The sequence below is a fragment of the Eschrichtius robustus genome, chromosome 6, assembly GCF_028021215.1.
Source record: "Eschrichtius robustus isolate mEscRob2 chromosome 6, mEscRob2.pri, whole genome shotgun sequence".
In the NCBI taxonomy this organism is placed as follows: Eukaryota; Metazoa; Chordata; class Mammalia; order Artiodactyla; family Eschrichtiidae; genus Eschrichtius; species Eschrichtius robustus.
The window spans coordinates 145659572-145771517 of NC_090829.1; the positions used below are offsets into that span (position 1 = coordinate 145659572).

Sequence of the window (111946 nt, forward strand, 5' to 3'; positions counted from 1 at the left end):
TAGGGAGACCCTAGTCCTCCCACAGAGCAGGGACCGCTGTGGGACACCTGTCACCTGTGTATCCTAGACCACCAGCTGATACCTGCTTATTTAAGAGGCCTGTCGTCGTCACATGCTATGTATGGGTCAGCGGAGCAGTGGGCGACGGGCCTGGACCCTGGGTCTTCCAGGCACAGCCAGCCCTGCAGTGCCACCCACCCCTCCTGCCCAGGGTGGACGTCCCCAAGGGACCGCGCTCTCCAGGCGCTCGTGGGAACAGGCCCGTTTGTTGAGCCCTCGATGGTCCAGTGGGGCACGGACAAGCCCTGTTCTTGGGCTTCATCAGAGCCCCCCACCCCATGTCGTCCTGCTCTGGTGCGGTGCTCCCTGACCCCGTCATGGGTGGGACTGCAGCCTGGGTACCTCGTCCTCCGCCCCAGGGGTCCAGGGAGGGCGGCCATCACGCCTCAGGCCTGGATCCAGCCGTTGCTCTGCTCTGACCCTGTGTCTGAGGATGGCTGTGGCCTCTGTCCTGAGAGACCGCCCGGGGAAGGAGCTTTAGGCCAAGTGTTAGCTGGGGTGTGAAGCTGCATGAAAGGTGGGCAGGTGAGGATGCGGGGCCGGGCTGGTGTTTGGAGAGGGGTGAGGAGCGTAGAGCATGGGGGCGGCGGGAAGGGGCGCAGGAGGAGGCTGGGCTGGGCCAGGGCCAGCTCTGATTTGCATTTTCCGTGAAGCCTGGGGCCCAGGGCCCAACCCGGTGCTCTCGGTGGTCTGGGGAGCAGCACATTGTCCCCAGCACCTGGCCGAGTGCAGGGGCCGGCAGTTCTGCCTGTGGGCAGGGTCTGGGGGGGCCTGGGCCGAGGCTGAGCCGGGGCGGGGCATGCGGACAACGGCGTGAGCTTCTCAGGCACATCCCTGCGCTGGTGCCCGGCCGTGCGGGCCAGAGTACGTGCATGTGTGCGTGTGCGCGCGTGTGCACGTGTGCGCGCCTTACACACCTCAGAGCCTGCTCGTCCCTTACCAGTCGAGCTCCCCGAGCCTGACGGTGGGCAGTCTCCTCCTTGCACACATGAGGAGAAAGTCCGGGGGTGGGGGGAGGCGGACAACTGCCCAGGCTTCCGAGGAGCCCCTGGGCTTGGCCCTCCGTTCCTTGGGGTCTCCCAGGCCGCCCCTGCCCAGTACCCGCGTCCCTCCGGTGCCCCGTTGGCCCAGGCTGCCCCTCCTCCGTGCAGGGCGGCACCGTCATCGGCAGCGCCCGCTGCAAGGCCTTCACCACGCGGGAGGGGCGCCGGGCGGCCGCCTACAACCTGGTCCAGCGTGGCATCACCAACCTGTGCGTCATCGGCGGGGACGGCAGCCTCACGGGCGCCAACATCTTCCGCAGCGAGTGGGGCAGCCTGCTGGAGGAGCTGGTGAGCGAAGGTGGGTCGGCGGCGGAGCGGCTAGGGCCGGGAACAGGCAGGACCAGAGGAGGCGAGACGCTGCTGGGCTGCCGGCCGGGAGGAGGGGGCTTGGCCCGAGATCAGGCGGACCCTGGGTGGCTCTAGGAGCCACGGGCCCGGGTTTGGCCGGTAGTGAGGCCTGTGGAGACCCAACGTCAGGGACCCCCAGGCAGTGCTGTCCTCCTGGTGCTGGATGGCAGTTCCCAGGCTGACTCACCTGCGCTGTGATTCATTCCCCGATGTGGGTTACGGGCTTGTCACAGTTTGCAGAAGTGTGATAGTTAAAATTTGGTAACATAAGACACAGAGTCCTGGGGGGGTCACCAGTCGGCAAGTGACCTGTTGGAGCTTCGTTGGTTCTGTGCTGCTCGTGGGGGACCCGGAAGTGAGGGGTGCACTCTCCGGGGCTCCCCTGGACGTCTCCCAGAGAGTGACAAGTCCGTAATCAGCGGTTCAGCCACTGCCGCCGGGCCCCAGGACCCCTGCTGCAGGACCTGAGGAGGGGGAAGCTGAGCCTGGGGACCTGACCAGGCTGCACTGCCGGGTGGGCTGGGGGAGGGGGTGGGGATCGGGGTCCGGGCCCCGTGTTGTGGCCAAGGGGGCCGGGTGGGGCCGCTGAGGCTGCACCTGGGCTGGGCTCCTCCTTCCCAGGCAAGATCTCACAGAGCACGGCTCAGACCTATTCGCACCTGAACATCGCCGGGCTGGTGGGTTCCATTGACAACGACTTCTGCGGCACCGACATGACCATCGGCACGGACTCGGCCCTGCACCGCATCATGGAGGTCATCGACGCCATCACCACCACCGCCCAGAGGTGAGTGAGGCCCGCAGCCCCCCGCCCAGCCAGGCCACCAGGCAAGCAAGCTTGGGGTCCCGTCTCCCGGCGAGGGGCTGAGGCTGCCCTTCTGCAGGGTCAATGGCTTGTCAGCGTAATTCCATCCCTAGGAGCCTGTACTGGCTGCTCCCAGCCCCCAGGTGGGGGGGACTTACAGTGGGGTGAGCGGAGGGGCTTGGGGCTCTGGTCCCCACCCTGCCAGGTTGTCCCGAGCCCTAGGTGGGCAGTGGCTCTGACAGGTCTCCTACGGCCCTGGGGCAATGATGCACCCCACAGGGGATTCTCAGGCTGCTGGCTAGTGACGGCCAGGCCCCAGCAGGGTGAATGGCCTTCAGCCTCAGAAGCAAAGATCAGTGAAAACCAGCGTGAAGCTGGCCGTGAGTCCGAGACCGAGGTGGCTCTTAGCCCAGAGCCTTGGCCCCCCTGGGAATGGCAAGGGCTGTCTGTCCTAGGGCTGCTCCCGCGTCCTCTGTCTCTCCTGGGCACGCCCTTGGCAGAGCTGGGGCCATGGGTGGTGTGGCACGAGAGGCCAGGCTTCGTGGCTCAGCTCCGCTCAGGGGGACTTTGCACTGATGCCCTCTGCCCTTTCCATGTCCACAGCCACCAGAGGACCTTCGTGCTGGAGGTGATGGGGCGGCACTGCGGGTAAGGGGGCTGCCCAGGTCAGCCGGGGGGGCCCGGGGCTTTGGGGGAGCGGGAGCAGGGTGCAGCGCCTGCAGGGCTCCTGGCGCGTGGCAGGTGCTCACTTGACACTGTGGGTGTGAGAGCCGGGGTGTGGGGAGTCCTGACTGTGGGGCTGGGTGCCGCTCAGAGCTGTACCTCCCCTGTGACCCAGGGACCGGGGCCCGTGGTGTCGGGTCGGGGCCCACCTACTGCAGCCCCTCGCCCTCCCGCCCCTCCAGGTACCTGGCCCTGGTGTCCGCCCTGGCCTCGGGGGCCGACTGGCTGTTCATCCCTGAGGCGCCGCCCGAGGACGGCTGGGAGAACTTCATGTGTGAGCGGCTGGGTGAGGTGAGGGCCCGGGGGTCTTCTCCCAGGGTCCCTGCCGTGAGCTGCGCGGCCCGTGTCCCCCACGAGAGTGTCCCTGGGGTCACGTGGCCGGCTTTGGCCGATTCACTTCCCTCTGGTTCAACAAGCATCTGCAAGCATCCCCCCCTGGGGGCGGCACCGCGAGGAGTGGAGAGGGCTTCGGTGCCGATGGACACACCCGGGGGCTGCCCCGGAGCGCAGAGGGGCCTGAGGGGGACACTCACCACTGCCCCAGGCTCGGCTCTGCGTGGTCAGTGCTGACGTGGGCGAGGGGCGGGAGCGGGGACACGGTCAAGCTGGCTCCCTCGGGCCCTGACCGCTGAGCCTGGGCAAGGGGAGGTGGCTTTGTGAAGATAGGTGGACGGGAACCTGGGGCAGTGGCTCCGGCAGAAGAGGCTTTGGAGGCGGGAGCAGGTGGGGGGCTGAGGCCTCATCCAGGAGATGAGCAGGGGTGCCTGAGACGGGGTGCCTGGAACGCGGCTCTCCAGGCCCTTCAAGGTGGAGCTGGGGGGCTCTGGCACAGAAGAGGCAGATACTCTGCCCTGGGCATCCCCGAGGCCCCCCAACTAGGATAGGCTGGCCCCTTGGCTAGGCCAGTGGTGGGAGGGCTGTGACGGGCGGGGAGAGGCGCCTTCAGATCAGGGGTTGGGGGGCACTCGAGGGTTGTGGTCTGGATTCAAGGCAGGGGAGCCCCTGAGACTGTGCACCCAGGTTCACGCTCGGGCCCAGTCTGGGGCCCTAATGGGCTGTGTCTACCCCCAATGTCCTTTGCATCCTGGCCCAAGGGCAGGACGAGCGTGGAGGCTGCCCGGGCCGGGCCTTTTGTTCTGGAGTCCTGGGAGGTCAGTGCCAGGCCCTGTGTTTCCTGAGGGAGAGGCGGGCGGCCCGGGGCTGGCTCTGGAGCGTCCCTGTCCCCGTGTGACCGAGGTGGTGGCATCACTCCCGTCCGCTGCCGGATGCTGCTCTCCCTACCCCCCACTCACACCCCAGGGTTTTGTACCCCTGCCCAGGGCAGTGGGAGGGGCCGAGGGTCATGACCGGCTTTTGGAACCTTCTCCAGTGAAGACAAGGGTAGGGCCGAGCTGAGCCTGGCGGCGAAGCTGGCCAGAGACCTCTGTCCTCTCCTTGGGTGGAGTCCTTGCACCCCCGGGTGGCCTTGTGACCTCGCCTGGGTAGAGGGGGGGGGGCTCTGGTGGTGATGCCCTCTGGCTGACCTCGGCCTTGGCCTACTCGCTGAGAACTTGGGGTTGGGTCTTCCTGGAAGTGGCCTGGACTCAGGCCTGGCCTCACATCCTGGTTCTTTCCTGCTCTGTGTAAGGCCCTCGCCTCACCCCGACCCGGGGTTTCCTGAACTTCAGTTTCCCCAACTGTTACATGCAGGTGTCACCCTCTGCCCTGCCCACCTCCTGGGCTGCAGCGAGTGAGGCTGAGGGAGGTGTGGGCTCTTCTGGCTGTCTCACTTCACTGCACCACCCCCACCTCCTCCAGGCAGCCCTCCACTCCTGGCTCCCCCGCCCCTCTGTACCTGGGTCTTGCAGGAGCTGCTCTGACCCTATCTTTCTCTCTAAGTCTCTTTGGGTGCTGTGGGGCAAACATCTGAGGCTGGTGGATCAGAGTGAATCCCACAAACATTTGTTGAGGAAATAAATAAGCAAAAAGCACTTTCAAATCCCCAAAGAGCTTTGCCTTTGCAACAGTTAAGAGATGCTAATTCGCCCATCACCAGCTGATGTAGGAGATCTTCCCTCAGTCCGGGGAGTGGGAGGGGGAGGAGGAATCCTCCAGTCCCCCAGTCTCTACCCGCAGGAGGGGCAGCTGCCCCGCGGCGTGGACCGCAGGGCGGGCTTGCAGGTTGCAGCCGTGGCTGGGGCAGGTGTCTGCAGGCTGGCGGCTGAGCCCTGCCGTGTCTCTGACCCAGACCCGGAGCCGAGGGTCCCGCCTGAACATCATCATCATCGCCGAGGGCGCCATCGACCGCAACGGGAAGCCCATCTCATCCCGCTACGTGAAGGACGTGAGTGTGGGGGCCCCGGGTCATGTGGGGTGGGCGGGGCCTTGGGGAGGGGGCTCCCCTTTATCTCCAGTGCCCAAGTGCTCTTGCTGGGGCCCCACCCCCAGCTCCTGGAGGGAGCTTTCTTGTTCCTAACGATTGCCAGATGTGGGGTGGGTGCGGCCGGGACCCCTGAGAAGCCCTGGCCCCCCTGAGGCTGAGGTGTGGCTCCCACCTGCTGGGAACCCCCAACCCTCTGGTTTCCAGTCTTCATTCAGATCATCCCCCATCCTAGGGGCCCTGTCCAGCCCCCCAACAGTGTCCCAGTGACAGGGTCCAGCCCCTGCCGGCCCCGCATTGACAGGGGAGCCCACTGCCTATCCAGTACCAGATTCATAACAGAACAACTTTGGGGGGGGACTCCTTCGCCCCTGTGAGCGGCACCCACCTGCCGGGTTCTGCCCAGGGCCCTGGGCCCCCGTCCCGCAGTGGGGCACAGCCCCTGGGAGCCTCCATGCCCCTCACTTTGGTCGCCCACCCTGTCCTTGAGTTCCCAGCCAGGTGCTGCCAGGAGCCGGCCCCTCTGCCGACTCTTTGTTCGCTGTGCTTCCTGCCACAGTACCTGACAAGGCCTGACCCACAGGGGCTGGAGACCATGATGAGCTCCTGCAGCCGGCACGTGTGGGAGCACACGCCCACACACTCACATGGAAACACACACCCACACACACAGGAGCACACGCCCACACACTCACATGGAAACACACAGCCACACACAGGAGCACACGTGCACACACTCAGGCTGTAGGCGTGAACCCTGGGCTGGCTCTCTGGGGCCCCTGGGGAGCTGACACCCTGAAATCCCTGAGGCAGGGTGGGGAGGGGGGGAGGGGCGGGGGCTGGGGGCCACGGGGTGGTGGGACAGTGGGGTAGAGCGACAAACTCAGGCACCCCCTCTCTGTCCCCACGAGCAGCTAGTGGTCCAGAGGCTGGGCTTTGACACACGTGTGACCGTGCTGGGCCACGTGCAGAGGGGAGGGACCCCGTCGGCGTTCGACCGCATCCTGGTAGGTGGGGCGTCACCCTGGTGCTGGGTGGGCACGCGTGTGTGTGCGTGAGCGTTTTTTCACTGCTGCTGGTGCTTGTGGGTGAGACCACGGCCTGGCAGCCTAGGCCGCACCCTCCTGGCGATGGCTTTGGCAGGACCTTGGGAAGGGAGGGCGGGGTGAGCAGCAGGTCAATGTCCGGTGGTTCTGAGTCTGGCCCAGGGCCTGGGTGCCGAATCCTGATTACCGCTGGTCCCACCTCACCCTCTGCAGGGTGGGAGTCATGCTGCAGCCCCACAGGGACAGGACCCGGGGCCAGGGAGGCCCCGAGGTGGTGAAGCGCCCGCCTGTGAGGCGCTGGTCACCGGGGCTGGGGGCTGGAGACTGCAGGGCTGGCCGGAGCTGTGCCTGGGCCCCTGTGCTGGGTGAGGCCGGGTGACCAGCGTGGGCCTGGGGGAGCCGCTGGACCGAACCTCTCCCAGGAGGCCTCGGTGCGTCCCCATCCCACACAGAGCAGTGGGGACACTGACCTCAGAGGGGGTCTGGCCCCAGGGGTGCACTCGGGACGGGGGGCCAAGCACTGGCCCTCCACCAGACCTGGCGCACAGAAGGGGCTATCGGGTGCCAGCTTGGGCCCGGGGTCTCGCCTGGTGGCAGGAGAATGGACTCACCTGCTGGTTTTGCAGATGGTGGAGACACCGGAGGCCTGGGTCGGGGACAAAGGGGCGCCGGAGGCTCAGCTTAGTGCTGGTCCCCAAGCCCAGGTCCTGCAGGGCGACACCTGCACACAGTGGGTTACAGGAGGGCGGCCATCACACGGTTCCCGAGGGACACAGGAGCTTTCTCCCGGGCTGTTCCCGACACACACCTGACCAGTGTGGGAGGCCGGGGGCGCGGTCTGGGGGCGCGGCGGAGGCGGGGGACGCCGCTGTCTCACCAAGCTGAGCCGCGGGCCTTGGTCTCTGGCGCGCCTGTCTGTTCCCGTTGGCCGTGGCAGGACCCCTGTTTGTGATTTGTCTCCATGGAGGGCGGTCCTTACCTGTTTTAGCTGGTCCGGCCCGCCAGCCCATGCCCAAGTTTGCACACACATCAGGACAGCTGTGACAAAGGAGCCCCAAGTGAGGAACCTCGTCATAGTGGAGAGAACTCCGGAAACCCCGGTCCAGCCCTGGCCCTGCCACTGCAACCCCGGGGTGCGGGGGCCACGCCCTCCTAGCAGGGCTGGCTGAGACCCGGTGAAATGGTGCGGGGGGGCTGCTGTGAAACGTGGTCATGCTAAGTCACCATTTCTAGAATAAACAGTGTCGCTTACTCCAGAAGCTTCTAGTGTGTGTGTGTGCGTGTGTGCATGTGTGCGTGTGTGTGTGGCTCTGAGAGCCGAGGGCGTGTGCGTGGCGTGGGGCCGGCTCCGTGCCGGCTGCACCTGCCTGAGCCCCGCCCGCCCCTCTCTCCGCTCAGAGCAGCAAGATGGGCATGGAGGCGGTGATGGCACTGCTGGAGACCACGCCCGACACGCCGGCCTGCGTGGTCAGCCTCTCCGGGAACCAGTCCGTGCGGCTGCCCCTCATGGAGTGCGTGCAGATGGTGCGCACCCGCCTGCCCGGGGTGCCGGCGTGGGGGGCTGCCCAGGGAGGTGCCTGGGGCTCTCGTGCCCTGCTGGGCTCTGCCGTGCCCCCTTCCCGGCCACAACCCCGGAGCTGCCTGTCCTTCCGGGCCTCTCAGGGCCCAGCCAGCAGGCCTGCTGCAAGCCCCCCCGCCCCCCGTGCCCCTCCACGCGTGTTACACGGAGCGGGCGGCAGGTGCATCGCACCTTCTGTTGTGGCCCCCCTTCCGAGTGTGTTGCTGCGCCCCCCAGCGGGCCTCAGGGTATCCGAGGCCTGCAGTCCTCCAGGTGGGGGAGGGAGGTGTGAGCACATCCCCAAGATGCCCCCAAGGTAAGACAAGCCCGAGACAGGTGTGGGAGCTGCAGGGAGCTGGGGAGCCCTGGGGAGCCCGTGGGGGGCCTGGGGAGCCTGGGATCGGGAGGAGCCAGGGGAAGCCCAGGGGAGCCGGGGGGGGGGGGGGTTGTTGCTGGGGGGAGCCAAGGACACTTAGCTTCCCAGAGCCAGTGGCCTGGGACAAACTGGCTTTGCAAACTGGGCAGGGTGGGGCCCTGGGGCTAGGATGGGAGGGGGAGGGGGAGCGGGTGGCCAGAGCCACGGGGACATCTCATGTGGTCGGAGCAGGGACCACGGAAGCGGGGAGTGGGGAGCAGAGAGAGGCTGAGAGGCTGGCTGTGGGGACACTGGGGTGGGGGGCTCGGTAGGTTTGGGGGGCCCTGCAGCTGGGGGCAGAGCGGGGCCTGCCCAGGGGAGGTGGGCTGGCGCAGGAGGGGGGCCTCCCTGGCGCTTCTCCTGGACAATCCTCCAGCGGCGACCTCCCCTGGGCCCCGCTTTCGGGCAGGCTGGTCGCCAGTGGGTGGCGGGTCTGGGGGCCAGAGCAGCCTCACCCTTCGTTCCTAGGCCCTGGCTGCCTCCCACCCCCTTCCCAGGGCTGAGGAGGAGCGAGGCCCGGGTGCCCCTTCCAGGGAGGGGAGGACCTGGCAGGCCAGGTGGGGTCCCCTCGGCCCCTCAGCCCTCTCGATTGCCGGCAGTGACGGCTGCCCGGCGGGTCTGGGACAGGCCCCCCGCGTTGGGCTCGGACGCATGTGCCAGGCCTCCGCCTCCAGCCTGTGCATCTTGTTTTCTTTAAGACCAAGGAGGTGCAGAAGGCCATGGATGAGAAGAGGTTTGAAGAGGCCATCCAGCTCCGAGGCAGGTGAGGGCCTGGGGGGCCTGGTGTCGGGCGGCTGTCTGCTCAGCGGGGCCCACAGCAGACTCCGAGTGGGTCGCACACGGCCACCGCCGACACGGGGACGTGCCCACCTGCAGAGGTGGCGCTCTGAGACCCTCCTCCTAGGGCGTGCATCGTGTAGGAGGCACGGGGCCCGACAGTGGCCGAGAAGTAGGCAGGCTGCGTGGATGTGCCCTGCGGGGCTGGCGGGGCCTGCAGGGCGCTGGGGGGATGGGGGGGACACAGCACAGGGAGGGCACCTGGGAAGGGGGAGGGGGACACTACAGAAGGCAGCAGCGAGGCAGGCCCGGAGGGGCCAGGTCAACTGGCCCTGCGGGTCTGCTTCCTGTGGTTCCCGTGGCCACGCTTCCCGCCCCGCTGCGGAGCTGCCGGGACCACGCAGGCTGAAAGCGGGCGCTCGCTTTGCCGAGAGGGGCGTTGGGATTGCGTGTCCGTGGGGGGTCTCTGCCGCCCGGCGATGGCGCCCAGCCAGGGTCCGTGGCGACAGGAGTGGGGAGGTGGGCCGTACCCGTGTCCGGTTCCTCTGAGGCTGTGCTGCCGGCCCCGTGCTGTGCTGAGATGTTTGGCTGTGGGCTGCGCCATGCACGACCCGCTTCCTTTCCAGGAGCTTTGAGAACAACTGGAACATTTACAAGCTGCTTGCGCACCAGAAGATCTCCAAGGAGAAGGTGAGGGGCGAGCCGCAGAGCCCACACCTGGCTGTGCCCTCGGCCTCCTCCCGCCTGCCCTGCCACCCCGCCCAGGGAGCGGGGAGCTGGCCCCACTGAGCCGGGACCCTCCCTCCTGTCTGGGGCCTGAGCTGTGAGCTGAGAGGACCAGACCTGGCCTCTACTTGACCAGCAGGTCCCCGACAGGCCTGGGGATTACGCTGGCCCGTTGCTTATCAAACGGCTGGAGGAATTTAAGTCAGGAGAGGAGGTTTAACTCAGGAGACGAGGGATGCAGTGTTATGACACGTTCCAAAATAGCTAAAACCCTCAGGAAGTGGACTCTCTTCAAAATAAAGATGACAGCAGGATTCGTTTCTGAAACCACGAGGGCAAGGAAAGGGTCCCACCAAGACAGTCTTGGACGGTGGGGTCCTGGCCCCCCATTTATCCCGGGAGCTGGTCAGGGGTGGGCCGCAGCTTCTGGCAAGGCAGAGTGGTCCCCACATCCCCTTCCAGAACCGCCTGGGGCATGACCACCTCGGGCGCGTCAGGCTGGTATTACCAGGACCCACTAGAGCCGGGCTGCCCAGCAGAGCCGGTGGCCACACGCGGCCGCAGAGTGCTGGGAACATGGCTGCCCTAGTGAGGTGTGCCTACACGCCACACGGGCGCAGGTTCTGAGGAGTAGCGAGGGAAACGGGTGTGAAAGCACCCGATAGCAGTGTCTTACATTGGTTCCGGGTTGAGGTGATGACGTGTTGGTCCTATCAGGTTCCAGCAACCCTAGGATTAAAAGAGCATCGCCTGCTTCTTTGCGCTCTCCTATCGTGCCTGCGGTGGCCCCCTTCCCTCCACGCACCCGTGCTGCTCGCCAGGGACTTTCTGGGGTGCTGCTGCCCTGAGCCCCGAGTGTGGGGTGGTTGCTGAGGGCCTCCAGGCAGGCGCTGACTCTGGCCTGAGCCACTGCTGCCCCCGTGAGCCGCGCTTGGCCGACAGCGGCCCGAGTCCCGCTCCTTCCTTTGGCCAAGGACTTTGCGGTCGTGAGCGGGGCCTGCACCGTAGCTCATGCGGTCTTGGGCAGAGCCTCGTGGTGTCAGGAGGACAGGTCTTTGTCGTGCCTGGGGGAGTCCCATCTCTGGCCCGTGTCCAGGCTGCCACGAGGACTGGGGCCTCTTCTCCGGAAGCCGCTCTCTGCTGACTTCTGTCCGGGTTGGCGGTCCCCCGCCCCAGCCCCGTGCTCATGCTCTTGTCTCCCTGCCTTCCCTGAAGACCAGCTTCTCCCTGGCCATCCTGAACGTGGGGGCCCCAGCGGCCGGCATGAACGCGGCCGTGCGCTCGGCGGCGCGTACCGGCATCTCCCAGGGCCACACGGTGTACGTCGTGCATGACGGCTTTGAAGGCCTGGCCAAGGGGCAGGTAGGCGTGGCCGTGCCTGAGGCCGGGCAGGGGACCGGGCCTGCGGTGGTGGCCCTGTGTGTCTTTGGTCAGTTTATGACGTGTCCGCGGCTTGCTTACAAGCAAACAAGGACCGAGGGGCTCGCGATGTGGGTTTAAGGGCAAGGCCAGGTCCTCTCCTTGGGTTGGAGGGGGAGCAGCTGGGTCCGCCTTAGCCCGGCCCGGGCCCCGAGACCCCGCTCTGACCTGTGGTAGGACGGTCAGTGCCAGGCACGGCCTCTGTCCCCCCTCCCCCGAGGACGTGCGCTCCCTGAGGACAGGTCCATCACCTGAGGAGGGGTGGGCCAGCACCCCTGGCCTGCCCCCTGAAGCCGTGCCTCCCCGCTGCAGGTGCAGGAAGTGGGCTGGCACGATGTGGCTGGCTGGCTGGGACGAGGTGGCTCCATGCTGGGGACCAAGAGGTGAGCACCCGGCCACCGAGGGCAGCAGCGGGGTGGGATGCAAGGGAAGCCAGCCCTGTGGCCCGGGGCTAGGTCTCCTCTGGCTGGTGGGCTGCCCAGAGCGGGACACGGACCCTCCTGCCTGGGGCTTCCTGGCCAGGAGCTCACTTGAACTCACCTGTGTAGAGGAGGGCTGCTCGGGCAGCTCCGCACCTACGGAAGGGATCCCCTCGGGCAGGAAGGGCAGGAAGTGAGCTCACAGCCAGGTTCCCCTCGGGCAGGAAGTGAGGCGAGCTCACAGCCAGGTTCCCCTCGGGCAGGAAGTGAGGCTCACAGCCAGGTTGTGAGCTCACAGCCAGGTTCCCCTCGGGCAGGAAGTGAGGTGAGCTCACAGCCAGGTTCCCCTCGGGCAGGAAGGGCAGGAAGTGAGCTCACAGCCAGGTTCCCCTCGGGCAGGAAGTGACGTGAGCTCACAGCCAGGTTCCCCTCGGGCAGGAAGTGAGGCTCACAGCCAGGTTCCCCTCGGGCAGGAAGTGAGGCGAGCTCACAGCCAGGTTCCCCTCGGGCAGGAAGTGAGGCTCACAGCCAGGTTCCCCTCGGGCAGGAAGTGAGCTCACAGCCAGGTTCCCCTCGGGCAGGAAGTGAGGCGAGCTCACAGCCAGGTTCCCCTCGGGCAGGAAGTGAGGTGAGCTCACAGCCAGGTTCCCCTCGGGCAGGAAGGGCAGGAAGTGAGCTCACAGCCAGGTTCCCCTCGGGCAGGAAGTGACGTGAGCTCACAGCCAGGTTCCCCTCGGGCAGGAAGTGAGGCTCACAGCCAGGTTCCCCTCGGGCAGGAAGTGAGGCGAGCTCACAGCCAGGTTCCCCTCGGGCAGGAAGTGAGGCTCACAGCCAGGTTCCCCTCGGGCAGGAAGTGAGCTCACAGCCAGGTTCCCCTCGGGCAGGAAGTGAGGCGAGCTCACAGCCAGGTTCCCCTCGGGCAGGAAGGGCAGGAAGTGAGCTCACAGCCAGGTTCCCCTCGGGCAGGAAGTGACGTGAGCTCACAGCCAGGTTCCCCTCGGGCAGGAAATGAGGCTCACAGCCAGGTTCCCCTCGGGCAGGAAGTGAGGTGAGCTCACAGCCAGGTTCCCCACGGGCAGGAAGTGAGGCTCACAGCCAGGTTCCCCTCGGGCAGGAAGTGAGGCGAGCTCACAGCCAGGTTCCCCTCGGGCAGGAAGTGAGGCGAGCTCACAGCCAGGTTCCCCTCGGGCAGGAAGTGAGGCTCACAGCCAGGTTCCCCTCGGGCAGGAAGTGAGGTGAGCTCACAGCCAGGTTCCCCTCGGGCAGGAAGTGAGGTGAGCTCACAGCCAGGTTCCCCTCGGGCAGGAAGTGAGGCTCACAGCCAGGTTCCCCTCGGGCAGGAAGTGAGGCTCACAGCCAGGTTCCCCTCGGGCAGGAAGTGAGGCGAGCTCACAGCCAGGTTCCCCTCGGGCAGGAAGTGAGGCGAGCTCACAGCCAGGTTCCCCTCGGGCACGAAGTGAGGCGAGCTCACAGCCAGGTTCCCCTCGGGCAGGAAGTGAGGCTCACAGCCAGGTTCCCCTCGGGCAGGAAGGGCAGGAAGGGCAGGAAGTGAGCTCACAGCCAGGTTCCCCTCGGGCAGGAAGTGAGGCGAGCTCACAGCCAGGTTCCCCTCGGGCAGGAAGTGAGGCTCACAGCCAGGTTCCCCTCGGGCAGGAAGTGAGGCTCACAGCCAGGTTCCCCTCGGGCAGGAAGTGAGGCTCACAGCCAGGTTCCCCTCGGGCAGGAAGTGAGGTGAGCTCACAGCCAGGTTCCCCTCGGGCAGGAAGTGAGGCTCACAGCCAGGTTCCCCTCGGGCAGGAAGTGAGGTGAGCTCACAGCCAGGTTCCCCTCGGGCAGGAAGTGAGGCTCACAGCCAGGTTCCCCTCGGGCAGGAAGGGCAGGAAGGGCAGGAAGTGAGCTCACAGCCAGGTTCCCCTCGGGCAGGAAGTGAGGCGAGCTCACAGCCAGGGTCCCCTCGGGCAGGAAGTGAGGCTCACAGCCAGGTTCCCCTCGGGCAGGAAGTGAGGCTCACAGCCAGGTTCCCCTCGGGCAGGAAGTGAGGCTCACAGCCAGGTTCCCCTCGGGCAGGAAGTGAGGTGAGCTCACAGCCAGGTTCCCCTCGGGCAGGAAGTGAGGCTCACAGCCAGGTTCCCCTCGGGCAGGAAGTGAGGTGAGCTCACAGCCAGGTTCCCCTCGGGCAGGAAGTGAGGCTCACAGCCAGGTTCCCCTCGGGCAGGAAGGGCAGGAAGGGCAGGAAGTGAGCTCACAGCCAGGTTCCCCTCGGGCAGGAAGTGAGGCGATCTCACAGCCAGGTTCCCCTCGGGCAGGAAGTGAGGCTCACAGCCAGGTTCCCCTCGGGCAGGAAGTGAGGCTCACAGCCCGGTTCCCCTCGGGCAGGAAGGGCAGGAAGTGAGCTCACAGCCAGGTTCCCCTCGGGCAGGAAGGGCAGGAAGTGAGCTCACAGCCAGGTTCCCCTCGGGCAGGAAGTGAGCTCACAGCCAGGTTCCCCTCGGGCAGGAAGTGAGGTGAGCTCACAGCCAGGTTCCCCTCGGGCAGGAAGTGAGGTGAGCTCACAGCCAGGTTCCCCTCGGGCAGGAAGTGAGGTGAGCTCACAGCCAGGTTCCCCTCGGGCAGGAAGTGAGGTGAGCTCACAGCCAGGTTCCCCTCGGGCAGGAAGTGAGGCTCACAGCCAGGTTCCCCTCGGGCAGGAAGTGAGGTGAGCTCACAGCCAGGTTCCCCTCGGGCAGGAAGTGAGGCTCACAGCCAGGTTCACCTCGGGCAGGAAGTGAGGCTCACAGCCAGGTTCCCCTCGGGCAGGAAGTGAGGCTCACAGCCAGGTTCCCCTCGGGCAGGAAGTGAGGCTCACAGCCAGGTTCCCCTCGGGCAGGAAGTGAGGTGAGCTCACAGCCAGGTTCCCCTCGGGCAGGAAATGAGGCTCACAGCCAGGTTCCCCTCGGGCAGGAAGTGAGGTGAGCTCACAGCCAGGTTCCCCTCGGGCAGGAAGTGAGGCTCACAGCCAGGTTCACCTCGGGCAGGAAGTGAGGCTCACAGCCAGGTTCCCCTCGGGCAGGAAGTGAGGCTCACAGCCAGGTTCCCCTCGGGCAGGAAGTGAGGCTCACAGCCAGGTTCCCCTCGGGCAGGAAGTGAGCTCACAGCCAGGTTCCCCTCGGGCAGGAAGTGAGGTGAGCTCACAGCCAGGTTCCCCTCGGGCAGGAAATGAGGCTCACAGCCAGGTTCCCCTCGGGCAGGAAGTGAGGTGAGCTCACAGCCAGGTTCCCCTCGGGCAGGAAGTGAGGCTCACAGCCAGGTTCACCTCGGGCAGGAAGTGAGGCTCACAGCCAGGTTCCCCTCGGGCAGGAAGTGAGGCTCACAGCCAGGTTCCCCTCGGGCAGGAAGTGAGGCTCACAGCCAGGTTCCCCTCGGGCAGGAAGTGAGCTCACAGCCAGGTTCCCCTCGGGCAGGAAGTGAGGCTCACAGCCAGGTTCCCCTCGGGCAGGAAGTGAGGCTCACAGCCAGGTTCCCCTCGGGCAGGAAGTGAGGCGAGCTCACAGCCAGGTTCCCCTCGGGCAGGAAGTGAGGTGAGCTCACAGCCAGGTTCCCCTCGGGCAGGAAGTGAGGTGAGCTCACAGCCAGGTTCCCCTCGGGCAGGAAGTGAGGCTCACAGCCAGGTTCCCCTCGGGCAGGAAGGGCAGGAAGGGCAGGAAGGGCAGGAAGTGAGCTCACAGCCAGGTTCCCCTCGGGCAGGAAGTGAGGCTCACAGCCAGGTTCCCCTCGGGCAGGAAGTGAGGCTCACAGCCAGGTTCCCCTCGGGCAGGAAGTGAGGCTCACAGCCAGGTTCCCCTCGGGCAGGAAGTGAGGCTCACAGCCAGGTTCCCCTCGGGCAGGAAGTGAGGTGAGCTCACAGCCAGGTTCCCCTCGGGCAGGAAGTGAGGCTCACAGCCAGGTTCCCCTCGGGCAGGAAGTGAGGCGAGCTCACAGCCAGGTTCCCCTCGGGCAGGAAGTGAGGTGAGCTCACAGCCAGGTTCCCCTCGGGCAGGAAGTGAGGCTCACAGCCAGGTTCCCCTCGGGCAGGAAGTGAGGCTCACAGCCAGGTTCCCCTCGGGCAGGAAGTGAGGCTCACAGCCAGGTTCCCCTCGGGCAGGAAGTGAGGTGAGCTCACAGCCAGGTTCCCCTCGGGCAGGAAGTGAGGCTCACAGCCAGGTTCCCCTCGGGCAGGAAGTGAGGCGAGCTCACAGCCAGGTTCCCCTCGGGCAGGAAGTGAGGCTCACAGCCAGGTTGTGAGCTCACAGCCAGGTTCCCCTCGGGCAGGAAGGGCAGGAAGGGCAGGAAGTGAGGCTCACAGCCAGGTTCCCCTCGGGCAGGAAGTGAGGCTCACAGCCAGGTTCCCCTCGGGCAGGAAGCGAGGCTCACAGCCAGGTTCCCCTCGGGCAGGAAGTGAGGCTCACAGCCAGGTTCCCCTCGGGCAGGAAGGGCAGGAAGTGAGCTCACAGCCAGGTTCCCCTCGGGCAGGAAGTGAGGCTCACAGCCAGGTTCCCCTCGGGCAGGAAGTGAGGCTCACAGCCAGGTTCCCCTCGGGCAGGAAGTGAGGCTCACAGCCAGGTTCCCCTCGGGCAGGAAGGGCAGGAAGGGCAGGAAGTGAGCTCACAGCCAGGTTCCCCTCGGGCAGGAAGGAAGTGAGGCTCACAGCCAGGTTGTCGGGAGGGCAGCGGCCAGTGCCCAGCAAGGGCACTGAACGGGTGCCAGGCCGCTGGTGAGCCCCGCCACCCCCAGGTGCCCCACCTTTGCATCCACCTCTAATCGGGAATCCCACCGCCACGCCCCAGGCCTGCCTTCTCCCGAGCTCAGACACGGTGCGGACGTGGGTCCTTCCAGCCTGGCGTTCTGTACAGATGCAGCACGTCTGTCTGATTTCTCTCCCACTGCAGGACACTGCCCAAGGGCTACATGGAGAAAATTGTGGAAAACATCCGCGTTCACAACATCCACGCCCTGCTGGTCATCGGAGGCTTCGAGGTGAGGGGGCAGCTGCAGGGGAGCAAGCGGGGGTGGAGGAGACCCCAGGGTGCGGGCCGCCGAGGTGGCCCTTCCGGAAGCCCCATGTGCAGGAGGTTACCTTGAGCCAGCTGGACTGACGGGGCCACCAGGGTGAGTGTGGCGGGGCTGGTGGGGGGGCGGAGGAGAAGGAGGAGGAGCGGGAGGGGCAGCTCTGACCACAGGGGAGGGACAGTGGGGCTGGGACAGCCCAGGCAGGAGGGCCGAGTGGCCGCAGCCTCCCGCCGCTGAGGTGGTGGTCCAGAGCGGCTCTCGGCGGAGTTCTGGGTAGCGGGGGGCACGTCGGTGTGATGCTGGGGCTTGGTCAGCCCCCGTAAATGACAGATATCCACTCCTGCCCTTTCCTGAAGGAGCCCAAGCCCCCGCAGACTGCATGGAGTGGGCTGGGGTCAGGGCAGGGTGGGCGGGCCTCCTTCCTGTCCTCCTTGGAGTCCAGTTTCCCTGGTGAAGGCGGCTGCAGAGCTCCTGGGTGGGGCCTGCCTGGTCTCGGTCCTGGGGTGTGGCAGGTGGGCCCAGACGCCCATCGCCAGGCACACAGCCGGGAGCAGGACCCAGGGGCCCCTCCTCCTGCCTCGCCCGGCAGCCCGGCCTCTCTGGGGCCGGCCTTGAGCCCCCACCGACGCCTGCAGGCCTACGAGGGGGTGCTGCAGCTGGTGGAGGCCCGCGAGCGCTACGAGGAGCTGTGCATTGTCATGTGTGTCATCCCCGCCACCATCAGCAACAACGTGCCGGGCACCGACTTCAGCCTGGGCTCGGACACCGCCGTCAACGCCGCCATGGAGGTGGGGCATGGGGCCGCTGCCCCCGCGTAGGCCGGCAGTGGGCGGACGGGGCGCCTGGGAGGGGAGGGCGCCCAGAGGGGCTGCCGAGGGGTGGGATGGGGTGCGGGGCCCCCACCGAGGCTGGCGGCCTGCATGGGGAGTGGGCAGGACCCGGCTGCCCCCGAGGTCTCAAGGATGGCAGCGAGGGTGTGGCTCGGGGGTCACCAGGGTGTGAGGATGACGGTGGTCAAGGCTGCCGCTGACCTAACTGAGCTACCGTACTGGTGTGGACGTCGGGCCACGGTCCTGTCTGGTGAAGCAGCCACATGTGGCTCTGGGGGGAACCCAGGGCTCCGGCTGGGACGTGGGAGGGTGGGAGGTGGGAGCCCGGTTCCTGGAGGGATCCCAGCAGGCTGGCACCACCAGGGGCTCTCTGGGGGCATCCCCACTGCTGTCCCCACCCTCTAGACCTTTCCCACCTTTGACTGTGACCCCACATGAGCCCAGCTTCCCCAGGGGTTCAGCACCTCCGTTTTGGGGGGGTCTGAAGCTGGAAGGGGGTGTGTTGCTCAATCAAGTGCTGCGTGTTTTTAGATGGAGGAGAAAATACAAGTGAAACAAGAGGCTAAAGGAGGTCCCACCCCACCCCCATCTCCTAACCCAGAGTCCCATGATCCTCAGGGGTTTTCTTTCAATTTACCTCCCATCTGAACTGGCTGTGGATCGCCCACGGCTCCTCTGAACCTTCTCGTGCCCCTGCCCCTCACCAGATGAGGGAGGACGAGGTTCGGTTTTACTTTGCAGCTCTGATTTCTGGTTGAATATTTTTCTATATGTTTATTGCCCATTTGTCAGGGGTTTTTTTGAAATTATCTTTTTCCACCATTTGCCTGTTTTTCTCTGGGCACGTTTTCTTTTTTATTTGTAAACGTTCTTTACATATGTAGGCTATAGACCCTCTGCCAAACATTGCAGCTGTTTCCTCCACTTTGCTCTTCATCTGTTATCTGGGGTTTATCCTCATAGTTCAGACACCAGTAACCTACGTATCTGCTTTATTTCTCTTTCCTCAATTCTTTATTTAATGCTCGAATTTCGTTGAACTGTTCAGTTAGGATTGTCATCATCATTAGCGTCTGCAGAGCACTTACTTCACGTGTCGTCAGGGCCCCTGTTTACGAAGACCCTGCCCTGGCAGAGTGTCTTCCCCCGTTGGCAGATGAGCAGATTAAGGCCCAGTGCGTCCCTGGCCCAAGGTCAGGGAGAGCCTCCTAGAGCGTCCCTGGCCCCTACCCACTAGATGCTAGTGACACCCACCTTGTCCTGGGGGCACAAATGCCCGGGCTGAGGACCCAATTCCGTGTGGCCGCGTGGAGGGCTTGTGGTGAGGGCTGCCAGTGCCCTGGGCACATGGGGCAAGGTCCAAGCCGCTCCTGATCTTCAGTCACTTTGGGAGAGAGACCCGGGTCCCTGCAGCGTCGCGGGTCCCCGCGATCCGAGGGGAGGGCTCTGACCCGCACCCTGGTTCTCAGAGCTGTGACCGCATCAAGCAGTCGGCCTCGGGGACCAAGCGCCGTGTGTTCATCGTGGAGACCATGGGGGGCTACTGTGGCTACCTGGCCACTGTGACCGGCATTGCTGTGGGGGCCGACGCCGCCTACATCTTCGAGGACCCCTTCAACATCCAGGACTTAAAGGTGAGCCAAGCCCGTACCTTTCTCCCGGCCAGGCTGAAGGGTCCCCTCCTGAGACACAGCGGAGCAGGCCTGCGGAGGAGCCAGGGCCCCCGCCAAGCAGCCATGGCCCAGCAGGCTGGGGGCTCGCTGCCTTCGAGGGGACCCAGCCCGTGACCCTCTGCACCCCTCACCCTCCCCCTGGCAGTGCCCCTGCCGCCCTGTGGCCTCCGTGGCCGCTGGCCCCGGCCCTCCCAACGCGGCTTCACGGTCCAGCCACAGGCCCACACCCGCACCGCCCCACACAGCCCTCCAGCAACCGCAGCCCGGTCCCCGCCCCCCACCCCAGGCTGATCTGGGTCTTCTCAGCCCCACCTGTTGGCTAGTCCAGAATAGCCCCTCCCAGACAGCCTCAGGCTGCGGGAAGGGGTGTGCAGTGCTGGCTGCTGCCCCCGACTCCGCTCAGCCCAGGTCTTCACCCCACAGGCCAACGTGGAGCACATGACCGAGAAGATGAAGACGGACATCCAGAGGGGCCTGGTGCTCCGGTGAGGCTGCCAGGCGAGCCCGCAGGGTCCAGCAGTGGGGGCAGCTGGGTGGAGCAAGGCTGGGGGGCTTAGGAAGGAGTGGGTGGGGTCGGGCTTTCCCGAGAGCCTGTGGCCCGGCCCGGAGGGGCTCAGCATCCAGGCGAGGCTCAGGCCTCCCCTGCCGCTCCCACCCCGTTCTTCTTCCCAGAAACGAGAAGTGCCACGAATACTACACCACGGAGTTTCTGTACAACCTGTACTCCTCCGAGGGGAAAGGCATTTTCGACTGCAGGACTAACGTCCTGGGCCACCTGCAGCAGGTACGGGGTGGGGGAGCACGGATTCCGTGGAAGGCTGCTCCCTGGCCCCCGGCCCCCAACTGTGCCCGGGCCGAGGGGTCCCAGGAGGCCATGGCAGGATGAGGACCCCTCTCTGTGCCCATCCTCATGGGGCACCTGGCTGTAGGTGCCCCTTCGTCCTCACACCCCCGAGCAAGGCTCGCATCCTGCTGAGGCCTCAGCCTGAGGAAGGGGCGGGCCCGGGAGCCACTTCCACCCTGACAAGCCCCCTCCCCTTCTGGCCCCCTGGAGGCCCTGCAGCAAGCCCGCGCTGTGGGTTCCAAGCAGACTGAGGGCCGTGTGCACCCCTAGGGCTCCCCTCTCCCGGGGGGGGTCTTTGCTCACTGGTGGTGGGACCTGCCTGCCAGATGCAGGGGCCCACGGAGGCCCCCCAGTCAATGAGTAGGCAGCCCACTGCCCGGCCTCTGGAGGTGGCTTTTAGGCCAGATTTGGGACGGAGAAAGGGGCCGGGGTCCTGCAGGTCGAGGGGAAGGGGTGTCAGCCCAGCAGGGCTCACCTGAGGTCATGGCAGGGCCTGGTTGCTGGGCTCGGGCCGGGGCTCGGCTGCCTGAGGCCCAGCTCCTCCCTGAGGGCCAGAACCTGGCCTCACCCACTGTGTTTCCAGGGCGGGGCTCCCACCCCCTTCGACCGGAACTACGGCACCAAGCTGGGGGTGAAGGCCATACTCTGGATGTCGGAGAAGCTGCGGGCAGTCTACCGCAAGGGTGCGTGAGGGAGGTGGTGGGTAGCGTGACCTGTCCCCGCCGAGGGCCCTGGGTGTGGGGCTGCCAGCACGTGCCTGTGTCCACAGGGCGGGTCTTCGCCAACGCCCCCGACTCGGCCTGCGTGATCGGCCTGCAGAAGAAGGCGGTGGCCTTCAGCCCCGTCACCGAGCTCAAGAAGGACACCGACTTTGAGTGAGTCCCTCCGAAGAGAGGGGTGGACCGCCGGGCCCAGACCTGTCTGGACCGCTGATCCCACAGGGCCGCCCGGTCCCCACACCCAGGGCTGACCCCGGGTCCCTGTTGCTCCGGACGGGGCAGAGAGTGAGGGTGGGGTCAGCCATGGTCGGGTCCGCAGGCGCTCGCGGTCTGCCGAACCCTCCTGGGGGCGGGCCCCGGCACCTCTGAAGCGCGGTGGCCGGATCTAGCCTCCACATGTCCCGGGTCCCGAGGTCCAGGTGTCCCCAGGGGGCGTGCGGGGCCCAGGTTGGGGTGGCGGCCCGGGAGCTGACCCGCCCCGCCGCTGGCACCGCCTGCCCCGCCCCCTGGCCCTGACCCCGCCCCGCCGCAGGCCCCGCCCCCGGCCCCGCCCCTGACCGAGTCCCGGCCCCGCCGCAGGCACCGGATGCCCCTGGAGCAGTGGTGGCTGAACCTGCGGCTCATGCTGAAGATGCTGGCGCACTACCGCATCAGCATGGCCGACTACGTGTCCGGCGAGCTGGAGCACGTCACCCGCAGCACCCTCAGCATCGAAACAGGCTTCTGAAGCCGCGTCCCTGCCCCCGCCTGCGCCCGCCTCCCCCCCCCCCCCCCCCCCCCCCGCCCCCACTTCGGAGCCTGGGCTGCTGCCTCCTGGAGCCTGCGGGCGGGCGGGGGTGGGGGTGCACCCTGGCTCTGGGACTCTCACTGCCCAAGTTCCAGCCTGCTGTCCGCTCGGCTCTCCCCCAGGACAGAGCACCCTGGGCACCCACCTTCCACGGCAGGGGTATGTGGGGGCATCCGCGTTTGGACACCGCCGCCCCTCTGCCTCGGTACCCCGAGGTACCTCTCCCCAAGCCGGCCCTGCACCCTCACCAGCCCTGGGGGCGCAGCAGCATGGGTCTCCGTGCTGGAGTGGGGACGTGCCCCGGCGCGCCTCACTGTGACCCAACCCCTGTGTGCACTGACCGCCGGGGCTGAGCAGCGCTTGTCACCTTTTCTAGAAATAAAATCACCCCGACTGTGGGGTGCTGTCAGTCTCTGGAAAGCAGGGCCTCTGGAACCTTCTAGGGAGGGTGGGCAATCTGGTGGTTGGTAGCTCCCCACCTGCACACACGGGTGTGGGGGCCTCCTCTGGGCTCTGGGCTGAGCCCGGTCTCAGGGACACGGGCCCTCTGGGGCCGCACCCTCATCCCAGGACCAGCAGCCCCTGCCCATGTGAGCTGATGAGCTGAGCGCCCCCCCATCCTGCGGGGTGACCTGAGCCCCCCAACCCTGTCCTGAGGGGTGACAGGCCTGGCCTCCCCCAGTCTTGGGAGGACTTCTGAGCCTGGTTCTTAGGCCCCAAGTCTGACCCGGACCATTCCCCCCGACTCAGCCTGGGGTCTCAGAAGTAGAGCCAAGGATCCCGGGGCAGGTGGCTGAGGGCAGGCGGCCCTCGCTCCGCAGTGTGGCGCCGGCACCAGGGTCCTCGGGAGGACGAGCTGGATGTCGACCTCGTGGTCTGTGCTTGGCAGGTCCCCGTCACCCCTGCGCCGGCTGTCCATCCACGTGTGTTCCCACTGCAGTCACCCGGGCCCTTCGCCCAGGGCTGCTCTGCCTGCACTCCTGCCCTTGGCACCCTTAGAGGTCAGGACGAGGTTCTGGGACCCAGGAGGTTTTGTGGGGAGGCCCACAGGCCAAGTTGGGGGTCCCCGGGTGGGAGGGGGTCTCCCTGTCGGGCCCAGGCTGCGGCCCACCGTCTCAGGCTGCCTTCGTGTCCCCACAGACCCTGGCAGGGAGCCTTGGTGACTCCTGGGTGCCGCAGGCCTGGCTGGGCTGACCTGTGCTGGGGGCCCACGCCAGCCTCACTGTGTTGCCGAGAGCCTGGGGGCTCCTGGGTGGCCATTTCTGGAGCTGGGGACCTTCCGGTCTGCTTTGCCAGCCCTGGGGCAGGCCAAGGGGGGACAGTCCCCCAGCGGTCTGAGCCTCTGTCTCAAAAGACCAGGGGCAAGTTTCCAGGGCCCAGAAACCTGAGTGTGTATGTGTGCATGTGTGTAAGTGTGTGTGCATATGTGAGTGCCTGTGCGTGTGTGCACGTGTGCACACCTATGTGCCTACATGTATGTGCGCACACGTGCCTATACATATGAGCGGGAGGCTGGAGCTCAGGGGTGGCGACTCCCTTGGGGGGGCGACCCTGGCTGGTGGCAGCCGTGTCCCCTCTGTCCTCACCACACGCCCGCCCCAGCCAGGATGCCATGCTGGCCCAGGCACTGCCCAGTGCCGGCCTCGCCCTCGCCTGGCTCCACTTGACCCCTGCGGTGCTGGGGCCAGCCCCTCCCAGGGTGCCCAATGCCCAGCCTGGGGGAGGGGGGAGGAGCGCTGGAAGGCTACTTTTCCAGGGTTTTCGGGTTGGTTTGGCTTAAATGTGCAGTGTGTTCGGATGCTGGTATAACGAGCACTTGGCGGTCGCCTCAGCAGCCGTGAAGGACCTGGCCCCGTGCCGGCCTCCGAGGCGTGGACGCACCCTCCAGGCCTGCTCCCTGCCTTCAGGCACTCAGCGCTCCCCAGGGCGTCCCGCGCGGGGCACACAGGAGGCTGCCTGCCAGGCTGGAAGGACGTCCGCGGTGCCACCGGCCGCCTGTCCAGCAGCTGGGAGGCCCAGGCAGAGGCTGCGGCAGCTGCAGAAGGGCCGAGGTGTCCGGGCCCAGTTCCTGCCCTGCTCCTTCCTCCCTGTCGCCCCCCTTCCTCCTCTCAGCCAGCTCCTGGGCTCCCCAAGCAAAAGGGGGGTCGCCCCCTGTTCGGCCGGGTTTGGTCTCACCTGGACCTCGGCCCTTCTGAGCTGCCTGTTGGTAGAATTCCAGCGGCAGCAGGAGGGTGTCTTCTGCTCCTAGTTGCTGAGCTCGGGGAGGGAAGGCCCTCGGCCTCCTTAGCCCTGATCCGGGGATGCCTGGAGGCGGGTGAGGTGGGGCACCGAGGTCACCGGATTAGGGCAGGCCCACCAGGACGCTCCCTTCTGTTAACTCGGAGTCACCTGATTAGGGGCCTTAACTACATCTGTGCAACCCCTTCACCTTGGCCATATACGGCCGTGTATCCATCACGTTCACAGACTGGCCCCCCATTTGGGGGTGAGGATCTGGTAGGGTGTACACGCCAGGGGTCTGGGACCTGGGGCCACCTCAGAATCCTGCCCCCCGCCACAGACAACAAGACTGGGCCTCAACTGCAGGAAAGCATGTGTGTAGAAGTTTCTCAGAACAGGATGTGGGTGGGGTGTGAGGCCAAGGGCGCGTTTTAGGGGACGTGGCTGGGGAAGGAAGGTGCTGCAGGCCCAGGAACGGGGTGAGCCAGGGACCGGGCATCACCCTCGGGCTCCCTGAGGCCGGGACAGGGCCCTGGGAGGGGCCGGCTGGGGTCTGCTGCGCACTGGGGTGCTGGGCAGGCGTCCACGTGGTCTGGAGAGCAGGGATGAGGATCCACCTGGCTTGGGAAGCAGCCGGATCCCCACGATTCCTGCAACCCGCCCCCCCCCCCAGCCCCACTGGTCTAGGGCCACCCGGCTGAGCAGGGTGGGGAGGGCCTGAACCCTGCGCCCCTCTCAACCCTAACAGCACCCCTGAGGCCCAGGACGGTCCTGGAGGGCAGCTCCCCAGAAGCCACGGCCCCCTCCCTGAGCCTGGTGCCCACCGGGGAGGCTGCCCGGGCAGGCTCTGGGACGCAGGTGACCACAAACGCACAGTTTTTCTGTCTCAGCGTTCTTGCATTCTGTCTCACTACGCGAAGACGATAATTTCAGGCCCTGGCAAACGCTGCTATTCCTGCGAGCTTTCCAGGGAACACAGCCCATGAGTCAGTCTTGCGGGGGTGATGGAACTTTGAGAGCGTCCACCAAAGTAGACACTTGTGCAGCAGGTTCAACTAGAGCCCTTCTCTGTAATTCTGCTGGCGGCGGGGCTCGGCAGGTGCTGGAGAGCATTGAAGACTACCCCAGAGGCTCCTGCGCAGCTGTGCTCACGACAGGACTGTGGGAGGGGCCTCCCCTGAGGGCCTAAATGCAGGGGGGTGGGGGGAGGCCCTCAGACGCTGTCCCAGACCCTGGACAGTCCGGCCAGGGGACATCAAGGCCACATGTAGTGTGTTTGTCTCAGTCTGATGGTCGAGTCGGGCTGCTCACCTGTCGGGGTGCTCACCTGTTGAGGTGCTCACCTGTCGGCAGTCCCGCCCATTGGGCACGTGGGGACGGTATGGTGACGCCGTACTGGCTACTTGTTGACGTCTTGAGGAAGGGTTTACGCAGGTGCTACACCCCTGGCCTGGCTAAGGTCCATAGGTTTGTCTCTTCCAACCCTGCCCTGCCCACCAGTGTCTGCAGAGGGGGCAGGGCATGTGTCGGGCTCCTCAGGTGAGCTGTGGCCACACCCACCTCCCTCACGTGACGCTGTGATGGGCAGCTTTGCCCTTTACGTAGAAATAGCAAAAAGTGACAGCCCTGCAAGAGCAGAAAGATGCCGACTTCCCAGGGACCAGGGCCCGTGTTGAACAGGGATGAAGGCACTCAGGTCGGCTACAGCAGGGCACAGACCAAGCTCGGGGTCCCGCGTGCCCACGCCGTCCTGGCTGGCTGAGCGGCCACAGGAGCACAGGGAAGGCACAACTCATACTGGCGGCACTGCTGGCCTCACTCGGCCAGGCCACCGTTCGCATCCACTCCTAGCGGGGCCAGCGCTCTTCCTCGGCCCGAGAAGATCCGGTGATCGCCACGGTGGCATCCCGCTCGGCATCCCCAGGTGCTCCCACGCCCTGGCGGGGCCCTTCAGAACCGCAGGCTCCCCGGGAAGACACCAGGGCCCGTGTCCATTCACAGCGCCCTGAAGAACCGCTGTCCTCAGGGAATGCTGGCAGCCAGGACCCCTTGTTTCTTGTCTAATTTCCCAACTGGTTTGACGGGGGCCCCGTGAGCATCCCACAGCCCCTCTGGGGACAGAGGCCCCACAAACGCTTCCCGGAGGATGACCATCAGAGGGAAGCCCCAGTGTCCCCCTGCAAACAGGGCAGCCCTGGGCTCGGGGACAAGGTGGGTACGTGGCCCCTGGACGGCTCCCTTCCACTCCCGCTCCTCCTGCAAGTCGCCCCCAGTCAGCACGAGCAGAGGGCAGCCCCGGCTGAGTCCTCCCCAGAACTCGGAGCTCACCTCCTGACCCGCTGGGGGGCGGGGGAAGGGGGCTGAGGGAGCAAACTGGGGGGTGCTCGGGGTCCCCACCCACCTGGCGGCCGGGAGACGGGGTGTCGCCTCCACGTGGGAGGCTCTGCGGGGGGGACACCGGCCACCTCCTGGCTCAGGCTGTGCTGCAGCCTGGCCCAGCGCCCCACGTCAGGTCAGGACCCAGATCTCGGCCTGTCCTGCCACGAGTGTTGGACGCTGCGTGCGGCACAGGGGCTGCTGGCCCAGGTGACCCAGTGGCGGGGTCCGAGATGCAGTGACCGCCCTCGCTCCTGGGCAGCAGCTCCGTGGAGAGCACACTGCGTCTGGCCCGCCTCTGGCTGCACTGGCCAGCGTTTCAGACGAGCGATGTGTCCTCTTGGGTCTCAGCCCTCTCCTCCTTAAACGGGGGCCAACAGGACACACACACAGGCTGTAATGCCAGCCCCTGCTTTGCTCCGAAACCCCACCTTCAGGGCTACCTGGGGCGAAGTTGACAGCTGGGACTATGACGTGCCCACAAAGACCGGAGGCCTGGGATCCAGGCCAGGGGTGGATGCGCGGGGAGCTGAAGAGTCAAGGCGCTGAGGCGGGCAGCTCACCCCGACCAGGGCCCGAGTCGAGGGTCCCCGACTTAGGCGTACCAGATCGTGGGGCAGGGGAAGTGGGTGTGAGCCGCGCCTGGTGGGTGGGGAGAGGGAGGGTGTTAACGAAACATAAGCACGCCCAGCTCGTTCTAACCAGGACGAGGCTTTATTGAGAGCATCCAACGTCCCGTAAACACGAGAGAAGGCACGTGCACAGGCCGCGGCCACCCGTCCTAGACGGCCCCGCGTGGCGAGTCCTCGCTTCCCGCGGCCGGACCCCACCCGCTGCCCTGAGAACTACAGGGGAGCCCCAAGGTGAACCACCGCCTTCCCCGGGGCCTCCCACGAGGCCAGCGTGAGACGGTGGCACCACGAGTACAGCTTCATCTTCCCGGAGCCGGTGGTCTTCCGGGCTGGTTTCTTGCACACGTTGTGGTCAGTCCCCCTTGGGTCTGTGCAGCCCTCATGCAACCCGACACACCCTCGGCTCCCACAGGGGCGTGGATGTTCCTGCCCCGACAGGACACCAGTCCCGGTCATTCCAAGCCCAGCAAGAAGGGACCTCCCCTAACGGCTCGGAGGGCACCCTCCTCCCCTTGCACTGGGGGCACCAGGAAGGACCCCAGGGCTGTGGAGGCACCGCCCGCATCCCGGTCACCGCAGCAAGGCCTGCGACTCTTCTCAAAGGAGGAGAACATAAGACGCGGTTTCCAGAAGGCTGTCCCTTCCCACGCAGCTGCGTCAGGTCCCCAGACAGAAGCGGCAGGCCTGCTGTCCGGGTCTTCTCACTCGGGCAGCACAGACCCTCTGTGTCGTGCGGGGCTCTCAAGAAGGGACACCAGTGCCCTGCAGACAAAACGTCCCTGGAGGCGGCGGGCAGCCCATCCCTAAGGCTGCCACCGTTCTGGAAGTCTCCTATGGTCAACAGAAATCCACCCCATGACAGAGTCAGACAACTGGCTGAGAAAACATGCGCGAGCGACTGCCCTTACCTTTAGCAAGAATGTCAAGGCCGTGCCTGTCATTCAGGAAACATCTGCTTCCAGATCAGACTTTGGAAAAATATTTATTAGGGAGGACGGCTGCAAAGCCCACCTTCAAGAAGAGGCAAGTCGAGGTGGCCCTGCCATACCGGAGGGCATCTGGCTACGGCCCCTCACAGCAGAGGGCACAGGGGCAGGTCTGCCCAGCCAGCCCCTCCTGCCCTGGCGTGGTGCCCATCCACAGCGAAAGCTCGGCTTTCCTGGGTGGGCGAGGCTTCCTGAGGACGCAGCCCTGTGCGCCGAGGCTCAGCCTGGGGTCGAGCAGAGGCCGCAGCTGTGCCCCGCCCCGCTCTCCCAGGTGTTCGGGAAGACGCCAGGCTTCAGCTCAGGGTCCCCGCTGACAGTCACTCCATGGCCTCCTGCAGCTCCTGCTTCTGCAGGGCCTGGAGCCGGCTGACCACGCGCTGGTGGACGGCCTCCAGCCCCTCGCTGTCTAGTTCCCGCAGCAGCAGGAGGACGGCGGTCAGGATGTTGTTCTGGGGGCACAGAGAGTCACCGCGTGAGCATCACGCCTGCGAGGCCGGGCCGCCCGCACCACGACACACGCGCACATCGCGGGAGCACAGCCTGCAGGAGGGCGGCCTTGCAGGCAACAGATGGAGACTCCGGCGGACGGAAGCCACAGTCGTGGCACGGGTGTGGCACTCACCGCCGGCAGGGACTTCCTACGAACTGACTTACCTCCTGTTCACAGCCCTGAGGCCCAGAGAGGCTGGGCGGCAATGCAGCAGGGGCCAGAAGCAGGCTCTCAGCAACATGCACTCAAATGCACACGTGCTTAGTGTGTGATGCACCCGTGTCCACATAGCTACACCTGGTTTCCATCTGCATTTGAGCAGGGAAACATTGCCACTTCTACTAGGAAAATTCTGGAAGGGTTTTGCACAAGGCGGCTACTTGAGCTGATCCCTCTTGTGGGATGACCTGAAGCACAGCCGCAAGCCGGAGCATGCGGCCCGTGTGGACACGTGAGGACGTCGCTCAGAGGCTCACGTCTGGGGTGCTGAGCCCTGGCTCTGCAACGCCCTAAGACTCCTGCTCCCCTCAAATCTCACCAGCCCTCCCCCATGTCCCCAGGTCTTCCTGGCCACCGGCACCTTGCACTCGGAGGCTTGCGGGGGGCTCGATACCCACAGGGACACCCAGCCTGGCCGGGACCCTCGGTGGCAGAGCCAGGGCCCTGCTGTTCTCTGCTTTCAGAGCAGGTGTCCTGTTTGAGCAGGTTTGATGGTCTTTCGTTTGCATTTATGGCAGGCGCGGAGTTGAACCAGTGTCTTCACTCTCTGGTCCACTCTGCGCTGCAGAGGCCCTGGAGTGGGAGTGAGGGTGGGGGGAGCTTCAGGCCTTAGCCCACCTGCTGGGCAGACCTGCCACTGGGGACGGTACACACCTCAGGCTCCTCCCAAAACATGTGGGAAGTGTGTGCAGGGACCCTGAGCTGCCCCACGCGGCCACCTCACTGAGAGTGTTGTCACGAGGGGACAGTGACCTGCCGGGGTGGGGCAGGGCGGGGGAGACTAGCCACAGGCCAAGTGACTGCTGCCAAGATCGGCCTTCAGCCTGCGGTCACATCTGTCCACAGCCCTGGGGGCTGGCACTTCCAAGGACGGGGCCTCAGTCCATCCACTTCTGTACCTCCCGTGAGCTTTGCACGCATTTCAAGTGGTCACCACATGAATGAGCGAGGCCCAGCCCGTGGCTTCAGGCAGCCTCGCTCGGACTGTGGTGCCCCCCTTCATGATGCCACAGGGAGGTCACAACACCTGACAGCTCTGGTCAGGCCGAGCCAGGGGCTGGAGCAGGTGCTGGGCCTCCCCACAGACCCTGGTTCTGCTCAGACAGCTCCCCTTCCCACGTGAGCCGGTGGCGAGGCCCCCTCTGGGCTGAGCTGACTGGTGACCCGTTCCCCTGCCAATGACCGGCTCAGGGAACTGACACCGAGCCTGCTGGGGGGCAAGGGCACGTGGGGAAGATGTTGCACTGGTAAGAGGACACACGGCAAGAAACGGCCCCACCCTTCTGCCGGCCGCGAGCCTGGAGCAGGGCATCCCTGTGAGCGCGGGACGAGCCCAAGCACAAGCCAGAGTGACACGAGAGGACTTGGAGGGACCCGGGTCTTCGCCGATGTCACTCAACTGCCCACATGACCTACTTATCGTTCAGCCAACAAGCTGTGATCCTTACAGGGATGCCTGCGGAGCCGTGGGGCCTGCCGCCTGGTCACTGCACAGGGACACCGCCGCTGCCCTGGCCAGGAGGGTCCCTGCCTCTAACCGCAGGCGGGAGGCCTCTCCCCAGGCAGCAACCTTCCCGCCCCCAGACCGCCCTCGGCACAGCCCCGGGTGCGGGGGGGCCCCCGCTGTGCACTCAGGCACCCCTCCTCCGTCTGCCACGTCCAACCAGCTTAGATGTAGACACAGACACCGGACCCAGACGGTCGACTTCCCACCCTCTAGGGCCTGGCTTCGCGCGTTCCTGTGGTGTCTCCAGCCCCCGGCCCCCGACCCCCGGCCCCCAATCTCCACATTCTGGGGCCACTTCCGGCCAGAGCAGCTTCTCTCACACTCACCCTGTTCTTGCGACTGCTTTGGGCCGCCCTCTGCGGGAAGGAAGGAAACTGGTCCCGGGAAGGGCGCTTCAGGCCGAGCTGCCCCTGGATGCTGCTGGCGGGGGCGGGTGGGGGGAGGGCAGTGTGCGTGAGGCCCGGGGGGCACGGAGCCCCGCCCGCACTGTTCACACAGCATCTGTGGGCCCAGCGCCTCGGGGCACAGCGAGGAAGAGGCTCCTAAAAGCGGACCCCACCCCATCCGCAGGGAGAGCCCCACTGCAGGACCCTGCTTCTGGGGGGACAGGAGCAGTGGCCGGGGGGCGGGGCAGCTCTACTTCTCTGACCCCTGGGGTCACCTCCCTGCTCCTGGAGCTCCCCCCAGGGCCGGGGGGTGGGGCACGAGCACAGATGATGCACGAGCCCCGGACAAAGAGCAAAAGCCATGTGCCCTCCCTCTCCCGCCGCGGGGCAGCAAGGCGCACGGGCCTCATCTGCAAGCGGGCGCCTGGCCTGGGGCCCTGTTGTGAACAGTGGTCTCCACCACGTTCCCCAAGTCCAGTTTCTGCCCACAAACGTCTGTGACAATCATTCAGTTGAGGTGCCCTGTGGGTCAGGGAGGGCCCGGCCCTCCCTCAGCCCACCTGCCCCGCCGTCCCCAGGGTTCCTGAGGCTGCACAGAGGCTCGGTCGGCCACGGCCGTGGCCACGAGGCTTCCCTCCTGCGCAGAGGGCCCTGCACGCCCACTAGCCCACCGCCCCAAGTCCACCACTCCCTGCGGAGGGCTGGTCCCACACGCGCACGAGCTCCCTGCCCTGGGCCTTCTCTTGGCCACGTGGCTGACCCCAGGCTGGGGGCCCCTGAGAGCCAGCCCAGAAACAACCACCCGCACGCCCCCTCCAGCCCCAGAGGCACAGCCGCGCGCGGGAGGACCGGGCAGGCTCGCGGGCCACACCTGGTCTCCTCCTCGCCGAGGCTCAGCGGGTCCCGTGGCATCTCGGCGGCGGCATCCACGGCGCTCGGGGTGTAGGACAGCTCGGGCGGGCCACTCCCCAAGTCCTCTCTGCTGGGGGCCGTGACCTCCTCTCCCTCCACCAGCGCTCGGGACACCTCCTCCTCCGTCACAGCTTGGGGGGGAGGGGAGGGGGAGGGGCAAGACATCAGCGGCCTCACCGCGAGCGAGCCCCCTGAGCCGTGGCCCGGCCGGCCCTCGGCGCTCAGCACGGTCTGCTTCGGAGTTGAGGCGGCTGTCTGTCCACCCCGACGGCCAGCCCCCGGGAGCAGGGCTGGGTCCCCCACCATTGCATCCCGCCCTGGAGGTGCTGGAGACACGACTGATGGCCAATGACTGCTTGTGAATCTGAATGTCAGCATTTGCCAAAAGCAGGTAGATACTCATAAAAAACCCTAAACTAAGACAGGTTTTTAAAAGGAACAGACTACACTATATTTCTTCTATTTCACTCACACATGACAGTTTATGTGAAGTTTATTTATATTAAAATCATTCACCTAGGAGAAAATAATCGTGCACATAAGGGTCAGGAACCAGCACAGAGAACGCCAGGGGATTCACAAGAAAAAGGCATGGCCCTGGAAACGAGCTGGAACCCCAGAGGTGGGAGCAGGAAGGGCCCACACACATCACCTCGTGGGTGATGGAGGAGACGCAGGGTGAAACTGCAGGAAGGCGCCCCCCATCCCCCCACCCCACCCCTCCAACAGCAAGGCAACCCGGGGTGGGGGGGGTCAAGGAGCGACGCAGCGCCCTCACCTGCTGGCATCACCACCTTGGGACCCTGTCGACCAGCAGCGATGCTGCCCGGCCACCCAGACCGTCACGTGCTCCCGGGGCAGGAGGACGAGCATTTGGAGCAGAGGGTACTTAGCAGGATAAAAAGGAGAAGCAGCAACTCAGCGCTTCGATGGCGGGACAGAGAAACAACTATGCGGGTTCAGCTGAGATCCTGCACTCCGCGAGGGGCCACCCCGGGTGGCAGACGGCACAACCTGGGGCACCCCGAGGAGGCCGGCCTCCCCGGCCCCTGCGCGAGGGCAGGGGTGGAGCCTGCTCGCGTGCGACCCGGCCCGCGGGCACCTACCCTGGTTGTCCAGCTTCTGCAGGTGAGGCAGGTTGCGCAGGACGGTCATGCGGTAGAGGTGAGGGCAGGCGCCGCAGCAGGGGTTCTCCGCCAGCCACAGCACGCGCAGGCACGGGAGCCCCTTCAGGTAGAAGAGCTCCGCCAGACTGGGGATGCAGTTCTTGCGCAGGTAGAGCTCGCTCAGCTGCCAGCAGCGGCTCACGGGCTCCAGGGTGGAGATGCTGTTGACGCTGCGGGGAGACGGCCGTCAGTGCCCGCCGGGGCACCCCCGCCCCACGGAGACGAGAGCGCTGCTGGGCCAGTGCCCACCTGCCCTCGCCTTAGAAGTAGGTCTGACCCGGCATAGCTAGTCAAGTGCAAGGGAGGGCCCAGGCCCAGGAGAAAGCCCTGGGGGCGGGGGAAGCTCCTCTAGCTGAAGGTGGGAGCGGCAGCCCCCGCTCTGTTGAGGCCGCGAGGAGTCAACCTTGGGGGTAGGAGGTCTCAGCCCCCTTATAGGACAGGAGACTGCGGCCTCCCTGGGACACACCAAGCCCAAAGCTGGCAGCGGCCAGGAAAACCCATGTGACTGAGAACCGAGCACTGAACTTCCAAACCCCAGGTTCACAAGAGAAACAGCTACCGGTTTAAATTATGAGTGAACCAGAGACAGGAAATCAGCCAGGCACCAGGCAGAAACCTACAGGTCTGAGCTGACGGAACGGGATCACCCCCTGCACACCCAGTCGGACCAGCTGGCTGAGCTCGAGGGGGGCAGCCAAGCACCCTCATGCCCTGAGCCCCAGGCCGCAGGGGACCCTGCCCGACGTGCCAGACCGGTCTAGACCACCCTTTGCTGGCCGCTGCATTTGTGCTGGGCAGGCTGTCCCAACTCCTGCCTTAGGGCCGCTGCTGCCACACCCGACACTCGCTTGTCAACGTGGTTGCTGGAGTGCTCGGCACCACCTCGCCCGGCAGCCGGGACGAGGCTGACGCCATCTCACCGCCAGCAAACCCAGGCTTTGGGATCCTCACCATCAGGGAAGCTGCGCAGGCCATGGGGTGAAGCGAGAACTTCAACGTGCAGGGCCCGGAGTCCCCTCCTCGCCCACTGGGCTAACGCTGCCGTTGCTACAGACCGAATGTGTCCCCCAGATTCAGATGCTGAGATCCTGACCCCCAGTGCAGTGGTGTTAGGAGGTGGGGCCCCCATGAGCGGGGTCAGCGCCCTTATAAAAGGGACCCCACAGAGCTCTCCACCCTTCTGCCAGGTGAGGACACAGGGCGAAGATGCCGTCTGTGAGCCAAGAGGCAGCCCCTCACTAGACCCTGATCTCGGGCTTGTGGCCTCAGAACTGCGAGGAATGAATGTCTGTAAAATCCCACTAGAGCGGCCAGAATGGACTAAGCCTTCCTGCCCACGGGCACTGAGACCAAAGCCAAACGACGTCATCTCACAGGACGGCCAACCCGCATCCAAGCAGCAGTCCCCACCAGTTCAAGCGGCCAGACAGCCAGGCGACAGCCCTGGGCACTGTCCTCCCTCGGCTGCGGCGGTGAGAACCCCTGCTGCACGACAAGGGGGCCTTCGGCTCAGAGGCCCAGCAACTTGCCCCAGGTTCCTCAGACAGCGCTCGGCAGCGACAGGGTTAAGTCCGCAGCCCGCTGCAAGTTTCCTGCTGTCTTTGGGTAATGAAAGTGTATACATTTGTTTGTCAGGTAAGGCCTTCTGGGGCGTGGGCTCAAATCCCAGCTTCACTGATAATCGTACCAGGTAAGTGACAGTGGACGGCTGGCTCCTGCACATGCTGGCGCTCCGTGCTCCCCACTGCACCTGCTCTCCTCGCCTCCACCCCACCCCACCCCGGGGCCACTGCTGCCTTCACCCCCGTCTGATGGGTCTTACAGCCAGGGAAGCCAAGGCACACAGGCCCGAGCTGGGCCCCGGGTGGGAGACCGGTCCTGGGCCCACTCCTTCATTCATTCCTTCATCCCGCAAGAGGGTGCCGGCCTGAGCCTGTCGGGTCAGGGCTGGGGGTGCGTGAGCACAAGGTGGGCGGCACGGCACCCACCAGGTGACCCTGGAAAGCGCAAAGGAGGCCGAGCAGAGGGCTAGGGAGGGACAAACAGGATGGCCGGCTCTGTGATGAGGAAGGTAAGTCACGGGATCTGCACGGGACCAAGGGCCTACGACCCCACACACAGCGCGAGCCCTGCGACCTTCTGAGCTGCCAAACAGGGAGTCTGCCTTCCTTACAGGGCTTAAATCTCCCTGAGGTTTCAGGTGTGGGGACCTGCAGAAAGCACCCACCCTGGCATCTGGGCATCTGGCAGGGTCAGCTCCCTCCCGGGCCCAGAGCGGACAGGACAGAGCTCAGGGCTGGAGGGCGTTCCTCCCTCCCCCTGACCCTGCAAACTCCCCAGGCGCCTGAAGCCCCAAAGGCAGTATTTGGTTCTTTCGAGGCTTCCTTTGTTAAACCGCTAATGGCTCTGGAAGAGGTCAACTATTACCAAGGACAGATCGTGTGATGCAGGGAAGCTGGCAGAGCTCCAGGCAGTGACAGAACCAGGAGGGCGGAAAAGGCTGGCGCGCTGGGGCAGACGTGGTCACGCTGGGGCGGCTGCTCACCGTTAGGAGGGCGGCACCCACTGACCCCTGGACGGGCAGGCGAGCTCAGGGGGAGGCCCGGGTGCCCTCCAGGAAGGGGGCGGAGCTGCCAGGCCCTCGTGCTGCCTGGGCCCGGCCTGCAGCAGCGGCCCTCCCAGACCTCGTTGGGAATTTTCAGGTTATCTAAGGGCCTACAGGAGGGATCTGAACACTTTCCTCCTCCTCCAGCCCCAGTGACTTAAGAGTGGGGCGGGCCGGCATTTAGTACCTGAGGGTGATCACTTCCAGGCTGGGCATTTCCCGGCAGATGGAGATCTAGGAAGGAAAAGAATGTGATTTTGCAAAAGTCGCTGGGCGCTGGCCCTGTGACGTCACCCCTCTCCAGCAGCCAAGAGAACCAAGATGGAGCCGCAGTCTACCCCACGCCAAGGGCCTAAGCAGAGGAGCTTCCTTCACCCCAGGAGCACGCAGGGCTCTGCATCCCGCTCCCCTCTGCAGCCCAGACGTCCCCTCTACCTGATGGAGAAACGGGCACCCTCTCCACAACTTTAAACAGCATCATTACTACCAAATGCTGCCAGCCCTCGAGACGGAGCATTCCTAATTTTACATGCCCTCGAAGGACATTGGTAAGGGGAGCTGAATGGACAGAGAACCTTTCTTCTTGCTGCCCCTGACATCCAGGGAAAGGACAGAAGCCGCTTCTGGCCAACAGAGCTGTGCCAATAGGGAGACAGGCTTGAAACTGGATCTCAGACCATCTTAACACTGACTCAGCGGAAGAGAGCAGTGGGGCTCAGGATGGTCCATGCAGGCTCCCTGACCTGTAAGGCTGATGAACGGTGAAGCCCCAAATATCTGTGTGCCTGCCAGACACCACGCATGGCGCCAGATGGGGTCCTGACATCAACAAGCGCGCTGCCTGGTCCGAATGCTTCACATTTGCGGTGGATCTGTTTTCTGTTACAGTGGTGTTTTGCTTCGTTTGTTTTTGCTGCTGAATAGGCAGCACTTCAGCTACAGAATGAGGCGGAACCGGCTCTTCTGGACAGCCCTGACAGCATTTCCAACTTTGTTTCTCAGAAAAGGTATGGTTCAAGGTACAAAAGAGAAGTCAATAAGAACCCGCTGACTAGCACCCACACTCTGTACGAGCTGGAGACATTCATCCCAGAAACAGGCAGCGGGGGTAGAAATCTATTCATGGACTTACAGCTCAGCCCAGTGGCCCAGTTCCGTGCTCCGCCCCCACCCAGGCCCCATCTCTTCCTGCCATGGGAGTCGGGGTGAAGCTGGATCTGACCAAGGGGAGGAGCTGAAGTGAAGAAACTCCTCGGGGACGTGACGTCCAGAAACCCATACAAAGAAACCTCCAGCTGAGTGCACTGCTTCTTAAAGTCAACCAAGCCACTGGGGCTCTTCCCCGGGTGGGAGCAGGTCTGTGCCTTGGACCTGCCCGCTCCTCTGAGAGGCCTGCCTTTCACCTGCAGGAGAATGTGTGCAGGAACGTCACAGTGCACTTGGGTGCTACAGAACTTTTCTTTCATGAGTGGTCCCGCCTTACAAAAACTGCTCAAGGAACAAAGGACTGGTCGGCCGCCTGGATCGAATGGGAGCGGTCTGTCAATTTAACCAGCCTCTTGGGGACCAGGGATTGTCTGGAGATGATCAGCATGATACTTACATCAGTGAGACGGCTGCCCCTGGGGAGAGAAAAAGACATATGCGCTTTTATTTTGTTAAAGTTGAATTTAAAACATTAAAAACAAAAATTAATGACAAACGTCTACAAACTTTAAGAGTCTGTGATTTTAACGACAAAGTAAAAGACAGCTTTCCCAGATAACTGACAAAGGTGCCAAAAATCGTTTCCTGGTTGATTTTGGACAAAACTATTTGATACTGGCGGGCTCCTTCGCAGACTAAGGCACGGGCAGAGGTTGCCCCATTTGAAGGACACAAAGATTTACTCATTCTCAAGGCTGTTTCACTGAGGGATAATTCCCTCACTAATGTGCATAAACAAGGGAGTCTTTGTAAGGGCCAAGTTCAAAGGCTAAACATGCGACTTATGAAACACACTTCAGAAAGCCTGGAATAGGGCTGTTATGCCTCCCCGCTTAGGGGAAGAATGACCGCCCCACGCAGAACAAAGGCACGCATTATTGAAAACAATGACAGGGATGCTGTGGCCAAAATACCAGAAGTGCAGCGCAAAGAGAAAGGCTTTTAATGAACAGGCAGAGCTCACTGCGGTCAATCTGCCCGACACCAGTGGGAGGACGGTCTACTTCTGGCTGAGCGCCACCTGAACTGTCCAGTGTACAAGGCGCGTGGAGCCGTGCTCTGAACCCCCAGTGAACGTGTGCGGACCTTTCTGGAGTTTCAGAAGTACTTCTGGTCCTTCCTCGGCTCAGCTAGGCCTGGCCGCCCTGCCTTTGAACCTGCACCTGTATCTCTTCCTGTCACCTCCCAGACAGTGAGTCCCCTGGGGACAACCCCTCTCCGCACCCCCCCAGGGCTCAATTACAAAAATGTTTACTGAAGCATCACTCTAGAGTCTCAGTTTCCTTTCTTTCCCCTAGCAAGGGTGTCAATCACCTTGATCTCCCACCTTATCAGCAGGCCTGGCTCCCAGGGACTGCTGGCAATGTCAGAAATGAGACCTGTCCACAGAGGGAAACGTCTGCCCACTAAAGCTACCTAGAAGCCCAAGAGCCAGTCTTCAAGGTAATTCCAATTGTTTCCAGCAAGGAGGGCAGCTTTGGAGCTGTGTGTGAAATACCACTGCTCAGGAGGAGTGAAAATTCTGAAACGACCTTTCCCCAAAGGCCCCCTGAGCTTATGGCATCACCTCCCAGAGGCTGTGAGCCCCTGGGACCGGGCAGACCAGCCTGGACAGGGGCCAGGAAGGTGAGGCCAGAGGTGCCCCCCTCCACCCCGAACCCCTCTGCATCCTCCGCAGGCCCTTCTCGGTCCCGCCCCAGAGCAGAGGGGGCGGGCTGGGGTCCCCGCTCCAGGGCCGAGGTGCTGGGCAGGGGTCTCCATTCCTAGGCGGCTCTTCCCAGCCCTGTCCCAGGGAGAGGGTCCCGGGAAGGGGGTGCCGGGCAGCGGGGAGGACACGCGGGGACGGCCCCCGGCCTCTGGGCCTCACCAGCAGTTGAGCTTCCGCACGCTGTGCAGCTCTGAGGCCTTGGCCCGGGACAGGACCATCTTCCGCGTCAGCTTCATGACGGTGGGCCGCCCAGAGCCCTCACCCCAGCCCAGCTCTCAAACCCCCAGCTTCCACGGAGGCCATCCACCAGGCCGCGGCGTTTCTCCAAGAGGCGGGGCCCGCGTCGTCAGGGGCGGGTGCTGAGAGCCCATTGGCCGGCAGCGAGGGGGCGGGCCGGCGCGAGCGCAGTGGGGCCGCCTGGGCTTCTGCTCCGCGCATTGGCTCCGCCTCGCCCGCTCCGCTGTGCCCCCGGCGCCGCGCGCCCGGTTCTGCTCATGCGCATTGTGGGGACGCCCGGCTCTGACGCAATTCTGGCGCGGCTCTGGCGCGATTCTGAGGCGACAGGGTTGGAGACTGCAGCCAGCCGCGGGACCCCGGTTGGGTCCCGAATCCCAACCCCCGGCCCCCAGCCCCCTCCCCGATCCCCGAACCCTGGACACCAACCCCGGGCCCCAGTCCCCGCCCCGAGTCCCAAATCCCGAACCCCATCCCCGGGCCCCAGTCCCCGCCCCGAGTCCCAAATCCCGAACCCCATCCCCGGGCCCCAGTCCCTGCCCCAAGTCCCGTGCATTAGAAGTGATGGTCTCCTAACTGCCCTGAATTAGAAAGATTTAAAGTGTTGAGAGGAGAACTCCAGGACAGTCCCAGGGCTGCGTTGATCCTCTCCCTCTCAGCATTTAAGGAAAGGCGGCAGGTGCCAAAGGTACGGGCCAGCCCTAACAGAGACCTCGCAAGTACTTAAACATTTTAGAAATCAAAGGTTACTTGGGCTGCAAAGTACATTTAGACAGGTACCCGGGATCTCAGACCCGTTAGAATTGACAAGACCAAACCCAGCCTCCTCTGGGACCTCTTTCCCATTAGGCCCTGGTCCAGTCTTTGGCCTGCCCAGCCCGATCTCAGCAAAGATCCTGCGAAGTCACCCCCACCCTTGATCTCTGATCGCCCTCATTATCTGATTAAGCGCCTCATGCCTCCCTCACGAGTGGTAGCTAATCTTCTTGGCCTGTAGTTTGCCAGATCCCCTGCCCTTGAAGTCTCTTAGTAACTTTCCATCCACTGGCCCCTCACTGCTCCTTGGCTGTAAATCCCCCTTTTCCTTGTTGAACTTGGAGTTGAGCACAATCTCTCTCCTCTAATTGCAATAATCTTGAATAAAGTCTTCCTTACTCTTCTAACACGTGTCAGAATAATTTTTTCTTTCACAGGGGTCAAAGGTTGCTTTCCCATGGTGTCACAGCCACACCCGAAGCCCAGGGACCTGGAGAGTGGTGAAGGACCTGCCTGTACAAGGGACCCCTGGCAAGACCAGGGGTTGCAATTCAGTGGGGGAGAGTGGAATTTTGCTATAGCATCTCCCATCCCATCCAAGCCCACCATTTTTATTGTAAAGACAATACAGAGAATTCTAAAAAAAGAAAAGCATCCCCACAGTAGTTTAACAACTGCATTTTCTGTATTTCATCCTGTGTGCCGTATTTTGCTGGGACACACTGTGTTGTGAGGGGTCTATCAGTCAATTCTTGCCCTGAGCCCCCTCATCCATGCCTGGGTTCTACCGTATGGTGGGTGGGCCCAGAAACAATCTTGAGTGAGTGGAACCGGGTGCGAGGGGCGTGGGGCGGAGGGCACAGCTAGCTGGAGCACAGGTGGCCCAGACCCCCATGCCACCTCCACCGTTGTCCCAGCGCCTGTGGCCACACGGGGGCTCCTCTGATCAGCTGGTGAAGGATGGCCAGCTCAGTGTGGGGCTGGAAACTAGGGAGCTGCAGGATGTCATCCTCCGGTGGCCCTGAAAGACTGGTGAAGGCCGATGCCTGCAACAGGCAGAGCTTCGAGCAGGGTGTCAGCCTGGGGTTTGGTTTGATCCCACTTGCAGGCTGGTAAGTCAGCCTGTTACTCCTTCGCGGGTGCCGGCAGGAGACTGCGGCTCCTGAGTCAGAGACAAAGGACGGTTTATTCCTCGCGGCACCGGCACGTTTGCGTCAGCGCCCCGAGCCGAGTTCCACGGGAGCGACGCGAGGGGCTCAGTGGATGCTCACTGCCCACGCTGTGGGTTCATGCGGTGCCAGGAGGGATCAGGGAGCTCTGGATCCACCGCTTTTCCAGTCACCAGTGAGCAATCCTCATCTTGGTCCAGGGGCGACATGTCTCATGTCTCACGGTTACCAGCTGTGGGAACAACGCAAGGAAACGGCCTTGCAGCCTTGGCACACCAGCGAGACCTGTAGGTGAGCAAGAGGTCCCGGGAGTGCTGGCCCCCCACGTGGAGCGCCTGTTCCTCCGCTCTGGGGTGGGGAAGAGCACTGACTTTGGGTCACGCGTGGACTCACGGGCGGGCAGGAATGGCCTGACCCTCTGGGTGGTGGTGGGACCGAAAGGAGAGAGACGGGAGAATCGGGAACCGGGAGGTCCGGCAGAGACACTCGGGGTGGGCCGCGGTGCGGAGATCCTCATACGCGGCAGTGAGGCCACCGGGCACCGCCCACGGACGAGGCGCTGGACGGCCAGGGAGGGCAATGCCTCGGCCAGTTGATGACCATCAGCCTCTGTCCTCAGCCAGCCCGGTGCTGGCTGGTGAGTCAGAGAGGGCAAGGCCATGGTGGCCCAGACGGAGGCCGCACATGGTACCATCTCTTGGAGAGACGGGACGGTGATGCACTCGGGCAGGATGGACACGTTCTGGGGCTGGCCTCGGCTTTCCCGCCCGCAGGGACTCAGGCAGCACCATGGTCTGAAGGCTCGATGTGGTTTGATCCACCAGCACAGGGTCCCGCAACATCTCGTCAGATCAGGGGACCCACATCAGGGGCACGAAGACCCTGCGTGATCTGGCCCCTGCCCCCTCCCCTCATTTCGTGCCCCACTCCCCTGGTGCACTCCACCGGCCACCATGGCCTTCCTGGTGGTCCTCAAACACACGACTTGAGTTCACCTCGGGGCCTTTGCACCTACTCTTCCCTGGGTCCAAATGGCTTTCATCGGATTGTTCTGGTTCAATCCATCACACTTCCTTAGAAAGTGGATCACTTCCTCAATGCACCCTGCTGAGAAAGGCCGTCCCAGCTTGCCTGACACGGACCCTGTGACCTCCAGCTCCTGCCCCGCTGAACTCCTCAATGTTTTTCACGCCCTGAGGTGGTTTAGGTCATTCTTCCCCTGGACTGCGGGTCTGGGCTCCTCTTTTCCCCGGAGCCCCAGCCCCTAGACAGGGTCTGCCCGTGGTGAGGCTGGCTGACCAACGTGCATGCAGGGTCTGCAGGTGCCTTCGGATGCCAGCTCTGGCAAGTCCCCGAGTCACCGCTCCCTCCCCACCCACTGGGGGTGAGAAGGTTTCCTTCCACACTGGGTCGTGAGGACTGCCAATGGACGTGGGAACTTAGCGTGGTGCTTGGCAAGCGGACGGGAGCTGGGGGGTGGGGGGACCAGCCGAGCGATCGAGCCTCTCTGCCCTCGTCCACCGACGGTGACGCTGGCTGGTGCAGAGAGCAGTCCGGACGGACAGACTCGGCTGCAAACCACAGAATGGACTTGTGGAAGAGAAGTGAGTCCTGTGCCTATTCACTTTATTCTGTGTCCTGACTGTCCGGGCCATTTCCATCTCCGTTCTCATCCTTGTCGCTGCAGAATGAATGGGCCACCTGGTAGAGCTTTCTGGGCGGGCACACAGCCACGAGGGTGTCCACGGTCTCTACCCTCCTGGGCAGCACCACCGCGCCCACTTACTTCTATGGGCAGTCCTTTTTGATTAGACGTTTCTGGAATGCAGTTCATCCTTTGACCTCAGAAATGAAGTGATGAAGGAAAACAAGGTTGTCCCCCAGCATGAAGCCCACTTCTCTTGGTCCCCTCTCTAGACCAGGGTCAGCAACCCACAGCCAACAGGCCAGATCCAGCCACTGCCTGTTCTTATAAATAAAGTTTTATTGGCACACAGCCAGACCCATCCGCTTATGTTTTGCCATTGGCTGCTCTCTCGCTGCAAGGGCAGAGTTGAGTAGTTCAAACCGAGACCATCGCCCGCAAAACCTGAGCTATTAACCATCCGGCCCCATACAGAAAAAGTCTGCAGCCCCTGCTCTAGGCTCTGGCCATGTTGGCTCCCAGCCCTCAGACCCTCCCCGCCTTCCTCTGCTCTCCTCCAAGGAGCCGCAGCCTGGCCTCTCTTTGCTCCTGTGTATTATTCATGACCAGGGCTCGCCATGCTAATCGGTTAGATCACTATCTTTTCAGCGATTGTGGTTTTTCTCTCGCTGCCAGACCAAGGGGCTTTATATCTTGGGCATGATGCCCGTGCTGTAACAAAGTCTTCTGCGCTGCATTTCCTTTACCTGAACTTGAAACAACCCTCGGTCAAGATCAGTACTTGCTGCTCTTGTACTTTATGGTTCCTGCTTTTTATTTTTATGGAAAAGACATTTCATAATTGCTCTTGCAGCAGTGTCCGGCAGGTGGAACAGGACCTTCTTGTGAAATATGTTCGTCTCTAGAAGGGAAAGAGCCCCACAGGGAACAATGTGGGCACATATGTTTCGTCAGAAGCCTGATTCATGAGATACTTCACCTTAAGCAATGTTCCCACAGAGGCCCTGGGGTACCTGGAAACGAAAGCCAGCCCGTCTGCACCTGTCCATCGGATGGTCCTGCAGTTACTTCTGTCTCATGAAATATTAACTTCCCCTCAGGGTGCTTTTAGTCATGATGGCTCTTGGGCCAGAGGGCATCAAGGAAGGAGCCCTGGGTGAGAGTATGGGCACAGCTGCTGACCAGCAGCTGCAGACACGGGTGGGTCTCCTCTTCCTTTGCCTGTTGACTAGGGTCTGAGATGCCTTTCTGGGGTTGTGGCCGTCCTCGTAGCAGGATAAGTCCTGTAGCGGCCACTCACTGAGCGCTTGCTGCTTGCGGGCTCTGAGGGTGCAGCAGTGATGTCTGGAAGGCTGTGCCCCTGCAGCGTGCAGTCCTGCAGGCCAGAGCTATTGGGTAACACCCACTGTTGCTGTTCTTTAACTCCGTGGTGCCAACCACCTTGGAGGAGTGGCTCCAGCTGCCTTTAAAGCGGCTGGAAAAAACGATCAAGTGCTGTACAAGGGGCTCTGATGGGTTCCGACACCTTCCCCAAGCTGCTTAGAAACCTCCTGATGACTGGAGGGTGAGACAGGGGCCAGCCTTTGGCCGGTGGACCCGTGGCACTGCCGGCTGGCTGCTTTGCGGAGAGGCAGGGGCGGGTGGGGGCGAAGGGCCTTCCAGAGGGGGGTGCTCCGGGCAGGAGTCTGGACACTAGGTCAGCACACCCAGGGGAGGAAATGAGGGTCAGCAGGCAGCCCCCCGGGCCCTGGGATCAGAGAGGCACAGGACCCTGTTCACTTCCCTGGACCCTGAGCAAGGGCCCGGGAGTGGCCGTGGGGCCTTGTGGGGTGGCAGCTGGGAAGGAGAGGGCAGAGGGCCTCTGTTGGGTGAGAGACTTGTGGCCAGGGAGTTTGGACCTTTAGGGAAAGTTGGGATCAGTCTTTCAGAATACAGTCAGTCCCCTCTGCCCTCCAGCCAGGAGGACTGAGCGGGGCAGGGCAGCCAGGGTGGAAATCAGGCACCTGTGGGCCCAGGGGCCGACACGTGCCAGGGTGGATGCTATGCTTTCGCATCTTTCCGGCTCCTCCTGCTGCCTCAGTTCCTGCCTTACCGGGAATGGTCTCCTGGCTTTGGGGCCCCCAGGAAGACAGGTGACGGCAGGGATAGGCCGGTAGGGGAAGTGGTTGACCCAGTCCGGGGGTCCCCTGGGTCTCCAGCTCCCGCTGACACAATCCCCACCCAGCCCTGCCCACCCCCCCAGGGCTCTTTGGACTTGACCAGAATCGCTGCCCCGGGTTTGCACGTGCCACCAGCCTCTCGGGAGGGGATGTGGGGAGGCTGACCCCGCAGCTCGCAGCTCGGGCGTCTGGGACACCCTGCTCCTGCGGCTGTTCTCTCCTCTTTGGCTCCGGCCTCGGGCGCGGGACGGGGCGGGCTGCGCTCTCCGGAGCCGTGACGCAGAGCGCGCTGCGGGCCTGAGATGCGGGCGGCCCCGCGGGGCCAGGGCTGCAGTCCTGCGCAGCGGCGCGAGTGACGCGGGGGCGCGGGCCTCCCCGAGCAGGTAGGCGCGCCGGCCGGGGTGGAGGACACCGGGGTGCGGCGAAGGCGCGGGTCGCGGGGAGGACGCGCAGGGGTCCAGGGGCGCCGGTCGGGCCGGCACAAGCGGAGCACAGGCTGGGGTGCGTGCGCCGCGGGGTGCAGGCGCGGCGGCGGGAGCTGGGGCGCGGCTGGGGTTCGGGGGCGACTGCAGGCTCTAGGGTCTGAGTGGGCCGGGGCGCAGAAGGCTGGGCGCGGGCCCGGGCTGGGCTGCTGGTGCGGGGCTGCGGCGGGCGTGCGGGGACGAAGGCAGGGACCCAGGCAGCGCGGGTGCGGGCGTCCGCTGGGCTGCGGCGCGGGACGCAGGCGCTGCGACAGGGCTGGGCGGGGTCTGTCCGGGGGCGCCGTGTCCCAACTTGGGGAGATCAGGGACTTGGCCATCTCAGGCTCTTGCTCCGCCCCCGCCCCCGCCCCCGCCAAAGACCCCTGTGGCTGGTACTTCCTTTGCCCCTCACCCCGCGTGTGGCTATTTATAGTCTGGAAAGTGCTTTCACAGCCAGGATTTCAAAGGATGCTGGAGCGGGAGCCGCTGGGAGCAGCTGCAGGGTTTAGAGGAGTGGAGAGGGGGGTGCGCATAGGGCCGCAGCCGGTGTGCCCAGGCCCGCTTGCGGTTCTGTTTGCTGGTGAGTCTTCTGGGCTGGGGCGGGTGGGGTACCAGGAGGAGCCCTGTCTTGGTGAGTCTCCGTGGCCTTGACCCGTGGTCTTGAGTGGGACATTCACCCCCCTCACTCCCCTCTATGGCCACAGCTTCACATTCTTGCCAGTGTCCTGTGCTAGGTGACGTTTGTGGGTGTGCGTGTGGTGTGGCCGTATATTCAGGCCTATGCAGTCAGGTACTCTCTCTCTCTTCTTGGAAGTCATTCACTTTTAGAGTTTTCTCAACACACCTGTGCTAGTTGCTTATGAAGAACTTTAGCTGTAAAACAGGGTGGCCAAGTTTGCTTTTAGGTGATATGTGAAGAAAGCAACTGACGATATGATTTTGGGGAGAAGAACCCCAGAGAAGGTTGGATGGGGGGCTTTGTAAGGTCATTGTCAGCGCTGGGCTTCCGGACTCTCCCAGGGCCTAGGCTGCTGGACAGGGAGCTGGGTTGGGGGAAGGAACGGGGGAAGGAGGGAGGAGAGGGTCAGGCCAGCATCCCCCCTGCAGCTGGGCATGGGAATGCTTACACATGGCTGGCTCTGTCCCCTGAAGTCTGATGGGGTGGTGGGTGGGAGGACTGGTGTTTGACACGTTTCCCAGGGACCTGTTGGCAGCTGGGATTTGAGAAGATCCGCACAAGCCTCTGTGGGTGTCTGAGATGGGCAACTGTCTGAAAAATGTGAATCTGAGCAAACGCACTTGAGTTTCTTAAGACCAGGTCCTTTATTGCTCATCCTTTTGCTCTTTGTCCTGTACAGGACCGAGCCCTGGAGAGGGGGGCGGGAGCTGCCTCTAGCCCAGGTCCCCTTACAGACTAGCTGCCCGGCTGTGCGCTTTTCAGAGCCTCATTTTCCTCTTTGGTCACCTGGAACACTTCCTACTCATCTGCTTCCCTGAGAAGCTGGTCGTGAGGCCAGGTGAGCTGCTATATAGGACTGCAGATGGCGCTGTAAGGGCCACACAGGTATAAGGCCCCCTCCACCATGAGTGCTGTGCCAGGAAGCCCTGGAGGGGCTGCAGAGCCAGCGCTGCTCACTGCCGTGTCTCAGTCCGTCCAGGCCACTATAACACAATTCCACGTTCGGTGGTTTATAAACAGCAGACATTTATTCCTCACAGTTCTGGAGGCTGGAAGGCCAAGATCAAGGTGCCCGCAGGGTTGGTGAGGGCCCCCTTTGGGTTGCAGGGAGCTCTCGGGGGTCTCTTTTATAAGTACCCTGATCCCATTCACGAGGGCTCCACCCTCCTGACCTAACCACCACTCAAATGCCCCATCTCCAAATACCACCGCATTTCGGGGGGGCGGTTTCAACATAGGAATTTTAGGGGAACACAGTCAGACCATAGCATTCTGGCCCCCAAAATTCATGTCCTTCCCACATGCAAAATACATTCACTGCATCCCAACAGGCCCCAAATCTTAACTCATTCCGGCGTCCACTCCAAAGTCTGAGTCCAAAGTCTCCTCTAAATACTACCTAAGTCAGGTGTGGGAGGACTTGAGGTAGATTCACCCCGAGGCAGAGTCCTCTCCGGCTGTGAACCTGGGAAACCAGACAATGTTACCCAGTGCAAGTTCGTGTGTCCGACGGACGCACAGTGAGGCCAAAACAAACTGAAACGTCGGAGTCTGGAGCAGAGAAAGGTTTATTGCAGGGCTGAGCAAGGAGATGGGTGGCTTGTGCCTCCCAAAACCCCAAACTCCCCAATGGCCTTCAGCAAAGCATTGTTAAAGGCCAAGTGATGGGGGGAGTCACAGGGTCTGTGATCAGCTCGTGCACAGTTCTCTGATTGGCTGATGATGAGGTAACGGGCGGGGTCACAGGGGCTCACATTATCAGTGCTCAGGCTCCAGTGGGTCTGCGGGCTACATGCTCACAGTCAAGTAGTTAACATCTTCCGTTTGGTGGGGGAGGGGGTGGGTGGTTTCACAGATGTGAAACAATGCAGGAAATGTACAGCAGAGGATGTGGGGAAAGGGCCTGCCCCCGGAAGGCACCATAGGGTCCTGCATGCTTACAACAAGCTGTGTGCTTCCAAAACACAGTGGACGGACAGGCGTAGGGAGGACATTCCCATTCCAAAAGGGAGAGATTGGGGAAAAAGGCAGGGTGACAGGGTCCTGAGCAGGTCTAAAGCCTTGAGGCCCACTGCGGGGTGCTCCTGCCCCTCTGCTTTGCTGGGCACCGTCCACTGTGCACGCTCCTGGCCCGGAATCACAGGCCAGGGGCTCCACCGGTCTGGGGCTGCCCTGCCCCACACACTGCCCTCGAGGCAGCCCTCTGCCGGGGCGCGTGCCCTGGGCTCTGGGCACCTCCATCCTTCAAATCCGGGGGCAGGTAGCCACGCTACCCCCAGGGCTGTGCACGCTTCCCATCGGCAGAGACAGCATCTTGCAGGCGCTGCCACACCAGACTGGCTGGGGCCACACTCCTGCTGAGGAGTCCAGGATAGGAGGGGTACAGGGCAGCTGGGCCCCCCTTTGAGATCATTCTGCCCCTCATGCCCTCCCACTCTGGGCCTGTGCTGGGAGGGCAGCCCCGTGAGCTCCAAAATGCCTTGGGGTCAATCTTCCATTGTTGTGGACGTGGGTCCTGGCTTCTGTTGAGATGGCTGACCAGTCTCCCCAGCTAGATGAAAACAAGCAGCCCACCTACATCCTTAGCAAACCTGGCCACACCCTGCATCTTCCGTCCTGAACAAGCTTTCTCATTCCTTTCCTTGTCTATAGGCTGAGAATCTCCCAACTCTCTAAACTCTGAATCCTTTTTGATTAGAAGTCCATCTTTAGGTCATTTCTCTCTCCTCACAATTTGCTATAAGCATTCAAGAGAAGCCTTAGCTGTACTTTCAACACTTTGCCTCGATGCTTCCTCAGCCGAATTTCCGGTTTCATCACTTACAAGTTCTGTCTTCCACAAAACACCAGGAGAGGAGCAGTTCAGCCAAGCTCTTTGCCTCTTTATAACACGATCCCCTTTCCTCCGGTTTCCAACTCTTTATAACACGATCCCCTTTCCTCCGGTTTCCAATAACATGGTCCTCGTTTTCGTCTGAGACCTCGTCAGAATGGCCTTTACCATCCACTTTCTACCAACACCTGCTCGTGACCACTCAGGCTTCTTTAAGGAGGCTGAGGCCCTCTCTCCAGCTCTCCTCTCCTCTGAGCTCCCCTCACCAAACTTGCTCTGTCTGTCCGCAGCGATGGAGGCTTCTTCTAGCACCCCTCCGAACTCTTCCGTTCTGCACATTGCTCGGTTCCAAAGCTGCTTTTCCATTTGCAGGTGTTTGTACCAGCAGCCCCTACTCCTGGTACCAATGTTCTGTGTTATCCCGGTGCTTTCATGTGAGGGAGGTTTGGCTCCTTCTTCTGAGCAGGTGTGGGCGCCTCTGGGAGTGACCCTGCCCCAGGAACAAGGGGGACGGGAGCTGCCTGGAGGAGGGAATGAGAATGCAGAGGTGAGGGTGGCCTGAGCCCTGCACGCCAGCGACTGGGTGGCTGAACCCCAAGTGCCCAGTGTGGAGCTGAGGGACCCCGAAGAGGGTGGACCAGGAGGGCCAGGGGGTCCAGATGAGGGCTGGACGGGTGCCTCACTCCCCGACAAGTCCCCGCCCCTCCCCAGAGCACAGTGACCGCATGTTGACGTTGGATGAAGGGTGTTAGGGAGGGGAAACTCCCTCCGCTGCCCCTCTAGGGTTCTCGTGGCTGGACTAACAGTAAAATTTACACAAGACAGATTAGCAGGAGAGAAAGAAACTAATTTTAATTCATAGAAATGGGACCTAAGAAGTGGCCAAAGCAGGCAGCTTTTATACTTTTTAGTATAAATTTGTAAAGAATTGACAGGACAAAGAAACTCAGGTTTTGGGTGCCCAACGAGTGAAGGATCTAAGCAGAGTTTGGGCGTTAGTCAATGAGAGAGGTCATGAGATTGGTTTATACAGGCTTCTTGGCCCTGAATCCCCCATCTTTGATGATAAGAGTGTCCTTCGACCTCCAGGTGCAGGGACTGCACCTTTCACACGAGAGACATTTCCTGCTCTCAGGGAGACAGAAAGGAGGGTCAGAGTGTCCCTCTTGCATTGGTCGTTTCTTAAGGAACTCTAATTCAAAATAATCAATATGCCTTTGAGGCATATTTTGGGGCCACCTACACTGGGCCCCAACAACGGGCAGAGAAAGGACCGTCCATCAGTGACCACGATGTGTGGGGGAAGGTGATATGGCCAGAAAGGGCTTCAGGGCGGGAGACGGAGGGAGACCTTGTGACCTGCTCTCTGCCCCAGATGGCCCCCGTTCACACCCTTGGAGCAGCTGGGTGGGGGGTGCCTCCCTGGATGACACCTTGGGGTGATATGGGGTGACATCATGGGATATCATCATGGGCACCATGGCTCCAGGGAGGGCCTGTGGGGTTCACACACATTCGTTTTTCCTGTTTGTGAGCTGAGGGAAATGATCGGGCTGCTTACGGAGGTCTCAGTGATGGAGACCAGGTCGGAGCTGGAGCAAAGGGTTTGAGGAAATGAGATCTGTTCTATTTGGAGGATCTGTGCCATGGAGGGCAGAGCTGTGCCACTCCCTGAAACCAGCTCTGTGGGCAGTGGGGGCTTTTTTCCTTTTTGGAAAACAAAAGAAGTGGACCATGGGACTTCCCTGGTGGCGCAGTGGTTAAGACTCTGCACTCCCACCAATGCAGGGGGCCCGGGTTCGATCCCTGGTCAGGGAACTAGATCCCACACGCATGCTGAAACTAAGGAGTCAGCGAGCCGCAACTAAGACCTTGCACAACCAAAAAAAAAAAAAAAAACGGGAAGTGAACCATGTGTGGAAACAGGAGGATGAGACCCCAGCGTGAGCACCACGTATGATGACCGGGTGGCTTCCCCCCTGGTCTGGGGGCTCCTGGGCACCAGCAGGCACACAAGGAGTGGTGGGGGGGGGGTGGCGCTCTTTCTCTGGCCCTTCACAGTGACCTGAGGTTATGAGTGGGTGGCTGGGCCCCGGGGATGCGCATGTGCCTCCAGACTGCCCAGGGCCCGATGGGGCTAGAGCTTGGGCAGCCAGGAAAATGTACAGACCGGCGAGCAGATGGGGCCCTGCACGAGGACACATCTGACTCATTTCCCCCGATCCACTGCAGCAGCCCCCGTGGCCTGCTTCTGACCTCGGGTGGCCGTGGGGTGTGGCAGCTTGAAGTGGGATCTCAGTTCCTTGACTGGGAATTGAACCTGGGCCAAGGTGGTGAGTGTGCCGAATCCTAACTGCCAGACCACCAGGGACTAGTGGCTAGGGTCAGAACTCTGGTTCCTGTCTGCTTTGAAGAAAGAAATCAGCAAAGAGACAGAAAGTAGTGAGGCAAGTAAAGAGTTTATTAAGAACAGAATACCTGCAGATAGACACATGGGTGGGCTCAGAGAGTCACGTGCAATGGGGTGGCTTAGATCACTTATATGGGGGCCGTTTTCCAGGTCTTTGTTTTCCTCTGGACAATCATCTTGCTTTGTTCCCATATCCGGTCTGACTCAGGGCCCTTCCCTGCGTGCGTGCGCGCATCTTCTAGCCAAGATGGCTTCCAGCACGAGGGTCTCTGGGAGGTTGACAGGACATATTAGGGGCTAATGCCCCCTCCCTTTCTGACCCCTGAGGAACTTTTCTGTGCATGTGCAGTGGGGGAGGTCATCTTGATCTCAAGAATGAAAAACATGGTCATCTTATCTTTTTACTCCATCAGAGCTTAGCTCCCCTCTGCTCCTGCCATTAACTTTTCCTTGAAATGTCTAACTGCTCAGACTGATAAGCTCCAGCTACTCAGCCTGGGTCGCATCTACCTCCTACCTCACTTCCAGGCCCCTCAGCCTTGCAGGCTGGAGAAAAGCCCATTCTGAGGGAGCAGGACAGAGCCCGTGCTGCGGAGCCGAAGCGGGGCTGTCAGGATGGAGCTGGCGACGCTGAGGCGTCGGGATGGAGCCGGCTCCAGGCAGGAGGACGGCTTCGGGGTGCAGCCCAGGAGGGTGGCTGACCTGGGCATGGTCCCCAACCTCCGGCAAAGCAACAGCAGCCTCTGCAGGAGCAGGAGGTCGCAGTACCCCTTCGGCAACTGTGAAAAGGTAGGTCCGGGGGTCGCCGGGTCTGCCAGGGTCCTGGTGGGGTACAGTGAACACCCAGGGAGGGCAGAGACCCGGCTGAGCTGGGGGCTCCAGCCCAGAAAGGCCCTTTAGCGGAGGGGACTTGGAGAGAGTGCTGGGTGGCTGGGTCTGTGCCCGGGGGCTGTTCCTGTCCTTGGTGCGCTTGGGAAAGTGCTGGGTAGGCACTAGGGTCCCGGGCCGCCCTCACAGAAAGCCCTCCACCCACATCACTGCGCGGTGACTGCACGTCCTCTCCCGACAGGGAAGGTCCCGGGCACCCGCCAAGTCCTGGGCTGGCTTCACGGAAAGCCCCGGCAGGCCTGTGTTGGAGACACTTGAATGTCACAGGCCCTGGTCGGGTGGGAGCAGGGTGTCTCACGTCTCAGCCCGCAGCCCCGCGGGACATAGGCAGGTATCCTGACGCTCACTGGCCGCCTTTGCACCACATCGCGCTGTTCCTGAGGAAGGGCACAACCTGGAAGCACAGTGCTTCCCAGTTTCTAGGCAACATCGACCTATAAACTGTAACGGGCCGTGAACATTCCCCGGGGCCCAGGACGAAGCGATTCCTCAGGCTCACTCTGCCCTCCCCGATCTGCTCCCGAGGGGCCTCCAGCAGGTGATGGGGAGGGCTCGGTCTCCCATCTCTGAAGAAAGACCCCTGACGTGTGCCGGGGCGCACAGGCGGGTCTGAGCGAGGCGTGGGATGTGGTCTTCGGAAGAGTGTTGATTTGACTGTCTGAGGATCTCAAAGTGCCCTTTTTACCCTCAGCAAGGAAACCTTAGTTCATGGATTCCTGAGAATATCAAGAAGAAAGAATGCGTGTACTTTGTGGAAAGCTCCAAACTGTCCGATGCTGGGTGAGTGGCTTGTTCTGTGTTTACGGCCCCTTCCCTGTTCCCACGTGGAATGGCTGATCAGAGCAGGGCCGACCGGGGGGCCTCAGTGGGGGACAGTCCCTGTGTCTGTACCGGCCTGGGATGCTCGGGGTGTTTCCACGTACCCCACAAACAGGGTTGATTCGTGTTTGCGTTTCCCCTCCAGACACACCCTCGCCTGCGCTGTGCCACAAACGGGCCTCGCTCTTTCTTACTTCCACTCCTGTGTCACCCGGGGACACTGCCTCTGCCGTGGAGCCCTCCCTGACCGCGCCCTGGGATGTCACCTCTCTCCCCCACTACACTCCGTGTCTCTCTTTTATGCCAGTTGCCGACGGCGCTGCGATCGTGTGGCTCTGTGGTCCTCTCCGAGCTCTGACCGTGTCTGAGTTACTTTATTACTTCCCTGCTGGACGGTGATGGTCAGCACCCGGCTCAGGCTGCGAACAGTGCAGGGAGGAAGGGCGTCCTCTGCGGGGATGATAGAAGAGGATGACGATCTGGAACCAGCCGTGCACGATCACCGACGGGGATGCTGTTTCTGGGGCCCTGGGATGTGCCCAGGGTGTTATCACAAAAAGTGCCCCGTTTGGGAATTTATGCTCCAGCTTGGCTCCCTTTCAGACGAGAGCCCTCCTCTCTCCCCGGGTAGTGGTAGGGGCGGACCCTCGTGTCAGAGAAAGTGGCCACCGTGCTCCAGATGACGGCCTCAAGGCTGGCAACCTCTAATGTACTTGGTGGTAATCAGAGTTCAAGTTCACACCGATTATCCTGACAATATGTAGAGAGTGCTTTGCACTGAGGTCTCCAGTTCTAGTTTGTAAAAATAGGTTTATAAAAATAGCCTCAGGGCTTCCCTGGTGGCGCAGTGGTTGAGAATCTGCCTGCCGATGCAGGGGACACGGGTTCGAGCCCTGGTCTGGGAAGATCCCACATGCCGCGGAGCAGCTGGGCCCGTGAGCCAAAATTACTGAGCCTGCGCGTCTGGAGCCTGTGCCCCGCAACGGGAGGGGCCGCGATGGTGAGAGGCCCGCGCACCGCGATGAAGAGTGGCCCCCGCTTGCCACAACTAGAGAAAGCCCTCGCAGAGAAACGAAGACCCAACACAGCCAAAAATAAATAAATAAACAAAGTAAAAAAAAAAAAAAAAAAAAATAGCCTCAGAGGCGACTCGTTATACCCAAGCTTTCCATACGGGAATCACTGGTTCCAAAGCACTTTGAAGACGGTTACTGCAGAACCTGGGTCTGGTTGGTAGGGGTTCGGGGGCTTGACCATCCGTCAAGCCTCTGCCCCATCATTTCCTCTGAATTCTGAGCCAGCGCAGAAACGTCCACAGGAGTCAGTGAGGCTTGGGGTACAGTTTGAGACGGAAATGGGGCTCCCTCCTCATTCAGTGTCTCCATCCCGCTTTGAAGAAATGACGCTCAGGATGCGTTTGGCTCTGAAACTTCCAGAAGCACCTTTCTCGGTATCAGGATCCACGCGAGGAGCAGCTACGGTGGTGGCAGGTGGAGCGGGCTGTCACTCAGACGTTGCTCTGAGTGTGTGTAACTCCCTGTGGCGGCTCCTTCCTCATTTGTCCCGAGGGGCTGGCGGGGGTGCCCCACTTATGCCCACGTAGGCCACGAGTGCAGGAGGAAATTCTCTGATTATTCAATTTCTGGGTCAGCGGTCTCAGTGCAGTTTCCTGCTTTGTGTCTGGTTTGGGAATGCCACATTGACTTAAGATCTAATCCCACCAGGGGGGATGCTTAAAGAGAGGAGGGAAAGGGTCTGTTCTAGGCTAACTGTTAGAACCTATGAGAAAGTTTTGGGTAGCCTCGGGCCAAGCTGGAGCGTGAACTCCCAGACGGGGCACTTTTTGTGATAACACCCTGGGCACATCCCAGGACCCCAGAAACAGCGTCACCGTCGGTGATCATGCACGTCTGGTTCCAGATCATCATAAAAGGGGTCCTCGTCCTGACGACCCTCTTCCCCGCCTCGGACCCAGCTCTCTCCTCCGTAAATGGAGGAGCTTACGCGAGGTGCTCGGAGAGAGCCCTGCGAGTCTGCGAGTGACTTGAGTCCCTAGGGGTCGTCGAGGAAGGTGTGCAGGGCGTGCTGGGAGTTCCTCATGGCTGGCCCTGTGCTCCCAGCCCTGGGGGCCCCGGCCTGAGTAGTGGAACCAGGGGTAGCCAGGGACGTGCCTTGTGGGTGGAGAAAGGGCACCCAAGTGAGCCCAGGAGACTGGGGTACAGGGTGGGCCGTGGCCCTCTTCACCCGTCCTTGGTCCTCTGCATGGCTAGTTAACCTGCACGAATTTTATAAATTATTTCCCATCTAGAACCTCATTTGACCCTCACAAGTTTTGAAAGCTCGAGGTCAGACAACGTATTATTTTCCCCATTTAACGATTGAGAAGTTGAGAGTCAGAAGCCCCTAAGGACAAACACTCCGTAAGCAGCAGGGAAACTTGTTTTCTCTCTCTGAGTCCAGTCGTGTTTCCCCCATGTCATCGGCTCAGGTTTCACCTGCTTTTGGACTTTTTTGGTTTGGTCTCACCTATATCTAGTCTTCTAGGTCACTTGTTACTAGCAAAAGCAGGACTCTAAAAAAATGTGTAGATTTCCGATTAAACAAGCTGTAAAGAACACAGTTGCTGTCTTCTCTCTCTCCTGCAACCCCAAAGAATAGCCGTAAAGGAGTAAAACGATTTCAACCCACGAAGACAAAGAAGGCAAGAGGTGACAGTTGAAAAGAGGTAGCAGGGCGGTCTCTTTGGGGGGACCACGTGTATCCTGCTAGCCCTGTGTCCAGAAGTTTCTGCTTGGAGCCTGCACTCTGTGCTTTTTAAACCTTTTTATTTTGAAATAACTATATATTTATAGGAAATTGCAAAGATACTACCGGTAGATCCCATGGTTCCATCAGTGGTTACACGGTCACCTCCTCTAACCCACCATCTGTAACCCCTGGCAACCACTTATCTGCTCTTCATCCCTATAACTGCTTCCTTTCCATAATGTCATATAAATGGAGCCATACACAGTGTGATTTGTTGAGATTGGCTTTTTCACTCAGCAGAATGCCTTTGACATCCATTTGAGTTGTGTGTGTTGGTAGTTGCCTCCTGTTTGCTGCCAAGGAGCAGAGTGGCCGCCATCACAATATTTGTAGTGAGGCTTTTGTGGACAGCAAATATTGGGTCTTATTATTTTTTTTACTCACTCTGCCAGTCTCTGTTTTTTTTGATCAGTGTATTTAGAATGTTACAGTTAATGTGATTATTGATATATTAGGACTTAAGTCTGCCACTGTATTTTCTTGTTTACATTTCTCTCTGTTTTTCTTTTCCTGCCTTTCTGTGGGTTACCTGAATAATTCTTAGAGTTCCATTTTGATTTATCTATGCTGTTTTTGACCGTATCTCTTTGCATAGCTTTTTTTTTTAAGTGGTTGTTCCAGGTATTACATTATATATCCACAACTCATCGCATGTTACTGACATCTACTTACCTACTGATGTATCCAAAACTCATCAGAGTCTCCTGGTGTTGACATTTACCAGGTTGAATGAAGTGTAGAAACAGTCCCACCTTTTACAACACTTTGCCCTTCCCCGTTTATAATATAATTATCTACAAAATTTCGTCCACATGCACTGAGAATTATGTTAGATCATGGTGCAATTTTTCTTCAACCATCAACCATACTTCAGAAAATTCAAGAGGAGGAAAATGTGCTATATTCACCCATACTTTTACTCTTTCCATTGTTCATTCTTCCTTTTTAATATTCCAAAATTCCTTCTTCTATCATTTTGTTTCTGTTTAGGGAACCTTCTCTAGCCAACCTTTTTGGGGTAGTTCTGTTGGTGACAAATTCCCTAGTTTTCTTTCATCTGAGAATGTCTTGACGTCCCCTTCATACGTGAAGGATATTTTTGCTGGATGTAGAATTCTGTGTCGGTAGTTTTTGTCTTTTGAAAAATGTCGTGTCACTTCTTTCTGGCACTTTTTTCTGGTTCTGATTCAAAGTCAGTTGTTGGAATTATTTTCTCCTAATGGGTAAGGTGTCATTTCCGACTTTCAAGATTTTTGTCTTTGTCTTTAGTTTTTAGAAGTTTGACGATTATGTGTCTCCACCGGCTCTTGGCTGGGGCACCTCGTTCGCCCTGGTGGGCTGCCAGTCCTGACCCCTCTGGGCCTCCTCTGACCCCCGCAGTGGGGCGGGGGCAGGCGCTGGTCACCCCTGGTGACCGAGTGGCCTTTGCAGGAAGGTGGTGTGTGAATGCGGCTACACGCGTGAACAGCACTTGGAGGAGGCCACCAGGCCCCACGCATTCCAGGGCAAGGAGTGGGACCCGAAAAAGCACGTCCAGGAGATGCCAACAGACGCCTTTGGTGACATCGTCTTCACGGGCTTGGGCCAGAAGGTGGGAAAGGTTGGTTTCCATGACTCCGTTGCTCTTACTGTGGACCAGAGCCCACTGTGGGTGACCGAGGTGGCTGGGACTCCCTAGGGTGGGAGTGGGAGGCTGGCGGAAACCCAGGGCGGAGCCCACCTGCCCAGCGCTGAGGGCGGAGTGGGTGGGGCTCGTATGGCAAACGGGAGACACGCGGTGCCCTCAGGGAGCAGGCAGGGCCGCTGCTGGCGCTCTGCAGGGTGTGGGCAGGGTGGCCTGGATGGCTTTTGTCACTGCCAGGAGGGAGTGGGAAGAGTACACGGGCCACAGGTGGGCGGGGGTGGGGGAGGGAGGGCAGCGGGGAGGACCTCGAGGATGCGGTGAGTCCCAGGAGCAGAGGCGAGAGTCCTGCCAGCGGGGGGGCGGGGTCCCAGGCCTGCCCGGGAGCACGGGGGCAGGGGGGCGGCAGCAGCCGGAGGGCCAGGCCCCGCTGGGCTCCCAGGTGCTGCAGATTCAGAGTGATCTCTGGACCAGCAGCGTCTCCAAGCAGATTTTTGGACCCCACCCCAGACCTGCTGAATCAGAGGCCCAGCCACCCTGGTTCTAACCAGCCTTCCAGAGGATTCCGTGGCAGCTCTTGGGCCGCACTGTCCTGGAGGGTCTGGTGTAGCCACTTATTTCTGTGCTGGGGTTCTGGGACCTTGAGCTTCTTGTTAGCCGGGTGTGACCTTTCCCCTCGACGACTCTGAGTCGCTGAGACGCTGCCCACTTGGCCAAAGAGGCTGAACAAGGAGGGTCGGTCTGGGGTGGGCACCGGCCACAGAGCCACCTGCCTCAGCACCGTCCCCAAGCCCTGCCCCTCGTGAGCCAGTGTCAGTGTGATGCCAGGCCCCTCCAGACGCAGCTGGCTTAATCTGAGAGGGGGCGTCCTCTGCGGAGCATTGGTGGGAGCGGGGAGGGAGGAGGCGGTCTTCTGCAGCATGGGGGCAGGGCAGGCGGGCAGCGGCCGGTCAAACCCTGAGGAGGCGATGGCGGGCGTGGCCTGGAATTGGGCATGGGGCTCAGGCTGGGGTGCTCCCAGAACAGAGGCCAGCGGCTGGTCTCCTCTGGGTGGCCTCCCTTCCCTGCCCCTGCCTCCCCCTTCCCTCAAGCAGTGTCCTGCTCGGGCGCGGCCCCTTTACTCGCTGGGTCTGGCCCCGGGTGCGAGCATCCCCCCGCCCAGCTGGGGCTCTCAGGCACTGCTAGTGCAGGACGGCTGGGCTCTGGGGCTGGGGAGGCCGCTCACTGGCGCTCTGGGGTCTTCTGACCTCCCCGCAGTACGTCCGCCTGTCCCAGGACACACCCTCCAGCCTGATTTACCACCTCATGACCCAGCACTGGGGCCTGGACGCCCCCAACCTCCTCATCTCCGTGACGGGCGGGGCCAAGGACTTCAACATGAAGCCCAGGCTGAAGAGCGTCTTCCGAAGAGGCCTGGTCAAGGTGGCCCAGACCACAGGTAGCACCGGGGGTGGAGGGACCAGGGCCCCGGCCACAGGAGGGGTCAGGCCTGGGAGTGATGGGCGGGACGGAGGGTCCCTGGGAGGCCAAGTCGGGGCCTTGGGACTGGCTGGCCCTCGGGGGTCACCGAGGCCAGGCCTGGGCCAGGGGTGGGTGTGTCCGGTCGGACTCACCCCGCCCTGTCTGCTGCTGTGCTTGACTTGCGCATGGCGGCAGATGCAGCTCTGGTTGGCTCTCCACTAGTGATGCTTTGAAATAGACACATTCAGAGGCAGTTCTGAGATGCCGTGCTCCCGAGAGCAGGACAGAGAGAGGCAGCGGGGAGGTGGGGAGAGAGGGCAAGGCCTGCGGTCAGCGACGGGGGTCCTGTTCCTGTCCCCGCCCCCTCCTGAGCAACGTGGGGAACCGCGGCTCCCAGCTGCTGCAGGAGGGCGTGATCGTGGCGGGGCTTCCCTGAGGCCCCAGTTTGAGGTAGAGGGGCTGCAGGTGTGGGGCAGTGAGCCCCGGAGACGCACAGGGCGCAGGCGTCGGGCGTGTGCGTGGCAGGGCCCTCTGTTCCTTCCCAGGGGCCTGGATTATCACCGGGGGGTCCCACACGGGCGTGATGAAGCAGGTGGGCGAGGCGGTGCGGGACTTCAGCCTGAGCAGCAGCTACAATGAAGGGGAGGTGGTCACCATCGGAATCGCCACGTGGGGCACCTTGCATAACCGGGAGAGCCTGATCTACCCTGCGGTGAGCTGGCGGCTGCTGCGGGGTGGGCGGGGGCGGGGCGCAGTGGGGAGGCCGAGGGGGCTGTAGGACCTTAGCGGGTGCTCAGCGGACAGGCCACCACCTGGGCAGCAGGGTAAATGCAGTGTGGAGGGGAGTGGCTGGACGGGGGCACAGGAGACCCGGGCTCAAGCCCCCACGCCGTGGACCCTGGTGACCCCAGGCGAGTAGCTACCTTGGTTGGACTCTGGTTTCCTCCGCTGAGATCACGGGATGGGTCCACACAAGAGTCGCTGGAGCCGCCACTGGTCGGGGGCTCCTCCTGACGCCTCCCTGATGAGAAATGGACTTTGCAGAAGGCGGTAGCTTGGCCGGGAGCACACAGCCAGTGAGCACCTGGGTTGTCAGATCCCAGGGCCTGGCCTTCTAGCCCAAGGATCGACAACACTCTGGTTCCCCTACTGAAGACAGAGCCTTCCTGCGTCTGTCCACCTGGGTGCAGCCCTGAGAAGCAATTGCTTAAATGTGGGGATGTGAGTGGAAAAGATCATTTGATTCCTTCAGTAAGATTTTGGAGGACAGTAGATGTGACATAATGAGCACATGTCCACCTAATTCACGGAGTCAGGAAAGTTTGGGGGAAACACTGGCCCCAAAGACAAGTCTCCTTGACTTGCTGAGGAGACGTTATTATAACAGCCCCTCGAGGGGTGATTTATGAACGAGCCCTTGCCCTTCCCGGCTGGTGGCGGCGTGCCTTCACTTCCTGGGGAGAGCATCCTCTGGAAGGTGATTCCTTGCGTCCGTCACAGACTCTTGTCATCAGGCCAGTCTGCCCCTCGGCCCTTGTCCTTTTGCGTCAGCGTCACAGACGTGCTTAGTGCACGGGACCGGTTCTGTCTTGAATGCTTGTTATATGGAGTGGAAATCTGAGGCCACGGGAGACTGGCTGACTTCCAAGATCACTCTGCACTTTTCTCACCATTTCGAGTTCAGAAGACTTCCTGCGATACCGCCTGCCATCCTCTGTGGACACCAGGGGCCGTGTGCATGGGTCCGGCAGCCACCCCTCCTGGATCTGGGTCCTGGGGCTGCTGGGACAAATGACCACAGAGCTGGTGGCTGAAACCAACAGAAATGTACTCTCTGACGTTTCTGGGCACCAGAACTCCAAGACCAGTACCACCCGGGCAAACTCGGGACGTCGGCAGGGCCAGGCTCCCTCCAGAGGCTGTGGGGGAGAAGCTATTCCCTGACTCTTCCAGCTGCTGCTGGCTGCTGCTTTCCTTGGCTTGTGGCCGCGTCGCTCCGGTCTCTGCCTCTTGGTCACATGGCCCCCTCCTCTTCCTCTGCATCCGCTTCTAAGGACACCTGTCGTGGCAGTTGGGACCCACCCAGATGATCCAGGTTAATCTTCCCGTGCTGAGATCCTTAGCTTCATCACGTCTGCAAAGACCCTTCTCCAAACGAGGGCACATTCACAGGTTCCAGGCATTAGAGCCTGATATCTTGGGGGGTGGGGTCACTTATCCAGCCTGACGGAGCTCCTGTTCTCGGTGGGAAAGATGTAGAGCTTTCCGTCTGTCCGTGCCCTCCTCCTCCCCGTCCCCAGGGCGGCTTCCCAGCTGAGTACGTCATGGACGAGGACGGCCAGGGGCACCTGACCTGTCTGGACAGCAACCACTCCCACTTCGTCCTTGTGGACGACGGGACCCACGGCCGCTACGGCGTCGAGATCCCCCTGAGGACGAAGCTAGAGAAGTTCATATCGGAGCAGACCAAGGAAAGGGGAGGTGAGCGAGGCACGCTTTCCAGGGTGCTCGGTGGGAGAGGGGAGCGGGCTGGTCCAGGTGTCTGGGGCTCCGCTGGCCGTGACCAGGACATTCGGCAGGTGGGACGCTGAAGGGGCGTGGTCCGAACACACTTGGATGTCTGTACACTTGCTCAGGGGTTCATCTTCTCGCATCCCTTTTAACCAGCAGAAGGAAAGTTCAGGCAGGCACTGAGGTCACAGCATCCTACGGTCACTTTACATCACAAACACGTCTCAGTTCAGAAATCAGAGCGTGCAGTAGTCAAAGCTTGGACCTTGACATCTCTTCCCTTGTGGGTGGGATGGGATGGATTCTGGGGTGTTGGGAGGTCAAATACACAGGATTTTGCACACGATTTGCAGGTTGGTTGGACACCTTTGAGCCGAGGTTTTCAAGCTTCATTGCACGTCAGGGGTCCCCAGAGTGTGGGTTCACCCCCAGGGTCTCTGATTCACAGGTCCGGGGAGTGAGGACTTGCATCTCCGAGTCCCCAGGGGACACGGATGCTGCTGGCCTGGGGACCACACCTGGAGAACCTGTTTTGACCAAGAGAAGCTGGGTGGGAGTGTTCGGGGCGTGTGAGTGTTTGGGGACGGCGAGACCATGTGGGCTCTTGGAAAGAATGTTTGCTCCCCAGGGAAAGATGTTTCTAGAATCTTCACAAGCCCTCCTGGTTGCCAGGCTGGTTGAAAGGCTGAGGGTGGGGCTGGCTGGCCAGAGGACGGACTTGCGACGCCGTACTCCCGCACCATGCATGGTGCCCACTGGCTTGACGTGTCCCCAGCCCTGCCCAGATTTGAGGCGCCACAAAAGGGCTGCAGGGAAAAACAGGCTGGTTGCAGTGGCCAGCCAGGCAGAGCAGACCAGCTGGGGGAGCCCTGGGTGCTGAGGATGGTCTACAGCCCTCGCCTTCCCTCCACCTCAGAAAGGGACAGGAGTGCACTCGGTTAGGCTGCAGCTGGCGGTGGTGGTGGGGGGGGGCCACGGTCCTAAACTGGGCTCTGTGCTTCGTCCTAGGCGTGGCCATCAAAATCCCCATCGTCTGCGTGGTGCTGGAGGGGGGACCCGGCACACTGCACGTGAGTCCCGGCCAGGGTGGGTGGTAGGGGTGGGCTCTTGGGGGTCAAGTCCTGCTGCGGGTGGGACGACTGCCCCAAGTGCTGTCACCAGCCCCCCAGGGGGGTCATCAGCAAGAGGGGACAGGGATCCTGTCCGCTGGGTTGGGGGGTCGGAGCCCCCTGAGTGGACCTGCCTCAGGAGGGGTGCTCTGGCTTTGGCCCTGGGGCTTGACCTGCACAGAAGAAAGAGGGGCTCCAGAGGGGACTGGGGCAAGGGTGGAGCCCATGCCCCCCCCTCCAGGACCCCCGGGCAGCCCATGGGGGGTTTCTGCAGCTCTGCACCCAGACTCCCGGGCGGGGTTCTGAAAGTACAGCCCTCGGCTCCCCCTCAGCCCCGTGGGACCAGCAGCTAGATGTAAAGCAGGACCCTCAGTGGCTTTGACAAGCTGCCGTGGACCTTTGTTCAGAACCCACTCTCTGCCGTGGGGTGGGCCTCCCTCGTGGAACGCGGGCCAACTTGACCTCTGCTGTAGTAACACACGACGACATTACAGCCTGCAGATTTGGGGCAAGAGCATGACGTTCTGTTTATGGGATCATCGAAAGTGTCTGTTTACGTTTAGTAACCGCAGGAGGTCAACACAGGATCCTGGGGTCCCTGGGAGGACGGGATGCGTCTGGTCCCCACTCCCACCCTGGCTCTCCCGCAGCATCGCCCAGACGGCTTCCTCAGGCCCAGAGCAGGGCGTCCTTCCTGCTGGGGTAGAACCCCTTCCTCAGGTTGCTCTCACCCTGGGTCTCCGGGGGTCTCCCTCGATGTCCTGGTTAACGAGGGGGCGGAACTCTGGCAGTGCCCCCTCCTTCTGGAGATGGTGCCCGTGTCCACACATCAAAGGGTGGAAACATCCAAACCTTTCGTGACAGTGGTGTTGAGTGAGAGGCCTGAAGGAGGTGGTGTGTCGGGTGTGTATCCCACGTACATCAGGATTAGCCACTCTCCCCTCTGAGCAGTGGCATGCTGCCAAGCAAATGTCTTCTGTAAACTTCGCAATAGCCAGACGTCAACACTGTTTGAGCATCTCTGTATTAGAAGGTGTCCGTGCGGGTGAGGAGTCAGGTCCCGGGCTCACGGTCAGCCCCTGTGTTGCAGACCATCTACAATGCCATCACCAACGGCACCCCATGTGTGATCGTGGAGGGTTCGGGACGAGTGGCTGACGTCATTGCCCAGGTGGCCAGCCTGCCCATCTCCGAGATCACCATCTCCCTGATTCAGCAGAAGCTGGGCCTGTTCTTCCAGGAGATGTTCGAGACCTTCACCGAGAGCAGGATTGTGGAGTGGACCAAAAAGGTGAGGCACACGGGCGCATGAGTCACCAGGTGTGGGCCTGCAGCCAGTAAGTTAGACGCCGTCAGCCTGGTGAGCGGAGCCAGGACACGCCAAAACCAGACACGGAGACCCCAGCGGGCCTGGGGCGGGCACGGGAGTGATCTGCAGAAGGTGGGGGGCTGTGAGCCCGGAAGGCAGTGGGCCCAGGGCAGGTGGGAAGCCCTCGGCTGAGGCAGCAGGCTGTCCTCAAGGGAGGACGTGCTCAGCCTCTCGCCTGCAGAACTCCGGGCCTGGGCCGGTACCGCAGGCCACGAGGCACGGCCGTCCCGGGAAGAGGCCCCTGCTGCCCTGGGTGGGCAGGAGGCTGGTGCTGAGGCCCTGGGGGCGGCAGAGGGGTGGGGAGCCCAGATTCCGGCACAGGGGCGCTGCCCGGTGACGGCAGGGGGTGGCAGGGTCCGGCCCAGCCTCCAGGCCTGGTGAGCTCAACGCCACCGGGGAGATTAATGGAGACCTTCTGGGGTCGACAAGGCGGGCAGACGCGCCAGATGGGGGCCCACGCGTGGTTCCGGGAGGCGTGTGGTGACCTGGGGGCTGCTTCACGTGCACCTTTAGATAGAGGCATCGGTGGCCCGGGCCCATCCTGGGGCCAGTGTTCTGGGAGACCCCCCCCCCCCCATCGCCAGGGGGTTTGGAGACTTGAGACCCGGGAGGGAGCTAGTTACGCCCCGAACGGGCACCCTTTCTGCCCTGTGGGCAGGAGGTACTGAGTGGGAGCACGGGGAGTTGGGTGCTGAGCAGGGCACACGTGACCCTGCGGCGACAAGTCCGGAGACAGACCGCTGGAAGGGTGGCCTCAGCTGTACTCCGTGTGCCTGCCTGCCCTCTCTCTGTCTTTGTTTTGTAATAATTTTAGATTTGTGGGCCGGCAGCACAGGTGGTGGAGGGTGTCTGTCTACCCTTCCCCCAACTCTGCTGCTGTCAACGTCCTACATAAGCCTCGTGCATTTATCAGAACCTAGCAGTGAGCTCTGCTTCATCCCTGTTGACCAAACTCAGGCTGTTCGGATGTCATGTTGATCTACTACTGGCCTTTTTCTGTGCCGGAATCCAAACCATTAGCCTGGTCTCTTCATTGTCTTTTTTCTTTCTTTTGTTTTTTTTAAGTGTGACATTTTCTAACTAGCCCACCGGATTCCACAGATTTTCTGGAACACCACCGTGTGAACTGGGTGAAAGTGAGCTGCTCTGGTTGTGGGGTGGGCTGGGGGCTCTGGGGCCTCGCTTTCTGCCCATCCCCTCAACTCCTGAGCCGTGAGCCTCGTGGGTGCTCCCAGCCCCAAGAGCTCTGGTTTGGGCCCCTCTCCTGACCCCGGGAGACCATGGCTGTTATAGCCCAGGACCATAGTTGCCCTGCATTTCAGTATTGTTGTGTTAAAGTGCATTGGTATTTGCTCTTTCGTAGCTACAGTGGGAGATAACACTGGTTACAGACGGGTGTAGACTTTGCTAGCATCCCTTATAGACGGGGTCCTTGGTGGACCCAGGGGGAGAAATAACACAGGAATGTGCATACGGAAGTCTCTCCAGGCCCTGAAAAGAAGGAATTTCTCTCTCACATACTCTGAGGCTGTTTGGCTCAGTTGGGTGATCTGGGGCATTTGGAATGGGCCTCAGAATTGGCCATCTCCCCAGTCCAGATTTCGGGGGCCCCGGTGAGCTCTGCAGAGGGACCCTAACCCATGGCCATGGCCCCAGCCTCCAAGGGGGGTAGGTGTGAAGGAGAGCGCTGGCTGAGCCCTGAGCACCCACGAAGCCTTTGGCCGGCGGAGAACCCCCGCACCCGCGGCCCCTGTGGTCCTGCCGACCCCGCTGTCCGGCCGCACTCTGAGCCCCGGGGGCAGGGGCTCACCCGCCCCGAGGTCGCCTGACCTCTATTTCCTGGCAGGATTCTTTGTGGGATGGGGGCAGTCAGTGCCTCTCTGACCTTCGGTTTCCCCAACAAGTTGGGGCTGACAAAGCAGTCAGGGTCTGTGACTTTCATCCAGCTCCGTGGATGCAAAAGCCAGGCTGTAAAAACTCATGGAAATTCAGTTTTAAGTGCTTGACGTGCTTTTCAGGGCAAGTCTGTGGAGCAGCTTAGCTCCCACCGCGTCCCATTTCAGGCCATGTGGACGGTCTGTGCCCACCAGCCAAAGACCACGGGGAGGGCTGGGACCCCGGATGGGGGCTGGGGAGGGGGAGGGCAGCGGGCCTGCTCCGAGGGAGCCGGGCAGTTTTTGTGGGTGGCACGGTGACCCTGCCCTTGTCTGTCTTATTGTGGCATCAGAGGACCTCCTTAGAAGCCAATGTTCCGTGAGATTGTTTTTGCTGTTGGCGTCAGCTCAGCTGCCAGTGGAGATGGTGGGGATTGGCTGGCCGGCCCTGTGGCCTTTCCTCAGTTAGTCTGTAAATTATTCAGGCAATTCTCAGAAGTGGGTCTAACCTGCCAAGGTTTAAAGGGGCCTGTGTTTTCAATCCCTTGCCAAGTAGAGGCCTGAAAGTGGTGTTTCATACACACCAGTCTCAAGCCAGGGGGTCACCCTCAGTGGTGGTTCTCGTTCAGTGGGGAGAGGACCCCCAGAGCCGCCATCACTGATTCACTCCACAGACCTCGGGGCTGGTCTGCCCCATGGCGGGTACTCGGGTGTGGCCCTTGGCGGATATGGACATCCGCCATGGGGGTCTCACTGCCAGCCCGCCAGCACCACATAGCTGGGGTCAGAGGGGTTGCTGGCCCCCTCTCAGCAATCCCGTTTTCTTACCTGCAAAATAGGAGTAATTGGTACTTAAACTCAGAGGATGAAGCAAGGTCACCTGGGAGAGTGCTAAGTGGTTGGTCGGCACGTACACACAGTAGCTACTTCATCCTGTGAATCAAAGGCCGGGTTAAATCCTGGAGTGACTTCAGCTGGAAGATGGGATTGGGGCTGGGGAGGGAGACCCGGGGTATTTTGGAGTTGACATGAAAGCTGGACCCCGAGGGGTTAGGGAGGTTGGGGTCTTAGAGGTGGAGGTGGGGTGTGCAAGGGGCCCTCTAGGTGGGAGCGGTCTGTACAGAGGCAGGAGCTGCACGGCCAGGCTGCGAGAGGAGGTGGGAAGGCAGGCGGGGCGGCCGGGAGCTGGGGGAGGAGCCTGAAGCTTTGGGGGTGTGGGGAACTAGTAGATGGCTCCCCCCGGTCTCAGGGTGAAGGGTTCAAGGCGGGGCAGCTGCTGGTGGCAGACACGGCAGCTGAGAGATGATAGATACGATAGATAGGTGATAACTAGATAGACAGGTGATAGGCAATAGATGATAGATAGATAGATAGATAATAGATAGATAGATAATAGATAATAGATAGATAGATAATAGATAATAGATAGATAATAGATAATAGATAATAGATAGATAATAGATAATAGATAGATAGATAATAGATAATAGATAGATAATAGATAATAGATAGATAATAGATAATAGATAGATAGATAATAGATAATAGATAGATAATAGATAATAGATAATAAATAGATAATAGATAATAGATAGATAATAGATAATAGATAGATAGATAATAGATAGATAGATTGGAAGGTAGGTAGCTAGGTGTATAGATAAGTAGGTAGATAGATAAATAGGTAGGTGGGGTGACTAGCTAAATAGATACATAGAGTGGGTAGGTAGATATATAGAAGGGTAGGTAGGTAGGTAGGGTAGGTAAGTAGGTAGACAAGTGGGTAGGGTGAACAGATAGGTACATAGATACATACACACACATACCTACATACATACATGCATACACACACAGACTGATGGATAGCTAGGTAGGTAGGTAGATGATTGGATGAATGAGTGGATGGATGGATGGACAGACAGGTAGGTGGGTAGGTCCTCCCCCAGGCAGGAGGACCTGGGGAGAAGTCTTCAGTTAAGTGGTACTGAGTGTTGATCAGTGACCGATCAGTGAGGTGAAGATTCTTTACACTTGGGCTGTGTTTCCCACCCCACAGGCCACTCGCAAGCACCGTGTGTTTGGTCCTCATGCATCTTTCATCTTCACCGTCTGGAGTGTGGGGGGGGGGGTGGCGAGGGGGTGGCCCTGACTACACAAGCAGTTAGGACTCCTGCCTGGGGCTCTGGCTCCGTGTCCAGGGCCTTGGTTCTGTGGGTGGCCTTTGAGGAGGCAAGAGGCACCTCACGTGGGGACTGTCTTTTGCAGATCCAAGACATTGTCCGGAGGCGGCAGCTGCTCACTGTCTTCCGGGAAGGCAAGGATGGCCAGCAGGACGTGGATGTGGCCATCCTGCAGGCCTTGTTGAAGGGTGAGGGCCAGGCAAAGTGGGGACAAGGGGGAGGAGCCAGGTGAGGGTTCAGGACCCGGAGTCCTAGCCTAGAGGAGCCAGAAATGCCACCCGTGGGCGGATGCGCTGGTCAGAGGGCAGGTGGTGGTGGACCTCGCCAGGCCTACCTCATGCTCCCACTGGGCAGCTGTGTGCCCACCACCAATGTTGGGGTACAGGCTCCTTTCTCAACTTACCTTCTTCCCTGAAATCTGAGTGCAGCCTGCACTGATTTACCCCTTAGTGGTCATCATGGTTTCTCATAAAATTCTAGCATAGAAAGAAAGAACCTTGGAAGTCTGCTCCTGTCTCCCCACGGTCTGTCTCATGTTTAAGTCCTCTGCCCCCAGCGCAGGGCAGAGTCCAAACGCAGGGGTCCTCATGACCAATAGGGCTCTTGACCGACTTCTGTTCCTTAGTCTCACCTCTGCCCTCCAGCCCGTTCTCCCCGGGCCCACACTTCACTCTTCCCTCTTCTCCCACTTCTTGTGGGGGAGGGAAGCCAGTGCTTCCCTGTCCTTCCCGCCAGTGTTGACATGGCTGAGACATCCCTGGTGCCCAGAAGCCTTTGCTCTGCGCTGAACAGCCCCTCACCCTGGAGGGACACCAGCCCCAGGCCAGCCCTGATGGCAGAGCAGGAGGCTGTCGTAGCAGAGGATCGGCTTTCACTTTATTTCTGTGCATTCATCCACACGCCATGGATGCGGGTCTGGGCTGTTCTGCATCCTCGCCAACACTTGGTACTGTCAGCCTTTGAAGCTGTAGCCCTCCTGGTGGCTATGAAGGGAGATCTCCGTGTGGTTTGGATTTGCGTCTCCGTGGGCTTCTTAGCCATTTGTATTTCATCTTGGTGAAATGTCTGTCAGATCTTTTGTCTGTGTTTATTTGGTTATTTGTCTTCTTATTTTTAAGGTGTATGAGTTCTTGATATATTCTCATACAAATCCTGTGATGGATATATGTGTTGGGCATATTTTCTCTTGGTTCATGGTCTGCTTTTTTTTTTTTTAATAAATTTATTTATTTTATTATTTTTGGCTGCGTTAGGTTTTTGTTGCTGCACGCGGGCTTTCTCTAGTTGCGGCAAGCGGGGCCTACTCTTCCTCGCGGTGCACGGGCTTCTCATTGCGGTGGCTTCTCTTGTTGTGGAGCATGGGCTCTAGGCATGCCGGCTTCAGTAGTTGCGGCACACGGGCTCGGTAGTTGTGGCTCACGAACTCTAGAGCGCAGGCTCAGTAGTTGTGGCGCATGGGCTTAGTTGCACCGCGGCATGTGGGGTCTTCCCAGACCAGGGCTCGAACCCGTGTCCCCTGCATTGGCAGGCGGATTCTTAACCACTGTGCCACCAGGGAAGCCCCTCATGGTCTGCTTTTATATGTCCTTCGAGGTGTCTTTGGAGAGCAGAAAGCTTATATTTTAACACATTTTAGTTTACTAATTTTTTTCTTTATGATTCATGTTCTTTGCATCCCAAGAAATCTTTTCCTTTCCCACCGTTGCAAATATTTTCGTCTGTTTCATTGTGGAAGCTCTATAGTCACAGCTTTTATATTTAGGTTTATGATCTGCCTCAGGTTACTTTTTCTGTGTGGTGTGAGGTAAGGGTCAAAGTTCTTTTTTCTTTTTCCCCAAATAACAACCCATGTTTTAAAATGTTAACCCAGCAAGAGCAGAAACTAGTTGGGCAAGATACTTGCACTGAGAACCTGGGTGAGGTGGTGGTTTTGCAAACAGGGCAAAGGAAGGAAATGTGATGGCCTTTGTGGTCCAACTTTTGAGTATGAATCTGAAATGCCTGCCTTTCAGAGACCCGTGTCTAGTTTAAACTTAGGGTGGGGGCTTGACCAGGAGCTGGGGACAGAGTGGAGGGCTGGGGTGAGTGGAAGTGGTGACAGAAACCCAGAGATTCTCTGATTCTACCACTGAAAGGAAAAGCGATTTTATAAAGGTGCATGCAGGGGAAGGGTGGGGGGTGGCGGTGATTTTGTGACCGAGCATCTTATCTATTCAATTAAAATGATGGAGACGGGTTGGTGACACACCCCTCCCTCTCTGACTTTGTTAGATGGGAAGTGGCTTTGAGGCCCAGATCAAAGCCCCTGACGCGTGTGCTTTTACCTGCAGCCTCTCGGAGCCACGACCACTTTGGCCACGAGAACTGGGACCACCAGCTGAAGTTAGCAGTGGCGTGGAACCGCGTGGACATCGCCCAGAGCGAGATCTTCACGGACGAGCGTCAGTGGAAGGTGAGGCTGCGGTGGGGAGGCCCTGGGGAGGGGCTTGCTGGGCCTCGGAACAAGGGCAGGCCCTGAGGTGGCCTCATCCAGACCCCAGCTCTGCCCTCAGTGAGGGCGGCTGGCACGTCTCCTCCTCCCGAGGCGGGAGACGCCGGCACCCCCGTCTCGGGGGCACTGAGATAAGGGTTATGTGGGGCGATGACCAAATGCACGGCCCCCCACGTCCCCCTCTCAGCCCTCAGAGCTGTACCCCATGATGACGGCCGCCCTCATCGCCAACAAGCCCGAGTTCGTGAAGCTCTTCCTGGAGAATGGGGTGCGGCTGAAGGAGTTCGTCACGTGGGACACCCTGCTCTACCTGTACGAGAACCTGGAGCCCACCTGCCTGTTCCACTACAAGCTGCACAAGGTGCTGGCCGAGGAGCCCGAGCGCCCGGCCCCCCGCGTGCAGATGCACCACGTGGCCCAGGTGCTGCGGGAGCTCCTGGGGGACTCCACGCAGCCGCTGTACCCCCGGCCCCGCTCCAGCGACCGCCCGCGCCTCCTGCTCCCGGTGCCCAACATCAAGCTCAACGTGAGTGCTGGCTGTGTGCCACGCGCACCGCTGCGTCCTCGGCGCGTTGAAACACGCGCTTTTATTTTCACTGGGAAGGTCAGCTTGGGCTGCCGTAACACAGACGGGGCGGCTTACACAACAGGCGTCTTTTTCTCCTCACTCTGGAGGCTGGAGTCAAGGTCAATGTGTCGGCAGGTGGGCTTCTGGTGAGGTCTCTCCTCCTGGCCTGCAGGGGACCAACCATCTTCTTACCCTGTCCTCACACAGCCTGTCCTCAGTGTGTCTGGTATAGCTTCCTCTTCTGCAAAGAACACCGGTCCTGTTGGATTAGCACCCCACTCTCATGACCTCATTTAACCTTGATCACATGCTTGAAAGCCCATCTCCAAATACAGTCACATTAGGGGATGGGGCTTCAACATATGAAATCTGGGGGACACAGTTCAGTCCATAACTCTCCCATTCTGAAAACCTCCAACGGTACAAAAAGCTATGTGGGGAAAATGCTCTCCCCTGTGCCCTGTACCCCGAGCCCTGCTCGCAGGTGTAGTCGGTGTCTGTGTAGCCAGGTCAGCAGCTCCACTCGTATCTGTGTGAGATGCATGTGTGTTGCAACAACAGGACAGGGGCTTTTCTAGTCTGCACCCTTATTTGATGGGAATCCCGCAGCCTCTCAACATTAAGTACAACGCTGGCGTCTGCATGTGTATTTATGTGAGGGAGCCTCTTCTTCCGACTTATTAAGTTTTTACAAACGAAGCCTCAGTGCCGATCTTTGTCAGATGCCTTTTGAGGAGTTGAACTGCTCTTCTTTGACCTATGAATTTGGTGAATTATAGGTCGTTATTATTTTTTTATTCCTGTCTTGAATCTCAACTCGATTGCAGGGTAACATGTATTTAATATGGTGTTGGATTCCCAATATTTTTAGGGTTTTGCATCAGAATGTTTAAGTCTTTAATTGTAGTTTTATTTTGGAGGGGTTATATTTGTCAGGTTCTGCGATCAATTTTATGTTAGCTTTGTAAAAACATTGGGAAGCCTTTCTTCTTCTCTGCCCTGAAACAGTTTATGTGGCTGGAGTTCACTGCTTCTTACAAGTTTGGCAGACTCCCCGAGGAGTCCATCAGGGCCCGGTGCCTTTTTGGGTAGTAACTGATAACTTTCTCATTTTCTTTCCTGATGGTCCCGATGTTTAGGTTTTCTGTCTATTCTAAGATCATATTTGATTTTGTTTTTTTCCTGCTAGAAAATTATCCACTTCCTTCAGGTTTGCAAATCTGTCCATTGTCCTGTGTGAGCTATTCCTGACCCCTGAGAATGATGTGGTTGTGGCTTGGTTTTATATATTTACAGTTCTGCTTCTCTTGATTCCACTGTGTTTAAGATGTCCAGTCGGAATGTGCTCAAGTGGAAGCTCACGCAGACCCATGTCTGTAATTTAAGAAGATGAACTAATTTTTCTTTTTTTATAAAGATGAGTCTTCAGGTGATTTCTAAAATCACTTAAAGAAAGTGCAATTGTGTGTGTGATGTGGGAAATGTGTTCTTTGCTTCTGGGAATTGTTTCCAGACTGTCTGAGGATGTGTTTATTTACTGATGGGCCAGGAAGCCTGGGTTCTCATATCACTGTAGGTTGAGTGTGTCTGGGGTCAGGGCCTTCCCACTCACACATGGCTTTGTCTGTCTGGTGTTTCTTGCTGACCTTCTCTGCAGGAGACATGGTGTAGGCTCCCTTGAGGAGCTCACAGCATGAATCTATTAACAGACTCTGTGTTAGAATTCTACTTCATAGAAAAAGGCTTTGATGTCATCAGATAAGAGTAGGAAACATTGGGGTGCCTGGCTGGCAACAAGGGTCTACAAATATTGGTGTGGGAGGTAACTGGGTATTGCACTTTTGGATGTGTCTTCACATCTCCAGAGTGGTGCTTTAAAAACCCCAGTGTGCATGAGAAAGATTTGGGTGTTGTTGGAAATGCAGTTTGCAGGGCTCACCCTCCAGGGACGGTGGGGCTGAGCTCAGGACCCTCAATAGGCCCCGGGGTTCTGATGCTCGTGGGGCCCTAGGTGAGGGCTCTAACTGTCCACTGCTCACCAGGTGCAGGGAGTGAGTCTCCGGTCCCTGTACAAGCGTTCATCAGGCCACGTTGCCTTCACCGTGGACCCTGTCCGTGATCTTCTCATTTGGGCCATCATCCAGAACCGCCGGGAGCTGGCAGAAATCATCTGGGCTCAGGTACCCAGACCCGCTTCCTGGCACGCATGGCTATGGGTGGACCACTGACAGGGCTCTCGCTGGGGCTCCTGGCCAGAGAACCAACCGCAAGGGGTTGGTGAGTAGCACAGGGCCATGCAGGGAGGGCAGTGGGTGTCCACAACACCAGAAGGAACTCAGGGTGTCCAGGGTTGGAGGACAGAGAGCTTGGCCCTAGGCCCTAGGCAAGAAGAGAATTTTTAGAAAGGAGTGCCACACAATCTCTTCCTGTGGTCTGTCTGGGCCAAGGCGCACCTGGCACACACACCAAGCAGGCCAGGCCACCCTCTGTGGCCCACACTTTCTGGTGGTCAGCGCACGTGCTGTGCCCCCCACCCTGTCCCCCCCGGTCAGTAGACTCTGCAGGCAAATTCCATCCCCGCAGGGGCGGCCTCTCTTTCCGTTGATGGTTGGGGGATCTCAGACACAGTCTGTTACTAAGATGGGCACTTCCCAGGTGCCGCTGCCCTGAGCTGTTGGTGGGCCGTCTGGGAGCACCTGCCAGCTGGCCTGTCGGCTCTTAGTTCCTGGGCCTGTGTGCGGCTTTGTCACCCGTTGCGGGGGACTTGCCGGGGAGCTCCCTGAGAAACAGGGCACTGCAGGCCCAAGTCTCCCTGCATGGTTTTCCTTTAGTTCAAGCTGACTCTCCTCGTAACGGGAAAGTAAAGTTCTGTAATTTTTTCTCAGAGAGGCCCTGCTTTTACGTGCTGGCATTTCCAGGCTGCTCTCAGGAGCCCACTCCCCCCAGGGTCCCGGCAGAGGCTCTGGTGGCCCCCCCCTTCTCCGTAGTTCTGGGAGGTTTGCCCTCGCGCAAGGTGCTTGGGGGAGGGGGTCGGCGACGGAGCCCGACTGTGGCCTCAGGTGTGCCCCTTGGGGCTCAGGGGACAGAAAAGCCAAACTCGGATTTCCAGGCTCTGACACCAACCCCTCGCCTGGGCTGGCACTGCCCTCAGACCCAGCGCCTCCGGGCTGAGCTTTGAGACCCTCTATGAGATTTTCTTGGCCCCCACTCTGGTGCCTGGGACTGGCAGTGCCACCGAGGCAGGGCACCCTGGGTTTGGACAGGGACGTGCGAGGGCCTGGTCCCCGCCTCACACCTTCAGGGTGCTCCATGCATGAGGTTGGCCAGATCCCCGGGGAGCTGTGGGCCTCGTGCTGGCGGGGCTGTGCTAGCACCAGTGTCCAGCCCATGTTCTGGGGAGGCAAGTGGGCTGCCTGGTAAGCAGACCACTCCCACCGGCCCGTGCAGGAAACTGGCCACCAGCAGGGCTTACCTGTGATCTGGGTGAGCCCCGTGGTTTATATGGAAGGATCCACAAGTACTTGCTCCACAGCCTGTGCTGTCTCGGGGCCTCTGCTGTCTCGGGGCCTCTGCTCTCATCACCCTGGGCGGTGTGTCGGGGGTTCCCGGGGCTGGACCATCCAGGTCCTCATGGTGGCTTCCCCTGGTGCCCAGAGCCAGGACTGCATCGCTGCGGCCTTGGCCTGCAGCAAGATCCTGAAGGAGCTGTCCAAGGAGGAGGAGGACACGGACAGCTTGGAGGAGATGCTGGTGCTCGCGGACGAGTATGAACAGAGAGCCATTGGTGAGTTCCCGGGGCCGCGGACTTGGACCTGGGCTCGGCTCCTCCTGGGTCACCCTGGGGTCCTCGCCCCGAGTCTCAGCGCCATCCCCGTTCAGGCTGTGTCTTCTGGAGAGGCCATGCTCTGACACTGTCCTCAGCTGTCACTGCTGGGGACACGGCTGCTGTGACGTGGCCTTCCTCCCATCCAGGGGTCTTCACCGAGTGCTACCGGAAAGATGAGGAGAGAGCTCAGAAGCTGCTTGTCCGCGTGTCGGAGGCCTGGGGCAAGACCACCTGCCTGCAGCTGGCCCTGGAGGCCAAGGACATGAAGTTCGTGTCTCACGGGGGCATCCAGGTGACCTTCCAGAAACACCTGCCACGCTGCTGCAGGGGCAGACGCGGCCTCCCACTCACACAGACAGCACAGGAGGTCCCTGTGTGGGAGCCCCCAGCAGGCCCCCAGGAGGTCCCAGGGACAGGACTCGGACGCCCACCCCCTCTACCTGGGGCCTCACGAGGGATACGTGGAGGGGGCAGGGCATCCTCTTGGAGCACCGAGTGCAGGATGCCCTGGCGTTTCCTTGGTGACAGGGCGCACATGGCACACAGTGGGTGCCCCTCGGAACCCTGGCGCTTCCTTGGAGCACAGCCTCCTGCTGTCACCACGTGCACAGCACTGTCGTGTGCCGGCCGTGCTGGATCCCAGGGACGTGGCGGGGAGGGGGTCCTGTCCACACCCCCCCACCCCCAGAGAGAGCTCAGAGGGGCCAGCTGGTGAGAGACAGGGGGACAGAAGTCCTGGGCTTGAGCCCTGCTCTCCGCCCCTTCTGTCTGGGAGAGCTGGCCCTGCCCTGCCCACAGGGAGCCTCTTCCTCGGCCGGGAGGTGACGGGGCCTGTGCTGAGCTGCCGCCGCAGCGTGCAGAGTCAGTCCTCCTGGGGGCCTCAGGGAGCACGGGGTCGGGGGTGGGGGACGCCCGTCGCCCTGACACCGGCCCCTGTGTCCGCAGGCCTTCCTGACCAAGGTGTGGTGGGGTCAGCTCTGCGTGGACAACGGGCTCTGGCAGCTGGCCCTGTGCACGCTGGCCTTCCCGCTGCTCTACACGGGCCTCGTCTCCTTCAGGTGCCGGCCTGGCTGCGGGCGGGGGCCGGGGGCTGGGGGCCTGGGGGTCCTCACCACTGCCACTGATCCCAGGGCGGAGGGGACTCATGCTTGGAGGCGGGGCCCCCCGGGCCGAGACCTGCTGTCCCCCAGTACCCGCGGGGGGCTGAGCGCCACCCTGCCCGCACCATCCACCGTGGCCTGAGTATTTAGTTACAGCCCGAAAGGAACCCGAGGCCCTTTGGGGACCCCTCCGTGGGGCCGTCTGGCTGAGCCCCCGCTGAAGCCATGCATGCAGGGGCAGCAGCCGCATGCGGGTCCTGGTCCCCCCTTCTCTGCGGTGTGACCTGGGTGGGCTGTCAGGCACCTCACGGCCGCGGTCCCCCCACCCCGTGTCTGCCCCCAGGGACAGGCGGCTGCAGGCCGAGGGGGGCCTGCCCCGCATCCGCGCCTTCTTCAGCGCGCCCGTGGTCGTCTTCCACCTGAACATCCTGTCCTACTTCGCCTTCCTCTGCCTCTTCGCCTATGTGCTCATGGTGGACTTCCAGCCCAGGCCCTCGGGCTGCGAGTGCCTCATCTACCTCTGGCTCTTCTCCCTGGTGTGCGAGGAGCTGCGGCAGGTGGGGCCCTGCCCGGCCCCAGCCCCACCCACTGACCCTCCTGCTGCCGGGCCGCTCCCTGGGCTCGGTCGCTTTCTCACGGTGGCCCTTGGCCCAGCGCCATCCCCCGCGAGACTCACGGGGCCGCTGAGAGCCGCGCAAGGCCCCTCGGAAAGGGTGGCCTGCGGCCCCCCAGCCACACCGGCCCTTGCTCCTTCTCCACCTGACTACCCCTCCCCAGGCACTGCTTTTTGCTTGAAACCCTCTCTGATCACCCCGAACGGGATGCCCTCACCCATGGCCACCTGGACTTTGGGGGCGTGTGAGACCCCGGCTCCGCTGTGAAGGGCACTGCAAAGTGTGGGGTCCCGAGACCACTCTTGGGTTTGATAATTCTCCAGAAGCACCCCCAGCGCCCTGAGCCGGCAGCTGGCGGTTACGGGTGAGTGACCGCACAGGAGGCCACAGCTTAACATCGGCTGAGGGTCGAGGTGCACGGCAGCGTCCGGCCAAGGATTCTGGACACAGAGCTCCTGTTGCCCCCTTCCCTCGGTGGGCAGGGTGTTTCCTGGGGGTCGGTCAGGTACTGGGGGTGGCCCACCTCCGTGTCCAGCCCCTCTGGAGGTCAAGCTGGCCCTGCGCGGTCCAGGCCCCATCCTGAGTCCCGCTGTGAGCCGACCTGGTGAACAAAGACCCCTTCTGGGCTCGGATGCCTCCTCGGGGGCCCAGGGCAGAGGGAAAGGCTGATCCTCACGGCTTGTCCCACCCCCACCCCGTTCCCACACTGTCCCCACCTGCCAGTACCTGGAGGCAGCCGGTGGACGTGACCCTCAGCTGGTGTGGGGAGGGGCCGGCCCGCTGAGACGCCTGCTCAGACTCACCCCTGCTCTCTGAACTTGGCAGCCAAGAGCCCCAAGATAAAGCCAGCTTAGCTCACATGCGTCAACACCTCCACCTGCGGGGGATCCTAGGGCACCGTCAGGGTCCCCAGGAAGGAGGTGCAGGGTGGGCGGCCAGGCCTGGGGCCGCGCTGGCTCTGCCGGCCTCGCCTCGTCCCGCACGGCCTCCTGCAGCAGAAGCCCCCGGTCCCTGAGCCCCGGCCTCGCCACGGGCAGCCCCAGGACAGAGGGCAGGCCCTTCTCCCGGAGTCTGCCCAGCGGTGCCGGGGAGGGGACCCGGTTGATCCCGTGGGGCCGCCTGCCCCACACACCCAGCTGCTGGGGTCTGGGGTGGGGCCTCCCGCGGGGCAGGCCAAGCGGGGCCGCGGTCCCTCCACCATCTCTCCCTCCTCTGGGGGCCGCTGCAGGGGGCGGGGAGCTGGCCCCTGACACCTTCGCTTGAGGCTGGGGCCAGCGGAGGCCACGTGTCCTGCCCGCGGCCCCTCCCCAGGAAGCCGTGGTTTGCTGGTTGCTGGGGCCGTGAGAGGGATAACGCCCCGGGCCCACTGTGTCCCCTGCCAGCTCTTCTACGACCCGGATGAGTGTGGGCTGATGAAGATGGCGCTGCGGTACTTCAGCGACTTCTGGAATAAGCTGGACATCTGCGCCATCCTGCTCTTCATCGCGGGGCTGACCTGCCGGTGGGCTGCCTCCCCATGTGGCGCCCGCCCCGCCCGTCCCGCCTGAGGCAGCCGCCCCACAGGGCCCCTCCCCGCGGGGCTCAGCTGCTCTCTGGACGCATCTGCCCCGAGGGTGCCCTCCACACCCCCCCCCCCCCCCCCGCCTGGGGACAGTGAGGGAACCAGGGCGGAGACTCGGGGTTCTGTCACAGCGGGTAGCTGCCGTGTGCGTGCGTCTGCATCCCAGCCTGGGGCTCTGACCTCTCCACTGCCCACCAGGGCTGCGCGTATCTGCCCTGCCGTGACCCGCTTTCTCCACCAGGCGAGACTGCCCGGCCCAGCCTTCTGGTTCCCGGGACGCCCATGCGGCCTGGCTTCTCTGCCCGTGGCTGGGCTTCTGGAGCCTCCTGGAGGCTCTGCCCCTGAGCTCACACCCAGCTTTAGTACTCTGGGGTCCCGGGGTTGCCCCTGGACTGGGGCAGGTGAGCAGGAGGCTGGGGCCAGGCCCTCGGGGCGGCCAGCTGAGGCCCTGCTTTGCCCAGCCAGGCTCGTCCCCTCGCTGCTGTACCCCGGGCGCGTCATCCTCTCCCTGGACTTCATCCTGTTCTGCTTGCGGCTGATGCACATTTTCACCATCAGCAAGACGCTGGGGCCCAAGATCATCATCGTGAAGCGGATGGTAAGGGGATGAGGGGCCCCTGATGCCAGTTGCAAGTGAGGCGCCCCAAGGCTTCAGCACACCCTGTAAGATCCCCAGTCCCTGCCTTGCCCCTTGGGCTCCCACCCCCGGGCACGCCCGTCTCGGGTCTTTGCCTGTATGTCGCCTCCTCCAGGCAGCCTTGCCTGATCTCCACAGCTCATTCCTGACCCTGGTTACAGCTCCTATCACTCCCCTCCTGGGTCATGGTCACGTTGGACCCTTCCTGCACTTCAGGGGGTGCCCAGCGCACCTTTGGGGTGTTGGGGCAGCCCCAGGGCTGTTCCCCCGGAGCTCCTGGCTCTAGGCGTCCATGCCATGGGCGTCGATGGAGTCCCCCTCCGCTGCAGGGCACACAGGAGCCCACCTGTGGGCAGTGAGGGTGTGGGGCTGCAGCCTGCTGTCTCCCTGTCCCCGCAGATGAAGGATGTCTTCTTTTTCCTCTTCCTGTTGGCCGTGTGGGTCGTGTCCTTCGGGGTGGCCAAGCAGGCCATCCTCATCCACAATGAGAGGCGGGTGGAGTGGATCTTCCGGGGGGTCGTCTACCACTCATATCTCACCATCTTCGGGCAGATCCCGGCCTACATCGATGGTACGATGGGCCCTGACAGCCATGGGAAAGGAGGTGCCAGCCCAGCGGGGGTCCTGCCAGCTCACAGAAGTGGGGGAGGGAGGGCCCGGGGGCCGTGGCTCCTGCAGTGCCTGTGGCCGAAAGAGACAGGTGCACGCTGGGTCCAGCTGAGAAGGGAGGGCGTCAGCTGGCAGAGCCTGAGCTGTACCTCGCAGCTTCGGGGAGATGGGGCCCTGGGGCATCAGCTGACCCCCACCCCCCGGCATTAAATGCTGCCCTATTCCTTCTGTTCCTCCCACTGCAGTCAGAAATAAGTCCTCCTTCTCTGGACACAGAGAACACTCTCTGTGTACTGAGTTTGTTCTCTTGAACAGCTTCATTGAGATTTAATTCACATTACCATAAAGCTCACCTGTATAAAGTGTCCGCTGCAGTGGCTTTTAGTATATTTACAGAATCTAATTTTGGAACATTTGCATCACCTCAAAGAGACACCCCATGCCCATTAGTAGTCACTCCCCTTCCGCCTTCCCCTCAGCCGTAGGTGACCTCTAATCGACTTTCTGTCTCTATAGAATTTGCCTTTTCTGGACATTTCATATAAAGTGGATCATGTAATACATAGTCTTTTGTGTCTTGCTTCTTCTACTTAGCATAATGTTTTCAAGAGTCATCCGTATAGTAGCCTGTATCAGCATTTAATTCCTTTCTGTTGCCAAATAATACTCCATTGGATGGATTTGCCATGTTCTGTTTATCCATCCATAAGCTGGTGAACATTTGAGTTGTTTCTACGTTTTGGCTCTTATGCCTAATGTGACTATGTTTTCTATAAATTTTTGTGTGGACACGTTGTCATTTCTTTTGGATGTATACCTGGGAGTGGAATGGCTGGGTCACATGGTAATTCTATGTTTAACTTTTTGAGAAGCTGCCCAACTGTTTCCCACAGCAGCTGCACCAGCAATGTATGAGGTTCCAATCTCTCCACATTCTCGCCAACACTTGTTATTATCTGTCTTTTTTGATTCTAGCCACCCTACTGGGCGGGAAGTGTATCTCACTGTGGTTTGATTTGCACTTCCCTGATGGCCAATGATGTCGAGCATCTCCTCATGTGATTACTGAGCCATCTTCTTTGGAAAAATATCTGTTTCTATCCTTTGCCCATTTTTCAAGTGGGTATCGGTCTTTTCATCGAGTTGTAAGAGTTCCTTACATATGGTTACCAGTCCCTTATCATATTTATGATGTGCAAGTGTATTCGCCATTCTGTGAGTTGTCTTTTCACTTTCTTTATGTTGTCCTTTGAAGCACAAAAGTTTTCAGTTTTGTTGAAGCTCACCTTGTCAATCTCTTTGATCATTTGTGCTTTTGGTGTCATATCTAAGAACACACTGCCCAAGCCAAGGTCAGGAAGACTTATGCCTATGGTGTTATTCTACAAGTTTTATAGCTTTAGCACCTACTTTTGGCCTTTGATCTATTTAGATTAATTTTGTATACAATATAAGAGTCATTCTTTTACAGAAAGCATTCAGTTGTTCCAGCACCCTTTGTTGAAAAGACTATTCTTTCCCCATTGAATTGTCTTGGCACCCTTGTCAAAAATCAATTGACCATGAATGAAAGCGTTTATCTCTAGGCTCTCAGTTCTATTCCATTGATCTATGTGTCTATCCTTGTGCGGATACCACAGTCCTGGCTAGTATAGCTTTGTAGTAAGTTTTAAAATCAGGAAGCGTGAGTCTTTCAACTTTGTTCTTTTTTTCAAGATTGTTTTGGCCTCTGGGTCCTTGGGTCCACATGAATTTTTGGGTCATCTTATCAATTTTTCCAAAAAGAGCATCTAAGATTTTGACTGTAAACATGTGATGTCTTCCACTTATTTAGATCTTTCATTTCTTTCCATAATATTTTTTATTTTTCAGTGTATAAGTTGCACTTCTTTTGTTAAATTTATTCCTAAGTGTTTTATTCTTTTTCATGCTGTTGTAAGTAGAATTGTTTTGTTAATTGGATTGTTTACTGCTTGTGTATAGAAATACACTATATTTTGTATATTGAACTTGTATCCTGAAGCCTTGCTGAACTTCTTTATTAGTTCTAATAGTTTTTAAGTGCATTTTTTGGAGATTTGCTATGATCATGTCATCTGCAAATAGAGATACTTTTACTTGCTCCTTTCCAATCTGGATGTCTTTTATTTCTTTTTCCTGCCTAGTTATCCTGGTTAGATCCTCTGGTACAGTGTTGAAACGTATCAAGAACAAATGTCTTTATCTTGTCCCTGATCTTAGGGGAAAGCTTTCAGTCTTTCACTACTAAGTACTCTGTGAGCTATGGGTTTTTTGTAAATATCCTTCATCAGGTTGACGAAGTTCCCCTCTATTCCTAGTTTCTTGAGTGTTTGTATTATGAAAGGGTGTTAGGTTTGTCAGATGCTTTTCCTGCATCAATTGGAATGTTCATATGGTTTATTTTCTTTATATTATTAATATGGTGTATTATATTCATTGATCTTCAGATGTTAAAAGAACTTTGCATTCCTGGGATATATTTCACTTAGTCATGGTGTATAAATCTTTTTATATGTTGCAGGATTCAGTTTGCTAGCATTTTGTTGAGGATTTTTGCATCTATCTTCTTAAAGGGTGTTGGTCTGTAGTTTTCTTTTCTTGTAATGTTTTTATCTGGTTTTGGTATGAGAGTAATACTGGCCTCATAGAATCACTTAGAAAGTAGTCCCTCCTCTTTTATATTTTGGAAAAGCTTATGAAGGATTGGTCTTAATTATTCTTTAAATATTTGGTAGAATTCACCAGAGAAGCCATCTAGGCCTGGACTTTTCTTTGTGTGATGTCTTAAAACTACAAATTCAATATCTTTACTTGTTATAGGTCTATTTGTGTTTTCTACTTCTTTTTCAGTCACTTTTGGTAGTTTTTGTCTTTCTAGGAATTTTTCCATTTTTTATAAGTTATCTAGTTTGCTAGCATACAATTTTTTTGTAGTATTTCCTTATAGTTTTTTCTGTTTTTGTAAGGTTGGTTGCAATGTCCTCTCTTTCAGCTATGATTTAGTCATTTGAGTCTTTCTTTTTTTTCTGGATCAGTCTAGCTAAAAGGTTGTAATTCTGTTAATCTTTTCCAAGAACCAGATTTTGGTTTTGTTGATTTTCTTCATTGTTTTTGAATTCTCTATTTCATTTATTTGCATTCTGCTGTTTATTATTCCCTTCCTTCTGCTTGCTCTGGGTTCACTTTACTAAAATGGAAGGTTATTTTATTGATTTGATCTCTTTTTTTTTTAAATATAGGTATTTCTAGCTATTATAATGAGTTTCTATCTTAGAAAATTAGTAGCACTTTCAAAAATATATTTGATTACAGAACAGTGCATACTCATTGCTAAAAAAATTTTAAATTCAAGTTAAGTATAAAGAGGAATGTTCATAATCCTACCTCCCAAAGTTAACCACTATTAACTTAGTATATTTTCTCAGAGATTTTAAAATGCACAAATGGAATATATATTTATGTTTTGTAATATTATATTACAAATATTATAATAAAGGATAAAGGATAAATATTATCCTTTACTTTTCTGCAATTGTGTGGCTATATTTTGTTTTGTAATCACTCGTTCCACATATAGGAATGCTGCCTCTGTAGCTTTTTTCCTTTCTCGTGTCTCCCTTCTCTTTTTGACAGTTGTTAATTTTCTCCTTGAATCCTTTCCCACCGCGTTTTTCTCCCCAGGGTTGGGACCTGTGCCTTATGATGACACAGCCCCTCCTGGTGCTGCCCCCGCCTGGGGCCCAGAAAGCGCCCTGGTGGGATGGATGGCTGGATCTGGGCAGGGGCACGTGCCCGCCTGGAGTACAGGTCTGGCTTCCCTTGGCAGCCGCACTTCCTGCCCGCGAGGATGCTTGGGGGTAGATGGGTGCCCCTCTTCGGGCTGCCCTCGCGCCTGAGCTGACAGCCGTGGTCACCCAGATGTGTGGGTGTCCAGGTCTGCGGGCTCATCGCCCGAGGACCCTTGTGCTTCCACTTGGCTTTCTTGGTTCACCTGCCCCCTCACTCCCGATGCAGGCGTGAACTTCAACCTGGACCATTGCAGCCCCAATGGCACCGACCCCTACAAGCCCAAGTGCCCCGAGATCGACGCGACGCGGCGGGAGCCCGCCTTCCCCGAGTGGCTGACGGTCATCCTGCTCTGCCTCTACCTGCTCTTCACCAACATCCTGCTGCTCAACCTCCTCATCGCCATGTTCAAGTAAGCGCCCTGCGGCCTGGCCGGGCGCACACCCCTGGCCCTCCCGCCATCCCCATGGGGTGCGGACGGGGCGGAACCCGGCACCCGGGACCTGGTTCAGCCCAGGTTGACCGTGCGCGGCCACGCTCTCTGGTCACCGCTGAGTCCGTCCCAGGCACTGCTGCTGCGGGACCAGTGCACGGGCCGTGTGCCCGGAGGCTGCGGGCTGGGGAACACGGAAGTCTCGCCCCTCCCACCCTGGAGGGAGCGGGTGCGGGGCAGCGACCTGGCTGAGGCCGGCTCTAGATGTGGAGGTGCGTGTCACACTTATTGAAAATCCGACGATGCAGGATGACCTATATTTGCTCTCCATGGCTCAGGGCATCGCCAGGCCCTCAGCGCCCCTCCCGGCCTCTGCAGAAGGGCCCCTGGGACCCGTGGTGACCCTGGTGAAAATCCCTTAATTCCTGGTTTGGGCACCGTTTCTCTTCCCTTTCATCAGCTAGCGTGATGAGGTTGCCACTTTCTGATTTACCACGTGTTCTGAACAGTGAGAGACCCTGACCTGTGCTGGGCTATGATAGAGACAGAGAGGCCAGAAGGCCGGCGGGCAGGGGCTGCATCTTGGCCCTGCCTGGCCTCCCTCCCTCCCTCCGAGGGCCTCTCTCTGGCAAGGATTCGGGTCAGTTGAAGTCCATCCATGAGACACACACATTGCAGAGAATAAACGTGTCAGCCTGTTGAAGACACCGTCCCTTCTGTGTGTCAGATTCAAGGGATGAGCCCCTGTTAGAGTCCAGTGCAGGACACTGTGCATCTCCCAACACACGCAGCTCTGTTTTACCCTCTAACGAGGTCTGTAGAACCTAAAATCTAGGTCTTCTTTCTTCCTTCTCCCCTTGGCTCCCAGGAAGCTCAGAATTCTGAGGCCGGCAGTTCAGCTGCCTTTTCCTGCATCTGGAGTGGCCCCCTGGGTGGTGTGTGTGCTCTTTATGGGCCGTCACGGCAGACACGCCAGGCAGTGACACGCGTGTGTTTGTAACCGTGTTTGGGTGGCCCGTGTTCCCCTGTAACCAGTGCTCTCTGCCCCCTGCAGCTACACGTTCCAGCAGGTCCAGGAGCGCACGGACCAGATCTGGAAGTTCCAGCGCCACGACCTGATCGAGGAGTACCAGGGCAGGCCCCCTGCGCCGCCCCCCTTCATCCTCCTCAACCACCTGCATCTCTTCATCAAGAGGGTCATCCTGAAGGTCCCCACCAAGCGGCACAAGCAGCTCAGTAAGCTGCCGTCTCCCTCATCCCAGAGCTGCGTCTGGGGCGCAGACGGGGTGGGGTGGGGGCAGCAGCTCCTTGGAGAGTTCCGGAAGCTCGGTGGGCGTGCAGACCGCTCAGGCCACCGACTTCCCACCAGCCCGCTGGGGGCGGGTGTCAGGGTCTCGGCCCCTCCCTGCGGGCCCCCGAGTGGGTCAGAGGCTCCCCTCCCCCGACAGAGAACAAGCTAGAGAAGAACGAGGAGGCGGCCCTCCTGTCCTGGGAGATCTACCTGAAGGAGAACTACCTTCAGGACCAGCAGATCCAGCAGAAGCAGAGGCCAGAGCAGAAGATCCAGGACGTCAGCGACAAGTACGGGACCAGGGCGGTCCCCTCGGGGTTCCTGAAACGTGTGCTCTTGCCACACAGCACACGCGGCACCGGGGGGAAGGCAGCTCAGAAACCCCAAAGGCAAAGGACGAGAGCGTTTGGAAGTATTTTTCGTATAAAAACAGAGCCCGCGTTGGGTGCAATTCCTATGTTGTAGCAAAAGAAGACAGAAACCAAACCAACATTCCCCAGACAACGGGGCTGCGTCCTCCTCCTTCCAAAGTCCCCAGCGGTAGCTTCCCCCATTGTGACTCGGCTGTGGAACTCGTGGCAAATCGAGGGGAGGAGCCGGGCGTGTGCGCGTCTGCACACCTGCACCTCTCGCCCAGCCATGCCCCCCCCCCCAAACCCCGGGGCTGTTGGGCAGCCCTGTGAGCTGGGGGCATCCGTTGGCTAAGAGATCTTCCCCTTGGGCCACTAGGCGGTGCTCATTCTATACGGAAACGTATGGTATAAATACTTTCAAATTAAGAGGAAGATGTGTGAAATTAAGGCCAACAGAGCCTGGGCTGCTGGATCTGATAGGCCACCCACCTTCAGAGAGGCTTCCTTCACATCCCGCCCCCGGCTGGCCTGCGGGGCTCAGCTGTGCCCTCTTGCAGGGTGGACACCATGGTGGACCTGCTGGAAATGGCACATCTGAAGCAGTCGGGCTCCATGGAGCAGAGACTGGCCTCCCTAGAGGAGCAGGTGGGTTCTGGGCTGGCACCTCTGTTTCTGGGCACAGCTCCGATGGACCTGGAAGGTCACTCTGTGGTGTGGTGGCTTTGAGAGTGAGCATACTGGGAAGCCAACCAGGAGAAGGGGGCGGTGACATCGGGGCCATTGCTCCCAACTGGCAGGGGCACCTTCTCCGTCCTCCAGAGAACTCCACCAAACGCTCCCCTGCCTGCGCTCTGCCACAGCGCACGGTGTGACGGCCACATCGGGGGCTGGTCTGAGGGAACAAACTCTTGACCTTCCCCTGGCCTCCTTGGAGCTGTCCTCTGAGACAGCCGCTGTCTCCAGACTCTGCACCTGGAACCTGGGAGGGGGCCGTGGAAATTACTAACAGCCCTTGGCTGCTTTCTCAGGCTGCCAGCTATGCTGGGAGGGAGGGAGGCCATGGGGCCAGCAAGGATGCGTATGGATGTCCGTGTGGACAACTGGACTGAGGGGCAACATCGGAAAGCAGCATGTGGATGTCTCAAAGCAGCTCCAGATGAGAGAGCGGTGGCCAGTAGGCGACAGGAGAGCCGCCTCCACCCGCCCCTCCCCCCTAAGTGTCCACTGACAGCACCCCCATCAGCTGGGCAGCCCTGAGTGGCCTCACGTCCAAGAGTCATTGTCTCATAGGCCAGCTGGGCTCAGGTGCCTGAGTGATGCTGAGGGACAGTAATGTGTATTAGTTCATCCATCCATCTATCCATCCATCCATCCATTCTTCCATCCATCCATCTGCCCATCCATCCATCCATCTATCCATCCATCCGTCCATCCATCCATTCTTCCATTCCTCCATCTGCCCATCCATCCATCCATCCATCCATCCATCCGTCCGTCCGTCCATCCATCTATTCATCCATCCCTCCATTCATCCATCCATCCATTCTTCCAGTCATTCATGCATCCATCTATCCATTTATCTGTCCATCCATCCATCCCTCTATCCATCTGTCTGTCCATTCATCATCTATCCATCCATCCATCCATCCATCCATCCATCCATCCATCCCACGTTTCCTGTGTGCCTCCTCCGTGCCTGTCCAGAGCTGGCCTTGAGAATGTCAGGGTGACAGGCATTATCTCATCCTTGAGGATTCCCAGTCAGGGGGAGGCACAGACATAAAGGTTCATTGTCACAATGTAGTTCAATAGGCACAGTGAAGGAGGTGGATGCAGGAGCTTCGGTCAGGGAGGCCTTGGGACTCCAGGACGAGGAGGGGTGGACCAGGCAGAGGCCAGGTCCCCGCCCCTCCGTGCCCCTCCTGCTGTGCCCTGACCCTGTGCCCCCCAACCCCATGGGCCTGCCCTGGGTTCCCCTCCTCACTCTGAGTGCTCTGGCCCCAGGGCCTGTGCCTTGTGACACAGGGTAACAGGGTGGGTGGGAGCTGGGCATTCAGTGTGGGGGCAGGTGTTGACCAAATCTTGTTTGGGACGTGCCTTCCAGGTGGCCCAGACGTCCAGAGCGCTGCACTGGATCGTGAAGGCCCTGAGGGACAGCGGCTTTGGCTCGGAGGAGGGCGTCCCCACCCTGGGTGAGTGGGTGGCTGTACCAGCAGCTGGTCTCTACCACCTGTGCTCTTTTGCGTCCGGGGGTCCGTGGGGAGGAGATGCAGCAGGCCCAGTGCCTCAGGGAGCATGGCGCACCCCACAGATGCACGTGCAGAGTGTGGCCAAGTCCCCCGCTTGACCAGCTGGGGACTTCCAGAGGTCGCCTGGCCCCCAGCCCCATCCCCCTCCTGTGCATCAAGCTACAAAGTGGGGGCAGCTCCAGCAGATACCCGAGACCCAGGCACGTCGACTGGGTGACAGAAAGCAAGTCTTTGTTCCTAAATTTGCAGTCGGCCAGGAAATGGGCATGAGTAACCCTCCTGGGGTGTCGCTGGCCCCGGAGGAGCAGTGTGCCCTCCTCAGCGGGACAAGCTTCTGTAAGGGCCTGTGCGTCCAGCTGATTACTGAGAGCTCTCCTGGGGGCTGTCCAAGGTGGTGGTTGCCTGACCCCAGGTCTCTGTCCTCCTGGGCCACGTGCTGGGGGCCCTGGGGAGGGTACCCTCTTTGGGGCTGGCATTCAATCCGGGCTTGGGGATGTAGAGGCAGCCCAGAAGTTTGTGGGAAAGGACCGTAGAGGATGGCCCTGTCCTGCGCGCCTGGCACCCGAGTCCGGGCCCAGCTTTGCCCACAGCTCCGTGGGGCTGTTCCCATTCCCAGCACCCCAGAAGGCCTCGGTGGGGCGGGACCCTGAGCTGGACGGCGGGCTGAAGGTGGAGGACCCGGGCGACGCCTACCACGTGGATGCCCGGCACCTCCTCTACCCCAACTGCCCCGTCCAGCGTTTCCCGGTGCCCAACGAGAAGGTGCCCTGGGAGGTGAGTGCCTGTCCTGCCACGTCCACCAGGCTGCAGGGGCCTGGTGTCCTGGGGGGGGAGCAGTCCAGCCCCCCGGGGTGGATGAGCCCTCTGCGGCCTCACAGGGACATGACAACAGATGAGAAAACGGAGGCACGCGGTCCATGTGGCCAGAGGGGGTGGAGCTGGGGTTTGAGCCAGGACGCTGGTGGGCCTCCATCCACACACAGCCGACTGCCCTGCTTGTCCGACCCCCTGTCCCCAGTGAACGGTCCCCGCCCTGTTTCTGAGTGCCGGGGAGGCCGGAGGTGGAGAGAGAGAGAGGGAGAGATGGTTGAGGCATGGGGGTGCCCCCCCCCCGGTCTTCTCTCTGGTTTTCCTTGGAACATTCCAGGCTGTTACTCTTCCCCAGTCTCCGCCAGTGGGACCCCTTCTCCCCTCTAGAGCCCAGCCTGGCCCCCCATCCCCCATCCTGGGGGCTGGTCCGGGTGTGTGCGTCCTCAGGTCTGCTGAGCTCGGGCTCCCGGGCCCTTTGGGCCGTCCCAGGGTCTTGGGCTCTGAGGTCAGCCGTCCTGGGCGCCAGCTGACCTGGGGTGGTGACCGACTGAGGGGAGCCCCGTGTCGTGCAGACGGAGTTCCTTATCTACAACCCGCCCTTCTACACGGCCGACAGGAAGAACAAAGACCTGGTGGACCCTGTGGGGGAGTGAGTGCCCTGCTTCCTGCCTGGACCGGTGGCCTGTCCTCCCTGGGGGCTGGGGCCATGCATGCTGGGAGGGCGGCGGCCGGGGAGGGGCCCTCGTGGTGGACCCCCTGAGGGCTCACCGCGGCCGCTCTGCATCCCGCCGTCTTTGTTGGGGACGCGACCTCTCCTCTCGCTCCCAGCGCCCTGGAGCCTCTGTCCAGGATCAGCTACAACGCGGTGGATGGACGCCTGGACCGGCGCAGCTTCCACGGGGTCTACGCTGTGCGGGATGGGCTCCCTCTGTGAGTGCAGCCTGGCCCTCCTCCGCGGCCTCTGGGGGTTTCCTTCCGGGGTCAGGTTTACTCTCCGGCAAAGCAGGCATTTTTCTGATAAAACAAACAAAATACAGAAGAAAAGAAACATCCACATAAGGCGTTTCCTTCGTGGGGAGGTGGGGGCCGTGGGCTGGCCCCGCTGGCCTGGGCGCTGCACCCTCGTCCCCCGATGTAACCTTTACAGCTTCCGTTCCTGTGGTGTGGAAATGGGGTAAAAAGTGGACCGCCCGGCTGCCAGCTGCACCGATCGTGAGAATGAAGCGGGGGAGCTGTTAAAGTGCCCCTGGGGTTACGTGTAGGGGACGGAGGTGTTTCCAGGTCTGCTCTCTGTAGGGACGGGCACTGAGCCCCACTGTACAGGTGAAGAATCAACATAAAGATGTCAGGTGACCCGTGGCGTCAGGCCCAGCAGGCACTTAGTGGACGCCTACTGTGTGCCAGCCTGGGGTTTGGAGGTCAGAGGGCCTCCTCTGATGGGGTTTGCTGGGGAAGCAGCACCACAGGGCGGAGGCCGAGGAAAGGCAGTCAGCATCTGTGGAGGGACCACAGATGGCCAGGACGTGGGGACCCCAAGGAGCAGGCGGTCGTTGAGGGGACCTGGTGGGGGAGGTGTGTGGTGGGCCTCTGGGGAAGTTTCTGGAACAGGGAGCAGAGGGAAGGAGGTGGTGGGGGACGGGTGGGGCAGAAGAACAGACGTGACCAGGAGCGTCTCCAGCCCTGGACAGGGGAGGGGCCTAGGGGGACGTGGTGTTCAGGACAAGAGCAGGACGGAGTGTCAGGCGGGGCGGGGGGGGGACCGTCGGGTGCCAGGTCACAGGACGGCCGAGGCCCTCGGACGCAGCACGATGGTCGGTCAGGCGCTCTCTGGGGGGGGGTCTGCAGTGGGGCTGGGCTTCTGCTCCCAAGAAGACCCCTTTCCTTTCCAACTCAACGCCAAGGTGACCTGAAGCCTTGGAGTCCCCCAGGGACAAGATTCGGGGTGGACAGCCCCAGCGGGTGATGCGGAGTCGGCCAGTCGGTCAAGGGGCCCGTGGGTGTCGGGGGTCAGCTCCGGGGCTCCGTAGGGTGGCCTCCTCCCTGCTCCCGTCCATCCTGGGCCGGGGCAGGTGTGGGCGGAACCGGCACGCGCCCCATCAGAGGCCCCGCCTGCTGCCCCGGCCTGGCTCTCCGGCTGCAGGCGGCAGGCTGAGCAGACCCCTGTCCGCGCAGGAACCCCATGGGCCGCACAGGGCTGCGCGGGCGCGGGGACCTCAGCTGCTTTGGCCCCAACCACACGCTGCAGCCCGTGGTCACCCGGTGAGTAGCCCCGGATGAGCACACAGCGTGCGCCACGCGCCCTACCCCGTAGTGGCCTGGATAAGCGCGGGCGCGCCCCAAAACACAGGGCAGGAGCGTCTATGCCCCCAGGAAAGCCCAGGCCCTTCCTGCCCCCAGGCTGCCCTCACTTCCCTGGGGGTCCCCCTCCCTCAGAGGCCCCTTGGGGGAGGGACAAAGCCAGGGCCAGGGCTCACTATGCAGACAAAATGAAAATCCGTATCAATCTACCCGTCATTTCCAAAGAGTCACAGAGGTGGAAGGGCTGGGTCCAGGGCACGTGCTTCTTTAAGGCTTTTGATAGAAAAATGTTCTCCCAAAAGGCCTACCCATTCTAGTCAGACCAGCAGTTATGGGAGCGATGGTTACCATCTCTGTGCCCCTGGAGCAGGTGCTCAGGAGTGGGGGGGGGGGGGTTGCCTTGGCCTCCCCCGCAGCGGGGGAGGGGCTGACATCAGACCATCCCTCCTGCAGCTGGAGGCGGAACCAGGACGGCGCCATCTGCAGGAAGGGCATAAAGAAGATGCTGGAGGTGCTGGTGGTGAAGCGCTCCCTCTCAGAGCACTGGGTGCTGCCCGGGGTGAGCCCGCACCCGCCGTCCCGGGTCCCGGGGCCCTGCGTGCCTTTGCCCATTCCACCCACCGAAGGAACACCACCCCCTGTGGTCGCTGCCCTGGACAGCTCAGACTGTCCTTGGTCCTGAATGACAAAGGCCGGTCCCTGCCTTTTAGAGGGAATTCTCCCTCCTAGTACCTTGTTTTGCGGTTGTGAAAACGGGTTCAGGTGCTCTTCGGGGTGTAAGCACTAACTGAGCACCTACTGCATCCCAGGGGGCACCAGGCTCAGGGCTGGGGCTGCCTCGGAGGCTAGACTGGGTCTCCCTGCAGAGCTCAGGGGTTGGGGTTAGATGCGGCTCCCAGGTGGGTGTCTCAGGCGCGCACCTGCCCCTAGCCCTGGGGCCCCAGCTGAGCCTGGGGCAGGGGACGGGGGTGCACAGGCCCTCAGCTCAAGGGCGGCAGCTCCTTGCAGGACCGAAGGCCGGCGTGTACCCCAGAGGCCTTGTGGTGACAGAATTGGGGTGTGGAAGGCCCTGGGCCTGTCCTGTCCAAGCGGGCCCAACCACTCAGATCCTGACCCATCAATCTGCCCTCTGCCCCCCACGACCCTGTCACTGCTCTGGGGTTGGAGTAGGCTGACCCTGGCAGGACGACCGTGTCGCCCACCAGGCCCCCGGCTGGTCTCTGGGTGCAGCTCTGTCCGGGGTCCCCTCCTCCGAGCCTGTACCCGGGAGTCCGTGATTCGCCCAGCTCAGCAAGAGGCCGTCGGGTTTCCCCACCACCCACCCGGTGGCCCAGCAGCTGCTCTGCTGGGACAGCAAGTTAATGGGTGTGTGTGGGGCAGTGGTGCCACTGAGGGTCTTGAGACCCCAACCAGGATTCCAGGGCCCTGGGCGGCTCTCGTTCTTGCAGCCATAGCCCCTGTGCCCTCTAGCTGAGGGAGCGCGGCTCTGAGCCCAGGCCCGGCCCTCTCCTCCCACGGGTTCTCCGGCACCATTCAGCCTCCTTCTCTGGCACTTTGGTCTCTCCTGCCGACGGGCATCTTCTGAGCTGTGCCCCTGTGTCCCCGAGAGAGGTACTGAGGGGCATATGATGGTCCCTGCCACCGCAGCCAGCGAGGGGCTAGGGCGTCTCCAGGGCCTACGTGGATGGACGTGATGTGGACTGAGAGGGTCCCCTAGACGGATGGGGAGGGGAGTGCGGGTGCAGGCCCGTGTCCGGGGCGTCGGGAGTGGCCGGGAACCCGGTGTGCCAGAGCAGAGGCTGGAGACGGGGACAGGGGTGCACACAGACAGGACACAGCCCGGCTGGTGGTCAGGGTGGCGGCGGTCGGGGGGCTGGCTCCCCTACAGTGCCCTGCGCGCCTCACAGGCTGTGCCACCCTCCTGCCCCGCGGGCTGACCTGGACTCTGGGCTCTGGGCAATGTCACTCCAGCCCCGAGGCAGCCGCTGCCAGACACTTGTCTGCCTGTGGCTCCAGGGGGCTGGCCCGTGGCCCACGCCGGGCAGGTGGCCAGAGGAAGCAGGTCCCCAGACAGCCGTGCTGACCCGCCCCTTCCTCCCTCTCTGCTCAGGGCTCCCGGGAACCAGGAGAGACGCTGCCCCGGAAGCTGAAGCAGGTCCTCCGGAGAGAGTTCTGGCCTTCCTTCGAGAGCCTGCTGACGCACGGCATGGAGGTGAGGTGACCTTTCTGCTTGGCTCGCACCTGTGCGTCTGGGGCCCCGAGGTGCGGGTCGTGACAGCTGCAGGGCGGGCTGCATGGAGCTGGGGAGCCTCCTGGAGGGACCCACGTGGCCGCGGCTGTGGGCCCCTCGCCTTCTCTCTCTGTCTGGGTTTGCCCCTCCCGAGATCAAGTGGGGGGCCACAGCCTCTGCTGGCCTGGGGCCGGGGCACGCCTGGTGTCCGGCCCACACTCCCTCTTGCCCTGAGCACAGCTGGGCACAAAGATGTAACTCGCTTTTCAGTTAATTTGCAAAGGCCATATTTTTAGGTCCACATTTCCAAATCCACCTCACTCTTTTTCAGGACCACATAATATTTTGTGCCATGATTTATTTAAACAGTCCTCCAAGTGGGCATCTGAGTCGTTGCTGGTTCTGTCTCTGTGGCGTCTCAGGATGAAATAGGCAATGGCTGATATTTACAGTTTTGACCTACAAACCAAGCAGTTTCACATGGCTTGTCCCCTGCAGCCCCACAGGGAGCACTGCCATCTCTCGTTTCTCTGCTTTGTAAAAATAAACTTCTTTCATTTGTTGAGGTAAAATCCAAACAACATAAAAGGAACCATTATGAAGTGAGCAGTTCAGTGGCATTTAGTACACAGACAGCGTGGTGTGGTCACCACCTCTGTCTAGTTCCAGAACATCCCATCACCCCGAAAGGAAGCCCAGACCCATTGGCAGTCACTCCCTTCCCTCCCCCGGCCCCTGGCACCCACGAGGCTGCTTTCCGTCTCTGTGGATTTGCCTGTTCTGGACATTTATTATAGGTGGAACCATACAGCGTGCAGCCTTTGGTGTCTGGCTTCTTTCACTTTGCGTAATGTTTTGAGGTCCACTGGCCCTTTTTAATCCTTCCAAGGACAGTCGAGGCAGGTCTGGGTACCAGGCCAGAGACCAGAAGGGAGACGAGTGAGGCTGTGGGTCCCCACGATGTGTCAGTCAAGCTGAAGGTGGTGTTGGGGGCAGGTGGACGGGGTGGGGGAGAGCCAGGCGGGGCTTGGGTGCAGTGGACAGCGGGGCTCAGAGCATCCCGGACCCGGACCGGCTGCAGAGAAAGCATGGGGCCCCTTCCTCTGGGAGAAGACCGGGGGGCTCAGGGGTCCGTTAGGCGAACCAGCTCACACCTGTGCTGCCTCCCAGGTGTACAAAGGGTACATGGATGACCCAAGGAACACGGACAACGCCTGGATCGAGACGGTGGCCGTGAGCGCCCACTTTCCAGACCAGGGCGACGTGGCGCTGAAGGGGCTGAACTCTGTATGTGGCCGGGGTCTCAGGCTCTGAGGAATGGGGGGCCCGGGGGCATCAGTGGCCCGGAGAGCCTCGGGGCCTATAGGGAGGGGTCTGAGGGGTTCCGGGGCCTGGGGCCAGAGCTGGCCAGGACCAGAGAGTGGGAGCTGCGGGGGTCAGAGTTGTGCCAGAGGGTACCCAGGGGGCATCCGGGAGAGGCCAGAGGGCAGCAGCAGGAGGCTGGGGCGCAGCCGGGGCTGGCCAGGAACCCTGGGGGCCTCCAGGCTCGCACCCAGGGGAGGCTGGTTCCAGCACTTTTGTGGGGATGCCGTCCCCCGTACTTAGATCAGTCCTCCGTACCCCTAATCCAGAACTGGGACCAGGAAGTCCCAGGGAACAAAACCCGGGCTGTGTCTGCAGGAAAGAAAACCCCACAACAAGGCTGCACCTCTTCTCTCTCCTCCTTCAAGGGTTTTTAAGGCTTTGTGGGCATTTTCTGATTCGTGCCTGTGCAGCAGAAGGATAAAGCAAGCGGCCATTGGCCAGGCCTGTGGCAGGGCCGGGAGCCAGGTCGCGGGGTCCCCGCCACCCCCTGACGTCTGTAGTCTCGGGGTGTCTGGGTGGGGGCAGGCCTGGCTCAGGAGGGAGTCAGGATCTGCCCCTGTCCTCGCAGCACCTGCACTCCTGCGATGCGGGCGCGTCCATCCGGTGGCAGGTGGTGGACGAGCGCATCCCGCTGTACGCCAACCACAAGGCCATCCTCCAGAAGGTGGCCGCCTTGTTCGGGGCCTACTACTAACCTGGGGACGCAGCCTGGGCAGCTCTGCAGGGGCCGGCAGAGCTGCTCCATCCACGGCCCACTCGGATCAGCAGCCCCTCCTGCCCAGCTGTTGAACTGGGAGGCTTCGGGGTGCCCTGGGAGGAGAGCTGAGCAGGGCGCAGGGGGGCTCTGGCCACGAGGCAGGGCCTCAGGGTTGAGGTGGCCACGGACACCCCACCAGCCAACACTGCTTCTCCCGAGCCTGCTGGCGGCCAGTGGACACCCTCCTGGCCACGTCCTGTGAGCAGCATGTCCACCATCAGGGGTGTCTCCACCCAAGGCTGGCACTTCCTGGAGAGTCGGGGTTCCCCTGTGGCCTCCTCCTCGGGCCCACACCCCCGAGAGGGCCTCCACCGTGACCTAACTCAGACCCTTGCCTGGCCTGGGGCGGGGCACCGTGGGACCCATTTCCCTTGGCTGTCAGGGCTGAGCCCCTTAGCAGGGCAGGAGGCGCAGGCAAGCTCCGGCCTCCTCCCGAGATGCAGAGGTCTCTGCCTGTGTGCTGCCCCGGGACCCAGGCGGGGAGGACGCAGACGCACCGGGCGGGCGGGGGCTCTCCTGCACATGGTGCCCCCTCCCCTCACCCTGAGAGCCCAGGAGGAGCGGGCGGTAGGTGTGGACTGAGGGGCCACCCAGCTCAGTATCAGCGACTCACAGGCCATCAGCACAAGCCATCAGGAGTCATGGAATGTTGTGAAAACCCCACGTTAAATGTGCTTTCCTACACCAGCCTCGCCCGCCTCTTCTATGCTTCCCTCAAATAAAGTTATAGACACAAGCAGTGGTCAAGGGTCTGTCTGGGTCACCAAGACCTCACCCAGCCCACAGCCAAGCTCCTGGGGCCTGAGGGGGTCTCCTGTGGACACCCTGCAGCCCCTCCGGTCCAAACTCATGATTTCTCCTCCAATCAACACCCCCCCAACACACACACACACACACACACACACACACACTCTCCCTCTTCCTCATTTCCTAGACCCCGGCTCCGGCCCCCAACTTGGGACTCAGCCCCTTGCGCCTCCCCCTGGCCCCCCACCCTGCAGGTGCTCAGCCACTGTGGGGGCCTTGGTTTTTTATCTAGAATCTCATATCCAGCCAAACTAGTGTTCAAGTGGCAGCACCAAACAAAGACATTTTAGAAGCATAAGGACCCAGAAAGTGTGTTCCTCATGCACCCTTTCTGAAAGAATTTCTCAAAGATGAATTACAGAAAAGCAAAACACACTGTCTTAGTCAGCTTGGGCTGCAGAGCAAGGCACCACAGATGGAACATTCACCTTCTCACAGTTCTGGAGGCTGGGAGTGGGGGTCAAGGTGTGGGCAGGGTGGTTCCTGGTGAGGGTTCTCCCCTGCTTGGCCATGGCCACCTTGAGCTGTGTCCTCAGGTGGCCTTTCTTTGGAGTGTGCAGGAGTGGGGGGGGGGCGCTCTGGTTCTCCTCTTATAGGGGCACTAATTCTATCAAGTCAGGGCCCCACCCTTATGACCTCATTTAACCCTACTTCCTTAGAGGTCCTCCCTCCAAATACAGTCACACTGGGGATTATGGCTTCAACGTAGGAATTTTGGGGAGGGACACAAACATTTAGTCCAATACGTGCGCACACACACACGCGCGCTTGCACAGACTGAGCTCTGTGGAAGCAAAGGAACCAGTAAATGTAGGGCCAAGTCTTAACCATTGTTGAGGCATAATATAAAAAGAAAATGTAATGATAGCTTCTTGTTGAAACCCCAGCTGGTCTCCCTGGGAGCTGGCAGAAGAACAAACGCAGCCAATCCAAGTGCAGCGCAGGTCTCCTCTTGCTCATGAGGAGGAAATAGATGCTGACCGGGCATAGCGCTGGGAGAGAAACGCAGGCGGTGAGCCCTGTAAGTGTATTACAGGTCCAGGGTGACCTCCAGAGGATAGAAAGAGAGGAATAATGTCAAACCACCGAAGGAAACAAAAGGAACGACCAAATCAAGGAAAGAAAAAATATCAATAGAAGATGGTTCACATGAAATAAAATGGCAGGAAGCAGTCAAAACATGTCAGCAGTTATGGCACACACAAATTGTGAGTCATATTGGGATAAAAAATAAATTAACAAAAAATTTCTCTTCTTTTCTATATGTTTTTCTCTATCACCCAAAAGAGACATGTACTAGATGACAACACAAGGGATTCATCCTAGCAAACACTCTCAAAAGGAAAACTGGGGAGGCACGTCCAGCAGAGGACAGAACCCAAGGCTCGAGTTTGTCCTTTTAAAGACAAAGGGGAATATTTGAGTGGGAAAAGGTATAAGTCCTTTAAGAAGGTAGCACTTTTGTGAACTGCTATCCACCTAAAACAATACCTTTTTAAATATATAATGCAAAATTGATAGAAATTCATGGAGAAATGGGCAAATTCACAGTAACGTTTGAGACTTTTCTCTCAGAAATCAAGGAATCAAGGAGCAAAAGAAAAATAGGGCGGAATTTGAATAACGCAGTCAACAGGATTGAGGTCGTTCTGTGCAGTGTGTGTGTGCATGTTTACCTACATATTATGCATGTGTGTATTTATCTATAAATACATATTATATATTATACATATATATTATGCATAATTTACACATACATGTGTTTATATGTAAGTCGTGTGCAATATGTTTCTTTAGGTACAATATGTGTAATATATATGTATATTTGTAGAGTAAATGATGGGTAATATGCACATATATGTACACACAGTCTATGGCGTGTGTGTGATTCTGTACCCACCACCACAACAACATGGCCCAGAAGAGACACATGGTTCTCAGACACGGAACATTCACAGAAGTGGGCATGCATCACACCCAGCAAGTGTGTGGATCTCAGCAAGTCTCCAAGGCAGCTCCATCACTGAGGCCGCACTCGGCTCACAGCTTCCGAAGAGTAACGTTAGAACGCGGCCGTGCCCCAGAAGAGGACAGAAGGTACATCAGTGGTTCCAGGTGCCTTCACGGGAAGTGAGTGACCAGGCCCCTGACCACGGGGAGGGAGCTGAGGCGGCGTCGGGCACAGGACACTGCGGCGCCCCACCCTCCGCCCTCCCTGGTGGGCGGCTTCTGTCCTCACTCTGGAGCCTCTAGTTTCACGGCAGGAGGACCAATGGGGAGCGGCAGTGTCTCTGTGGGAGAGCAGTGCCTGTCCCCGAGCCTGGTCGGCACTAGGTCCAGGGTCACCCCTGCTGCTCGGGATTTGGGGCAAGTGAGGCCTGCGAGCCAGGTGCTGCATGTGCTTCCACGCCCTCCACCTCCCGTCCGAGACCTGCACCCTCCTGGGGAGCAGCCAGAGCGAGACAGTGAGAGAGTCCCAGGTCACAGCCCCAGGGCTGTGGCTGAAAGTCTCAGGAAGGAACAGCTAGGACCCTAAATGCACTTATTTGAAGATGAAAAGAGTGAAAGTAAATTATCTGAGGTTATGACTCAAGAAGCTCAAAAAATAGCTACAGCATCAACCTAGGGGCTCAGGCAGGGACCAAGTCAGAATTTAATGAGAGAGGGAAAAATTAAGAATTGGCATGGTGAATATATTCAGAACTCGGCTCTTGAAAAAGGGCAACGAAATGGACAAAACTTGGAGAAGAGGAAGAGTGAGAGGCCTGGGGAGGGGGGCTGTGTGCTGGGGCCGGGGGCGGGGGACAGGGAAGACTGCCCTGGAAAAGCCAGAACCACTAGATAAGGTGCAGGTGGCCTCCACTTCCCTGGGAAACGGGCCGCCCTCTGGTCCCACACTGAACCCTGGCGGCGGCCCAGAGCGTGAGGCCCTTTGGTTCCGAGGGGCTTCGGGAAGGGCACGGGGGGCTGGGCCCTAGCTGCTCAGGCCCAGTGCTCGGGAAGCCCTTGGGGGGAACCAACGTCAGGGCTTTTCGATCCAGGAATTCCGGGAGATCCAGGGATTCAGGGAGCGTAGGAGGAGGTCGAGTCCGGTCCAAGCTGCTGAGGGTAACGTTGCCCAAGGCGATCCATCCATCGAGGCTCTTCGGCGAGCTCAGGACCTGCTTTTGTGGTGCTGGGCAGCGGGCGGGTTCTGTCAGGTGCCCTGGGTCCAGCCCCTACCCACGAGCTGGCTGCAGTCAGCAGAGCCTGGCTGGCCTGGGGTTCTGTCTGAGGGTCCCCACGGCTGCACGAGGGCAGGAGGGGGGGCCGTCTGGAGCCAGTGTGAGGCTGGGGCGGCTGAGGGCCATGCTGGTGACTGTGGGCTGGCAGGTGGGGGAGCAGGGCGGTCAGCACACAGCTAGACGGCCGGCCACGCCGCAAGTAGGGGCCAGTCCCAGGCTTCTCTGAGGGGTCTTTGTGGGCAGGCAAGGTTTCGGCCTTGCCAGGATGTTTTATTCATCCCCACCATAGTGGCTGCAGCAGGCTTTGCTCCTCCCACCTCCTCCCCAGGGAGGTGCACTCAGACCTGGCTAGCAAAACAGCCTGCCTGATGGGACGCAATTAACCAGCTGGAGCATTGTGCTTTCTCCCTGGGGTCAGAAGGCCTGGATTCTGGGTGGATAAATGGGTGAGGTAATCAGCCCGGAGCCCATTCACAGCTATAAGGGCGGCTACAGTGGGCAGACCACGTGGCCAGGATGGCGTTAGAGGGTTTCTGGTATTTCTGAGAGCAGGCTCGTGGTCTGGAGCAGACAGTGAGCCAGGCTCTCGCGGGGCCCTGCGGCCTGGACCTGGCCGGCTGCCAGCACCTTCTGTGGAATCTCCGACGTCATCACCTAGTGAGGCCACGGACCAGTGAGGACCAGGAGGGCAACACTGCACCCTGAATGGACCCATCCACCCACCCATCCATCACTCTATTCATCACCTACACGCGTAACCACCTGTGAACACACACGTGGCCAGCACACCATTGTTTTCTTTTATTGAGGAGTTACACGCCCTCAGTCACCCACCCACATCTGAAGCGTGAGCAGCTTGGTGGGTTTTTCACTTACGCTGACGACCAGCACCCAGATCAAGACACAGAACATGCAGCCCCAGAAGCCCCCTCGCACCGCCTCCCCGTCCCTGCCTCCACCACCTGATCTTGAGCTTTCCATAAACAGAAGCCACAGCGTGAACTCTGAGTGTCTGGTCCCTCCCCCTACTGCATAATGTCTGGATTCACCTGCATCCACACTGTCGTTTTGGGTGGTGACCACATTCATGTGTTTAACTTAAATATTAAAAATAGTCCATAATTTGGGGCTCCCCTCTTCAATCTACTCTACAATAACATGGCGGCAACTTCACGGCTCATCTTATTTATATCCCTTTAAAAGACTGTTGATGGTAAGATTTGAGGGGCTCCTACACACATGGATGTCCACAGCACGGCCGGGGACGGGCACACCCTGCAGGCCTCCCACCCTACGCGGCAGGTGGTCTGATGTGACCCGACACAGTCTGTGATGAGAAGTGACAGCCGACACCACCCCCTAAAGCAGCCACTGACATAGCAGTTAGGAGTCAACTAAAGGGAGAAAATGGGCTCAAAAAAGACTCAGTCCAGAAGAAGGCAGGAAAAGAGGAAAAGGAAACAGAGCAGAGGGACAAATGGGGCAGAAACAGAGGACAGACGGGAGCTCACGGTTCCCACCACTCTGTGGATGTGGGTTACCAAGCCATGACCTGCACCACCAGCCTTATTGTGTGCCCCGTTTCCCCACTGTGCCCGGGTATATTCCAGGATCCCACATCCCATTTAGTTGCCATTTCTTGTCTTTTATGATCTCTCCATTTTGGAAGCGTACTGATCAGTCACTTTGTAAAAAGTGCCTTTCAATTTGGGTATGTCTGACGTGTTCCCACGATTGGAAAGAGATTGTGCGTTTTTGGCAAGAATACCATGGCAATGATGCCGTGTCTTTCTCAGGCCGTGGTATCAAGGGCTACATGATGTCAGTCTGTCTTATTACTGATGATATTAACCTTGGTCACATATGTAAGGTAGTTTCTGCTAGGTTTCTTCACTGTAAAGCTATTATTTTTCCCTTTGCAGTTAATAAATATATGGAGGATGAAACTTTGATGCTATGGAAATCCTGAAGGAAACGAAATATAAAGACATAGGAGGGGGGAGGGATAAATCGGGAGATTGGGACTGACATATACACACCACTATATATAAAACACGTAACTAATAACTAATAAGAACCTGCTCTATAGCACAGGGAACTCTACTCAATACTCTGTAATGGCCTATATGGGAAAAGATTTGATATATGTATATGTATAACTGATTCGGTTTGCTGTACACCTGAAACTAACACAACATTGTAAATCAACTATACTCCAATAAAGATATTTTAAAAAAGACATAGGAGGTTAAAAGCAAAAGGATGGAGGAAGATATCCCATGCTAACCCATCAAAACAGAGAGCTGGAGTGGCTATTAGTGTCAGAAAAGTAGAATTCAAGGCAAAGAATCTGGGGATAAGGAGGCTCTTTTCATAATGATAAAGTGGTTGATTAAGCAAGAGGACATACTAATCTGAATATAAGCCTTCAAAATGTGTGAAACAAAAACTGATAGAACTGCAAGGAGTAACAGACAGATCTCAGGAACCTCAACACACCTCTGTCGATAATTAAGTAGCAAGTAGATGGAAAATCAGTAATCATACCATCAGCAGACTTGACTTCATCAATATTTATAGAATATTCCTCTGAGCAATAGAACACATATTTAAGTACACACATAGCAATTTTTAACATGGGCCATATTCTGGTCGATAAAATGAGTCTAAATAAGTTTAAAAGGATCTGATGCATACAGTGTATGTTCTCTAACAACAATGGGTTTAAATTAATAATCAAATGCAGAATAATCTCTGCAACATCCTCAAATATCTGGAAACGAAATAACGTACTTCTAAACCTATGGGTCAAAAAGAAATCAAAAGGTGTATTTGAAAATATTTCAAACTTAATGAATATGAAAATACAACATAGAGTTTTTGGGACGCAGCTAGAGCAAGACTTGGAAATTTATATGCCTACGCAGGCACATCTTGTCTTATTGCGCTTTGCTTTACTGCACTTTGCAGATATTGTGTCTTTTACAAATTGAAGGTTTGTGGCAACCCTGAGTCGAGCAAGTCAATCGGCACCATTTTTTCCAACAGCATTTGCTCACTTCGTATCTCTCTGTCACATTTTGGTAATTTTTTCGATATCTCAAACTTTTTCATTGTTATTACATCGGTTAGGGTGATCAGTGATCAGTAATCTTTGGTGTTACTACTAGGACTCAGATGATGGTTAACAATTTTTTTAGCAATAAAATATTTTTAAATTAAGGTATGTAAATTTTTTTTAGACATAATGCTATTGCACACTTCATACACTACAGTATAGTGTAAACATAAGTTTTATATGTACTGGGAAACCAAAAATTTAAGTGACTCGTTTTATCTTGATATTCATTTTATTGCAGTAGTCTGGACCTGAACCCGCAATATCTCCAAGATATGCCTATACTAGAGAATAAGAAAGGTCTCAAATCAGTGAGCTCATCTTCCTCCTTAAGATACTAGAAAAAGAAGAGAAAATTAATGTAAGTAAAAGATTAGAGTAGAAGTCAATGGAAAAAAAAAAAGGAAAAAAAATAGAGAAATCTATGAAACTAAGAACTGGTTCTTTGAGACTATCAATAAAATTGATACACTTCCATGCTGACTGGTCAGTAAAAGGAAAGAGAGAAGACACAAAGTACCAACATCAGGAATGAAAGAGGTGACGTCACCTCATACTCTATATTGAAAGGATGAACAATTTTATGCTGATAAATTCAACAGATTTGATGAAATGGGCAATTCCTTGAGAGATGCAGGCTATAACATTCAGTCAAAGAAAAAAATAACCTCAGCAACTCTGTATCTATTAAATAATTCCACAGCATGTAAAAATAATAATACATCATGAGCCAGTGAGATTTATTCCAAGGACACAAGGTTGATTTAACACTTGAAAGTCAATCAATATAATCCATCATATTAATAGACTAATAAAAATATTCTTCATAGCTGTAGAAAAAAAGTTTGACAAAATCCAACATCCATTCCTGTTCAAAGCTCTCAGCAAACTAGGAATCGAAGGAGGCTTTCTTATACTGATAAGGACAGCTACAAAACCCTACAGTCAACATTATTCTTAATGTGAAAGACTGAATGTTTTCCCTTAAGGTCAAGAGGAACAAGGATATCTGCTCTCACTCCTCCTATTCGGTATTGAACTAGGGCTCTAGCCAGCACAGTTAGGTATGAAAATGAAGTAAAAGACATTCAGACTGGGAAGAAAGAAGAAATACTCTTTTTATTTACAGATAACGTGATTGTATATGTAGAAAATCCTAAGGCTTCTATTAAAAAGTTACTAGAATAAGTGAGTTTAGCAAAGTTCAGATCAGTATATAAAAATCTATTTTATTTCTGTATATTAGCATTTAACAAAGATAAGTTGAACTTAAAATACCATTTACAATAGCATTAAAAAATCAGAGCTAAATCTGACAAAAGGTGTGTGGGATCTGTAAACCAAAAACTACAAAACACACATTAAAGAAATAAAAGAAGCTCTAAATAAATGAGAAGATATACCATGTTCATGGATTGGAATACTCAATATTGTCAAGATGTTAATTCTCTTAAACTGATCTGTAGATTCAACGCAATCCCACACAAAAGCCCACTAGGCTTTTTTGTTTTTGTTTTTAAGTTTTGGCTGCACCGAGGCATGTGGGCTCTTAGCTCCCCGACCAGGTATTGAACCCACACCCCCTGCATTGGAAGGCGGAGTCTTAACCACTGGACCACTGGGGAAGTCCCCACTAGGCTTTTTGGGTAGAAGTTGTCAAGCTGATTCTAAAATTCATGAGGAAATACAAAGAATCTTGGATGACCAGAAGAACTTTATGGAAGAGCAAAGTTGGAAGAATCATACCTCACACCGTACACCAAAACTAACTCAAAATGGAAAATAGACCCAAATGCAAAATATAAGTGCAATATGTAAGATTTCTTACATAGGACACCAGAAGGATGATTCATAAAAAATAAAACACTGATAAATTGGACTTGATCAAAATCAAAAATTTCTCTTTGAAAAACTTTAAAGAGAATGAAAAGACAATCCACAGAATCAGAGAAAATGTATACATATCACATATCTGATACAAATCACAAAGACTTCTCAAAACTCAAAATAAGAAAACAACTCAATTAAAAGTGGGAAAAAGATTTGAACAGAACACTTCCTTAAAGATAGACAGACAGCAAATAAACAGATGAAAAGACACTTAAGTCGTGAGTGAAGTACAAATTGAAACCACAATGAGATATACCCTTACACACCTATTACACACCTATATCTAAAATTAAAAAGAGTGACCATACCAAGTGCTGGTGAGGACGTGGAGCGTGCACAGCACAGGAATGTAAAATTGTACAATCACTTTGGCAGTTTCTTAAAAGTTAAACATAAGCTACCGTATGATCCAGTCATTCCACTCCTAGATATTTACCTAAGAGAAATAAGAGTATTTGTCCAAACAAAGATTGTACACAATTTTCATATCAGCTCTATTTATAATAGCCAACAACTGGAAACAACCCAAATCTCCATGAGCAGGTGGGTGGATATACAAACGGTGGAACATTCCTGCAACGTCTCATTACTCAGCCCCAAAAGGAATAACCATTGATAAACGCATCAGCACCTGGTGAACCAAAATTAATTATGCTGAATGAGAGAAGCTAGACAAAACGTACACACCCACGATTCCATTTATATAAATTACAGGAAATGCAAACTGATCTAGTGATAGAGCAGATGAGTGCTTGCCTGGTGATGGGGATCAGAAGGGATGGATTGCAAACGGGAAACTCTGGGGTATTTACTATCAATACTTTGAGGTGGTGATGGTTTCACGGGTGTATACAAATGTCAAAATGTATCAAATTTGAATATGTGGTTTATTGTATATCAATTACACCACAGTAAAGCTGTTATAAAAACCCTAAGGATGGCTCAATCCCCACATTGCCTACGCGCCGTGGACGCCCATGCATGGACCCTAAGACGGGAGGTGGAGGAGTGGGGGTGGGGATATGGGGGGTGGGCAGGAAGAGACCCAGGTGGACGGAGACCTAACTCCATTAACGCTTTGGCAGCCGCTGGCGCCATACCTGAGACAGACGCTCTGGGTCTTCGCGCCGACCCGAGGGTCTCCAACTTCCCCGCCCCCCACATCCTGGGGCCAGAGCCAGGGGCGGGGCTGGACACGGGCAGGGGCGGGGCTCTGGGGTCCCCCACGGCCCCGCCCACAGCCCATGAGACACACTGCTGTCTAAAATCCTGATCCCAGGCCCGCCCCACGCCTTCCCACAAGCTAGGTTCCCAGGCCCCGCCCCGTGTAGCCTCTACGGCCCCACCCAAGGCCCCGCCCTTCGTCCTCAGGACCCCCTCCCCCCATCGTCCAGGCCCCGCCCCACCCAAGACTCCGGCCAGACCTCGCCCTGGCCCCACCCCCCATCTTTAGGCCCCGCGATGTCCTGGCCGCGTCCTACCACACAAGCTCCGCCCATGCCCCGCCCCTAATTCTCAGGCCCTGCTGTCGTTCAGGCCCCGCCCCACTCCGGACTCCGCCCCGCCCCACAGCTCCGCCCCAGACTCCGCCCAGGCCCCGCCCCGGGAGCGCAGGCCGAGCCGCGTGTGTACCCTGCGGCCGCGGACTTGGGCGCAGGCCTCCGGGTCGCCGCCGCCCTCCGGGCGTGGCGCCGGCTCGGACTCCGAGCGGCAGAGAGCCTCATGCACAGCAGTCTCCGGACGCGGCCACGCAGGTAAAGCTCCCGCCTCATCCCGGAGCGTGGACACCCCCGCCCCCGTCCATCCCCCACCCGGGAGTCCCGGGGGTCCCTGGGGTCCGGAGCCTGGGGATCCCGAGGTCCGAGGTCTGGGGTCCCCCCGGGGCCCGAGCCCCGCCCGCCCAGGCCCCGCGCGGCCCCGCCACTCCACGCCCAGCGCGGGCCGCGCGCCCAGGGCTTGGCTTTTCTCTTTTCTCGTTTCCCTTTTTCAAACATAATTGAAATAAAAGGCGCCGACCCCGATGCCGGTGCGGGTGGCTGTTCCCGTTAGGGCCGACAGAGAAGAGCTTTAATGTTATAATTGTCAAAGGGATTGTCACAATTAGCAAAGCGCTGAGCTTCTGACAGCAGCCTAGCCCCGCGGGGATGAGGGTGCCGGCTTGGTTCGCAGTGGTGGCCGGCGGTCGCCCCTGCGTTCCAGTTTCTTATGACAACCCTGCAGCCCAGTCTTCCTGCTTTCCAGCCCTGAGCCGCTAGGAGGGGTGGACTCCCATTACCCCGTGCGGTCCAAGCCCCTGACCCCCAAGGTGTGCAGTGGGTGTGTCCAGGGCAGGGTGGCAGTGTTCTCGGTCGGCTTTGCTGGGCACCAACCCCCAGCCAGCAGGCAGCACAACCTTGCTCTTCTGGGTGGCAGTGGGAATCTCCAGGAGTAAGTCACAGAGACCCCCCCCACCCCGCACTGGTCAAGTGTGTCCGTTTGGCTGTGACATCTCCCCCAAAGTCAAAGTGTGCTACCGGGTCCCCAGCCAGACCACGGCCGGCAATGCTGATTGCTCCTCTCTTTTAGGACCGAAAGAGAACACGGTTCTTCCTGGCACGTGAGGAAGGCGAGTTTATGTCTGTGTGGGATGGTCCCTTCCACAGCGGCACCGGGGAGTGGGGAAGAGTGTAGACCGCAGCACTGAGTGAGAGCAGCGTGCCGTCTGTCTCCAGGTGGTCAGGATGGGCCCCATGGGCAAACAGAGCCCGTCCTCCCTGCCGGTCCCCACGGGAGGGTCTTGCCTCCTCCTCCTCTTCTGCCTGCGGTTGGGTGCCTCCTGCCCACAGAGCTGCCAGTGCCCTGACCATGCCGGGGCCGTGGCCGTCCATTGCAGTGGGAGGGGCCTGCAGGAGATCCCCAAGGACATCCCCACTGACGCTGTGCTCCTGAAGCTTGACGCCAACAAGATTGCCCGCATCCCCAACGGAGCCTTCCAGCACCTGAACCAGCTGAGAGAGCTGGACTTGTCTCAGAACGCCATCGAGACCATAGGTCCCGCCGCCTTCTCGGGCCTGGCCGGGGGCCTGCGGCTGCTGGACCTGTCTCACAATCGCATCCGCAGGATTCCTAAGGACGCGTTGGGCAAGCTCAGCGCCAAGATACGCCTGTCCCACAACCCCCTGCACTGCGAGTGCGCCCTGCAGGAGGCCCTGTGGGAGCTGAAGCTGGACCCTGACTCGGTGGACGAGATCGCCTGCCACACCTCGGTGCAGGAGGAATACGTGGGGAAGCCGCTGATCCAGGCTCTCGACTCTGGCGTCAGCTTCTGCAGTGTCCACCACAAGACCACCGATGTGGCCATGCTGGTCACCATGTTCGGCTGGTTCGCCATGGTGATCACCTACGTCGTGTACTACGTGCGCCAGAACCAGGAGGACGCCAGGAGGCACCTGGAGTACCTGAAGTCCCTGCCCAGCACTCCTGTGTCCAAGGACCCCATCAGCCCTGCGCCCTAGTGCCCCATGGCTCGAGCAGGCCGAGGCCCACCTGGCTGCCGTCACTCTTGTAGCAGATGGTGACTGAGTCCCGCCTTTGATGTTCCCCCAGTGAGGCGGTGACACGGCTGCTTCTGTCCAGTGCTTCACTCTTGCAGAGCTCTTTCCATAGGGCATGTAGTTGCTGCAACACCTTCAGGGCAGGCAATTCTGCCATCAGACCCACTGACAGATGGGGACACGGGCTCAGAGAAATGGAAGGTCGCGGACAGGGAGTGATCCAGCTGGGATGTAAAACCAGGCCGTCCATCCTGATGTGTCCCTTCGGCTCTGGGAGCCTGTCCCACGGGGCGCCCGTAGGGTGAACTAGCATTCAGAGAAGAAAGGGTGCCCATGAGCGAGGCTCCCCGAGGAGGTTGGGTGCATTTGTTGGTTGTAGGCACAGGTCGTCCTACCCCGTGGAACTGGTTTGCCTTTGCTTCCCCAGTATTTCCTGAACACCTCTGACCGCAGGGCTCTTTCCACAGCCAAGTGGTAGAGACCGGATTTTTCTCGGGAGATAAGTGGAACGTGTAACCTTTGAACAACTTTGTCAACTTTGTTTATTCTCAGAATGTTTGTTAAGAGTAACACTTGTACCAAAATTTCAGTCCAGTGAGAAGGGAAAAAAGAAATAACAACCCAAAACCAAGAAAATTAAACCATGGAGAGAAACCTGAGGAAGGTCCATAGTAGGTCATCAGGGGGCCGTGTTAGCAGCCAGAGAAGTGTGGCCGTGCCCGGTTCCTGCCCCTCCAGCTGTGCCCCGCCCCAGGGAGCCTGTCATCTTGGGTCGCTCCGTGCCTTGCTTTTCTACTCGCTAAGCAGCTCCTTTCCAATGGACGGGAAGACCGACCTCTGATGTTTCAGGGCTGATCAACAGGCTGCTTCCTTTCCTCCAGCAACAGGGACTCTCTCTCCTTTTCAGCTTTGCTGACAGGACTCTCAGTGCTACTTTACTGCTCAGTTTTCTTACCTAATTCATGTTCAGGGCAGACTTTACCTCCACCTCTGTAACCCTGATCTGTCTTTCCAGTTTTATTTTTCACGGTCTTTTTGTATGAGTGTTTATATTTTAAACTACTTCAAATATTTTGGGGGGGGGAAGCAAGTTAGGGGTACATTGCTCATGGATCTAAGGTGTAAAGGACAGATGCTTAGAAAGGGTAAAGGAGGAGGGAGGTTTGTACTCGGAGAGTGTGTGACTGGCAGTGGGAAACACATTTACGCGCTGATGCAGCGCATCATGATTTTTCAGTTGTGGTGCGTTAAAAAACAACCAACAGATGCCACTACCCTCCCACACCCCAGCACCCCCACCTGCGGTCACGGGGGGCACAGCACGCACAGTGTGAGCCGGGGGCTCTGCGCTGTGAGTGTGGGGTGGGCCCTTCTCTGCCTGCCGCCCAGACCAGGGTGCAGGAGTGGGGGGCGGGGCTCAGGTGACTGCTCCGAATGATACCACTCCGCGGGAAACCAGCGGCCCACCCACCCTTCCAGGGAGAACTAAAGCCAAGCAGCCAGCCTGGGTGCCGGTCCACTCGTGGGACAAACGCCATGGGAGCAGGTACGAGTGGCCGCCGGCTGACCAGCGGGACACGGGCTCCGTGGGTGAATTGGGTCCCCCTTCCCCATGCATCCCAGGGAGCACACAGTGGGGAGAGGGGTCCCGCCACACAAGGAGCCGTCACCTGGCGGGTTTGCCCGATGGACGTGACCCTGAGTCCCTGGGTCAGGGGAAGAGAGCAGACTGAGGCCTGGATGGAGGTGGGGGCAGGTGTCAGGGTCTTGCCGTTGCGGCTCGTGTCCCATAGGTGCCAGCCAGCCTGGGCACTTTGGGGGGCCCTTTCCTTGCTGCCAGGGAACTCTTCATTTGCTCTTACACAGAATCAGCCCAGAGCCTGATGCCAGCCGGATGCTCTTCTGGGGGCGCACGGGGAGTGAGTGGGGCTTCTTTCCCCCCAGCCTTTGCTGGTACCCAGCGCCCAGCCAGCCTTCCCCCTGGTGTGGGCCTGCCGGGCTCCTGTTCCGCCCTGCTGGGAAGAGGAAGTGGGCCCAGGACCCCAGAGCACACCCAAAGGCCCACTCCCTCTCATCCTGAGTCCAGAGTCAGGGCACTGCCGGGCCCTCCTGGCCTTTCTGGGCTCCTCACCTCTCGTGGAGTCTCCCCGGAGAGGACACCTCCCTCCCCAGACCAGCAGGACCCCAACTCCATGACCCAGAAGCTCCTTCCTGCTCATGGAAGCTCCCAGCCCTGGTGTCTGGGAGCCCAGCCCTCCCCTCGCCCTTTTTCCCCTTCCTCCTTTTCTCTGTCTTCCTCTCCCCTCCCCTAAGGGACTGCTGAAGGCAGTGCCCTGCCTGGGCCCACCCGGTTCCTTGCTGCCCTGTGTGAGTGCAGACGCCCATCCCCAACCCCGTGGGCCCTCGGGCTGACCCTCCACCTCCAGCCCAGCACTGATGGGCCGGCATGAGCCGGCATCTGCTGTCGTCTAGTTCTGTGGAGGCCAGGGTCAAGCCGGCCCCATAGAGGGGACCCGTGTTGACGGTGGTGGGGACACGGCAAAGGGGTGCCTCAGCCGGGGGGCAGTGGGCGGCAGCCTTTGTGGGACATGGGTGGCCCCTGGCTGTCATCGCAGCCCAGGTGAGAGGCCTCAAAGAGCTTTGTGCACACAGCCCCGCTTCTGCAAAGCCCCTCTTGCCTGGGGAGGTAGCACTTCACAGGGTCTGGGGGTCAGGGCGGGATGACTTTAGGGCTCCTTATGGGGCAGAGGGGCGGTGTGAGTGGACTGTCCTGATAGCCACCCAGCTGGGCCTCTCAGCCTTCCCATGGGGGCCAGAGGGGAGGGGAGGGGCTCATGGGGCCACTAGGGAGCCCGGTCCCCCTGCCCAGCCGCTCTGGGCCGGGGTGAGACTGCGTGCTCTCTTGGTCTCTGGCCTCACCATGGACGGTCCCCTTGGAAACCAGAGCCCCACCCCTGATCCTGACCCTAGGACGGGACACCCCACACTCACAGCCTCTTGACCCCCCACCTCCCTTCCTCTTTGGACTTTGGGGCCCCCAGACGCCCACAGTGGCTCCCTTGGGTGGTCCAGCATTGGGGATGAGTAGGCATACCGCTGAGCACCCCGCAGAGCCACCCTGACACACAGAGGCTGTCCCTGGTGGGCTGGGCCCCCAGCTCTGCCCCAGAAACACTCCAGGCCCCTCCTCGAGGTCAGCTGCAAGGCTGTAGGAGGGCCTCGAGGCTGGGGCTGGGAGGATGCCTGAAACGGTTCCTCTCCGGGAAGGGCCCCGGTGCTGGAACCAGGGACTGCCCCCCAGCCCGGGGACCCAGTCCCTCAGTCCCCCTGTAGGGAGGGTGGACGACAGTTTTAAATTGGACGTGGGACTGGGGTTAAACCTGGCTGTGTTTTTCTTAAAGGAAAGTTGCTCCAGGGCGGAGGTGGGGCGGAGGGGAGGGGATAAAGGCGGGGGCTGGACAGCCCTGTGCCCGGTGCTCCCTGGCCTCCCTTGCAGCCCGTTCTCCAAGATGCGTTTGCACGAGACTTGGGTCCTGGACTAAGTTCCCTGGGGACGAGGCTCTGCAGACTGTGGAGGAGGTGGAATGTTCTGGACTCGTGGCAGCTCCCCGCCATGGCAGGAGCCTGGGGCGGTTTCTGGAGTCGTCTTTCCTGGAGGCTTGGCCCCAAACCCCGTTCTACTGTCCTCTCCACCTACCGTCTGCGAATCCTCAATAAACCTTTCTGCTTAAGTCCGCTGCGGAGGGGCTCTGTTATCTGTGGCTCTGCGACCCCACCCGGGCCGGACCTGCCCTCGCTGCCTACCCCGCCGTGTTGTGGAGCCGCCAGCGCTGCAGCCCACGGCTAGAAGAGCCGGGCCAGGGACGGGGTGCAGGGGGTGCTGGGCCCGCCTGGAGTGGCTCGAACAGGCCGACTGTCAGGTGTTGACAAATTTTGTGAGTCAGTCGACACCGTGATGGCAGCTTGAGGTTGTCCATGGGAGAGTCTTTACTTCAAGGCCATTGACAGCAGCTACAATCGAGACACCCTCTCCTGCCCCGAGAAGGCTGTTGGCCATTTGGAGGTGTTAGCACTGCTGCTGGGGTCCCTCAGGGGCCCTGCCTGGCACCCAGTGAGCCATTTCTGCTTTCACATCACCTCCTCCTTCAGGTCAGTTCTGGGGGCAGAGCAGTGGGCCCCTACGGATGTCCAGGTCCTAATCCCGGGAGCCTGTGAAGATCGGGAATGGGCCACCAGCCAAGGAATGCAGGAAGGAACGCAGGAAGCCCCTAGAAGCTGGAAGAGGAAGGGAATGGATTCTCTTTTGGAGCCTCTGGAGGGAAACAGCCCCGCACACCTTGGTTTTACCCAGTGAGACCCGTTGCGGACTTCTGACCTCCAGCATTTTAAGAAAATAAATTGGTATTGTTTAGGCCACTAAGCGTGTGGTCCTGTGTTACAGCAGCTTCGGGGAACTATAAGCGTGTGGTCCTGTGTTACAGCAGCTTCGGGGAACTATAAGCGTGTGGTCCTGTGTTACAGCAGCTTCGGGGAACTATAAGCGTGTGGTGCTGTGTTACAGCAGCTTCGGGGAACTATAAGCGTGTGGTCCTGTGTTACAGCAGCTTCGGGGAACTATAAGCGTGTGGTCCTGTGTTACAGCAGCTTCGGGGAAACTATAAGCGTGTGGTCCTCTGTTACAGCAGCTTCAGGGAAACTATAAGCGTGTGGTCCTCTGTTACAGCAGCTTCGGGGAACTATAAGCGTGTGGTCCTGTGTTACAGCAGCTTCGGGGAACTATAAGCGTGTGGTGCTGTGTTACAGCAGCTTCGGGGAACTATAAGCGTGTGGTCCTGTGTTACAGCAGCTTCGGGGAACTATAAGCGTGTGGTCCTGTGTTACAGCAGCTTCGGGGAAACTATAAGCGTGTGGTCCTCTGTTACAGCAGCTTCAGGGAAACTATAAGCGTGTGGTCCTGTGTTACAGCAGCTTCGGGGAACTATAAGCGTGTGGTCCTGTGTTACAGCAGCTTCGGGGAACTATAAGCGTGTGGTGCTGTGTTACAGCAGCTTCGGGGAACTATAAGCGTGTGGTCCTGTGTTACAGCAGCTTCGGGGAACTATAAGCGTGTGGTCCTGTGTTACAGCAGCTTCGGGGAAACTATAAGCGTGTGGTCCTCTGTTACAGCAGCTTCGGGGAACTATAAGCGTGTGGTCCTCTGTTACAGCAGCTTCGGGGAACTATAAGCGTGTGGTCCTGTGTTACAGCAGCTTCGGGGAACTAATAGTCTCCCCACTTTGAGAGCGGCTGCTGTGCTCAGAGCAGATGGCCATCTGAGCTCCATGGCCGCCCTGCTCGTCCTGAGTCCCGGTTCTTGGGGTCAGTGCGTGTTTAATGCCTTGGCCGAGTGACCAAGAGTGA

The 111946-nt window shown here is 59.5% G+C and overlaps 4 protein-coding genes and 1 non-coding gene across 9 annotated transcripts in view; 4 read left to right on the plus strand and 1 right to left on the minus strand.

The window, feature by feature from the left end:
• Window positions 1-21996, plus strand: part of PFKL (phosphofructokinase, liver type) — a 30055-nt gene extending 8059 nt beyond the window's left edge. For 2 of the 3 annotated variants that reach the window (XM_068547186.1, XM_068547188.1), the window contains 19 exons: window positions 1212-1401; window positions 2073-2238; window positions 2860-2904; window positions 3162-3270; window positions 5207-5302; window positions 6253-6345; window positions 7783-7908; window positions 9056-9120; window positions 9761-9824; window positions 11076-11222; window positions 11592-11662; window positions 16603-16690; window positions 17359-17511; window positions 19023-19187; window positions 19650-19711; window positions 19899-20010; window positions 20654-20753; window positions 20840-20945; window positions 21369-21996. In XM_068547186.1, coding sequence (XP_068403287.1) covers window positions 1212-1401; window positions 2073-2238; window positions 2860-2904; window positions 3162-3270; window positions 5207-5302; window positions 6253-6345; window positions 7783-7908; window positions 9056-9120; window positions 9761-9824; window positions 11076-11222; window positions 11592-11662; window positions 16603-16690; window positions 17359-17511; window positions 19023-19187; window positions 19650-19711; window positions 19899-20010; window positions 20654-20753; window positions 20840-20945; window positions 21369-21516 — 2106 coding nt within the window. In that variant the 3' untranslated portion in view covers window positions 21517-21996. The remainder of the gene's footprint in view (window positions 1-1211; window positions 1402-2072; window positions 2239-2859; window positions 2905-3161; window positions 3271-5206; window positions 5303-6252; window positions 6346-7782; window positions 7909-9055; window positions 9121-9760; window positions 9825-11075; window positions 11223-11591; window positions 11663-16602; window positions 16691-17358; window positions 17512-19022; window positions 19188-19649; window positions 19712-19898; window positions 20011-20653; window positions 20754-20839; window positions 20946-21368) is intronic. The other variant, XM_068547189.1, reaches the window with a different exon arrangement.
• A 5771-nt stretch (window positions 21997-27767) lies between these two features.
• On the minus strand, window positions 27768-38314 carry CFAP410 (cilia and flagella associated protein 410). 2 transcript variants are annotated; one of them, XM_068547191.1, is made up of 7 exons: window positions 38149-38314; window positions 36679-36697; window positions 35263-35309; window positions 32411-32640; window positions 31264-31435; window positions 30333-30423; window positions 27768-28239 (listed from the first exon to the last, which is right to left on the minus strand). In XM_068547191.1, exons 1-7 carry the CDS (start codon window positions 38223-38225, stop codon window positions 28108-28110), a joined length of 768 nt encoding a protein of 255 aa, XP_068403292.1. In that variant the 5' UTR covers window positions 38226-38314; the 3' UTR covers window positions 27768-28107. The 2 variants fall into 2 exon arrangements, with proteins under 2 accessions (XP_068403292.1, XP_068403291.1); XM_068547190.1 differs by having other exon boundaries at window positions 30333-30426.
• A 12636-nt stretch (window positions 38315-50950) lies between these two features.
• On the plus strand, window positions 50951-94049 carry TRPM2 (transient receptor potential cation channel subfamily M member 2). 2 transcript variants are annotated; one of them, XM_068545804.1, is made up of 32 exons: window positions 50951-51124; window positions 51915-52003; window positions 56282-56450; window positions 57729-57909; window positions 58478-58644; window positions 60233-60413; window positions 61452-61513; window positions 62643-62843; window positions 67061-67163; window positions 69306-69427; window positions 69654-69992; window positions 72077-72214; window positions 73689-73818; window positions 74007-74152; window positions 74806-74918; window positions 75304-75517; window positions 76957-77075; window positions 77601-77733; window positions 78172-78343; window positions 82417-82600; window positions 83676-83857; window positions 84070-84202; window positions 84823-84910; window positions 86370-86457; window positions 87131-87288; window positions 87897-87973; window positions 88153-88254; window positions 89497-89583; window positions 90076-90181; window positions 91733-91834; window positions 93023-93139; window positions 93786-94049. In XM_068545804.1, the coding sequence occupies exons 1-32, from the start codon at window positions 50951-50953 to the stop codon at window positions 93909-93911; spliced, it is 4503 nt and encodes a 1500-aa protein (XP_068401905.1). In that variant the 3' UTR covers window positions 93912-94049. The 2 variants fall into 2 exon arrangements, with proteins under 2 accessions (XP_068401905.1, XP_068401906.1); XM_068545805.1 differs by lacking the exon at window positions 88153-88254.
• On the plus strand, window positions 91700-91776 carry LOC137766859 (Z6 small nucleolar RNA). Its single transcript, XR_011074392.1, has one exon. It is a non-coding gene; the product is annotated as a Z6 small nucleolar RNA (small nucleolar RNA).
• Window positions 94050-104641: 10592 nt separating the features above from the next.
• Window positions 104642-107186, plus strand: LRRC3 (leucine rich repeat containing 3). Its single transcript, XM_068545806.1, has 2 exons — window positions 104642-104767; window positions 105579-107186. Exon 2 carries the CDS (start codon window positions 105734-105736, stop codon window positions 106505-106507), a length of 774 nt encoding a protein of 257 aa, XP_068401907.1. The 5' UTR covers window positions 104642-104767; window positions 105579-105733; the 3' UTR covers window positions 106508-107186.
• The last annotated feature ends 4760 nt before the right edge of the window (window positions 107187-111946 follow it).

What these genes read in the sequence shown, in the direction of transcription:
- CFAP410 (XM_068547190.1), bottom strand. Translation starts at nt 38,225, where the DNA reads ATGAAGCTGACGCGGAAGATGGTCCTGTCCCGGGCCAAGGCCTCAGAG. An exon ending in GCAGAAGCTGGACAACCAGG is followed by an intron (nt 31,436 to 32,410) that starts GTAGGTGCCCGC and finishes CTCCCCCCCAAG; the next exon opens with CTGTGACGGAGGAGGAGGTG. An exon ending in AAAGCAGTCGCAAGAACAGG is followed by an intron (nt 28,240 to 30,332) that starts GTGAGTGTGAGA and finishes CTGTGCCCCCAG; the next exon opens with AACAACATCCTGACCGCCGT.
- TRPM2 (XM_068545804.1), top strand. Translation starts at nt 50,951, where the DNA reads ATGGAGCTGGCGACGCTGAGGCGTCGGGATGGAGCCGGCTCCAGGCAG. An exon ending in TGTCTCACGGGGGCATCCAG is followed by an intron (nt 74,153 to 74,805) that starts GTGACCTTCCAG and finishes CTGTGTCCGCAG; the next exon opens with GCCTTCCTGACCAAGGTGTG. An exon ending in TGGCCTCCCTAGAGGAGCAG is followed by an intron (nt 84,911 to 86,369) that starts GTGGGTTCTGGG and finishes CGTGCCTTCCAG; the next exon opens with GTGGCCCAGACGTCCAGAGC.
- LRRC3 (XM_068545806.1), top strand. Translation starts at nt 105,734, where the DNA reads ATGGGCCCCATGGGCAAACAGAGCCCGTCCTCCCTGCCGGTCCCCACG.